This window comes from Panthera pardus, unplaced genomic scaffold (assembly GCF_024362965.1).
Source record: "Panthera pardus isolate Hobbes unplaced genomic scaffold, ASM2436296v1 HiC_scaffold_6, whole genome shotgun sequence".
In the NCBI taxonomy this organism is placed as follows: domain Eukaryota; kingdom Metazoa; phylum Chordata; class Mammalia; order Carnivora; family Felidae; genus Panthera; species Panthera pardus.
The window spans coordinates 120,562,369-120,706,547 of record NW_026526991.1 but is presented as its reverse complement, the minus strand read 5'-3'; the positions used below and the strand labels follow the sequence as shown (position 1 = coordinate 120,706,547).

General features: G+C 40.6%; 1 long non-coding RNA gene, 1 other non-coding gene and 1 pseudogene across 2 annotated transcripts; 1 reads left to right on the top strand and 2 right to left on the bottom strand.

Moving 5' to 3' along the window:
- Positions 1–33,036: 33,036 nt before the first annotated feature.
- LOC109273627 (L-lactate dehydrogenase A chain-like) lies at positions 33,037–35,616 on the top strand (annotated as a pseudogene).
- Positions 35,617–48,176: 12,560 nt separating this feature from the next.
- Positions 48,177–133,166, bottom strand: LOC109273626 (uncharacterized). Its single transcript, XR_008419610.1, has 3 exons — positions 133,011–133,166; positions 132,265–132,372; positions 48,177–48,272 (listed from the first exon to the last, which is right to left on the bottom strand). It is a non-coding gene; the product is annotated as an uncharacterized LOC109273626 (long non-coding RNA).
- A 448-nt stretch (positions 133,167–133,614) lies between these two features.
- On the bottom strand, positions 133,615–133,688 carry TRNAN-GUU (transfer RNA asparagine (anticodon GUU)). The gene has a single exon. It is a non-coding gene; the product is annotated as a tRNA-Asn (tRNA).
- Positions 133,689–144,179: the final 10,491 nt, after the last annotated feature.

The following is a 144,179-nucleotide window of genomic DNA, read 5'->3' as shown; positions in this document are numbered from 1 at the left end:
GAGAAAAGGGAACCCTTGTGCACTGTTAGTGGGAATACAAACTGGTGCAGCCACTATGGAAAACAGTATGGAGGTTCCTCAAAAAACTAAAAATAGAATTACCACACAATCCAGTAATCCCACTTCTGGGTATGTACCGAAAGAATACAAAAACACTAATTCAATATGCACCCCTATGTTTATTGCAGCATTATTTACAATAGCCAAGATATGGAAGCAACCCAAGTGTCAAAGATGTGGTACATACATGCACACACACGCACACACACACACACACACACACACACAATGGAATACTACTCAGCCATAAAAAGAATGAAATCTTGCCATTTACGACAATGGATGGACCGAGAGAGTGTAATGGTGAGTGAAACAAGACAATCACAGAAAGACAAATGCCATGTGATTTCACTCACATGTGTGATATAAAAAACAAAACAAACAAACCCAAAACCAGACTCTTAAATACAGAGAACTGGTATTGTCAGAGGGGAGTTGTTGCTTATCCAGTTGCTTATCCGGTCATAAGATAAATAAGCCACAGACATAAAAAGTATAGCGTAGGAAATATAGTCAATAATAATGCAAGAATGTATGGGGCAGATAGGGACTACACTTATCATGGTGAGCACTGAGTACAGAATTATTGAGTCACTGTGTTGGACACCTGAAACAAACATAATACTGTATGTTAATTACACTTCAATAATTTTTTTTTTTTTTTTAAGACAGCCTCATGTCAAGAACTGAACGGTCTGGAAGTTTACTCTCCTTGCCAGGTAACGAGTTAGCTTGCTCCACTGTTGCTCGCGCTCTAACACAAGATGCCTGGGGCATGATGAAAGCAGTATCTGGTGTATCGGCATGTTTGTATCAACCCAGCCCAACGTGCAGACGAACATCTGCACACACAGTGGGTCATACGACAGGAGAGGAACACTGAGCTTAGGGAACTTCCTGTTTTATAGCAACCAGTAAGTGACTTCTTATCCCAAAGCAGACATGATCTTAGTCCTCAATGATGCTGGCTGCAAATACAACCCTAAAGAGTGCTCAGGGCTTTGCATTCTGGGCATGCTCAGCAAGATGTGTAGGAAACAGGAGAGTCCATAGAAGAGTGTTTTCCAACACTATCCGCCCCCGATTTTGACATCATCTTGGCTTCTGGCCTGACCAGGTCCTCATGGACATGAGCAGGTTGTGTTCACTGACGGTCTTTACTTTGGGTTTGTATGGGCACCAACAAAGAGGCAAGCCGCCCTTTCTCAACCCTAGGTGCCAAAATATGAATAGCTGTTAATCACCAGTAGAGGACGTGACTTGGATGTCTTTCTGGGGCAAAGCTGCTTTGCCCTTTTCCCCCCTCTATTATCTCTTGTGACGGTCTGGGATTATTTCAACCTCTTTGCCTTTTTTGAGGTCCTTCCCCATTCTAGGCACTCCAACAGGCTAAAAACTGTCTTTAGAGGGCAGCTGTAAGGTCTCTGTCCTATCAAAGCAGGATGCTCTGGAAAGAAGGCAAGGGGCAGGGATCTTACGGTCTCAGCTATCCTGAATAGCTCGTCAGTTAATTTGATGGATTAGCAGCCAGCTCTCTCCCACTCTTTTCATGTGTTGGGGAGACATGGGCTGGAGTTGTCTGGGGAAAGGTTGCTTTGGGCTAATGTTTTACTCTGCTCTGTTTTCTTCAAGTTTCCTATCCTGCTGCTTCCTCATTCAGGATTTCCCCAGACTTCCTGTTCTCGTTTTCTCGGTTATGTTTTTCATTTCTTAAAAAACACAATAAATTATTCCTGCCATTTCAGTGGGACCTTGGGAGACAGGAGAAGTAAACAGGAACACTCATTTCTCTGTCTTGAACTGGAAGCCTGTAATTTTTCAAGGACTCAGCACCAGAAAAAGAGTACCATGAGATCCCTTTTTCCTCCCCCCATCCTTCCCCTTCCCTGTCTCCCCCGCTGTACTTCCTACACTCAGCCCACAGGTAAACTACAGGACATCAAATGCTATTAAAATAAAAATAACCTAGCGCAACAATTTTCAAGCTGTCTCTTCTCTTACTCTTTCATTGATTCAAAAAACATTTGCTGAGTGTCTCCTCAGTGTTTGGCATTACTGTGGGCACTAGGAATACAAAAAAACAAAAACAAAAACAAAACAACAACTTTAGTTCCCTAACTTCCTAAGTCTAAAGACCAGGAAGAGAAAAGCAGGCAAACAAACAATAGCCAGTGGGGTGAGTATAAAATTCACACGATGCATTCTTTGCAAAGGGAGAACCTGGGGTCTGGAGAGCAACTCTGACCAAGAGGAAGGGATTGTGCCAGAGGTGGGAGACAAAGTGGAATGAAAGCTTCTGCACAGAGATCACATGCCAGCTCGGTCTCAAAAACTCAACAGGACAGACAAAGGAAGGTACTTCATAACATATTAAAGCATAGGGCATATTGGGGAAATGTAGCGTATTTCCAGAGCTCAAATGTTTAAGGGGAAACGTAGGGGCAGGAAGGTCTTTGTGAGTCAAACCGAAGGGTTAGAATGTGGCCAGTGTTTTGCAAAGTGTAACACGAAGGTTAGTTTAGCTCACACATGGGCTTTTTAAGAAATAGTTTTGAGTTCATTATGTGTGTTAGCAACATAAACTGACGCATCGAATCCATGATTTTACAAACATTAACACTTAGGGTAAGGCTAGCAGGTAACGTGGTCGGGTTGCACCTCAGGCAAGCCAGTGCTCAGACGCGCTCATAAACGTCCCAAGACTTCTGTGACCTCCAGACTTAGGGACAATAGAAGAAAGGACACACCCATGGTTACTAAGGAGCTTAATATAAGAAAGGAGAAGTAGAAGTAAAAAAAAAAAAAAAGAAAAAGTAGTAATCTCTCTACTCCTGAATTCATTTTCCCACTTACGATGTATTAGTTGGGGTTTGATGCATTTGGGGCTGACCAAGGAAAAAGAGACGACCGCGAGAAACAGCACAAAACTAGCTTTATTGGGTGGGTGCTTACTGTTGCATGTGGATAATCCCGTCACAGGAGGAGTCTGTCCAGAGGCCACAGAGTTGGGGAGCCGCCACCCAGAAGGAAAGGAGGGCCGGGGAACTCCCAAAGGAAAGGGAGGCCAGAAAGTGGCTTATGTGTCTAGATGATGTCACTCAGCAGCATGGCAGGCAGTCTCTGGGTCAGAGAGCTGCAAAGGCCAGCCATAATGGCTTGAGGTCTTACAGCCATGAGGCTCTATCTAACCAATGACAGCAGATGTGGGGTGACATTTCACGGAGTATGCAAAGCAGATGGGACCTACATGGCTTAAAATCTGCTTATTTGGACTACTTTTTAGGTGATGAGATGTGTAAAAATCTGAATTTGGCACCGGTGGGCTTTTGAGCTAACGAGTCTCAGCCTGGGGTGAAGAAATAAACAATGGAGTCAATACACAGAGGCCATCTTTGGCTCATTTATACAACGGTGTTTGTTCCGTTGAGGTCCTGAATCCTGTAGTTTGCGAACACGATGTATAGCAACGTATTTAAGTGAATGAAATCACATTACAATAAAACACGGCTCCCCTTTGAAGTTGTATTTATTTTCATTTAGTATAATTCAAAATAAACCCAAACAATTTAATTTTATTTGATTTCCAAACAATTTGCATTTAGTTTAAACCAAGGAGCCCATGTGGCAGTTGAGGGCACAGATTGGAGTCAGAAAGTCCTGAATGCAATGTCTAGTTTTACCACCCACATAACATCTATCTGCTTCAGTGTCCTTGGGTCTAAAACAAGGATCCCAGCCTCTACTCCTTGACGAGTTCAGGATTAAACAAGTGGAATTAATGCAAGTGGAACAGGCTGCTAGACTCTTTGGCCCCGATGTCAACCAAGGGGACTGGAGAGAGGACATCAGAGTCCCAGTGTGCCAGGCAAGACACCTCCACCCCCACCAAGTGCAGAATTTACAGTGGGGACACAGGAGTTAGTTGTCAAGGACTGAACTCCCCCACCCACTTAGAGAACAAGAGCTAAAGTGTGGAAGAGTTTTGTGGGGAGGCTGTTGAAGAAATTTGTTTGGGGAGGGTGGCTGTACAGCCTGGATTCCCCACTCCACCTCTTCGCATGGAGGGGTAAAGTGTTACTTCCCAACGCCAGGTTGGGGGGGGCGGTGCACATTTCGGTGGAAACACGTGGAGAGCAGTGAGTTGTCGCCTGCAGTTGTGAGACAAAGACACTTGTGTCAGACCTTTGCCTAAAGTCGGCTGAGGTCTCACTCAGCTGTGGAGCCCAGAGAGAGAAAGGCTGACTGGCTTGTCATTTTGATGGCAGAGCCGGGACAGGGCTGCTGGGTTTGGACGGGCCCGCGCTCCTTAGAGGTTGGTGGGGCCAGGGATGCTGAAGGGTCTAGCACTTTGCTGGCGGAGCCAGGATCCGTGGACCAGGTGGGGGGATCCTGCGGGAGGGAGCTGAGTCTGAGACAGTAGGGCTGCCGAAAAGTGAAGAGACATCAGGTGACGAGGTCAGCACTGTCCCAAGAGACCTAACCAAAGAGCACAGGAAAGCGTCACCATGAAGAGTCAGTTTGGATGGTTCGCCTGGCCAAACCCCGAGGTCCCAGAGCTCAAAGCCATCCAGACTACTAAGGACTGTCCTTCCTTCCCTCTTTCTTCCTTCAGCCAACCATGGGCCCCCAGTAGAGTGAAGCCGCAACCATCTGTTGGACAAGTGATGAAGGAGTTGACAAGGTGGGAGGGCAACAAGCCGTCTCTTACTTGGCTTGCAAAATTAATTCGTGGAAAACACATTTTAAAGAAGGGGGCACCTGGGCGGTCTAGTTGGTTGAGTGTCCTACTTCGGCTCAGGTCACGATCTCCTGGTTGGTGAGTTCGAGCCCCGCATCGGGCTCTGTGCTCACAGCCCCGGAGCCTGGAGCCTGCTTCGGATTCCGGGTCTCCCTCTCTCTCTCTCTGCCCCTCCCCCGCTCTCGCTCTCTCTCTCAAAAATAAATAAACATTAAAAGTTCAAACAAACTGGTTCTTGGACAGTATCGTTTAAATCTGTGCCGCCCGATACGGTAGCCACATTTCTGGCGAGTCAGCACTTCCAACGTGGCTAGTTTGAACTGAGAGGTACTCTAAGCATAAGCTACATGCTGGATTTCAAAGACTTGGTAAGAAGAAACAAATGTAAAAGTGTCTGATAATTGTATATTGATTACATGTTGAAGCTGTAATCTACTAGATACGTTTTTACCTTTTAAAATGGGGCTACTAGAAAATTTTAAATTATAGATGTGGCTGGCATCATATTTCTATGGGACTATGCTTATTTTGCCCTTACTGAATGTTTTCCTCATAGTCATAAAATGACTCTGAGATTTTCTTTTTTTTCTTTTAAAGAAACGTGTTCTTTAAAGTTTTTTTTTTTTTAACATTTGTTTATTTTCGAGAGACAGAGCGCGAGTGGCGGAGGGGCAGAGAGAGGGGGGTACACAGCATCCGAAGCAGGCTCCAGGCTCTGAGCTGTCAGCACAGAGCCTGACGTGGGGCTCGAACTCACGGACCGCGAGATCACGACCTGAGCCGAAGATGGCCGCCCAACCGACCAAGCCACCGAGGTGCCCCATGACCCTGAGATTTTCAAACAAGTCCCATCACAAGCTTTCTGTCTCCCTCAAGATATGGCATTCTGAGCAAGACAAATCCTCTCGGCAGCGTGACAAACAGGGGCTCGTCAGATGACTAACAGAAAGGAAAATGCCATCACAAATTCCAGCAACACCTGTGTTTTCTCTATCTGCCACCAAATGCTACCAAAGTCTCATCTTAACGTAGCTCAAAAGACAATACTACTGCACAAGGCAGGATAAAGTGAAATGAAAGTAGCAGGCACTGGCTTGTAGATGAGAAACTGAATGAACCGTGGATTAATACATTGTAGCAAGCTTTCCGATGCTTGTGCTTGTTTGCGTATCTGATTTTAAAAGCTCATAAAAAGCCAATATTCCTTTATGGCTAGCAACGCTTTCATTCATCCCATATACGAAGGCTTCAAAGTTCACTGCTGACCGGGGTATTCTATAATGGATTCTGTCTCCGTCTTTGTGGTTCCTTCCCATTGGATGTCTACGTCTGTTGGTCACAAGGGAGGCTGCCCAGGAAATGTCCATCTCAGGATGGAACCGGGTGGAAAAGATGAAAATCCCTGTCACTGTGCAGCTTACTGAAGTTCCCCAAGACAAGATGCCACAGGTGACCTCAGAGTAGCCTTGCTTCAGGGTGATGTTAATGTCTCAGGAAGTGGTAAGGAATCTGGTCCCCGCAAGGGGTAGCGTTCCGACACAGGACCACCGCGACGGGCAAGTCCCTGTCCGGAGCTCTCCTGCATGGTGGGGGATTTTTCAGCGTGCATGCATTGGACTTCTCCTTCTGCCCAATTCTTTTTCCTTGCCTTGCCCTCCACGGATGTTAAGCCCTAGTAAATATCTTGCACTCCCAATTCAGGCTCGGTGTCTGCTCTCGGAATACCCGACCTCTGACATCCCCCTGCAACCCGAGATAACGTCTCACCCCGTACCCATCCCCATATCCCATTATCCTCCAGAGCTGGTCTTTGGGGGTAGAGAGGAGATAGCAGATTGGGATGCCATGCTGGTAAGTGCCTCAGCAACCCTCTCAGTCCCCCGCAGTACACGTACAAGGAGTAGGATGGGGTATCCGTTGAGCTGGTGGCATGTCCCTGTCTGTGCATGGGACACTCCCAATGTGGAAGCGTTTCTGAGATGCTGGCCGTGTCACCTTTTCTGGCTGTTCAACTGGGACAAAGGCCTACTTCAAGTGTTCAAAATGGAGCTTTCATGATGTCAGCATTTCTTTCCCTGGCCCCTGGTCACCTACCATGACAGGCCCCTGGGTGTTCCCAAAGGGGCAGCCAAGCCCTCAGGGGAAGCGTACGAGCTCCATCTCTAACCCTGCCTCCCCCTGCCCAACCCGTCGCAGCATCCTTGATGGAGGACTGGTGTGCCTCCCAATGGCCAGCTTACCAGCCCCCCCAGCAGTGTTCGCCCTGGGTCGCCCCCTTCTTCTTCCCCTGTTTCCCTGTGAGGCTTGGACCTCAACAAGTTCTCTGAAGCTTCCTTAAGACAGCCATGTCTAATGAATGCATTTCAGTGAAAGCCCAGGAAATGTTTCAAGTTCTGTCCTGTGATACAGCTTTGAGAGTAGTGGCAAGACCCTAGAAAATAACCATGCCCACACTCTCTCCACTCCCGGGGATCCTCTGATTACCAGCTGCCCATTCGTCAGCACACTGACAGCCACAAATATTTATTTTAAAATATACAACTTGGCCACGAAAGAATGGGATAAATGGCATTATTTCCTGTCCAACCAGGTCCTTTGCCCATGGATATTTATTTCCTTATTGGGAAAGGGAGGGGACTCACCTGTCTTGCAACAACAAAAAGGGAGATTCACTGAATGACACCCCGGGGAGCTAAGGAGGGGGAAGCACAAGGCGGGGGGAGGGGCGGGGAGCTACAGCTAGAACCTACTAGCTACAGGTTTGCAAGGTCCAGGGAGCCTCCTTGCCCCTGAAAGATGGGCTAGGAACTGAGAACACACGCTGCTGGCAAGAGCCTTGCTGCATGTGAAATGCAAACATCTTCGCTGTTTTTCCACGCTGGCTAATTAAGATAATTCTGTTTGAAGTTACAGCTCCTGGCTCGAGTCTACGAGGCCCCGCTCTTATTTCTTGAATCTGTGCCCACACTTTGTAGGTTTTCTGCATGGCGTGTCTAGCTGGGTGACTCTGGACAATGTTCTCAGGAGCTGTCAGGCCATGTGCAGCAGCGAAAGAGGCAACTGTGTACGTGCAGAAATTTCACAAAATGGCAGCATCTCACAGATCACAGACGATAGGATTTTTCCAAAGACTCTGAATTAAAGGTTACTCTGGAGAACCTGGGAACTTTCTGTGTAGACGTGGTTCAGGCGTCACATACCAAGGAGCTGAAGGTTGATGAGATCAGAAGCCGTGCGACTTCTCTGGTTTGCACCGATTTTAAGGGTGGGTTTTGGGATTAAAGCAGCAGCGTTGGTCAGTCCACAGCCCTGCTTACAGCCAAAACTGCATAGGCAATTACAAGAGGAGCTGTCATAGTAGAAGGGGATGACTGTTACCTCTTGTCCCCAAAGTTCTTCCAGACCAAGGTGATCCCTCCTGTGCCGAGGGTGCAGAATTTAGGGTTTTCACCCAGTACCGATGAGCATCTGAGCAGAGTCAAAGATGCTTCCCAACCTGGGGCAGCCACTATGGAAAACAATATGGAGGTTCCTCAAAATATTAAAAATAGAACTACCCTATGATTCCAGCAATCCCAGTTCTGGGTATATATCCAAAGGAGATAAAATCACTTTCTCAAAGAAATATCTCCACTCCCATGTTTATTGCAGCATTATTCACAATAGCCGAGACACGGAAAAACCTACGTGTCTATCAACAGATGAATAAACATGTGAGATACACACACACACACACACACACACACACACACACACACAGAGGGATATTATCCAACCATGAGAAAGAAAAAAATCTTGCCATTTGTGACAACATCGATGAACCTTGAGGGCATTATGCTAAGTGAAATAAATCAAGTAAAGACAAATACTGCAATCGTATCACTTACATGTGGACTTCAGTGAAAAAGCCAAATTCACAGAAACAGAACGTAGAAAAGTGGTTCCCAGGGTCTGGGGGTGGAGGAAACAGGGAGAGGTTAAAAGCATACAAACTTTCAAAACTTTTCTTGCCATTTACCTAGCTGGTCTCTAAATAACCCATGGATATCCTTCCAGGGAACCACAGGGACTCCCTGCTCCCCGATTTCTCATTGGTAACAGTCACAATAATGATAATAGTGACCTCCTCGGGGGGCTGCTGTGAGAAGAAGATGAGATGACACACGAAGCCTATTTGGAATTGCACCAGGCACAGTTGACTATTTATAGCACTAATCATCATTGTTCAGTTATCTGGTATTTGCAAATGACACTGGTCACAAAGTGACAGCTACTTCAACCTGGCCCAAAGCTCCATTATCAATATGTGAGAGGTATATGCTAACCAACTGCACCTTGGTTCTCTAGTTCTAAACCTTTGTTACCAGACAACCAGAAAACCACAGACTTGACTGTTGATATTTAATTATTTCTTTTTTTTTAAGTTTATTTATTTTGAGAGAGAGAGAGAGAGAGAGAGTGCGCATGAACAGGGGAGGGGCAGAGACAAAGGAAGAGAATCCCAAGAAGGCTCTGCACTCTCAGCATGAAGCCCGATGTGGGGCTTGGACTCACAAACTGTGAGATCATGATCTGATCCCAATCAAGAGTTGGACGCGTAACCGCTTAAGCCACCCAGGCGCCCCTATCTTTAATTATTTCTCTTCCATCTTACTGTACCGAGGATTTGAGATCACATACGCATAATGAAATATACGTTTTGAAAATTCATATTCAGGCCACTAGCTATGAATTACAGAAGTCACAAGGATAGAAGGTTCAGCATAGGAAACATAGCCAACGGGACTGTGAGGTGGTGGCTACACTTGTGAGCCCATGTGACAATAAACCTGTCAGATCGCTTTGTACTCCTGAAATGAGTAACTATGTCAACTATACCTCAGTTAAAATACATTGTTTTGAAGGGTCAACCTTCTTGAACATTCTCCAACAATTCCCCACCTACACTTCTTTTTTTTTTTTTTAATTTAAAAAAAAAATTTTTTTTTTAACGTTTATTTATTTTTGGGACAGAGAGAGACAGCATGAACGGGGGAGGGGCAGAGAGAGAGGAAGACACAGAACCGGAAGCAGGCTCCAGGCTCTGAGCCATCAGCACAGAGCCCAACGCGGGGCTCGAACTCACGGACCGCGAGATCGTGACCTGAGCTGAAGTCGGACGCCTAACTGACTGAGCCACCCAGGCGCCCCTCCCCACCTACACTTCTAACTCCACCTTGCATCATCTTCAAATGAGCAAGACAAACAAAACAAAATAAAACAAATTATATCCAGGGAAAATATAGATGGGGGAGATAAAATCTATCTCTCTATATATACATTTCCCATATGTTTATATATTATATGTAATGATATATCTTTATATCTTTTATATGTAATATAAAATTTAAATCATGTAATTTATTTAAATCATGTATAAAATTGGAGGTTAAGTAAATAGTACACAGAAGTGATGGACATAAAAACAGGGCTGGGATGCAAATTTGCTTCTAAATTTCCTGGACACCGAAGAAAAAAGAAATCGGACTGGCTACGTATCTAGGTTGTCCACAAGAAGAAAGCACACCACTTCTTCAGGAAAAGAAACAAATGAACAAGTACATGAAAAGCTTTTCCTGGGGCGCCTGGGTGGCTTGGTCGGTTAAGCGTCCGACTTTGGCTCAGGTCATGGTCTCACGGTCCGTGAGTTCGAGCCCCGCGTTGGGTTCTGTGCTGACAGCTCAGAGCCTGGAGCCTGTTTCAGATTCTGTGTCTCCCTCTCTCTCTGACCCTCCCCTGTTCATGCTCTCTCTCTGTCTCAAAAATAAATAAATGTTAAAAAAAAAATTAAAAAAAAAAAAAAACCTTTTCCTGACACTTGGGTATTAATAAAAAGGTTTTGCCTGATTTTTCACAGGGAGAATTGCCATGGCTGGGACGGCTAATGTCCTCATCACTTCTGGACAATAAATGTATTCATTGATTCAGTATGAGATTATTAGAATGTCCTTCAGTATATTCCAAATGAATAAAGCCACGCATGGTGAAGGCAATTATGGAAGCTTAAGACAACGTGTTCCAATCTGAGACCTCCCTTCTTGATCTGGCTTTATCTAGGAGAAAACACAGACCGTGAAAAGCAAAGGAGGGACTTCATGTCTTTCAAACTCTTCCCTTTTAGATAGTTCCTCTCAACTGTTTTGGCAAAACAAAAACAAAAACACCTCAAAACAAACAAATAAACAAACAAAAACCACAGAAGACAGCAGCAGACAATTTGAGATGATACTCTTTTGGAAAGAGGCCAGACTGGATTATAGTTTAATATTTTGAATTTTGCCCTTTTCCAGGATTTGGTATTAGATAATACATGATACAATTGTTGCATCTTTGCAAAATGGGTTTTAAAGACAGTCACAGGTTTTGAAATCCTTTTGTTAGATTAACTTGATACCTTTTTTTAGGACTCTGCTGGGAAGAAGTTGATAAACTGGGATGCTTTCAGTCATTAGACAATAAGAGTTTGGTACCAGAAACTCAGAGGTAAATTTTAGATTTAACATCAGTAGCTCTCCTTCACTTAGGTTTTATAGAATAACTATCTTTCTCTCACCTTACTTTGAGCTTATCCTGTTACCACGGCTGGAACAATTCTGTATTATTTGTGTCATTTATTATGAACTCCCCCCCCGGAATGTTTTTTGAAAGAAGATGAGGCACAAGGTTAAGATCAAGTGCACAAGAGCATTTTATGATACAAAGGGGGAGCCTTTAAAATGTATTCACCTAATATATTAATCGGTATTGTTTTAATCTGGCAGTAACACAGCGTCTGACATAACCGCAGCTTACAGCATTTACTTTATACATTAAGAAGTCTAGGGAAATGCAGTCCAAGGCTGATGTGGTGCTTAATGATATAATCAAGGATCCAGGCCCTTTCCATCCTTCAGCTCCACCATCCATTATGTGTGGCTTTCATCCTCATGGTCAAAGGCAGCTGCTGCACCTGTCACCCTCAACATATCATGTAAGTATACCAGACAGGAAGAGGAGGGAAAGGATAAAAGGCCAAAAGTAACATGCCAGCTGAGTCTGTTCCCTTGAAAAGCTTTCTTAGAAGCTCTATCACCACCAGCAACCTCTCTTTATGGAGAATGCCTAAAACAGAGTCACATCACCCCACCCCCCCCACCCCCCCACCCCCCCCACCCACCCCCCCCCCGCTGCTGCAAACAGCTCGAGGAAGGTGAATATTTTAGCTAGGAACATTGGTCCCTAAGCAAACTCACAGTTCTGTTAGTAGCCAAGAAGAGAAGAGTAGCTATAAGGCAGGCATTTAAAAGCGTAAGCCATAACAAATGTTTGTAATATAAAATTAACAGAGAAAACAGAAAGCAGATCATCTCTTGTGCATGACCTCAGCTGTATAAACCAATAGACATAACATGAGAAAAATTACCAAAATCTTGAGAGTAACTGTCAATGGGTGGGGGAAATTATCAGTGACACTTATTCCCTTATATGTAGTTTTCTATATTTTCTTTGTTTCATTAAAATAAATGGGGGCGCCTCGGGTCATGGTCCCAGGGTCGTGGGATAGGGCCCTGTGTCGGGATCCACACTGAGAGTGGAGCCTGCTTGAGATTCCTTCTCTCTGCCCCTCTCCCTTGCTTGTGCTCTCTCTAAAAAAAAACAAAAACAAAAACAAAAACAAAAACAAAAACAAAACCCAAAAAACAAAAACAAAAAAAAACCAAAACAAACAATAAAAACAAAAAAACCCCCAAACTGCCGATTTATAATGAAAAGAATAAACTAGTATTTACAAAATAAAATGTATTTTACATTTATAACGTTTATCTTATTGCTGAACTTCTCCAATGAGCACTCACAGCATCATCGTGCACATGACATAAGAATATTATGAACCATTTTTTAGGGACACCAATAAGTTGCATACTCTTTCTCACCAGTTTTTTGTTTGTTCGTTTTAATGACCCCCCTTACAAGCTTAAATATGGTGGATTATAGATTACAATACATGACACAGTCAGAAAACTGGCAGGATGGCAAGATTTGGCGCAGCTGAAAGCAGGCAGAGATAAAATTCCATTGGTGCACCGCAGGATCTGTGTGATCTTGGGTAATATAATTAACTTCTTTGAGACCCATGGCCTCATCTATAAAATGAGGGCTTGAACTACGTGACCTCTAAAACTCCTTTTTGACCTCAGCACTCTGCTTATTTTAGCTACATGTCAACTTCTCCCAGAGCTCGTTTTTATGGCCTTCTGAGGCATTTATCTCCGTTGTTTACTCTGACACTGAAACTCTGTCATCTCATGAGTGTCCCTGGCCTGTCTCTCCTATTTTTTTTAATGAATATTTCCCTCTTATTTGGTAATTCAGTTTCTTCCTCCAGACCTGGAAATGTGAACAATACTCAAGAATCGGCCTTGTTCTGGGGCTCCTGGGTGGCTCAGGTGGTGGGGCGCCCTACTTCGGCCCAGATCACGATCTCATGGTTCGTAGGTTCAAGCTCTGCATCTGGCTCTGTGCTGACAGCTTGGAGCCTGGAGCCTGCTTCGGATTCTGCGTCTCCCTCTCTCTCTGCCCCTTCTCCGCTTGTACTCTGTCTCTTTCAAAAATGAATAAACATTAAAAAAAATTTAAAAAGAAAAAAAGGAATCAGCCTTGTTCTTATCTAGCTCTGCTTTGTGGTCCCCCTTAGCAGTTTCATCGGCTCTGATAACCATTCTATGGAGGAGTCGCAAATCTATGCCCTTGGCTCTGACACCTCTAGGCTCCAGATTCACATTTCCCCCTGTTTGAGAGCCATAGGTCATTCGGATAAATGCTGTCACCTGAAACTCAACCTGTCCGAAACCAAACTCATCCCTTTCCCGAGTCAACATGCTTTCCCACCCCTTGATTTTTTTGTCAGTTCTCTGATTGGCACTGTTATTTTCTTAGTTTCTCAGGCTTGAACCTTAAAGGATGTCTTCGGTTCCTTCCTCCAGCTTACCCCCCATATAAAACCAAGGAGAAATTTTTTTGGTTCCGGTTCAAGATGGTGACGTAAGAAGACCCCGCGATTGCCTCCTGCTATGGGCACATCAAACCTACAGCGCCATAGGGAACAGAATTCTTCAAAAACACACAAAAAAAAACCCTCTAAAAACTAGCTGGGGAATCCTACCCAGCAGGCAAATGAGAAAAAAATCCCATATTGAAATGGGTAGGAGAGGCTGAGATACAAGCTTGCGACGACAAACCCCAGCCCTGGCACGGCCACCCACAATCAGGAAGGGACTCAAAACCCAGAGCTCCTCCCTGAGGAGTGAGGAGTTTGAACCCCACATCAGGACCCCCCACTTTTAAGACCTGCACCTGAGACATGAGTCCCCACACTATGTAGTTCTGACAACCAGTGGGGCTCATGCCCACAAAACCCACGGGGCTATAATGAACTGAGAAACAGCTCTTAAATAAGGGCTTGTGCACTCAGACTCACCTGCCCCAGGGCCCAGCATAGAGGTGGCCAACTGAGAGGCACCCAGGCTTTATGTGAAAGAGCGTTATTTGCTTATCTTAAAGCACTGGCCTGGGGGGGGGGGGGGGGACAGGGATCTACACTGACACGCATCTGGGGGCCTGGACGGCGGCTGGCAGGCACCATTTTTGCATTCTCTTGCCTCCCTCTAGCCAGCAGGTGCCATATCTGCCCCTGCCCCAGTTCAGCTCTCTGGTATCTTCTGGAAAGAAACCTGTACCCTCCTCCGGTGCCACTTTTTTTGTGTGTGTGGCTGCTGCCAGGAGACATTTCTAGACCACCTGGCTCTGGTGGCCAGTGGGGCCAACGCCTGTGGGTCCCAAAGAACTGTAACCCATGCAGAAAGAGTTCTTAACTGGCCAACACTCCCAGGTGAACTCCACCTTTGTGTTCTCCCTCTGCTTCACTCCAGGTGACCAGTACAGCCCAGGAAGGAGCTCTTACACTCATCTAGCACCCCAGTTTTTGTGACTACTGCCCTCACGACACCTCTGGATCACCTGACTCTGGTGGTCAGCAGGACTTATGCTTGAGTTCCCACAGTACTGTGTATATTTGCATATTTTAAGAGCAGCTGTCAGAGGGTCTGGCTTCTAATAAGCTTGAATCTAGGTGCTGACTGAAATCATTGCCTTTGTGACACGAACAGTTCCTGGCACACCCTCAACTACTTACTGGGAGAGACTAAAAATAGAGTTGGCTGTTCATGTAGTTCTGAGACACAACCGAGAGCCATAGCAAGGTTGAATTAAAGGTTCATCTCCCGGATGAGGCAATTCTTTCAAGACTGGGAGAGGTGGCTATTTTATCTAATGTATAGAAACCAATACTTCCGAGTTGAGGAAAATGAAGAGACAAAGGAATATGCTCCAGATGAAAGAACAAGATAAAACTTCAGAAAAAAGTCCTTAATGAAATAAAGATAAGTGACTTATATCTGGTAAAGCATTCAAAATAAGGTCATAAAAATGTTCATCAAATTCAGAAGAGTGGATAAAGTGAGAATGTTAACAAAGGGGTAGACAATATAAGTATCAAAGAGAAATGACAGAGCTGAAGAATGTAACTGCACACACATACACACACACACACACATACACACACACACACACACACACATATATACACACACACACACACACACATACACACATACACACACACACACACACACACACACACACTGGAGGAGTTCAGTATCAGACTAGGTGAAGCAGAAGAAAGGAACAGATCAAAGACAGGACAGTGGAAATCACCCAATGAGAGCAGCAAAAAGGAAGAAGAATGAAAACAAGTGAACGGCTTAAGGGACTTATGGGACCTCAAACAGAACAACATGTTCATCACAGGGGTCCTAAAAGGGAAAGGGGGTGGCAAAAAAATTAATTTGAAGAAATAACGGTTTAAAACTTCACTAAGATGGGGAAGGAAACAGATGTCCAGATCCAGAAAGCCTGGAGAGTGACAAATAAGACGAACTCAAAGAGACGAACACCAAGACGCATTATAATTAAAGTGTCAGAAGTTAAAGAGACAAGGAGAGAAGCTTAAATGCAAGAAAAGAAAAAGAATGTCCAAGGGAACCCCCAAAAGATTATCAGTGGATTTTTCAGCAGAAACGTTGCAGGCCAGAAGGGAGTAGCACTATACATTCAAAGTGCTGAAACAAAAAACAACTTCCAACTAAGAATAGCCTACCTGGGAAAGTTGTCATTCAGAACTGAAAAACAGATAAAGAGTTTTCCAGACAAGTGAAAGCTAATAGAGTTCATCACCATTAGATGAGGCTTACAATAAGCATTAAAGGAACTTTTTTAAGCTGAAAAGAAATGGCGCTAATTAGTAACAGAAAAACATATGAAAATATAAACCTCACTGATAAAGGCAAATATATAGTAAAATTCAGAATAAAAGCTAATGTTGTAAAGGTGGTAAATTAATCATTTATAAAGCTAGTATGAAGGTTAAAGAGAAAAGTAGTAAAAAATAACTATAAATACAATAATTCATTAAGGGATACCCAAGATAAAAAAAATGCAAAATGTGACATCAAAAACATAAAACATGGCAGGGAAACAGCAAAATGTAGAGTTTTAGGATGTGTTCAAATGTAAGCTGTTAGCAACTTAAATAGACTATTATAAGTTGTTATATGTAAGACTCATGGTAACCACAAAGCAACAAGTAGATAGACAAAAGATAAAGGAATACAGATATAGCACTAAAGAAAATCATCAAACCACAAAGGAAGAGAGCAAGAGAAGGAGAAAAGGACAGAGAAGAATTACAAAACAATCCAAAAACAATTTAACAAAATGGCAATAAGTACATAGCTATCAATAATTATTTTAAATGTAAATGAGCTAAATTCTCTGATCAGAATAAATAATGAATGAATAAAAAACAAGATTCAGGGGCGTCTGGGTGGCTCAGTCGGTTAAGCGGCCGACTTCAGCTCAGGTCACGATCTCGCGGTCCGTGAGTTCGAGCCCCGCGTCGGGCTCTGGGCTGATGGCTCGGAGCCTGGAGCCTGCTTCCGATTCTGTGTCTCCCTCTCTCTCTGCCCCTCCCCCGTTCATGCTCTTTCTCTGTCTCAAAAATAAATTAAAAAATAAAATAAAATAAAATAAAACAAGATTCATCCATATGCTGCCTACAAGAGACTCTACTGCAAATGGAAACCAAAAGAAAGCTGGGGTATCTATACTTACATCAGACAAAATAGATTTTTAAAACAAAGACTGTAATAAAAGACAAAGGAGGGCATTACATAATAATAAAAGAGTCAATCCAATAAGAAGATATAACATTTGTGAATATTTATGCACCCAACCTAGAAGGAGCTAAATATAAAACAAAATGTTAACAGATCTAAAGGGAGAAATAAACAGCTATACAATAATAGTAGACTTTAAAGCAAGGTACACTCCACTGGTCAATGCATGGATCATCCAGACCGAAAATTAATAAGGAAACGTCAGCCTTAAATGACGTGTTAGACAAGATAGACTTAACAGATATATACAAAACATTCCATTCAAAAGCAACAGAATATACATTCTTCTCAAGTGCACAGGGGCTCTTCTACAGGACAGAGCATATGTTGGGCCACAATACAAGTCTCAATAAATTTAAGAAGATTGAAATTGTATCAGGCATCTTTTCTGACCACAATGGTACGAAACCCGAAATGAAGAAAACCGGAAAATTCACAAATATGTGGTGATTAAACAATGTGCTACTGTACAACGAGCAGGTAAAAGAGAAATCAAAAAATACTTTGATGCACAGAAACTGGTTGCATTCCTATACACCAACAATGAAGCAACAGAAAGAGAAATCAAGGAATCGATCCCATTTATAATTGCACCAAAAACCATAAAATACCTAGGAATAAATCTAACTAAAGAGGTGAAATATCTCTACACTGAAAACTATAGAAAGCTTATGAAAGAAATTGAAGAAGACACAAAAAGATGGAAAAATATTCCATGCTCCTGGATAGGAAAAACAAATATTGCTAAAATGTCAATACTACCCAAAGCAATCTACATATTCAACACGATCCCTATCAAAATAACACCAGCATTCTTCACAGAGCTAGAACAAATAATCCTAACATTTGCATGGAACCAGAAAAGACCCAGAATAGCCAAAGCAATCTTGAAAAAGGAAACCAAAGCTGGAGGCATCACAATCTTGGACTTCAAGCTGTATTACAAAGCTGTAATCATCAAGACAGTATGGTCCTGGCAGAAGAACAGACACTCAGATCAGTGGAACAGAATAGAGAACCCAGACATGGACCCACATACATATGGCCAACTAATCTTTGACAAAGCAGGAAAGAATATCCAGTGGAATAAAGACAATATCTTCAGCAAGTGGTGCTGGGAAAACTGGACAGTGACACATAGAAAAATGAACCTGGAACACTTTCTTACACCATGCACAAAAATAAACTCAAAATGGATGAAAGACCTAAGACAGGAAGGCATCAAAATCCTCAGGAGAAAGCAGGCAAAAACCTCTTTGATTTGGCCGCAGCAACTTCATACTCAACACGTCTCCAGAGGCAAGGGAAACGAAAGCAAAAATGAACTATTGGGACCTCATCAAAATAAAAAGCTTCTGCACAGTGAAGGAAACAATCAGCAAAACCAAAAGGCAACCGATGAAATGGGAGAAGATATTTGCAAATGACATATCGGATAAAGGGTTAGTAGCCAAAATCTATAAAGAACTTATCAAACTCAACACCCAAAAAACAAATAATCCAGTGAAGAAATGGGCAAAAGACATGAATAGACACTTCTCCAAAGAAGACATCCAGATGGCCAACCGACACATGAAAAAATGCTCAACATCACTCATCATCAGGGAAAATACAAATCAAAAACACAATGAGATACCTCCTTACACCTGTCAGAATGGCTAACATTAACAACTCAGGCAACAACAGATGTTGGCAAGTATGTGGAGAAAGAGGATCTCTTTTGCATTGCTGGTGGGAATGCAAACTGGTGCAGGCACTCTGGAAAACAGTATGGGGCTTCCTCAAAAAATGAAAAATAGAATTACCCTTCGACCCAGCAATTGCACTACTAGGCATTTATCCAAGGGATTCAGGTGTGCTGTTTCGAAGGGACACATGCACCCCCATGTTTATAGCAGCACTATCAACAATAGTGAAAGTATGGAAAGAACCCAAATGTCCATCAAAGGATGAATGGATAAAGAAGTTGTGATACATATACACGATGGAGTCTTACTCAGCAATCAAAAAGAATGACATCTTGCCATTTGCAACTACGTGGATGGAACTGGAGGGTATTATGCTAAGTGAAATTAGTCAGAGAAAGACAAATATCATATGACTTCACTCATGTGAGGACTTTAAGAGACAGAACAGATTAACACAAGGGAAAGGAAGCAAAACTAATATAAAAACTGGGAGGGGGACAAAACAGAAGAGACTCATATAGATGGAGAACAAACTGAGGGTTATTGGAGGGGTTGTGGGAGGGGGGATGGGCTAAATGGGTAAGGGGCATTAAGGAATCTACTCCTGAAACCATTGTTGCACTATATGCTAACTAACTTGGATGTAAATTTAAAAAAGAATAATAATAAATAAAATAAGATAAATACTTTGAGAGAAACAAAAATGGAAATACTACAATTTGAGGGGGATGCAGCAAAAGCAGTCATAAGAGGGAAGTTCACAGTGATAAACGCCCACATCAAGAAACATGAAAAATCTCAGATAAACAACCTAACTTCGTAACTCAAGGGACTAGAAAAAGAACAGATAAAGCCCAAAGTTAGTAGCAGGAAGAAAAAAGCAAAGATCAGAGCAGAAATATGAAGTAGAGACTAAAGATAATAGGAAAGGTCAATGAATCCAAGAGCTGGTTCTTCAAAAAGATAAACAAAACTGATGAACTTTTAGCTAGACTCACCAAGAAAAAAAGAGGAGTCAAATAAATAAAATCAGAAATAAAAAAGGAGACATTACAACTCATGCCATAGACGTACAAGGGATCATAAGATAGTACGATGAAAAATTATATGCCAACAAATTGGACAACCTATGGAGAAATTCCTAGAAACATACAACTGACCAAGACTAAATCATGAAGAAGAAATAGAAAATCTGAACAGATAGATTACTAGCAAGGAGATTGAATCAGTTATCAACAAACAAAAGTCCAGGACCAAATGGCTTCACTGGTGAATTTTATCAAACATTCAAAGAAGATTTCATACCAATGCTTTTCAAACTCTTCAAAAAAAAAAAAAAAACAAAAAAAACAGAAGAGGAGGGAATACTCCCAAACTCATTTTATGAGGCCAGCATCACCCTGATACGAAAACCAGAGAAGGACACCGCAAGAAAAGAAAATTATATCCTTGATGAACATAGATGCAAAAATGCTCCACAAATATTTACAAAATTCAACAATATATTAAAAGGATCATACACCATGATCAAGTGGGATTATTTCAGAAAAGCAAAGATGGTTCAACATTTGCAAATCAATCAATGTGATGCAGTACAGTAACGAAATGATTGATTAAAAAATGACACAATTGTCGCAATAGATGCAGAAAAAGGACTTGACAAAATGCACCATCCATTTATGATAAAACTCTCAACAAAGTGTGAATCGCGGAAACATATCTCCACATAATAAAGGCTCTACAAGACAAACCTGCTGCTTAAATCAGATCCAACAGTGAAAAGTTGAGTTTTTCCTTTAAGATCAGGAAGAAGAAAAGAATGCCCACTCTTGCCACTTTTATTCGACATAGTATTGGAAGCCCTAATCAGAGGAATTAGGCCACATGAAGAAATAAAAGCCATTCAAATTGGTAAGTAAGAAGTAAAACTGTCACTATTTTCAGACGACATAATATTATATATGGATAACCCTAAAGACTCCACCAAAAAAACCATTAGAGCTAGTAAAGAAATTCAGTAAAGCTGCAGGATACAAAATCAATATACGTTTTCACTCTTATGTGGATCCTGAGAAACTTAACAGAAGACCATGGGGAAGGGGAGGGGGGGAAAAAAAAGTTACAGAGAGGGAAGGAGGCAAACCATAAGAGACTCTTAAAAACAGAATAAACTGAGGGTTGATGGGGGATGGGAGGGAGGGGAGAGTGGGTGATGGGCATTGAGGAGGGCACCTGTTCGGATGAACACTGGGTGTTGTATGGAAACCAATTTGACAATAAATTTCATATTAAAAAACAAACAAAATCAATATATGAATTTCAGTTGCATTTCTATATATTAATTTATAGACTAATAAGAAAGAGAAATTAAGAAAACAATCCCATTTGCAGCCACATCAAAAAGAATTAAATGCCTAAGCATAAATTTAACCAAGGAGGTGAAAGACCGGCACACTAAAAACTGTATGACATTAAGGAAAGAAATCAAAGACACAAGTCAATAGAGATTTCATGTTCATGGACTGGAAGACTTAATATTGTTAAAGTGTGCATATGACCCAAAGCAGTCTAGAAATTCAAAACAACTCTATCAAAATTCCAATGGCATTTTTCACAGAACCGGAACAAACAATCCTAAAATTTGTATGGAACCACAAGACCCCAAATAGCCAAGGCAGTTTTGAGAAAAAAAGAACAAAGTTGGAGAACATCATGTTCTCTGATTTCAAACTATATTACAAAGCTATAGTAATCAAAACAGTATAGTATTGCCATAAAAACAGACACATAAATCAATGGAGCAGAACCAAGAATCCAGAAACAAACCAAGACATATAGGGTCAATTAATTTACAACAAAGGAGTCACGAATATACAGTGGGAAAAAGACAATCTCTTTAGTAACCGGTGTTGGGAAAACTGAATAGCTACATGCAAAAGAATGAAACTGGACCATTATTTTACCACCATACACAAAAATTAACTCAAAATGGATTAAAGACTTGGACGTAAGACCTGAAACCATTAAACTCATAGAAGAAAAATAGGTGGTTCGCTCCTTGACATTGGTCTTGATGATAGTTTTTTGAATCTGATACGAAGAGGCATCAGAAAAGGCAACTACAGAAAAAATAACGAAGTGGGACCACATCATACTAGAAAGCTTCTGCACAGCAAAGGAAATCATCAACAAAATAAAAAGAAAATGTGCTGAATATCTGATAAGTGGTTAATATCCAAAATACGAAAGAAACTCATTCAACGCAATACAAAAAAAATCTGATTAAAAAGTGGACGGCGGTTCTGAATAGACATTTTTCCAAAGAAGACATGCAGATGGCCAACAGACACATGAAAAGATGCTCAGCATCAAGCATCATCAGGAAAATGCGAATTAAAACCACAACAAGATGTCCCTTGACACTTGTCAGAATGGCTATTATCCAAAAGACACGAAGTAACAAGTGTTGGCAAGGATGTGGAGAAAAGGGAGCCCTTGTGGTGGGAATGTATGTTGGTACAGCCACTATGGAAAACAGTATGAAGTTTCCCCCCAAAATTAGAAATAGAACCACCATATAATCCAGCAATTCCACTTCTGAGTATTTATGGAAGGAAAATGGCAACACTAACTCAAAAAGGTATCTGCACTCCCATATTCATTGCAGCACTGTTTAAAGTAACTAAGACATGGAAACAACCTAACTGTCCATCAGTAAACAAAAGGATGAAGAAAATGTGACGCGCGCGCACACACACACACGCGCACACACACACTACTCAACCATAAATAAGAATGCAATCTTGCCATTTGCAACAACGTGGATGGACCTTGAGGGCATTATCTAAGTGAAATAAGTCAGAGAAAGACAAACACCATATTATCTCACTTATATGTGGAATTAAAAATAGCAACAACAGAAACCCAAGCTCGAAGAGAGAACAGATTGGTAGTTGCCAGAGGTGGGGGCAGAGGGAGGGCCAAGTGGGTGAAGGGGGTCAAAAGATATAAACTTCCAGTTATAAAATACGTAAGTTTAGCCATAGGGCTGTAATGTACAGCATGGCGGCTATGGTTACTACTACTGTATTGCAATTTGAAAATCGCTAAGAGAGTAGATCTTAAAAGTTCTCATCACAAGAAAAAGTATTTTGTAACCATGTATGGTGCTGAATGTCCACCACATTTACTGTCATGATCATTTTGCACTATATACCGTATCAAATGGTTATGCTGTACATAGGAAAGTAATATAACGTTATATGCCAATTATACTTCAATAAAAAAGTAATACAGTCAAATGTTAGTCTTTTCATTTAATACTTCCGTAAGAGTCCAAGATCATAAAACTGTCACCCTAGTCTTCTTTCAGCACCTTCTTATTTTACTTTTTAAGCTCACGCCATAGCCCCAACCTGACCTGGAGTTCTTAATATAAACCCTACGAGCGCGCATAGAATTGCTTACTTAGCACACCCGCTTTGGTTTCCGACAGGCATCCCACAGCTGCCACGGTTGCATCAGAAATTTTGTGTCCTCCTCCACAGATCTGCTGTTCCCTAGTCTTCTTGGCCTCAGTAGACGGCCCTGTATTTCCCCAGCCGCTCAAGCCGAAAACCCGTCCGTGACTGCAGCCCTCTCTTTCTCTCTCCCTTCCAACATCTAATCCATCAGCAAGGTCTGTCAACTCCACCTTCGAACCACCTCCCAAATCCATCCATTGTCCCGGCTGCACCGACACCACGGAAGCCTAAGCCGCAAGCACCTTTTTTCCTGGACAGTCTGGTCACTGAGATCGCTGCTTCCGCTCCCTCCACCTCCACACACGCACCTGATTCTCCACCTAGCAGCCACGGAGATTTTTTAAAACAGGACACCAAGTTACATAACTCCCTTGTTTAAAACTCTACCCTCACTGAAGACGCAAGATCGACAGTCCTTACCATAGACGCCAGGGCTCCACTGTGCCCGTGCCACTAATGCCGTGGGACCCCAGCCCTTCCGCTCCGTCTGGCTCCAGTGTTCTCCACATAGCTGCTCTAGCACCGTTTTCTATTCCTTCTTCCTAGACTCGACTTCTCTCAAATCTTCAAATGGCTGGCTGCTTCTTTTGATTCAGGTCCTGGCAAAAATGTCGCCTTTCCCTGAGCCTATAAACAGTCATTTTCTCCCCCTTTCCTGTTTTGTTCCATCACAGCATTTACCATCACCCAGTATTTTGTTTATTTGTGTATTGTCAGAGTAGAAACCCAATGGAAAGATCCCGCCAAGCATGGACCCAGTCGGAGAGCTTTAAATACAGGCCACCATGACAGGACTGGCATCCTGAAAGATTCGCTAGGGCCGTAAGGGGGAAGGCAGACCTCGGTGGGCCCGAAGCAAAAGCAGGGGGAGCCTGGGGGAGGCAAGGAGGCCAGTGGTGAGCTTGCAGCTCTCAAGGTCAAGCTCTGTGCCTTACAGCGGCGTCAGCTCAGGTACTCCCCTTCAGCGTCAAATTTAACCTCTTAGAAAAATGCTCAGACAGCACCAACTGCTCAGTCCCTTGGAACTGCGACAGATGGGAAGGTAGCAGTAGGGCTAAGACCCGCCAGGGAGGAAGCCCTAGATTTCCTCCGTGTGTGTTTTGTTTTGGTTTGTTTTAAGCCTCAAACTTAGAAGGGAAAAAAACCCCGATGAATATACTCTCTTCTGAATTTCCCGGCTGTCCCTAGCCAGCTCTCAGCAAGACAGGCCAAGTTCTCCTAACCTCTGCAAAGAAGGCCAAGAGGCTGACAGCTGGATATCAATATTTACATTCTGTTATCACGTCTGTTGAGGAACCCCAGGCCTAAGTAGCTAAACTGAATTACTCCAGTGTTCTTGCTCTACTGCCGGGCTCTGAAAAAAGTACTCCTTTTTTTTGAAAGCACAGTTTTGCTTTTTTTTTTTTTTTAAGGCTAATATAATTTTTTTTTCCCCCTGAAAATACCGTAAAGGCTTCTCACCCCAAAAGTTAACCCTTCTCCAGCTCGGCGGGCGCTCAGGATATGTGACGTGCAAACTGATTGACATGACTTGTTATAAGCCAACATTAAAACAATCTGCCATCTGCAAGACACCTCTCCAGTGCTTGGGTAAACAAGGAAAACAGACTCTAAGTGACCACTGACATGAGTCAGCTGCAAGCAACAGCAAAGGGAACATGTTTAACGGGGCTGGGAGGCCTTTCTGGGACTGAGACTTTAAGATGAACCACCCAGTGAAACTTTCGGAGAGTCGGCTGACCACTCAGGGTAGGGGCAGCGCTCTAGGGGCATCCCACAAATCGTGGGGAGGTTTGTGGGAGGCATCTAGACACCCACTTCTGTTGGGAAAAACAAGCGAGGAAACCCTCTAGAACAGGTTTGCTTGGCTGGCTAGCGCGCGTCGTGTCAGTCAGCTCGCTTAAATAGTTCACCTTTCTACGGAGTCGTACTTTCCCTTTATTTTCCTCTTCTTCTCCCATTTCAATCGTTGTGAGACGCGTAGAGGCCGTCCGGAGCCATCCAGATTTATTTTGAGTGTCCTGATCTTCTGCGCTGTAAATGGGTTGGTTTACAGGAGGGCGGGGCGGGGGGGGGTTGGTCAATGCTCAGCGCTTAGCTCTGCTGAAGGATTTCTTTCTTTTGCAAATAATGTAAACATCTCGATGTCTGTTTACAACATGTGAAGATGGCAGGAAACCTCTTCCAGTCTGGCCTTTGAATTTGTGTCTTATTTGCATGCAGTGTCATTTCAAGCACGTTGACCCCACATTCACTCTCCCCGAACCCCACGTTCAAGGTTCCCACAACCACCCACTAAGATCTGAGTGCAACTTGATCAGAGCCTGATTCGCAGGGTGTATGGCAGTTTTCCCTCACACATGGCCGCGACGGTCAACAAGGGGGCACGGATGGCTGTTCATGAACTTATATGAACATCAATGCAGAATTAAGGAAAAGGCTCGTCGTTCCTAACTGTAGATTGGATTTTCCCCCCTCCACCGGCAGCCATGGAGTTTGAACACTTTGATGGGAACTTTTGCCAGGTTCTGAATTTGACAGCAATTAACTGCATTCTGCACCTTAAACCTTGTGTGTTGTGGCCATTTGGGGGGGGGGGTTACTTTTGTGTTTTGTGTTTTGTTTTTGTTTTTTATAGCCCACCATGGGACCGCTCCGCTTGAGGAATTCCCTATCTTGTGACCGTCATGGGGAAAACGTCTCTAAGTTGTGATCCTTGTCTTCCCAGGCTCCTTTGCAGCCGGGGCAGATGTACAGCCTGAGCGTGACCAACAGAACCACCCTGACGTAAATCAAGTACTAAAAATACAATGGCAAGGCAGCCCATCCAGCAGTGGGGGACAGCAGCCAGGGCCTGGCAGTATTGGCCGAGGGGCGCCGAGGGCACAGACGGGGTGCTGCATTGCAGGGACACAGTTAGTTCCCCAGCAGCCCGAGCAACCACGCAGGGCTTCCAGCATCATCTCCACACATTTAGACAATCACCCAGGGTCAGTTTCTGTTGCTTGTGATGAGCCAGGGAAACAGAGCACCGTGCACAGGGCAGCGGTCCAAATCTGGCCTCTAGGACGGATGTCTCGGCATAAACACTAGGTGGACCTCAAGGCCCTACCATCGCTCGGGTCTCCGCACCATCACCAGCATTGTGCTCCTGTCTTCAAAGGCACAATTTGGTGCCTTGGATTCTTCTCTCAATTCTTTTTTGGAGGCAGACCAAATCAGAAACAACGCCCATTCAGAGGAGACGATATGAAATAAAGAACCGCTCACAGTTCATTTTGATTTCCCGCAAGATGATGACAGCAGATTTACAGGGATCTTTAAGAGACGGCTTCCTGGGGCGCCTGGGTGGCTCTGTCGGTTAAGCGTCCGACTTCGGCTCAGGTCATGTTCTCACGGTCCATGAGTTCGAGCCCCGCGTCGGGCTCTGTGCTGACAGCTCAGAGCCTGGAGCCTGTTTCAGATTCTGTGTCTCCCTCTCTCTCTGACCCTCCCCCGTTCATGCTCTGTCTCTCTCTGTCTCAAAAATAAATAAACGTTAAAAAAAAAAAAAAAAGACGGCTTCCTGATGCACACACGTAGGATTCCGTTTCTCCTGACTCCCTGACCAATGTAACCTTTACACTATCTTACAAATAACATGTGTGTATGTTTATATATAACACATCTGTTATTTATACGATATACGTTCATATATATTGTTTTCTGGGTTTTTTAGGGCCTACTCTGCAAGCTCCACCTCTTTTCTCGATAGCTAATTTTAATTATGATAAAGACTTTTTTTTTTTTTTTTAAAGCAGTGCTCTAAGCACTATATATTGATTTACGAGTGTAACACTCACAACAAGAAGTTGGAAACAAAGGGGTTAGGCTGCCGTGGTCGCTCACACCCCTAGTAAGTGGGTGAGCCAGGGGCCAAGAAGGATTTAATTATGACTCTCTACCTGCCCTAAAGACTCATAAATGGATCCTGTACTACACACATCTGCCTCCTGCCTCCTTTTGAAGTGTGAAGAAGGCCTCTTGTAACCAGGCAGGTACAGATGCTGTCGGTACGAATCACACCTTCACACTGCCTGTGGAGGTGAACAAGCATTTGCTTTGTTGGATTGCAAAAGCTCCCAAGCTTCTCTAGATATGACCTTCATTTTCAATGGTGTTTTACTCGACTTTTCAAAATTGTTCCCCGAGGGGGAAATTTATTAAGGGAGCAATTTCACCTTCCAGCAAAATCTCCCAAAAAAGATGTCTCAGAGCGCCTGGGGTGTTTCCCAAGAGCTTAGCCCCACGTCTGGGTAGCTAATGTGCGACTTCTGTCATTCCTCTTTCTTTCTTCGTTCACACGTCCTACTCCTGCCCTCTTCCACTGGGAAGTGCGGTACCTGCCAGGCCTGGTGTCACCAGTTGGGCCCAGCACCCCAAGCGTGTCCTCCTTTACCATTTTCTAGATTCTTCCCATGTAAAATATTCCACTGGGAATATCTTTAAATCTAGATGGAAAATGCTATCTATAGCACCTAGATTGAATTAGATCTGCTATTTGTGTTCTCTAACTTGTGAGTATTGGGAATTGTTCTTCAGAAGTGAAGTTCGACCCTTTCTGGTCCAGTGGATAAACTCAATCTGCTTTTCAGGTTTCCCTTTTCTCTCTGAATGTCACTGGATTTTTCTAAGTCAACGTACTTGTCCGGAATCTGTTTTGAAGTTCGTGAATGGACACCGTTCAGTTCACAAAGGTGAGCAGAGTGGACACTTCAACGGTCGTGGACTTCGTGTCCTCCCGTCAGATGCCACGAGCGAGTTCTTTTTTTTTTTTTGAGCGAGTTCTTTATGTAGCAGGTTGTTCACTCTTTGCCAGACTACACCAAATATTTTTTTCCTAATATGTTCATTTTGAGCATTTTAACTTCTTTTAGCACTCATGCCAATTTAAGTTAATTATTTGCATGAATCACTGGTGTTTGATACAATTTCTTGCTATCTCCACCTGTACCATCCAAATGTAGCCACTGACCTCTCTCGCCTGGGCTACCTCCACAGCTCCTCACCAGGCTCCCTGCTTCCCCTCTTGCCCCTTAAAGTTCATTCCCCACCAGTCGGAAGAAGCCTGTTAGGAAAAAAATGTGGTCATGACACTCTTCCTCAAAAACCTTATGTAAAGGCTTCCCTCCTGTCACCTTCCTCTCCCCAATCTTACAAGACCCTAAATGATGTATCAATGGATTGACTGATCGGTTGAGTCCCTGGCTGCCTTCCTCGAATCAGTTGACCTCCCAACCTCAACTACTTTGCTGCCTCCCCAGCCCTCATTCCTGCCACACCAGCCTCCTTACTATTGCCCAGCTCACCACACATGCTCCTACCTAGGGCTCTTGGCACTCTCTGCCCCCTCTACTTGAGATCTCTTTCCCTAGACACTACCAAGTCTCAACCCCTCGCTGCCTTTAAGTCTCTACCTATGTGTTGACGTCCCTCTTTCTGACTTTGTCCACCTTTCAACTGTTTCCAAGCCCAGGTGTGAGGGAGAGGTAAGGGTGTGTTACCTGCCCCCCCCCCCCACTCTAAGGGTATCTTATACCTTATGTTGCTCTTGTAAATGGAAGCTTTTCAAAAGTTATGCTTCTTGATTGTATAGGAACCTGACTGGTTTTGATATTTTGGTCTTGCCCTCAGGAAGGCTGGTGAGCACTCATATTGGTTCTAGTAGTTAATCTAGTAGATTCCCTCCAGATGCCTGTGCTTTTAATCAGGGCATCTGGTGCCAGTTTTACTTATATATTTTTTCCAATCCTTCTATTGTTTAGTTCTCTTGTCTAACCGGGTAGGACCTCTACAACAACACTGGATAGCAGCCCTGAGAGCCTGCATCGTTGTTTTATTCCTAACTTTAAAGGGCATGCTCTGAAACATTTCCATTAAACGTGATGCTTGCAGCTGGCTTCTGCTAGAGATCCTTTATCAGAATAGAGAGGCTCCCTTTCATTGTACTTGGCTGAGAAATACTTTCTAGTCATAAATGCATACTGAAGAATAGTGAAGAAAATCTTGCCCAACCAGATGTTGACGTATTACAAAGTTACAATAAAGAATGTGGTACTCGCACTGGGATAGACAGAACAATGGCAGACTAACAGTCTAGAAATCGATGCAAAATGCATATAAGAAGTTGGATAGTTTATTCCGGTTCACTTTGTCTCCTTTTGTTCTATTTCCTTTTCACTCTTAAAATTTCATCTCGACTATTGTTATGACTTCTCTATCCAGCCACTGGGCCCATGTGTTCTTGCAGCCAACTAAAGAAGCAATTTTCTTTTGAATTCTGCAACAGGTTATTTTCAGAGATTTCTTGGACTCTTCCAAATGGTGTTCATCTTTTCCTTTTCTTTCTTTTTCTGGGATAAAGGTTCAAAGCTCAACTCTGCTGCTTAGTAGGTAAGGATATGTGGTGTGTTCTTTTTTTTCTAAGTCTCAGTTTCCTCATCTATAAAAAGGACAAGCAGAACCCTTACATCACCAGGTTCTTAGAAGGAATAAATATGCTGCTCTGTATAACAAGCCTGGCATAGTAGCTCACGCTGGGCAACACTCCATGCAATTCAGCTTTAATAAATATATCTGGGTTTTTCTTTACTCCTCCTTAGTCAAGGCAAGTCCCAGTTAAACTTGGATAAGGTGTGTGCGTTGTCCTTCTCCCGTATGTGATGGCTGAATTCTCTTTCCAGATCTGCAGTGAGAAGGTAGTCTGGGGAGCGCAGCATCCAGCCCAATTTCCAGATCCTGGCGGGCTTTCCCACAGCGCCCCCCTGATACTTGGAATGGACACCTTCCACCATGATGCTTGGTTCACGTATCTTCTAGAACCAAAGTTGTACATAAAAAGTTAAAACCCATTCACTATTACAAAGGTATTCCATCCCATCCTATAACATTTTATTCATAGAGAATAGATTCCTAAAATAGAATATCCACGGAAGTGTAGGCTCATACCTGAAGATTATCAGCTCGTAATGATGGTGATAATGATGGACACTGCTTACTGAGCACTGCATTTCTTTTTTAAAATTTTGTTTATTTTAGAGAGAGAGAGAGAGAGAGTATAAGTGGGGGAGAGGGACAGAAGGGGAGAGAGAGAGAGAGAGAGAGAGAGAGAGAGAGAGAGAGAGAGAGAGAGAGAGAATATGAATCCTAAGCAAGCTTCATGCTCAGCATGGAGTCCTACATGGGGCTTGAGCCCACAACCCCGGGATCATGACCTGAGCTGAAATCAAGAATTGGACGCTCAACCCACTGAACCACCCAGGACATCCCTTGTGTATCCCAGCTCTTGCACTGGCTCTTTGAGTCTATTGAGCCACCTGGGAGACTCAACTCCTAGAACTTCAGCCTATCTATTAAGCTTGGCTGTACAATGCAAATGACTAAAGGGATACACTTATCAACAACAACAAAAGAATTAAAACCCATCAGAAAGGATTTTGAATGACACTTGTGGGAAACTGAAGATACTTGAAATGTACAAAACAGATTTTTTAAGCTACTATTACACCTAAAATAGTTTAAAGGCTGTTACAGATCCTCACTAATGACACGTTAAAATAAAATAGGAGAAAGAGTTGAAAGTGAGGTAGACCCCTGCCTAATATTTGACCAGCCTATAGAGAAATATCTTGTTTTCTTTCCACATATTTTTTAAAGAAGAACGCTCAGGGTCAGATAGACCAGGGGGTAAACTCAGCTGCAGTCTTGAGCAGGCACCAACTCCCCGTATACTGGTCTATCTGCAGCAGGCTAATCTACCATGGGCAAAATGATCTATAAAAAGCCAATCTGGACACAGGATTGACCCCTCCCCCACAATGGGCAGGGTCCAAAGTATGTAGTGGCCCCAGAACTGATCTAGGCTGTGCTGGTATCCAATTCAGTAGGTAGAAAATGGCAACAGAACCATGGTGGTATCATGATTGGTAGTGGTATATCTGGTTAAAAACAAAATCTCAACTATAAAGGACACATAAAAAATGATCAAATATTAAGAATAAGCATTTATTGGGGCACCTAGCGGGCTCAGTCAGTTAAATGTCTGACTCTTGATTTTAGCTCAGGTCATGATATCACAGTTTGTGGGTTTGAGCCCTGCATCAGGCTCTGCGTGGACAGTGTGGAGCCTGCTTGGGATCCTCTTTCTCTTCTCTGTGTGCCCCTCCTCCACTCACATACTCTTTCTCTCTCTCTCTCTCTCTCTCTCTCTCTCTCAAAATAAATGAACTTAAAAAAAAAAGAACAAAATCTCAGCCAGTTCTTGGGGAACATAATGTTTGGGAACAGTGATGCTCAAGGCTAGGCAGAAAAGCACCAGAACGTTGGTCAACTGACTTGAAGTTCATGGAGGACTCAGGTCCTTGTGCAAATAAGAAAACCAAGAGGGAAGCCCCAGTGAGCACAGCAAGATTAGGAGATTTGTGCACACCCAGGTGCTCACATATAGTCTCTATTGATCCACCACCCCCCAAAAAACAACAAATAATCCAATTAAAAAATGGGCAAAAGACATGAACAGACATTTCTCCAAAGACACACAGATGGCCAACAGACACATGAAAAGATGCTCAAGATCACTCATCATCAGGGAAGTACGAATCAAAACCACAATGAGATACCACCTTACACTTGTCAGAATGACTGGAATAAAAAAAAAAAAAAACAAATAATAAAAAGTGTTGGCAAGGATGTGGAGAAAAAGGAACCCTCGTGCACTATTGGTGGGAATGTATATTGGTGCAGCCATTGTGGAAAACGGTATGCCTCCATACTCAAATTCCTCAAAAAATTAAACATATAAAAAACATAGGATCCAGTAATCCCACTACTGGGTGTTTACCCGAAGAAAACAAAACAAAATTTGAAAACATATATGCACCTCTGTCCTATGTTAATCACAGCGTTATTTACAATTGCCAAGATATGGAAGGAACCCAAGTGTCTATTGATAAATGAATGGACAAAGATGTACACACACACACACACACACAGATATACATACATTGGAATATTAGTCATAAAAAAAGAGTGAGATCTTGCCGTCTGCAACAACATAAATGGACCTAGAGAGTATTATGCTAAGTGAACTAAGTCAGAGAAAGACAAATATTGTAGGATTTCACTTATATGTAGAATCTAAAAAAAAAAAAAAAAAGAAGACGAAGAAGAAGAAGAGACAAAAAGCAGAAACAGCCATAAATACAGAGAACAAACTGGTGGTTGCCGGAGGGGAGGGAGGTACAAAATGGGGGAAGGACAGTGAGAGATACAGGCTTCCAGTTACGGAATGAAAAGTCACAGGAAGATACAGCATAGGGAATATAGTCAATAGTATTGCAATGGTGTTGTATGGGTTATACTTGTGGTGAGCATAGCAAAATGTATAAACTTATTGAATCACTATGTTGTACACCTGAAACTAATGTAATATTGTGTGTCAACTATACTTCAGTTTAAGAAGAAAAAAGGAGAAAATAACAGGGAAAAAAAATTTCCTAAGTCTTTTCCTTCCTTCCTTCCTCCCTCCCTCCCTTCCTTCATTCCTTCCATTTTTTAGGTTCTTTTTCAAAGTCCTTCTATTTGTGAAGTATTTCTCTAAGTTCAGGAAGAAACATACACACACACGCACGCACACACACACACACACACACACACACAAAGAATTGATTGAGCAAACAATGGCAGATAAGGAGAAACATGAAGTGTTTGAAGAAAAGCCATTGATTAATGTGACTACACGCTAATAAAAATGTTCAGTCTCTATGGAGATAAAATCAGGCCAAATTATGAAAGGCCTGAATTCTTTCAACAAATTTGCTTTTATAGGAGTTATTCCGTGGATAAGAAAGAGCTATCAAAGGCTTTTTAGTAGATAAATGACACAAAATCTGGCTTTAAGGTATGTAAGTTTGGGGACAATGAGTAGGATCTATAGATAATGGGAATTCAGCAGAAAAATGTCAGTTCTCTTCTTTCCTTTACAATGTATTTACCTCGTAAAGAACTTAGCATTCAGTTTAATCTGAATCAATGCCGACTAAGAAGCAGTGTAACCTATGGCACCCCCAACAAACATGAAGAAATAAGTATATTTTTTAATGTTTATTTATTTTTGAGTGAGAGACAGACACAGCAGGAGCAGGGGAGGGGCAGAGAGCGAGGGAGACACAGAATCCAAAGCAGGCTCCAGGCTCTGAGCTGTCAGCACAGAGCCCGATGTGGGGCCTGAACTCACAAACCATGAGATCATGACCTGAGCCAAAGTCGGACGCTCACCAACTGAGCCACCCAGGTGCCCCAAGAAATAAGAATCTAGTTCATCATGGGCCAGTAAGTATGGGACAACAGTGACTCTTGCTAACTTTATGAAATTACTATTGCCCAAATCTCCTTCTTCCATGGCATACGTATCTAATGTACAGTCTCCTCTAATTATTGGATGTATTTATCTGCTGCATATTTATTAAATAAAAACAAAGATACTCAATATGGCTGCCCTGCATTAATCTTTTTCCTCAACCCAAGCAAATCACAATTACCAGCCAAAGCAATATTGAAAGGGGTTTAGAAAGAACAATCAAAGATGTGTGAATTATGCGTATAATGGAGTATAATTAAATCCTTTTGCTGAGGGAAATGGAGGTATAAGTTACTCACACTTTTTAGCTGCTCTTACCAAGCTCCCAGTGGAACCCTTAGAGGGAAGCTGCAAAAGGTAGAAATTCTGCTCTGGGCAACTCTGCTCAAGTTCAACTCTGAAGTGGCTCCTACCGCTTGCTGTGCATAGTTTCCAGTCCTTGTTTGGGGTATAGCCCTGACACTAAAACTTGATTGTGGCTAATTAGCTTAACCCAATAAATTACTGAGTTGTTTAATAAGACACAACTTAGCAAGGCAGCAAAACAGAAAGTATACCCTGTATATCTATTATCTTGATTTCTCATCTTTCTCTTCAAAATACAACGTATTCTTCCACAAAACCTCCGACTATCCCCAAAATGAATTTTATTTCAGAACTCTCCATTGCCTGTTTACTTGATTCAGGAAGTCACTGTGTTCATTACCTGGCGGGGGGGACATTTTTCAGCCCACTGTTCATACCAAGAGCTTATGCTGCTTAGAATCTGGCATTTCCCCCCCCCCAAGGTATTATCGACCTCTTGGTACAGCTGTAAAAGCAGACAACGTGTTGTTTTCTGGACCCAAAATCCCTTTGTTTATGTATTATGGTGTAGAGGTGTGGAGTCTTGATCGAACACTAGTCCGGGCTTCTTGAAGAGGAATTTGGTTTTGCTCACAGGTCTACAAGCTCGAGCCAAGGTGGGGCAGCGCTCCGTCTCAGTAACGAACTGCATAAATCTCTCAACTTTCACAGTAGAAATGCAGATATGACAGAGTACCAGAGCCACTGCCACCAAGTCCAGACCCAATGCCACCTGCCACCGACACCCACCCACCCAACTTGCACTCTCAATTCCTTTCGATTCTAAGCCCCACGTGGCAACTCTTAAGGAACAGCTGATTCAGAGCCTTCTTAACCTTCTTAAGGAAGACCACCCCTCACCCCACCCCCAGAATTAAGATTACAGTTGTTGGGGTTGGTGCTGTTGGCATGGCCTGGGCCATCGCTATCTTAATGAAGGGTTTGGCAGATGAACGTGCTCTTGTTGAGGTCATGGAAGACAAATTGAAGGGAGAGATGATGGATCTCCAGCACAGCAGCCTTTTCCATAGAACGCCAAAATTTGTCTCTGGCAAAGGCTATAACGGGACTGCAAACTCTAAGCTGGTTATTATCATGGCCGGGGCACGTCAGCAGGAGGGAGAAAACCATCCTAATTTGGCCCAGCGTAACATACACATCTCTCAATTTATCATCCCTAATACTGTAAAAACCAGCTCAAACTGCAAGTTGCTTGTTTCCAGTCCAGGGGATATCTGGATCTATGTGGCTTTCCCCAAAACCATGTTATTGGAAGTGGCTGCAATCTGGATTCAGCCTGGTTCCATTACCTAATGGGAGGAAGGCTGGGAGTCCTCCCATTAAGCTTCATCACGCGTGGGTCCTTGGGAAGCATGGAGGTTCTAGAGTGCCTACACGGAGTGGAGTAAATGTTGCTGGTGCCTCCCTAAACACTCAGAACTTCCGGTTCTTTCACCCAACATGCCTACTGAGTCATACGTTAATGTTGGTTTTTACAGGAAGTCACGATGAAAAAGGGATGTGTAAAATAACATATGTATCTGCTGATTGTTAAAAACTTTATCTGGGGGTGCCTGAGTAGCTCAGTCAGTTGAGCACTGGACTCTTGATTTTGGCTCAGGTCATGATCTCATGGTCGTGAGGTCGAGGCCTGCGTCAGGCTCGGCACTGACAGCGGGAGCCTGCTTGGGATTTTCTCTCTGCCTCTCTCTCTTCCCCTCCCCTTCTTGCATGCATGCACCCTCTCTCTCTCTGTCTCTCTCAAAATAAATAACAAATAAAATAATATATTGAAGGGGCACCTGGGTAGCTCACTCGGTTAAACATCCAACTCTTGATTTTGGCTCAGGTCATGATCTTGGGGTTTGTGAGATCCGGTCCCATATTGGGCTCGTGCGGACAGCGGGAGCCTTCTTGGGATTCTCTCTCTTCCTCTTTCTCTCTCTGCCCCTCCCCTTCTCTCTCTCTCTCTTTCTCTCTCTCTCTCAAAAACAAGCAAAAGATTTTTAAAAGATTTAAAAAAAAAACACCATTATTGTTATGTCAGTTGCGCAACGCTCTACTTGTTTATCCCACATAGTAAATTTACTTTAGAATTTAGAAGCAGGAGAATGTTGTCCTTATTCCAAAACTGGTATGTTTGCTCAGCAAGGTAAATATAACTGTGGAACCTACGATAATTCCCTCTTCTGATGTCACTAGCAGGAAATCCCTGGTCCAATGTGACGCTCAGGCACAGTAATGGTAATAGCCCATATGAACAGCATTCTTGCTGCATTCTCTTCACGGCTTCACATCTAATTTCCATTTCAAAAACCTACACATAATCAGTTTTGTAATCCATCCCACAGTCCTTAGAATATAAATAAAGCGCAGTTCAAATAAAATAATATAGGAAAATTAGAGGCGCTTGGGTGGCTCAGTCGTTAAGCGTCCGACTTCAGCTCAGGTCATGATCTCACATTCGCGGGTTCAAGTCTCGCATTGGGCTCTGTGCCTGGAGCCTGCTTCGGATTCTGGGTCTCCCTCTTTCTCTGCCCCTCCCCCGCTCATGCTCTGTCTCTCTCAAATAAATACACATTAAAGAAATGTTTTTAAATATAGGAAAATTAAAGCAAAGGATTTCTAGTTTCCAGCCCAGCATGTAAGGAGCTTGAAAGTCATCACTCCCGTGCAATAAGAAAAAAGCTGGACAAACTGAAATCGACAATTCTTGTTAGATCCCCAGAGAACTGAGATCACAGGGGAATCCACAGCCACACACCCCCACCCCCTGCAACCGAACAGACAGGCAGTTAGATACAGACAATCACAACTTACCAAAGCAGGAGAAGAAGCTCCCACAAGGACCAGTACCAGAATGGGAAAACTTAATCTGTAATGGATGAATTGCGGGAAGCTCAATGTAGGCAAGTTTAAGTTTTGAAATTGCAGGGTGATCCAGTTTTAGGCAGGGAGCTCCATGCTTTTTGAGTTTTACCTCCAAAAGTCTTACCAGACTCTCTCTCAGTGAAGACTGGAGAAAAATCTCCTCTTGCTTCTGGCAAACAGCCACCACTTTGAAGAAGGCATAGATAATTCTGTTCTTTTCGTGAGGCCTGCCCTCAAGATAACCTATTTTACCAGAGCCCAACTAACTAGGATTTCATCAGAGTCTAGCCAATGCAGGAGAAGGGAAATACCTAATTCCAGACAACTCTAGCATGACTATCTGACCTAAAGAGGAAACAAAACAGGGGCGCCTGGGTGGCTCAGTCTGTTAAGCATCCGACTTCGGCTCAGGTCATGATCTCACAGCTCTCGTGAGTTCGAGCCCCCATCTGGCTCTGTGCTGACAGCCCAGAGCCTGAAGCCTGCTTTGGATTCTGTGTCTCCCTCTCTCTCTGCCCCTCCCCTACTTGCACTCTGTCTCTGTCTCTCAAAAATAAATAAACATTTGAAAAAAAAAAAAAAAAAAGAGGAAACAAAACAAAATGGAACAAAAATCCATAACTGAGAAGCACTTGTAAAGATCACAGCCCAGAGGCACAGACTCTCTGAAAGACTGAGACCTAATCCTAGTACTAGGGAATGCAGACCCTCCCCTTAACAGCTCACCACCTCATCAGCAGGGCTTCTGTATAATAACAGGGGAACAGAACAGAAAGAACTGCATGTCCCAGATCTTATTTAAGAAAAAGTCTCCAGGGAAACCCAAGGAAAACAGCAGAGACAAAAACAAGGACACCAGAGAAACTTTTTACCTATGATACTTACAGCCACAGTGAGCAGTAAACAGTCTAACCCCTAGCCACATAACCATAAAACCTCACACTGGAGGCCTATTTACCTTAGTTCCTTTTATACAGTACATCATATCTGGTTTTCAACAACAAATAATTTGAAGAGAGAGCATACACCAAAACCAGACTTAGGTATGGCAGAGACATGGAGTGATCAGACTGGGAATTAAAACAGCTATCATTAATGTCCTAAGAATCCCAATGGAAAAACTGGGCATGATGCAAGAACATGGTTAATGTAAGCAGAGAGATGGGGACTCAAAGAAAGAATCAAAAGGACACACCGGAAACCAAAAACGCCATAATAGAAATGAAGAATGTCTCTGATGGGCTCGTCAACAGACTGGACATGACTGAGGAAAGAAAGATCTTGAAGAAATGTTCATAGAAACTTCCGACAATGAAACGCATTGTGAAAAATGAATGAAAAAGAGCAGACTATCCAAGAACCGGGGGACAATTCTAAAAGGTGTAACATATGCATAATGGAAATAAAAATGAAAACAAGAGAGGAAATAACAGAAGAAATATTTGAAGCAATAATGACCGAGAGTTTCCAAAATTAACGATAGACACCAAACCACAGGGCAAGGAAGCTCAGATAGCAGAAATGGGATGAATACCAAAAAACCCACACTTTGTCATATATCCAGACCACAGAAAAATAAAGACAAAGAGAAGAATTTGAAAGATGCCAAAGGGGGGGAAACCTTACTATGAAGGAACAAATATAAGAATGTCATTTTTTTCTATTACAACTTCTCTTCAGAAACCATGCAAACATGAAGAGAGTGGAGTGAAATACTTAGAGTATTTACAGAAAAATGCCACCAACCTAGAATTCTGTATCCAGTAAAATTTGGAATATAGTTCCAATCTCATCAGAATGTCTACATCCTGATAGTGAAGCAGGCTTTGTATACCTCAAGAATTCTGTCTGGAATTTCTGCCTAGAAAAGACACAATGTCAGAAATGAAAGGACAGCCTGATCTTTGATCCCATGGATATAAAATAGACAATAAAAAAATTATGAACACATGTATTCCCACAATTTGGTAATACAGATGAAATGGACCAAAATCTTGAATGATGCAATATACCAAGGAGAAATATATTACTTACATAGGACAATGTCTATTAAAGAAATTGAATCAATAATGAATACCTGTCAAAACAGAAAGTATCAGGCCCAAATGAATTCACTGCCAAACATTAATGGAAGAAATTATAACAATTGTCTACAGTTTCTTCCAGAAAATAGAAGCAGAAAGAATACTTCCTAACTCATTCTATGAAGCCAGCATTACCCTAATAACAAAAGCAGGCAAAGACATTATGAAAAAGAGAACTACAAACCAATATTTGAATACAGATACAAAAATCCTCAACAAAATATTAGCAAACTGATTCCAACCATGTATAAAAAGAATTATAGGGTGCGCCTGGGTGGCTCAGTCGGTTAAGCGTCCGACTTCGGCTCAGGTCATGATCTCACGGTCCGTGAGTTCGAGCCCCGCGTCGGGCTCTGTGCTGACAGCTCGGAGCCTGGAGCCCATTTTGGATTCTGTGTCTCCCTCTCTCTCTGCCCCTCCCCTGTTCATGCTCTCTCTCTGTCTCAAAAATAAATAAACGTTAAAAAAATTTAAAAAAAAAAGAATTATAGCTCACAATCAAGTGGGATTCATGCCAGGTAAGCACAGCTGCTTCAACATTTGAAAATCAATGAATGTCAAGACACCCTCACCTACACTCACTTCAGCTTTAGCCTTCCTGACAGGGTGTCCACTGTGTGGCAAGTCCAGGACCTCCGGCCTATGCCAGCCATACCTCCAGTCAGCCAGCAAAAGTCACCAAGCACCCACACATAGAGGATGACCATACATAAGACCATTCCTTCAAGTTTAGGAAAAGTAGCTGTTCTCCCCATCCATAGACACAAACACAGAAAGTTAAGCAAAATGGCAAGACAGAAGAATATGCTCTCAAAGAAAGAACAGGACAAAAATCTCTGAAAAAGAACGAAATGAAACAGAGATTAACAATATGCCTGATAGGGAAGTTAAAGTAATGATCATAAAAACACTCACCAGGCTGGACAGAAGAGTGGAAGAACTTAGTAAGACCTTTAATAAAGAGATAGAAAGTATTAAAAAGAACTAATCAGAGATGAAGAATTCAATAACAAATACAAAACACACTAGTGGACACAGGACAATATATCAGCAATCTGGGAGACAGTGTAATGGAAAGCGCTCAAGCTGAACAGCAAAAAGAGAAAATAATTTTAAAAAGGATGATAGGGTAAGGTATCTGTTGGATAACATCAAGTGAACAAACATTCACAATATGGGAGTCCCAGAATAAGGGAAAGAAAAGAGAGAGAAAGGGGTAGAAAATTTACCTGAAGAAATAATAGCTGCAATCTTTCCAAACCTAGGGAAGAAAACAGACATCCAGGTTCAAGAAACACAGACAGCTCCAAAGAAGATGACCCTAAGCAGGTCCACACCATGACATAATAATTAAAATGTCAAAGGTTAAAGAGAGAGAATTAAAAAAATGTTTTTTAATGTTTATTTATTTTTGGGAGAGAGAGAGAGAGAGAGATAGCGTGAGTGGGGGAGGTGCAGAAAGAGAGGGAGACACAGAATCCGAAGCAGGCTCCGGGCTCTGAGCTGTCAGCACAGAGCCCGACGCGGGGCTCGAACTCATGGACTGTGAGATCATGACCTGAGCCGAAGTCGGACGTTTAACCGGCTGAGCCACCCAGATGCTTAAGACAGAGAATTTTAAAAGCAGCAAGTAAGAAGTAAAAAGTTACCTACAAGGGAAAACCTATAAGGCTATCAGCTGATTTTTCAATAGAAACATTGCAAGCCAGAAAAGAGTGGCATGATGTATTCAAAGTACCAAAAGGAAAAAAATTCTACAGCCAAGAATACTCTACCCAGCAAATTATCATTCATATTTGAAGAAGAGATCAAAATTTTCTCAGACAAACAAAAGGTAAAGGAGTTGACCACCACTATATTAGACTTACAAGAAATATTAAAAGGACTTCTTTAAGAAGTAGAAAAGAAATGGCCATAATTAGATGTAAAAGAATTATGAATACAAATATGTAAAATATGACAGCAGATACATTAAAGATAGAGGAGGGAAGAAAAAATAGAAAAAATTTTTTGTTAAGAATGTGTTTTGAGGGGTGCCTGGGTGGCTCAGTCTGTTAAACGTCCGACTTCGGCTCAGGTCATGATCTCGCGGTTTGTGAGTTCAAGCCCCACGTCGGGCTCTGTGCTGACAGTTCAGAGCCTGGAGCCTGTTTCAGATTCTGTGTCTCCCTCTCTCTCTCTGACCCTCCCCTGTTCATGCTCTGTCTCTGTCTCAAAAATAAATAAACGTTAAAAAATAAATAAATAAATAAATAAATCAACATTAAAAAAAAAAGAATGTGTTTTGAACTTAGGGGTGCCTAGGTGGCTCAGTCAGTTAAGTGTCTGTCTGACTCTTGATTTTAGCTCAGACCATAATCTCATGGTGGTAAGATCGAGCCATGCATCAGGCTCTGCTCTGAGAGTGGAACCTACTTGGATTTCTCTCTTCCTCTCTCTTTGCCCCTCTCAAAAATAAATAAACATTTTGAACTTAAATGAACATCAGATTAATACAGACTGGTATGTATTTAGGAAATTAGATATGAACCTCATGGTAACCACAATCCCAAAACCTATAATAGACACACAAAAAAGAAAGAGAAAGTAAAACATAACACTACAGAAACTCATCAATCACAAAAAGAAGAGAGCAGGAGAAAAAGAAAGGAACAGAGAAGAACTACAAAAAGGAACAAGAAAAAATAGAAAAAAATAACAAAATAGCAATAACTACATACGTATCAATAATTAATTTAGATGTAAATGGTCTAAATGCTCCAATAAAAAGGGTGGTGGAATGGATAAAAAAAATCCAAAAAACAAACCCAAGACCATCTCTATGCTGCCTACAAGAGACTCACCTCAGACCTAAAGACACATACAGACTGAAAATGAAGAAATGGGAAAACATTTACCATGTAAATAAAAATGAAAAAAAAAAAAAAAAAGAAGTAGGAATACTTTTATCAGAGAAAATAGGCTTTAAAACAAAAACTATAACAAGATACAAAAAAGGGCATTACATAATGATAAAGGGATTAATCCTACAAGAGATTGTAACAATTATAAATATCTATACACCCAACACCGGAACACCTAAATACATGAAGAAAATATTAATGGACATAAAGGGAGAAATTAATCATAATGCAAGTATAGTAGGAAAGTTTAACACCTCACAATGGATAAATCATCCAGGTAGAAGGTCAGTAAGGAAACTGTGTCTTTGAATGACATATTCAACCATTTGTATATGACAGATATATACAGAACATTCCATCCAAAAATAACAGAATATATATTCATTTCAAGTGCACATTGAACATTCTTCAGAATAGATCACATGTAGGCCACAAAAAAGGCCTCAATAAATTTAAGATTAAAACTATACCATGCAATTTTTCCAATCAGTGATAGGAGACCTGAAATAAATCAAAAGAAAAAAAAAACTGGAAAAAATGCGAACTCAGGCAGGCTAAGCTAAGCAACATGACACTAAACAACCAATAGGTCAATGAAGCAATCAAAAAAGAAAGAAAAACATACAACGAGACAAAGGAAAATATAAATATAATAGTTCAAAGTCCTTGGGATACAGCAAAAGCAGTTCTAGGAGGGAAATATATAACAATACAGGCCTACCTCAATAAACAGGAAAAAGCTCAAATAAAAAAATCTAATCTTACACCTAAAGGAACTAGAAAAAGAATAACAAACAAAGCCCAATGTGAATAGAAAGAAGGAAATAACAAAATCAGAGTAGAAATAAATGAGATAGAAACTTAAATAAAAATAGAAAAAGTCAATGAAACCAAGAACTGGTTCTTTGAAAAGATGAAAACAAAATTGATAAACTCTTAGCCAGACTCACCAAGGAAAGTAAATAAATAAAGAAGTCAAGTAAATAAAATCATAAACGAGAAACACTAACAACTGACACTACAGAAATATGAAGGATTATGAGGGAATACTGTGAAAAATTGTATACCAACAAACTGGACAACCCAGAAGAAATGGGTTAATTCCTAGAAGTAGAAAATCTTCTGAAACTGAATCAGGAAGAAATAGAAAATCCTAACAGATCAATTACTAGTAACAACATCAAATAAAAAATTTTAAAAACTACCAAAAACCCCAAAAAAGTTCAGGACCACATGGGTTCACAGGTGAATTCTACCAAACATTTACAGAAGAGTTAATATTTATTTTCCCCAAACTAGTCCAAAAATTAGAAGAGTAAAGAAAGCTGCCAAACATATCCTATGAGGCCAGCATTATCCTGATACCAAAACCAAATAAAGATACCACAAAAAAGAAGAAGAAGAAGAAGAAGAAGAAGAAGAAGAAGAAGAAGAAGAAGAGGAGGATGAGGAGGAGGAGGAGGAGGAGGAGGAAGAGGAGGGGGAGGGGGAGGAGGAAGAAGAAGAAGAAGAAGAAAACTATAGGCCAATATGAACATAAATGCAAAAATCCTCAACAAAATATTAGCAAACAGCTTTCAAAAATACATTAAAGGAACTTTCACCACCATCCAGTGGGATTTATTCCAGTGATGCAAAAATGGTTCAATATTTGCAAATCAATCAATATGAATAAAACAAAGGATAAAAATCATATGAATCATATGAGCATCTCAACAGATGAAGAAAAAGCATTCAACAAAGTTCAACATTCATTCATGATAAAAACTCTAAGCGAAGTGAGTTCAGAGAGAACATACCTCAACATAATAGAGGCCATATATGAAAAACCCCCACAGCGAACATCATACTCACTAGTGAAAAACTGAGAGTTTTCTCCTAAGATCAGGAACAAGGCTAGCATGTCCACTCTCAATTTTTATTCAACATAATACTGAAAATCCTACCCACAGAAATCAGACAAGAAAAGGCTATAAGATACCTACATTGAGAAGTGTAAAAATGTCATAATTCGTAGATGACATGATACTGTACTTAGACAACCCTGGAGACTCCACCAAAAAACTACTCGGAGTAATACATGAATTCATTAAGATGCAGAACACAAAATTAATATGCAGAAATCAGCAGTATGTCTTTATACCAGTAACAAAGTACTAGAAAGAGAAATTAAGAAAAAAAAATCTGACTTACAATTGTACCAAAAAGAATAAAATACCTATGAATAAACTTAACTAAGGAAGGGAAAGACGTGTACTCTGAACACTGGTGAAAGAAATTGAAGACAGCATAAACAAATGGAAAGATATTCCATGCTCATGGATTGAAAGAATTAATATAATTAAACTGTACATATTAACCAAAGCAATCTACAGATTCAATGTAATCCTTATCAAAATAGCAACAGCGTTTTTCACAAAGCTAAAGCAAACTTGAAATTTGTACAGAACCACAAAAGACTGCAAATAACCAAAGCAATCTTGACAAAGAAGTACAAAGCTGGTGGTATCACAATCCCAGATTTCAAGATACATTACAAAGCTGTAGTAATCAAAATGGTATGGTACTGGCACCAAAACAGACACATTCAATGGGACAGAATAGAGAGCCCTGAAATAAACCCACGCTTATATGGTCGATCAATCTATGACAAAGGAGACCAGAATATACAGTGGGGAAAAGACAGTCTCTCCAATAAATGGTGCTGGAAAACTGTGTGGCTACATGTAGAAAAATGAAACTACATCACTTTCTTACACCATACACAAAAATAAACTCAAAATGGATTAAGACCTAACGTCAGACCTGAAACCATAAAAATCCTAGAAGACAGCACAGGCAGTCATTTCTCTGACATCAGCTACAGCAACATTTTTCTAGATATGTCTCATGAGGCAAGGGAAATAAAAGCAAAAATAAACTATTAGGACTACATCAAAATAAAAGGCTTTTGCACAGTGAAGGAAGCCATCAACAAAACAACAAGGCAACCTACTGAATGGGAGAAGATATTTGTAAATGATATATCTGATAAGGGTTAATATTCAAAATATATAAATAACTTCTACACATCAACACCAAAAAAAGAAATAATCCGATTTAAAAATGAGCACAGAACCTGAATAGACATTTTTCCAAAGAAGACATACAGATGGCCAAAAGACACATAAAGATTCTCAAACTTACTAATCATCAGGGAAATCCAAATTAAAACCACGATAAGAGATCACCTTATACCTGTCAGAATGGCTAAAATCAAAAACATAAGAAATAGCAAGTGTTGGCGAGGATACGGAGAACGAGGAACACTTATGTGCCATTGGTGGCAATGCAAATTGGTGCAACCGCTGTGGAAAACAGTATGGAGTTTCCTCAAAAAGTTAAAAATAGAAATAGTATATAATCCAATAATTCCACTTCTGGGTATTGACCAAAAAATTCCAAAAACACTAATTTGAAAAGTTATATGCACCTCTAGGTTAATTGCAGAATTTTTTTTTAATTTATTTTTTTTAACGTTTATTTATTTTTGAGACAGAGAGAGACACAGCATGAACGGGGGAGGGGTAGAGAGAGAGGGAAACACAGAATCGGAAGCAGGCTCCAGGCTCTGAGCCATCAGCCCAGAGCCCGACGCGGGGCTCGAACTCGCGGACCGCGAGATCGTGACCTGAGCTGAAGTCCGACGCTTAACCGCCTGAGCCACCCAGGCGCCCCAATAGCAGAATTTTTTACAATAGCCAAGATGTGGAAGCAAAGCCAGTGTCTATCCACAGACAATTGGATAAAGATGTGACATCTATGTACAATGGGATACTACTCGGCCATACAAAATGATGAGATCATGGCCATTGACAAGAACATGGATGGACCTAGAGGGTACTCTGCTAAGTGATATAAATCAGACTGAGGACGACAAATACCACATGGTTTCACCCACAAGCGGAATCTATCAACAATGAAATGAACAAACAAACAAACAAAAAGCAAATCAGATCTTTAAATACAGAAAACAAACTAACTGATGGTTGCCAGAAGGGAGGAAGGTAGGGGGATGGGCAAAATGGGTGAAAGGGAGTGGGAAAGACAGACTTGCAGTTATGGAGTGAGTAAGTCGTTGGAATAAAAGGTACAACATGAGGAATACAGTCAATGATATTGTAATAGTGCCACATGGTGACAGATGGTGGATACAGTTGTGGGGACCACGGCATAATGGTTAAACTTGCCAAACACCGTGTTATATACTTGAAACTAACGTAACACTGTGTTGTCAACTACACTCAAAAGAGAAAAGAGAAAGATATGACCCTGGAACCTGAATTAACTCTTCTAGTTTTAATTTTGGTGATTTTTGTTGTCTCTTTTAATTCTAGAAGTCGGGACGTTTCTAAAGTGCTGTGTTGGGGTGCTTGGGTGGCTCAGTCAATTAAGCGTCCGGCTTTGGCTCAGGTCATGATCTCACGGTTCACGAGTTTGAGCCCCACTTCAGGCTCTGTGCTGACAGCTCTGAGCCTGGAGCCTGCTTTGGATTCTGTGTCCCTCTCTCTCTCCTGTGCTCACGCTCTCTCTCTCTCTCTCTCAAAACTAAATAAACATTAAAAATAAATAAATAAATAAATAAATAAATAAATAAATAAATAAAGTGCTGTGTCTCAGCTTGTGCTCAAGCTTGTCTGGGAATTTCATTCAATTTTTATTTGAGGGGGAGTTGAAGGCATTTCAGCAAAGCAAATAACTGAATGATGTGTCAGCCACCACCTGAAATGTTTGTTTTAGAGTGTTTGTATTTTTGAATAAAGTCTATCAAAATAACAAAGCAATAAGGAAAGAAAACCAATGAATGTAATTTACCGCAACAGGCTAAAAATTCGCATGATCATATCAATAGATGCAGAAAAACATCTGACAAAATCCAACGCCCACTTATGATAAAAACTCTGAGCAAACTAAGAATAGAGGGAAACTTCTTCAACTTGACTAAGAAGTTCTACAAAAATTGATAATTAACATCATACTCAAAGGTAAGAAACTAGAAGCTTTCCCACTGAGAACAAGAACAAGGCAAGAATGATTATCTATGTAGAAAATCTAAACGAATTGAGCAAAATTTCCTGAAACTAATTAGCAATTACAGCAAGGTTGCAGTCTACAAGGTTAATATATAAAGGTCAATTGCTTTCTATATACCAGAAGTAAACAACTGGAATTTGATATTAGAAACCTAATACCATTTATATCCACAACAACAACAAAAAGAAATACTTAGGTATAGATCTAACAAAAAAAATGTATAAGACTTATAGAAGAACTCTGATGAAAGAAATCAAGGAAGATTTAAATAAATGGAGAGAATGTTCATGAATAAGAACAATATTGTCAAAATACCGGTTCTTCTCAACTTGATTTCCAGATTCAATGCAATCCTAATAAAAATTCCAACAAGTTATTTTGCAAATATTGGTAAGCTGATTCTAAAGTTTATATGGAGAGACTGAGACCCAGAATAGCCAACAGAAGATTGAAGGAAAAAAATGGATTTGGAGGACTGATACTACCCGACTTCAAGCCTTACTGTAAAGCGATCATAATCAAGACAGCACAGTTCTGGTGAGAGAATAGACAAATAGACCAATAAAACAGAATAAAGAACCCAGAAATAGATCCAGACAAATTATAGTCAGCCAAACTTTGAAACAGGAGCAAAGATAATTCAATGTTTAAAAGACAGTCTGTTCAACAATGGTGCTGGAACCGCGGGACGTCCACAAGCCAACACAGGGATCTTAAAGACCTTACACTTTTCACAAAAACCAACTCAAAATGGATCATAGGCCTAAAGGCATAATACAAGAGTATAAAACTCCTAGAAGATAACACAGAACAACGCCTAAGTGACCTTGGGCTTGGTGAGACTTTTCAGATACAGCACCAAAAAACACAATCCGTGAAAGAAAAATCAGGTAAATTGGACTTTATTGAAATTTAAAACTTCTGCTCAATAAGAGATATTGTTATGAGAATAAAAGAGAAGTCACAGACTAGGAGAAAGTATATGACAAAGGAACATTTCCAAAATACATAAAGAACTCTTAAAACTCAACAATAAGAAGACAACCCAATTTAAAAATGGCCAAAAATCTGAATAGACATCTTACCAAGGAAGATACACATATGGCAAATAAGCATTTGAAAAGATGCTCAACATTAGATGACAATAGAGAATGGCGAATTAAAACCAGAAAATACTATTACATACCTGTTGGAATGTCTAAAATGCAAACACTGGCAGGGTTGTATACAAACAGCAATTCTCATTCATCGCTGTGGGAATGCAAAACAGCACAGCCACTCTGGAAAAGAGTTTAGAAGTTTCTTACAAATCTAAGCATACTTTTACCACACTCTCCAGCCACTGTGCACCCTGGTGTTTACCCAAATGAGTTGAAAACTTACGCCACACAAAAACCTGCATACAGCTATTTATAACAGCTTTATTCATAATCACCCAAACTTGAAAGCAAACAAGATGTCCTTCAGCAGGTGAATGGATAAATAAAATGTGATGCGTCTGGACAATGAATATTATTCACGACTAAAAAGAAATGAGCTATCAAGCCATGAAAGAACATGGAAGAAGCCTAAATGCATTTTGCTAGGGGAAAGAAGCCAATCTGAAAAGGCTATATACTATAGGATTACAAATATATGACATTCTGGAAAAGGTATAACTATGGAGGCAGTGAAAGGATCAATAGTTGCCAGGGCTTGGGGAAGGAGAGTAGGATTAACAAACAGAGCACGAGGAATTTGGGGTCGGTGCAACTATTCTGTATGATAATGTAATGGTGGATCCACATCATTATACATTCATCAAAACTCACAGAATGTACAGTTTTGAAGTGAACCCTAAAGAAACGATAGACTTTAGTTCATAATAATGTATCAATATTGGCTCATTAACTGTACCGAATACAACACACTAATGCAAGATGTTAATAATAAGAGAAACAGGCAGGGGGTAAAGGATGATTTGGGAACTCTCTGTACTTTCCAGTTGATTTGTGTATAAATCCAAAACTGGTTTTAAAAAAAGTGAGGGAAGCCTATTAATTCAGAAAATGAAAGCAAGGGAAGTAAGAGTTTTTGAAAAATGTTGAAACATAAGAAAACAGGACATCTTGATGGAAAACAAGCAGAAATTCAGTCAGCAAACCCACTCAGACCTTAACTATTCAAATTTTCAGAAACAGAATATTAACCATAGAGTGTTTAAAGAACTAAAATAGAAACTTAAACAATATAGTGTGTGTGTGTGGGGGGGGGTGATATTTTGATTTACAATAAGGAATATCTATATCTATATCTATATCTATATCTATATCTATATCTATATCTATATCTATCTATATATATTTGGTCTTCATCCTTATTCCTGGCACAGAGCTCCTGAGATTCTTGGAATTTCCTAAATGTCAAGAGTAATAAAGGTGTCTTGCTATTTATATCAACTTCCTTCCAACCACACATGAGTTTATGCTAATGAGACTTTTGGAAAGGCTCTAAGGATGAACGATGGTTGCCAGGGAAACCAATCAGGTAATCAGAGGGTTGGAACTTTTGGCCTCACCCCTAGACCTCTGGGGAGGGGACAGAAGCTAGAGATGGAGTTCAATCACCAATGGCCAATTATGTAATCAATCATGTCTATGTAATTAAGCTTCCATAAAAACCCAAGAGTAAGAGATTTGGAGAGCTTCCAGGTTGGCAAACCAAAATCCATCCATGTATTGGAAGGGTGATGCACTCCAAAAACCATGGGACAGAAGCGTCTGTGTTTGGGACCCTTTCAAACTTCCCTTTATTGTATCTCTTCATCTGACTATTCATTTGCATCCTTTAATCCCCCGTGTAATAAATGGTTAATAAGTAAACTGGTCTCCTGAATTCTATGACCCACTCTAGCAAATTAGTCAAAACCCAAGGAGGGGTTGTGAGAACCTCTGATTGATGGCTGCTCAGTCAGAAGCACAGGTGATAACATAAATTGCCACTGGTATCTACAGTGGGAGGCAGTCTTGTGGGACTGAGCCCTTAACCTATGGTATCTGACTCTACTCTCTAGGTAGACAGTGTCAAAATTGAGTTAAATGTATAGGACACCAGTCAGTGTCTGCTGAGAATTGAAGAGTTGCTTGGGAGTGTTTGAAAAAAAAATACATGTTGGAGGGGAGAAGGCTATAAAGAATGACGAAGAAAATCTGAAAAAGAACCACACCACTTCTATAAATTAAAAATGTACTAGGTGAAGGGGCACCTGGCTGGCACAGTCAGTTAAGCGTCTGACTTGGACTCAGGTCATGATCTCGTGGTTCGTTGCTTTGAGCCCTGAGTCGGGCTCTGCACTAAGCACGGAGCCTGCTTGGGATCCTCTCTCTCCCTCCCTTCCCTTTCTCTCTGCCCCCTCCCCCCTCGCTCTCTCTCAAAATAAATAAACTTTAAAAATAATAATAAAAATATATAAGTGAAAATTACAACTCAATGGGTGAAGCCTATAGTTGAAGAGAAAATCAGTCAACTTGAAATGATATCCGAATAAATCACGTAAAATGCAGTCCATAAAAACAAAGACATGGAAAATACAAAGGAGGGATTTATGAGACATGGAATGTAGAAGAAGCCAAGTCTCAAATACACGGAGAACAGAATAAAAATGACTCACAAACATTTTATCAGAGTATCAGAAAGAGACAACAGAGAAAAGAGTGGAAGCAATACACTAAAAGATAATGGCTGAGAATTAACAGAGGTGGGGAAAGACACCAATCCTCAGATCAAGAAAGCCTAATGAGTCCCTAATAGGACAGTAATAAAGAAATCGCCCCTTCGACTGTGAAACTTCAGAACTCCAAAGACAAAGAGAAAAAAAGTCTTAAGAGTAGCTAGAGAAATAAAACTGATCATCTTCAAGGGAATGACAAGTAAATTCCCACTTAACTGTTCAACAACAATAATGGAAGCCGAAATGAGTCTGAAATAATATATCAAAGTACTGGGTGGGGGGAAAGCTGTCAATCTAGAATTCTATACACAGCAAAACTGATTTCAGCTGAAAAGAAACTGAAAGGAAAGGCAGCCATGAGCAATGCCTCATCCCCTGCTTGGCTGCATAACATTGGCCTTGAGCCCAGAACATGTCCTAAAGAGTGCTCACAGCCTGCGCTGAGCTTGTCGTCTTGTGGAAGAATATCTTTCCTTGTTCTGGGCTTGATGTACACTTAAGCAAAGCATCAATGGCTCTTCGGCATGCTCCCCACTTTCTGTCTTTTAGACCCCAGGGTGGCGTGTGGGGTCTTTCCACTGCCATGTAAAGTAGGACGGGTGCAGCTACGTTGCCTGAGTGTCCCTACACTGTGCACTCTCTCTTCCTCTCTTGCTGTAAATGTGTTGTCTGTTCTCAGCAACCTCAAATCATGCACTGGTCTCTTCCCTGGGTGGCACCTATTTGCCTTTAACCTTGGCTTCATGGCCCAGTCACCGAGTGAATCATGAAACATTAATAATTACAGCAAGATGAAGACATGGTGAGAAGAACAAAAACTGACAAGGTTTAATGTCAAAACATCCTCACTAAGTGAAATTCTAAAGGATATGACTCAGAAGAAAAATGACTGAAGACAGAAAATGCAAGACACAGAAAGACTAATGAGGAAAGATATTCGGAAATACCTGGACAAAGCTAAATAAACATTGAATGAACACAACCATAATATAATGCTCGATTTTTGAGAGGAAAATATGCTAGAAATGAAATATAGGTCAACAATAGACTATAATATGAGAGGTACTAATCATACATTTGAAGCATCTTGAAGTCCTCGTATTGTCTGGGAATGAGGTATATTAACTTCAGATTTTGTTGAGTTAAATGCAGGTTAAAAAAAAAAAAGAGTGAAGTGACTCCTAAAAGAGTATACAGGGACGCCTGGGTGGCTCAGTCAGTTAAGTGTCTGACTCCTGATTTCAGCTCATGTCATGATCTCACAGTCCTAAGATCGAGCCCTGTGTCAGGGCTGCGGTGGGCATGGAGGCTGCTTGGGATTCCCTCTCTCCCTTTCACTCTGCCCCTTCTCTGCTTGCACATTCTCTCTCTCTCAAAAAAAAGTATACACATATACAGAGAGCATATAATTTTCAAACAAGTAGAGGGAAAAACAGAATGAGACAGAAGGAATATAAGCAAAGTTAATCAATCAATCAAAAAAAAAAAAAGTCAGGGAAGGAGAAACAAAACAAAAATCAATCAAAAAGTGAAACCAAACACGGAAACAGGACAAATCCGAAGTGTTACAAAAATGAGTCCTATTATAAGCAATCACAGCAAACAAAGAATGTAAATTCTATAATTGAAAGTCCAAGATTGTAACACTACATATTTTTTTTAATTTAGGTATATGATATTTGTAAGATATATATCTAAACATAAGGCCACAGAAAGATCAACGGTCAAAGAATGACAATCAGTGCCCAAATCAATCTTTGTTCCTAGTACCATTCTCCAACAAAAGACCTACAGGTCCTTGAAACAGTGGCTCATTCTAGGGCTGAGTTGGGGAACATACGAGAAAAGCCTAGAACACCCTGTAGTGTCAGAACAGAGATGTACATGCACACACACACACACACACACACACACACACACAACTCAAACAACAGAAACCAAATTGAGGGGCATATGTCAAAAGGACACAGGGACCAACTCAAAGAGGTTCCAAGGGTCAAGGCTGAAATAATTTGGGCAATTAAATAAATTAGTACTGGATAACCCAGAGCACAAAATGAATACTCATGAGTCCATACTTATACGAACAAATGATTGTATAAATAAATACATGGGAAGAAAAAGACAAATTGAGGACTGGCTTCCTCAACTCCATTCCTCCCACCTTCTAGGGCACCGCTGGGGCGGAAAAGCGAAAATAATAAAAAATAAGAATAACCTACATCTCCTGGTTTCTTGGTGCTAATGTTCTGGATGCAAGTACCATCCAATTAAATGCATTTCCTTCATTTTTGATGGCTGCAGAGAAAAGGAGGCCACTGTTGCTATTTCCACGACAAGAAATCTCATGGAGAAATCTCATGGAGTCATGGGAACGCAACTGCAGTGGCCCAAGTCATCATCCCAGTGTTTGGCACCAGCTTTGTGGGTGCTGATCGGCAGCCGCCAGCCACCGTAGTGACTCCTAGATGTCTGTCTGGATTCCAGACGCTTCTGAATTCAGGATATTCTCGCTGCTAACACTGTCCCTTAATTAAGTCTTATATATATTCGAGATTTTATTTTTTAGAGTAGTCTTAGGTTTACAATACAATTGGGAAGGTAGTACGGAGATTTCCCACATACCCCCCTCTACACACACGCACGCACGCACACACGCACACATAGCCTCCCCAGTTATCAACGTCACCTACCACAATGGTGCATTTTTCACCAAGGATGAATCTGCATTGACACATCATAACGACCCTAAGTCCGCAGTTTACCTTAGAGTTCACTCTGGTGTTGTACATTTTATGGATCTGGACAAGTGTATAACTGTATGTGCCCATTATTAGTGCTCTACAGAGTATTTTCACTGCCCTGAAAAAATCCTCTGTGCTCTGCCTATTTATTTCTTCTTGCCCTGATTTTCTCACCCCTTCAGCAACCACTGATCTTTTTATTGTCTCCATAGCTTTGCCTTTTCCAGAATGTCATATAGTTGGAATCACATAGTATGTAGCCTTTTCAGGTTGGCTTCTTCCACTTAATAGGCTTTTAAGCTTCTTCCATAGTTTCATGGCTTGAGAGCTCATTTCTTTTTAGGGGCAAATAATATTTCACTGTCTGGATGTACCATAGTTTATTTATCCATTCACCTACTGGAGGACATATTGGCTTCCTCCAAGTTTTGGCAATAATGGATAAGGCTGCCATAAATAGCTATGTGCAGGTTTTTGCATAGACGTAAGTTTTCTACTCCTTTGGGTACATATGTTTTTTAAAATAATAATTTTGGGGTGCCTGGGCTAAGCATCCGACTCTTAATTTCAGCTCACGTCATGGTCTCACGGTTCATGAGTATAAGTCCTGCACTGGGCTCTGTGCTGACAGTATGGAGCCTGTTTGGCATTGTCTCTCTGTCCTTTTCTCCCTGCCTCTACCCTGCTTGTGCTCTCCCTGTCTCAAAAATAAACTTGAAATTAAAAAAAAATAATAATAATAATTTTAGGGGCATGTGGCTGGCTCAGTTGGTAGAGCATGCAACTCTTGATCTTAGGGTTGTGAGTTCAAGTCCCATGTTGGGTGTGGAGCCTCCTTAAAATTCAAAAGAGAGAATTAAAAAAATATTATTATTTTTCCTTCCTCTGTACCACCTGCTAAATCTAAGGGAAGTGAAAAAAAAAGAGGATACATTTTTCTGCCGGAGCTTCCTTGTTTAGAAATGACTGTTAACACTGAAATCTCAGAAGCAGAAAACATATTAAGTTTGTGTTAAGCTGAGTAAAGTATGTTTTATTTCCCCATCAGTCTTCAGTTAGATTGAGAAGCAGCTGTAGGCAAAAGACCAATTTTGCCTAGCCACTGGATAGTTCTTATCTTGGTCTCCTTGAACTCTCTCCCCATTTCCTTCCCTTCTCCCAGGCCAGGTATTACAGGTTTTCTATTATACTCTGTTCACATCCACCTCCCAGATGCATGTCATATACTCAGGGCATTTTCCAAACTAGCTCATCTATGTTCCCAGTGGAATACAATGACCCTACCTTCTCTCCTTTCTAGACTGTGCTATTCAATAACCTCTTTATCGTTCAGCTTACAGTTTCCTTTTCTGTGACCTCTGACACATTGCATCAGATTTCTTGCCTCAGGTGTGAATGTGCCCTTCTTTCACTTATAAAACTTCCCCGACATTATTGACCAAAAGAATAAATTCCGACCTTCCTCGCCCAGAATTTTAGGTTCTTTCTAAGCTATCTTCAAGACAACTTTGTATTACGCTAAGTCAATATAGTAGATCCCTTGATATTAATTAGATATACTTTAACCCGATTATTTTTAGTGTGACCTCATTCAATTTTTAAGAATTTTAATTCTAGGATAGTTAGCATACAATGTTATGTTAGTTTCAGATGTACAGTACAGTGACCCATCACTTCCATACAATACCCAGTGCTCATTACAAGTGTGCTCCTTAAGCCCCATCACTGATTTCACCCATGCCCCACCCACCTCCCCTCTGGGAACCCCAGTTTATTCTCTAAGAATTTGCTTTTTTGTCTTTTCTCTTTCTTTCTTTGTTTTGTTTCTTAAATTCTACACATGAGTAAGATCATATGGTATTTGTCTTTCTCTGACTTATTTTACTCAGCATTATACCCTCTAGGTCCAGCCATGTTATTGCCAGTGGCAAGATATTCTTTTTTATGCCTGAATAATATTCCACTATGTGTGGATACACTGTGTATACATATATATATACATATATGTATATACATACACATATATGTGCACACATACATACATACTACATCTTCTTTATCCATACATCTATCAGTGAATAATAATAATACTTTAGCGAATCCTACATGCCAATTTATGGCAATAAGAAGTCACACAGATGAGTTCAAGGAAAACATACATTGTCAGAACTGATTCCAAAGGTGAGAGAAAACCAGGCTATAGAAAACCAAGTATAGAAAGCACTGAAGGTTGTTAAAGATACGACTTTCAAAACAAGCCATCTGTATCACGTGGTTTTAGAGATGAAGGAAAGCAAATCTTTAAGAAACAGATCTTTAATCATTCCCAATACCACTGCAGAGCATAGGTAAAGGTGATAACTTTTCTAGCATGTTACGTGAGGCTAGCCTAACACTGACAGCATAGATACAAAACCATCTGTAAGAATAGTATACACACAAAAAAGGCTATATATTTTTAGAATTGAAGAAAATTTCCCTAGCTTGAAAAAGGCTCTGTTAATTAACAAATGATCTAGAAACTGACTGCATATCCTCTTGCAAGCGTTCCCATTAGTGTAAGAAAAAAGACATGAACTCCTACTCGGTCTTCTCTGTTTAACATTATTCCAAAATCCTAGGTGATACGATTCTGAAACAAAAATCGTAAGAATAATAAACACTGGAAAGGAAGAGATGAAAATATCATTATTTTTGATGATATTGTTGGCCACTGAGAAAATCCAAAACAATCAACTGAGAAATAATTTGAATTAGTCTGAAAGTGTAGCAAAATGTAAGATGAATATACAAAAAACCAATAATAACCAGTGACTATGCAATTAAAAGCAGATCCTTTTCCAAATAAGAAAGTAATTTTTCAAAAATACCTAGGGGTAAATTTAATAATAAATGTACAAGAGCTATGAGAGGATAACTCCAAAACTTTCTTGAATAACGTACAAACACTAGAACGCTTGACAAAATATTGCGATTGCTGTATCAGAAAACTTCAAAGGGTAAATATGCCAGCGTTCCCCACACTAACATATAAATTCAGTGCAGTGGAATTTTTGAATTGTTACATTGATTCTAAAGTTCAACTGGAAGGGGCGCCTGGGTGGCTCAGTAGGTTAAGCGTCCGACTTCAGCTCAGGTCATGATCTCGCGGTCTGCGAGTTCGAGCCCCGCGTCGGGCTCTGGGCTGATGGCTCGGAGCCTGGAGCTTGCTTCCGATTCTGTGTCTCCCTCTCTCTCTGCCCCTCCCCTGTTCATGCTGTGTGTCTCTCTCTGTCTCAAAAATAAATAAACGTTAAAAAAATTAAAAAAAAAAATAAAGTTCAACCGGAAGAGTAAATAGCTGGGAACGTTTGAGATAAGTGCAATCAGTCATCAAAAGGTAGTCTAAAGCTGTCCTAGTAAATACAACAAAACATAGGAAATTTTTTTCAATGGAAAAAAGTACGTTCGGGAACAGTTGCACACATACATATAAATATTACAGTAGAAAGGAAGCATTTCAAAATAGTGAGAAAAAATGATCAGTAAAGGGGATGGAACAATTCACTACCCATAGAAAAATGGAACTGCCTGAATTAAAGAGTTAAAAGCAAGAGAAAAATGAAAGCACAAAAACATTTGGGGAGAACTTGAATACTCTTTATAGGATCTGGAAGGTAGCAGAAGGAAAAAGTCATTCTAAAAATAAAAGCACAGAATACTCTGAGTGAAGAGAGTAAAAGAATTAACTACCAAAAAAGGGAGATGCTCTTTCTTCCTTATATTTTTTTAAGTTTTTTTCCCAATTTTTTTATACAATGTATTACTTGTATAGCAGAAAACTGCTATTAAATTTTAAAAATTAAACCAAAGAGTTCAACAAGGAAATTTGCCTGAATGAAAGGCTACCCTACCTCCCCACAGAGTTGGCCAAAGGTCTACCCCTAGGTAAAGTCTCTCACAATGTGTTTTCACAATTATAATTTATTACATGTGTACATGTTTATTCAATACTTATCTCCCTGTCCCCTCTACTCAAATCCACCAGCCTTTCTTAACTAGGGTTAAGAGGGAAAATTAGTTCCTAATACCCGAAGGCCTCCATTGTAAGTATAAAATGACTTACCTTCCAAGCATCTAGAATAGTACTAGTTACATACCATCCTCGGAAGGTAGTTCAGAGGAGAAACCGTGTTCGAAAAAGGCAAAGAGTGGACTCTGAGCTCTACTTAGGTCTGAGGGTTGGAAACAGATCTCTTTTCTTCTGGGTTTGTGCTTCCTGACTGGCACTCTATATAATGTTTAGGAGGTATTCAGCCAATTAATATCTGCTCAGCGCTCTATTAGACCCGTATCTGCTCAAAGAGAATAGTGCCATTTGAAGCAAAGTGGAACCCTTACTTTCTGTATTTATTTCAAGAACAAAGATATTGTGAAGAAGTTTGAAAGTACTGGGCATTTGGACCCCATAGGCAGTAAATTCAGCTAACTGGAATCCAGGGGGAAATATGAATTTGTATCACTGAAATAAAAAAAAAACTGTGTCCACCAAGGGTCAAGTTTTAGAACATAGTCTCAGCCAAATAGGTAGTAAACATACCTTGTGTTGATTTCTAGCCTTGGTATGGTGACCAACAACACAAGTAGAATGTATGAGCCACAATTTTGAGCTATTTCCCTTGTTTTCTAAGTACCAGATGTGATTAAATTGATTTGTGCAAATAAACCAAAGCCCCCCACCTAATTACAATTGGGAATTAGGTAAAGCATCTCAGATAAGTTGTGGACATGCTTTCTTTTGGTAACATTATTTCTCTCAGGAGGCTGGAAATACAGTTCAATAGATTATTCACATAAATCTTATTTATTCCACAATGGTCATGGTCAAGACTTGATAATCAAATATCCTGCCCTTAGCGTTTCATACGCCTGGCACCATTAATGGAGACCTTGTTCTCCCTGCGCTATAATAACCACTTCCTCATTCACCACACACCCTTGCTACGATGATTCACTCTTTCTTGTTTAATTCTGTTGTGAAGGATCAATCATTCTGCAAGTTTCCAGTGTTACGTTTTACGTTCTTCTCTATTAAATCCAAAAAGGAAATAATTATCTGAGGACAAACCCCTGTGATGTCCAGTGGATGTGCCTTTCAGTTCTATTGGCATTCTCCTGGGTATCTGAGCACATGCTGTTTTATGGGATTTCTTAAGGCCACACTAATTAGTCTCTGTCTTTAACTTTGCATTTCTATTACGGGAGGACAGAGAGAGAGAGAGAGAGAGAGAGAGAGAGAGAAAGAGAGAGAGAGAGAGCGCACGCACGCACATGTTCTCATCTTTAATTCAATATACTAGCGGGATTAAGACAACCAAGTATAAACCTATATACATTCTATAGAACATCAGACTCTGCACATTAGCCGCTATCACCTGAAGGCCCAAAAAAGGTTCTTTTTATAGTAATCAAGTAAGGTCTTTCTGCTGAAATTACCGCTTTCAAACTACCACGTGCAACAAGGTGGTCATTTGGCAAAAATTCTCTTCCACACCTAAGCGGTTTATAAGTGCTGCCCTGAATTATATCTTCTTTTCGTCTGGGTTTTGAAAGCTGAACCAACTGGAGTATGTCTTGCCATGAGACAAGTGAGCTGTGAACTAACCTAGAGAGGGCTGAATGAACCAAAACAAAGTTCCAGGCTGAGGATGAACCAGCGTACTCGCGGGGGGCTCCCGTATTTTCCGTGACTTGGGTCCCAGTATCCACTTTATTTTCATTGAACACCACCTCTCTGCCATCTTGCAGGCAAACACAATTGGGAGACTGCGCAAGCAGCTTCGAGGCTAGATGTCGCAGTTAGACCCATCTCGGTCTGGATCCCAAAGGGTCCATTTACCAGCTAGGTGATCTAAAAAATACTCTTAACCTCCGCCAAGTGTCAGACTCCTCATCGGTGAAATACTGGGTAACAATACCTACTTTTCTATGACCTAAGCGGGGAAGAGGCAGGAGAACTGGTTGATGAAGAGCAGGCCCGAGCTTATGGTCCTGGATTTCATTCCAGGTGGTGGGATCACAGATGTTTAGCATGTTATTAAAAGTCAGTAATTAAACAACTAAACAAATATGAGCCGTGAATGAGCCGAGGATTATGTTCAATCCATTTCTGTGCACTGAGACCCTAACAATAATAATTATAATAGTAATAGCTATAATAGTAACGTTTATTTTGTAGAGTTGGTGTCAGATTTAAGTAACATATTGTGGAGGCTTAGCACATTGTTTGGCACATTTTTGCTGCTCTATAAAGATAACTGCGATTATTACGATGGGGGTGAGTGGCAGTGATGGGTGAGAACAGAGAATAGAACTTCTTAAAAACTACATTAAGGAAATGATAATGTCTCATAAAGAATGATCCTTTTCTATTTACTGAATTAAAATTCAGGAAATTGGACTTATATCTAGATATCAAACTCCCTCTCAGAAACTAGATCCTTAATAGATCATTTTAAATGATCGTACCGGATATATCACCCAAAGTTACAGTACTATTTAAATAGTTGCTTGTTGGGGCACCCGGATGGCTTAGTCGGTTGAGCGTCCGACTTCCGCTCAGGTCATGATCTCATGGTTTGTGAGTCTGAGCCCCACCTTGGGCTCTGTGCTGACAGCTCAGAGCCTGGAGCCTGCTTCGGATTCTGTGTCTCCCTCTCTCTCTGCCCCTCCCTCCCTCTCCCTCTCTCTCTATCTCTCCCTCTCTCTCTCAAAAATAAATAAACATTAAAAATTTATTTAAAAAATAGTTGCTTATTTGTTTTTTTTATTAAAGTATGTTCTTGCCTTCAAGAAGATTACATTTTCCAAGGCAGAGGGTGAAACAGTCCTACAACATGAAACAATCACAAAACTAGAATGTAATGTGATATGAATGACCGTTCCTTAAAGGAATCCAGACAAAAAAGATGGCTTCCTAGAATAAGGAGCTGAGCTTCAACAAGGGCAGGATTTGAAGATGTGATAAAAATTGAGTGGACCACAATCCCACTTTTAATTAAGGAAGTTTTCTTCCTGTTGTTTCCAGGACATGGGGGCCATGTCTGTCCCTCATAGCCAGTATTTTTCCATTACCAACAAAAGCAATATGCCCAGGGAGAAAACAAGAACGAGGTAGTGGTTTGACCCCAGATTGTACAACACAATCTCTTTTGCTTTCTTGCTTCTTAAATACTAATCTAAGTTTAAAACGGATTCTAAAATATTGCCTAGAGTTGGTGTCGTCAGAGACAGAAAGGAAGTGCCAGGTATTGGATCCAGTGGGGTGTTTCTCTATCTGAGACTCAAAGCACATGAGAATCTGAGTGACTCTGGGGAGAGAGGATAAAGAAGAGGACGCTGATCAAAGTAAAGAGACACTGTTATGAGACACGGACACCTAAGACCTTGATGAAAAGGAACTTTAAAGGTAGTAAGAGACAAAGTAAAAACAGCGCATAACTTTGCTTTTATAGGTTATTAAAAGGTAACATGAACAAATGCATACTTTTGATGGGAGAGTCATCATTTTGATAGCCAAACTTCCGAAAGTGAGATTAACTGCACACAACCTAATTTCACATACATGTATATTCAATACGGGCAGTTCAATACACAAAAATGTGAATACCACATAATAAATTAACGTTCCCTTCTACTCTGAAATTCTAAGATTTTCTTAAGTAATTCTACTTTATTTATTTATTATTATTATTATTTTATTTTAAAGAGAGAGAACACAAGCAGGGGAGAGGGGGAGAGAGACAAGAGAATCTTAAGCAGGCTCTGCACAGACATGGGGCTCGATCCCATGTCCCTGGGATCACGACTTGAGCTGAAATTAAGAGTTTAATGCTCAACCTACTGAGCCTTCCAGGCACCCAAATACTTTTACTTACTGTAATAAGTAATCATCACAGGAAATACCTATTGTACTGAAACATAGATAGTATAAATATTCTGAAGAGAATAGCAATGCTTTTAAAGAACTTGCTTGTGGAAAAGTTTTATAGAAACAACTCTAAAATCCGAAATACCAAAACAGATAAAAGTTAGTGAGGATTTCACTGAAACATGTAAAACTGTAAAAGATACAGTATAAATGGATTTAGAGGATCCAACATTTTACTCCCAACACAACCAAGGACAAAAAGAATTTCGATGAAATTAAAAAGTAGTAACCCCTCCCCTCCCCAAAAAAGTAGCAACCCCAGCAAAGGAAAAAGTACAGAAAAATTACACAGGGTATAGAACTGCCTCTCAAATCTCCCAGCATGAAAAACCGTTCAAACAAGTTTATTTGACTCCAAATAGTGTGCTATTTTGAAAAGCAGGTAATATTTAACAAATGTTAACAAACACATATTCATGAACTATGTGTCATGCTCTTGCTGTGAACAAGACAAAGCCTCTGCATTTATTGAGCTCATATTCTCCTGGGGGAGACAGAGAACACACAACTAAAGAACTCAATAAATCATATAATTTCAGACTGTGAGAAGCAATCTGGGAAAAAACAGACCAAGAAGCAAGATACGGAATGACTGGGGATATGGTAAGGTAGGTTTTAGACACTGTGATCAGACAACTTCTCTGAGGTTATGTTGGAGCATAGATCTGAGTGATGGGGAGAAATCAGCCATGTGAACATCTCAGGGTGCCATTTTCCAAGCCACGGGCTAACAGGTATAAAGGTCCCATAGTAAGATAGAAAGATTGAGGGGTAGGGTGGGAGGGTGGGTGGGATGGATGGATGGATGGATGGGTGGGTGGGTGGGTGGGTGGGTGTGTGCATGGCTGGATGAATGGACAACCTATCTATACAGAACACTACACACACATAAAACACACACAGAACATTCTCTCCATCCAACAACAGCAGAACACACATTCTTCTCTTGGACGTGGAACACTTTCTAGGACAGACCGTTTTTAATGTCTGCATGTACAGCTATAGCTTTCTCTCTTAGCACTGCTCTGGCTGCATCCCATAAGTTTTGGTCTGTGGTGTTTTGTTTTCATTTAGCTCAAAGGATTTTCTAATGTCCCTTGTGATTTCTTCTTTGATCCACTGGTGGTTCAACAACATGTTTGCTTTCCACGTATTTGTGAATTTTCCAGTTTTCCTTTGGTTATTGATTTCTAGTTTCATCCCATTGTGACCAGAAGGGATACTTTGTCTGCTTTCAATCTTTTGAAACTTACTAAGACTTACCATGGCCTAACATACGGTTTATCCTGGAGAATGCACCATGTCCACCTGAGGAATATGTGCAATCTGCTGTTGTCATCTATTCTTAATTTATTCTCTATTGTGGTAATCATGTTAGATGTTGGGCTTTGTCTAACTTTTTTTCTGCGTCTATTACAGTAATTATACACATTTCCCCCTTGGGGCTATTGATAAGATATAATATATTCAGAGTTTTCCTAATATTGACTCACCCTTGCAGTCCAGAGAGGAAGCCCAATTTTTTTATTAACATACAGTGTTATATGAGTCTCAGATGTACAATAAAATGATTCAAGAATTGTATACATTTCCCAGTGCTCATCAAAATAAGTGTACTCTCGATCCCCTCTATTTCACCCATCCCCCCCTCCACCTCTCCCATAGAAACCATCAGTTTGTTCTCTGTATTTAATAGACTGGTTTTCTGTTCGTCTCCTTTTTTAGTTTGTTCATTTGTTTTGTCTCTTAAATTCCACATATGAGTAAAATCATATGGTATTTGTCTTTCTCTGATTGATTTATTTCACTTAGCATTATACCCTCTGGCTCCATCCATGTTGGTGCAAATGGCAAGATCCCTTTTTTTTTATGTGTTGAGTAAAATTCCATGGATACATATATATACATATATATATACACATACCATGGAATTTATATGTGTGTATATATATATATATATATATACACATACCATGGAATTATATATATATGTCTACATACCCCATTTTCTTTATCTATTCATCCATAGATGGACACTGTTTCCACATCTTGGCTATTGTAAATAATGTTGCAATAAACATAAGGGTGAATATATCTTCTTGAATTGGCATTTGTTTCCTTTAGGTAAATACCCAGTGGGGAAACTACTGAACCATATGGTAATTCTATTTTTAAGTTTTTGAGAAACTTCCACAATGTTTTCCACAGTGGCCACACCAGCCCGCGTTCCTGCCACCAATGCACGAGGGTTCCTTTTCTTCCACATCCTAGCCAATGCTTGTTAGTGGGTTGGGAGGAACCCAATTATTAAGGACATATTTTTTTTTAAGTACTGCTGACCTACAATTTCCACCATTTGTTAGGATTTTCACATGAATGTTGATAAGCAGGTTGGCCCTATCTTGCAGGTTTTGATGCCAATGTTAGGCTTTCTTCAAAAATACAATCTGAAGGATTTCCTTTTTTCTGGTGTTTTGCAACAGTTTAAATTCTATCCAACTTACCTGTCTCTTAAAAAATTTTAAGAATTTACAGGAAAATCATATGAGCCTGGAGATATTAGGGAGCAAATTCTTCTATAACCTTTTCAATTGCTTCTGTTGTTACTTACCTGTTCAGATATGTCTGTCTGCTGCTAGCCAATATTTTTCACTTATATTTTCAAATGTATTTTTTTCAGGACCTTTTCATTTCCTCTATATCAATAGCTATTTTCCCTTTTCCATTTCTAGTATTGCATATCTGTCCCTTTTTCTTTTTCTTTTTTTTTTGTTAATGTTTATTTATTTTTGAGAGACAGCCAAGTGAGTGGGTGAGGGGCAGAGAGAAAGGGGGACAGAGGATCCAAAGCAGGCTCTGCATGAACAGCAGAGAGCCCGATGTGGGGCTCGAACTCACGAACCATGAGATCATAACCTGAGCCGAAGTCAGACACTCAACCAAGTGAGCCACCCAGCACCCCAGTCCCTTTTTCTTTAAAAAAAAAATCATTACTACACTAGTCAGGGATTTATCTGGTTTTGATCAGTTCATTATAATGTCTTCAAAAAATCACCTAATTTTGCAATCATAGTATTTCATTCTTCTAAATGTATGATTGGATTTTGTGAGTTTTTTCTTTTTTCTATTCTGTAGCTTTTTGAATCGGGTAAACTTATTCTTATTTATATATATTAGTATAAAAGATATATTTAGTAATTATTATTCCATTTTACCTTAAGTTTTCTATTACAACCAATTGCCAAATGTATAGCCATTTCTGTATTTAGTTTTATAGGTATGTGTGTGTGTGTTTCTTTGAAAAGTTTTGAAGTTTATAATCTGCGTTTGGGGTTGTTGTTATTGTTTAAAATCACAGTAACTTCATTTACTATTATTAACTCTCCATTTCTTGATTTAACAACTTCAGACTGCATCTGTTGAGTCCCAGTTACAGAAGAATACTAAAAAAAAAAAAAAAAAGACCACAAATAAACCTCTTCTCACTTCCCTTCCTCTCCCTCCATGCTTGATTTTGATTGTTATATTACCTTTTTTTTATTACATTGGCAACATTTTTTTTAATTGTTTTTAATGTTTATTTTTGAGGGGGGGGGCATGAGTGGGGGAGGGGCAGGGAGAGAGGGAGACTCAGAATCTGAAGCAGGCTCCAGGCTCTGAGCTGTCAGCACAGAGCCCGATGAGGGACTCAAACTCAAGAACTACGAGCTCATGACCTGAGCTGAAGTCAGACGCTTAACCTACTGAGCCACCCAGGCATCCCTACATTGTCAAGGTTTATAACATTTACATTCTGTAACCATTTTCCATAATTGTTTTGTTTTAATTTTTATATTTAAATGAATTGAGTCTTTATTACCAGTCTTTTAAATGTGGCTTCCCTGTTCACTTCTTAGTTATTTGGCTTTGTTTTTTCTTGTTTTTTTTCAAAAATGTCATGTGGCTCCTGGGTTTGTTTGTGATTGAGATTATCTATCTGTGTGTCTATTTCTTGCCTTTATATTTGAATGTCAGCTTGACAGAGAAAAACATCCTTGGATCTTACCTTCTTTTTCTCAGCACTTTATGGACATTGAATAATTCTTAGAGAAGTCAGGCTACCCTGGTTTTTTTCGGATATATAATTAGTATTCACCTAGATATGTAAAGAATTTGCCCTAATCAGTGAAATGCAAAAACCATTAGGATACATCTGTTTACCACTCACATGTCAATTCTGTTCCAGGAGCAAGATGTTCTAGGTGAATTCCTTCCTCTAATTAGGAAAATTCTCTTTTACTAATTTTTAGGTACAATGACTAATCCATTTCTTAGTTTCTCTAATTCCAGGACCCCAATTACCTTTATTCTAATTAGTCTTTGTCCTTTACATATCTACTCTTTAAGTTGCTCTGGCTTAAAAAAAAAAAAAAAATCTACAGACTGTGATTCTCAAGCGTATTATCAATAATTGATTTTACACTGTATCTGTTCTCTCTTCACTGTTTTTTAAAAATTTTTAATGGCTTTGTGGGGAAGTTGTTTGGTCTGTCAATTTCTTCCTAAACTATATGTCATGAGCTGCACTCCCCAGAAGCAGACCCAAGAATGTGAGTGCAAGTAATTTATTTGAGAGGCAATTCCAAGAAACACTAACAAAGGAGTGGGGAAGTAAAACATGAAAGGGAAGCGATCCAATAATAGTGTCAAGCAAGTAATCGCTGTGGGCAGCTAGAGCTAAAACCTACGGGGGAACTCTTTGAGACACTCGAGAACATGTCTCAGAATTATCCCAACTGAAGGCAAAGAAGCTGGAGTATTTGTCCACCAGCTTCCTGTCTGTCTGTCACTACGTGTAGGCTGTTTCTTGGGAACATTCACACTCTGAGACTTCTCACTTGCCCTGAAGGTGGGCTGAGCCTACTGCTTTGGTCAGAAAAGTGACCTCAGGCACAGTGTCACAGGTACCCACAGGACTCCCAGTTCTATAGAGAATAGTTGTATAGAGGGCAAGGCTGGGGAGATACGGGTCGGACACTAATATAAACTCCCCCTCAACCTGTGTGTTGTCGTTTCAGCTCATTTTTTAAACTTTCTTATTTTCTCTTGTTAATTTCATAGTCTCATTAAGTTCCTCTGTAGCCCCACTGGTCATCATGGGAACCACTAGCCACAAGCAGCTACTGAGAAACTAAAATGTGACAAGTCTTACCTGAGATGCGCTCCAAGTATAAAATACATGCCAGATTCAGTCTTAGTAGAAATAATTTAAAATACCTCCTTACTAATTTTTAAATTGATTATGTGTTGAAATAATATTTAAGTTATATTGAGTTAATCAAAAGACATTATTAAAATTAATTTCACACTTTTTAATTAAATTTGGCTACTAAAATTTTTTTAATTATGTATATTCTTCAAGAATAGGTTTTTCAGGGGCGCCTGGGTGGCGCAGTCGGTTAAGCGTCCGACTTCAGCCAGGTCACGATCTCGCGGTCCGTGAGTTCGAGCCCCGCGTCAGGCTCTGGGCTGATGGCTCGGAGCCTGGAGCCTGTTTCCGATTCTGTGTCTCCCTCTCTCTCTGCCCCTCCCCCGTTCATGCTCTGTCTCTCTCTGTCCCAAAAATAAATAAAAAACGTTGAAAAAAAAAATTAAAAAAAAAAAAAAAAAAAGAATAGGTTTTTCATCTCTGTCCTGCATGCCAAGTTTCCAGTTTTGTTGTTGTTGTCGTTGTTTTCACTTGGGAGGGTGGGAGATTTAGTCAGTTTACTCAAATACCGTACAATTTTGTTTTGTTTTTTACTTATGCTTAAGTTGTGCAGACCTGTCCAGAAACTCTATTGCTGCTTCTATGATGTGGGATATTCTTTTTTTTTTTTTTTTTTTTTTTACATTTATTTATTTTTTGAGAGACAGAGAGACAGAGCACAAGTTGGGGAGGGGCAGAGAGAGGGGGAGACACGGAATCTGAAGCAGGCTCCAGGCTCCAAGCTGTCAGCACAGAGCCTGATGCAAGGCTCGAACTCACAAACCGTGAGATCATGACCTAAGCTGAAGTCGGACGCTTAACCAGCTGAGCCTCAGGCATCCCTGGGATATTCTTTTCACACTCGGTGGGCCTGTAGATTACATCTCAATTTAGTATTTTATTTATTTACACTTTTTGAAACTGGAAAGTTTGACTTCCAGCCTAGATCACTTAACAGGGACTTATTCTGCTCTGCATGTTCTTTCTGAAACCAACGAGAATCCCCAGGTCTACGGGCTCATCCCACAAGACGGCCCCCACTTCAGACATCGGCCACAAGTCTGGAAACACCACTACTCTGACGGACCAACTATAAACCAGGGGCTCCCATGACCCCACTAAGACTGGATAATTTGCTAGGATGGCTCACAGAACTCAGGTAAATATTTTAGTTATGTGTGCTTATGCTTTATTATGAAGGCTACAATTCAGGAACAGCCAAATGGAAGCTTTGCATAGAACGAGGCACATGCTGGGCAGGTGGGAGGATGGCATGCCACCCTTCCAGCCAGCCAATGTGTTCACCAATCTGGAAGCTGTCTGAACTTCTTGCACAAGATTTGTTTTTGTTTTTGTTTTATTCTCAAGTTAGATAGCATACAACGTAGTCTTGGCTTCAGGAGCAGAATCCAGTGATTACTGTCTTGCACATAACACCCAGTGCTCATCCCAACAAGTGTTCTCCTTAATGCCCATCGCCCACTCCCTCCCCCCACACCCCCACTTTTAACAGAGATCAATCTCCAGCCTCCTTCCCTCTCTGGAGGTCAATGGGGGGTGTAGCTGAACGTTCCAAGTCTCTAATTACTTGATCTTTCTGGTGATCAGCTCATCTCCGAGGCTCTCTAGGGGTCTTAGCTTATGTCACTTTATTAGCATAAACTCATATGTGATGAAAAGAGCCCATTAGGAATAACAATCCTATATCTCAGGGAATTCCAAAAATTTTAGAGGAGTTCTGTGCCAAGAACCACGGACAAAGACCAAATATATTTCTTACTGTACCACAGCTCCTGACCGAAACAAACCCCAAACCAGACAATATACGTGAAACAATAGTTTTCAAGATATTGGGTCAGGAAAAAAAAAAAAAAAAGGATGGTGATTCCTGAGAGGTAGAAAACACATGAAGTGAGTCTTATGATAGTTCCATTACTGCCTGGAGAGAGTTTCCAGGCCCCAGTTCAGGGAGGAAAGACTCAGATGGAGCCCAACAATCTCTGTACGTTGAGGAGACAAAGTGAGGCATTCAGGGAGTCCAAGGCAGCTAAATTCTGAGGCAGACTAACAGAAAAGGGAGAGCCTCAGAAAGAAAACACTGGAGATCTGCAGAGGGACCCCGTGAGCCTTCAGCTGAGTACTGATCTGTTCATGCATGGACAGAACTACCAAAGGCCACGGGAAGAACGCCAGAAAGTATTAGAGGGAAAACTCTCATAAGTCACGCAGGACCAGGAAGAGTTCCGGTTACCACAATCCAGAGTGAAAAACCTCCTAATTCATGGGATATTTTGCAGAGTACTTGAAAGAGTTTTGCCTTAGTAATGGGTCAAATTAGCACTAGAGTAAATACTGCTCTGGTCCTGCCCAGCAAACCTTGTAACTAAAATCCAAAGGGATAAAACTGTTTCCAAGTAACTTAACCTTGTCCCAGAACAAAGATCAAGAATATTTTATAGGCATACAAAAATATCCAGCATATAACAAGATAAAATTCACAATGGTTGGCATCCAGCAAAAAATTGCTAGTGATATAAGGCATCAGGAAAATATAACCTGGAAATTATAATGTAATGAAGAGAAAAATCAACCAAGAAAGACCTAAATACTACCAAAATATAGAATCAGTCGACAAGAAACCACTATAGTAACTGTCTTCTAGATGTTCAGAAGTTAGAGGATGATTGAATATGGAAGACATTTTAAAAGACCCAAATCACGCCTCTAGAGATGAACACTACAATGTTGGAGATGAAAACTTTTGTGGATGACATAAATGGCAGGTTAGACACTGCAGAAGATCAGCGAACTTGAAGATTTAGCAATTGAAATTAGCCAAAAAGAAACAGAAAGAGGAAAGATCCTCCCCCAAATTGAATAGGTCATCAGTGAGATATGATAAAACTTCAAATGGCCTCATATATGTGTAACCGGAGTCTGCAAGAGTGGGGGGAAAACAGTTACAAAAAATGGCCCCAAACTTCCCAAATTTGATAAAATAAACTACGAAGAAACTAAATGAACCCCAACACAAGAAAAATGAGCAGAATTACAAAGTGTATCATAAACAAATTTACCAAAACCACTGACAAAGAGCAATTATTAAAAGCAGCCAAAGAAGACATATTATACAGAGAAGAATAAATATACAATGAAAACAGATTTCCTATAGGAAACAATGCAAGTCAGAAAGTACTTGAGCAATATATTTAAAGACATTCCCCAAATTGTCAAACTAGAATTTTATACACAGCAAAGATATCTTTTAAAAATAAAAGCAAAGTGAAGACTTTGAAGACATACAGAAAAAGTAATCACTAACTAGCTTTTACTACAGGAAATATTAACGAAAGTCTTTCAGGCAAGGAGAAAATGATATTAGATAAAAAACTACACTATGGAAGAAAGAGTGCCATAAATGATAACTATGTGCATAAATAAAACACACTTTTTCTTCTTAGTTAAATATCTTTAAAAGATAATGCACTGTCCAAAGTAAAAAAAAAAACAACCAACGTACTGTGGAGCTGAAGCATTACACTTAAGTTAAGATGTACAACACCAACAGAACAAAGGACTGAGGGGAGGGGCACCTGGGTGGCTCAGTCAGTTGAGTGTCCGACTTTGGCTCGGGTCATGATCTCACGGTTTGTGGGTTCGAGCCCCTCGTCAGGCTCTGTGCTTACTGCGTGCTCAGAGCCTGGAGCCTGCTTCAGATTCTGTGTCTCCTTCTCTCTCTGCCCCTCCCCTGCTCACGCTTTGTCTCACTCTGTTTCTCAAAACTAAATAAATGTAAAAACAACAACAACAACAACAACAACAACAAAGGACTGAGGGGGAAAAAATGGAAGCATAATGCGGTAAGGTTCTTTACACTAAGCATGAAGTGGCATGGTATCACTTAGCAGAAGACTCTTACAGGTTAAAGATATATACTGTGAACTATAAAGCAACATCTAAAATAATACAACAGGGGCGCCTGGGTGGCTCAGTCGGTTGAGCGGCCAACTTCGGCTCAGGTCATGATCTCACGGTCCATGAGTTCGAGCCCTGCGTCGGGCTCTGTGCTGACAGCTCAGAGCCTGGAGCCTGTTTCAGATTCTGTGTCTCCCTCTATCTGACCCTCCCCTGTTCATGCTCTGTCTCTCTCTGTCTCAAAAATAAATAAACGTTAAAAAATAAATAAATAAAAAATAAAATAAAATAATACAACAAAGTATATAGCTAGCATGCCAATGAAGGGGATAAAATAGAATTCTATCCAAGTGTTTAGGGAAGAAATAATTCTACCAAATACTCAATTTTATTTTTCTTATTTTTTTATTTTGAGAGAGAGAGAGAGCAGGAGGGGCAGAGAGAGAGGGAGAGAGAATCCCAAGCAGGCTCTGGGCTGTCAGTGAAGACCCCAATGCAGGGCTCAATCCCACGAGCCGTTAGATCATGACCTAAGCCAAAACCAAGAGTCAGACACTTAACCGACTGAGCCACCCAGGCACCCCTCAAATAATTTTAAATAGAACAAGAGAAAAAGAGAAGCACAGAACAGATGGAACAAAGAAACTAGCCAAATGGCCAAATCATATCAATAAATATAATGCTCTAACCAAATTAAAAGGCAAAGATTGGCAGGTGAAATTTAAAGAGTAAGACCCAACTATGTACAACCTAAAAAAAAAAAAAAATTGAACACAATGACACAACTAGTTAAAAGTAAAAGGATGGAGAGGATTTCACGTGCTAACACTAATGAAAACTGGCTACATTGAGATCAGACATAGGAAATTTTAGAGCAAAGAGTATTTCCAGGCATAAAAAGGGTTATATATATCACAATAAAGGAATCAATGCAATAAGAGGGCATAAAAATCCTAAGTGTTCAGGCACCTAATAGAAAAATACCAAATACGTGAAGCAAAACCTGATAGAACTGCATGGAGAAAAGGCACATCCACAATTAAAATGGGAGGTTTCAATACGCCTCTCTCTATAATGGATAGAATAAGTAGACAAAATCAGAAAGGACACAGAAGACTTGAACAATATAATCAACTAAACTGACTGAACTGATAAGTAGAAAACATCTAACAAGCAAAGAATACAAATTCTTGTTGAATGCACTTGGAACATATACGAAGACGGTACATATTTGGAGTCATAAAAGAAGTCTTGGTAAATCTGAAAGTTTACAAGTCATGCAACACGACGTCTGGACACAATCTACCAAACGAGATTCCAAACACAGTATAACCACAACATGCAATGATATTTGTCAATTAAAAGGAATGAAATACTGGAGTGCCTTGGTGGCTCAGTTCATTGAGCATCCGACTTCAGTTCAGGTCATGATTTCATGGTTCCTGAGTTTGAGCCCCACATCAGGCTCATAAAGATGATAAGTGATAAAGATGCTCTAAAATTAGATTGTGGGGATGACTGCACAACTCTGTGAATATGACAAAAGGATTTAATTTTACATGTTAAATGGGTGAAATTTATGGCATTTAAATTATACAAATAAAGCTGTAAAAGTTAACAATATAGAACTATATTTTTTACATGCCTAAATATTTTGAAATTAAATAACATATTTGTAAATAATCCATGGATCTAAAAAATCAAAGAGGAAAGTAGAAAAGTAATTTGAATTGGATGAAAATTAAAACACAACATACAGCTAATGCAGTACTTAGAAGGAAATTTATTGCATTAAAAAACCAATACTAGAAATGAAAGAAGTTCTCAAAATGACCTAGCTTCTACCTAAGAAATAGAAAAAGAACAGTCAATGAAACACAAAGTAAGCAGAAGAAAAGAAACAACAAAATTCAGAGAAGAAAACAATGGATTTTTTTAAAATGTAGGGAAAAATACATCCAGAGCTCAATCTTTCTTATAGACCCTGGAGAAGATCCATAAAATTGATAAAACCCTAACCATACCAATCGGGAAAATAGACAAAACACAAATTGCCAATATCAGGAATGAGAAACTAACATTTCTAGAGATTCTACAGACACTAAAAGGATAATTAGAGGATATTATAAACAGCGTCATACCAGTAAATTCAAGAATGTAGATAAAATAGACACATGTATTGGAAAATACACATAATGAAAAATCCCTGAAGAAGCAGCTAATATGAGCAGCCCTATATCTATTTAGTAGTTTAAAACCCCACAGGGGCACCTGGGTGACTCAATGAGTTAAGCGTCCAACTTCAGCTCAACTCAGATCTCATGGTTCATGAGTCTGAGCCCTGCATCGGGCTTTGTGCTGACAGCTCAGAGCTTGGAGCCTGCTTCAGATTTTGTCTCCTCCCCGCTCTCTCCGCCCCTCCCCCGCTTATCCTCGTTCTCATTCTCTCTCTCTCTCTCTCTCTCTCTCTCTCTCTCTCTCTCTCTCTCTCAAAAATATATAACATTAAAAAAACCGACAAAGAACACTGCAAACCCAGATGGCTTCATTGGTGAATTCTATCAAATATTTAAAGACAAACATACTATTCTAGAACAGCTCTCCCCCCCCCCAAAAAAAAAATAATAATGCAAAGAAGGGAATACTTCCCAATTCATTCTATGAGGCCAGAATTATTCTGTAACCAAAACAAAGACATTACAAAAATAAAATAAAATGACAGACCAATATCTCCCAGGAACATAGATGCGAAATGGTCAACAAAATTTTAGCAAATCAAATCGAGTAATATATAAAAAAGAAAACATCATGACCAAGGGAGTTTATTCTCGAATGGTAAGGTCAAGTTAAAATTTAAAAATCAAACAATGTAATTCATCAGCTTGATAGACTAAAAAAGAAAACCTGTATGATCATCTCAAATGACTCAGAAAAAGCATTTGATAAAATCTAACATCAATACTTAATAAAAACTCTGCAAACTAGACCATACACAAAAATAAGCTCAAAATGGATGAAACCTAAATGTAAGAGAGGAAGCCATCAAAATCCTCGAGGAGAAAGCAGGCAAAAACCTCTTTGACCTTGCCGCAGCAACTTCTTACTTGGCACGTCTCCAGAGGCAAGGGAAACAAAAGCAAAAATGAACTATGGGGACCTCATCAAAATAAAAAGCTTCTGCACAGCGAAGAAAACAATCAGCAAAACTAAAAGGCAACCGATGAAATGGGAGAAGATATTTGCAAATGACATATCAGATTAAGGGTTAGTAGCCAAAAATCTATAAAGAACTTACCAAACTCAACACCCAAAACCCCCCAAATAATCCAGTTAAGAAATGGGCAAAAGATGTGAATAGACACTTCTCCAAAGAAGACATCCAGATGGCCAACCGACACATGAAAAAATGCTCCACATCACTCATCATCAGGGAAAGACAAATCAAAACCACAGTGAGGTACCACCTCACACCTGTCAAAATGGCTAACATTAACAACTCAGGCAACGACAGATGTTGGCAAGGACGCGGAGAAAGTGGATTTCTTTTGCACTGCTGATGGAAATGCAAACTGGTGCAGGCACTCTGGAAAACAGTATGGGGGTTCCTCAAAAAATGAAAAATCGAACTAACCTATGACCCAGCAATCGCACTACTAGGTATTTATCCAAGGGATACAGGTTTGCTGTTTCGAAGGGACACATGCACCCCCATGTTTATAGCAGCACTATCAACCATAGTCCAAGTATGGAAAGAGCCCAAATATCCATCAATGGATGAATGGATAAAGAAGATGTGGTGTATACATACCATGGAGTATTACTCGGCAATCAAAAAGAATGAAATCTTGCCATTTGCAACTACATGGGTGGAACTAGAGGGTATTATGCTAAGCGAAATTAGTCAGTCAAAGACAAATATCATATGACTTCACTCAAATGAGGACTTTACGACACAGAACAGATGAACGTAAGGGAAGGGAAGCAAAAGTAATATAAAAACAGGGAGGGGGACAAAACAGAAGAGACTCATAAATATGGAGACAACCTGAAGGTTACTGGAGGGGTTGTGGGAGGGGGGATGGGCTAAATGGGTAAGCGGCACTAAGGAATCTACTCCTGAAATCACTGTTGCACTATATGCTAACTAACTTGGATGTAAATTTAAATTAATTAATTAATTAATTAATTAATTTAAATTAAATAAAACTCTGCAAACTAGGAATAAAAGGAAGCTTCTTTAAGCTGCTAAAGATCATTTAGGAAAAACTAGAGCTAACATCATACTTAATGGTAAAGAATTGAATCTTCTTAAGATCAGGAAGAAAACAATGATGCTGACTAATACTGTCTCTATTCAACCTTGTACTGGGGTTCTAGGTTCTAACCAGTGCCAAAAGGGGGAAAAAATTGGTCATCCAGATTAGAAAAGGAGATTTGAAATTTAAAAAAAAAATTAGGAAAAATCAACCAATCAATAATTAGAGTAGCATCAAAAATCTGGCTGGTGCCTGGCTGGCTCAGTCAGTAGAACATGTGACTCTTGATCTCAGGGTCGTGAGTTCAAGTCCCATGGTGGGTGTGAAGCTTACTTAAAAAAAATCTAATTAAAAGAAATATGTAAACTTGTTGCCTGAAAACCACAAAATATTGCTGAGAGGAATTTTTATTTTTTTAGTATTTATTTTATTTCTTTTGAGAGACAGAGACAGAGTTTGAGCAGGAGAGGGGCAAAGAGAGAGGGAGAGAGAGAATCCTAAGCAGGCTCTGTGCTGTCAGTGCAGAGCCCAATGCGGGACTCGGTCTCATGAACAAGGAGATGGTGACCTGAGCCGAAATCAACCTGAGCGGAAATTAAGAATCAGATCCTTAACTGACTGAGCCAACCAGACGCCCCTGGTGAGAGGAGTTTAAAAAGGTCTAAATAACTGAAGAGATATACTGTACTCTTGATCTGGGTAAATCAATATTAAGCTATAATTCTCCATCCAAGTTATGCATTCGTATTAAAAATCCCAGCTTTTCTTTGTTGTTGTAGAAGTTGACAAGCTGATCCGTGGAAATGCCAAAAATCTAGACTAGCTGAAATGACGTCGGAAAAGAATGGCAAAGTTGGAGAATGTACATGACTTGACTTCAAGAATCATTTTAAGGCTACGGTAATTGAGACAGTGTGTTACTGTCATCAAGATAGGCAAGTAGAGGGGTGCCTGGGTGGCTCAGTTGGTTAAGCATCCGACTTCGGCTCAGGTCACGATCTCGCGGTCCGCGAGTTCGAGCCCCGCGTCGGGCTCTGTGCTGACGGCTCAGAGCCTGGAGCCTGTTTCAGATTCTGTGTCTCCCTCTCTTTCTGACCCTCCCCCGTTCATGCTGTCTCTCCCTGTCTTAAAAATAAATAAATGTTAAAAAATAAAAAAAAGATAGGCAAGTAGATTAATGGAGCAGAATGGTCTCCAGAAATAAATCCCCACATATACAGCCAGTGACTTCTGACAAAGATGCAAAGAAAATTGATTGGGTAAAGGGTACTCTTTTCAATAAATGGTACTAGAACATTTGGTTATCCGTATGCAAAACAAAAACAAAAAACTTCTCTTGTACCTCACACCTTACAAGAAATATCTCAACATGGGTCCTAGACATAAATTTAAAACCTAAAACTATATTTAAAAAAATTAGAGAAGAAAAAATTTGTGACCTTAGGCTAGGCAGAGATTTCTTAAATCGAACACACCAAAAGCACAATTTATAAAATAATTGATCAATTGGGGGATCATCAAAATTAAGAACTTTTGCTCTTCAAAAGATACTGTTAAGGCAAGTCACAGAATGAGAGAAAATATTTGCAAATTATCTATCTGTTGAACAATATGCATCCAGAATACATAAAGAACTTTCAAAATGCAATCCAATATCACCCATTTGCCGAAAGTTCCCATTATGCCACTTCCTTTTGGGAAAGACCTACGTTAGTTGGTACCTGTTTTCAATAACTGAAGGAATCTAAAAAGGATTTTAGCTTTTATGAAAAAAGGCCATTACCATATTAACGTAGGTCTTTTGTAAAACCAAAGTGTCCTAACAAACTTTTGGAAAGTAGGGGTGCGTACTCTGTGTTAAGCCATTTTGGCTTACAAAAGGTTTCATAGGCATGCTCTACTTTTGGCGAGTGGGGAAAACCTAGAATAAGAAAACACACTACCCAATAAAAAATGGAAATGAGTTAAACAGACACTTCACCAAAGAAGACGTGTGGATGACAAAAACAAATACATGATCAGATACTCAACATCGTAAGTCGATTGGGAAAGGAAAAATAAACCCCCTGGGAGAAGGTTCTAGGAATTGCAGAATTAATCCATAATGACAAAAAACAGACCAATCGTTTCCTGGGGATGGAGTGCAGAGAGGAGAGAATACATTGGAAAGAGACAGGAAGAAAGTTATGGAGATGATAAATTCATTGTCTTTTTTTTTTTTCAATTTTATGAAATATTTATTTATTTTTGAGGGACAGAGCACGAGCAGAGGAGGAGCAGAGAGAGAGGGAGACACAGAATCCGAAGCAGGCTCCAGGCTCTGAGTTGTCAATGCAGAGCCCGACATGGGGCTTGAACTCATGGACTGCGAGATCACGGCCTGAGCTGAAGTCAGAAGCTTAACCGACTGAGCCACTCAGGTGCCCCAATAAATTCATTGTCTTGATTGTGGGTGATGGTCTCTTGAGTATGTGACTGTACACTTTAAACATGCATACTTTATGGTCTATCATTTATATCTCAATAAAGCTACTTAGAAAAACCTTATTAGGGGCACCTGGGTGGCTCAGTCGGTTAAGCTTCTGTCTTTGGTTGTGGGTTCTGGCCTCATGTCAGGCTCTGTGCTGACGGCTGGGAGCCCAGAGCCTGCTTCAGATTGTGTTGTCTCCTCTCTCTGCCCCTCCCCACTTACACGTTTTCTCTCTCTCTCTCTCTCAAAAATAAACATTTAAAATTAAAAAAAAAGAAAAACCTTATTAAAGAGAACTATAAATGCCTTCATTAGAAATAATGCACATTTTGCACAAGAAATAGAGGGTCATAGTGGTCTGTAGCAAAAGCAAAAAAAAAAAAACTCGTTTAGAATTTCATCAAAGGTTCTATTTAAGGGATAACACACACGTAGGTCTTATTTTAAAAATTCATTACTGGTTTGGCGAGATGGTACCCCACGGTAAAGCCAAGATTCATTAGGGTCCGATGGTCACTTCCGCCCCCCCCCCTCAGGAAAATATACTGCATGAGTGGATTTATAAGTAAGGATAGCTACTATCGAGGGCATTTAACATGCTATTTACTCTGACATGTGGGGAAACAGAGTATTACGAAGTCTGAAAACCGAGATACAACTTTAGAGACGTGTTTCAAAAGAGTATTTAAGAGTGTCAGTAAAGGAAATTAAAAGAAGAACTAGGTAAGTCTGGAGACGAGGAGTATGGAGGTGGGGGTTAAAGGCACTTGACGCTTTCAGTTTGGCAAATCAGGAGACTCAGATTGAACCTCGTGACTAGAGCAATTACAAGACAATGAGGAGATGTATCCTCTTTGACTCCAACCCTCCCGTATGTAGGAACAAAGAATTCCAAGAAGGAGGCATTTCTCCAACTGAGGGTTGAAGATTTTCAGGACGCCCGAATGGAGTTCCAACATAAAGAAATCAAAGCTAAAGGGCTCTGAATCACAGCGCCTGTTTTGTGTGTAACGTGCAAATCAGGTTGGGCTACAGGCTCGATATGATGCAGGTTTCTCCACCACATGCGTCATTAGTTGCTTGCTGTATGAATTCAACCAACCCATACGTATTGAGCAGCTACTGAGCATGGGCACTTGGCCAGGTGCTGTTCAAAATTCTGATCTAAAACCAGAAACACTTCTATTTGTATCATCTTCTTTGAAGGATCACTTTGACTGCTTGCCATAATTGAGCCACGGTGGTCCCTTGGGGATACACTGTCTTCTTCAGTCCTCTCACATAGAGGATCCATTCGGTCTGTCCATCCTCACTCCTCCTTATTGCCACTCCCAGCGCCCAGCACACCATTCCCTCTCACATTCGTTAAACTTCTCCTCCTCAGCGCATCAACCATCTGCTTATGTCTTCTCCCCCCCCCCACTCCCTACGGCAATTATCTACGACCCTCATTCATAAAAGACCAAGCAGGCGGCTCGGGCTTCCTCCGTCTCAACTCCTGCCACCGTCTTGAGTTCGTTCGACCCAAGCTTGGGTGGTCCATCAACACTCCTTCAATTCTTTGAATGCCTCCTGTTCTGCGACTTCTTTCCCACGTCAATACCCACCCCCAAGTCGCACAGCTATCAGGAATTGCATCACGTCAATAACACTAATTCAATAACACTAACCTCTTCCGGCCACAACTTTGCATCCTTCGTGTTCAATTACTTGCAGTATAATAGTTTTGCTTCCTTCCTTCCTTCCTTCTTTCTTTCTCCCCTTTTCCCCTCTTTTTTCTCTCTCTTCATCTTTTTAACTGATAGCCCTCCTCTTTCTCTCCATCACCTCTCTCCTGTACTCCCCTCCTCTTCTCCTCGTCTTCAAATTGAATATTGTGCTTAAACACCTTCCTAAGTCTCACGTTATTTCCAGTTTTTCTGTAGGCTTTTTGGGGTCTCTCCTTGTGTCTCCTGCAAGTGACGGCCATTTTTTCAGACTCCTTACTTTCCACTTTTTTGTGCCTGTAATTTATTTTTCTTACTTTATCATTTTACCAGGGACATACGGTAAAAGGAACAGGTATGATGTACTGATAGAGTTTCTCTGCAAATCTACTCCAAATACTGCCTTTCTCTCCTTCTCCATGGCCAATTTCCTAGTCCAAGCTACCATTCTTTTGCTTGATCAATTCATCTGGCCTCCAGAATGGATTCCCCTGTCCTACTCTGTTTCTCTCCATTCCTTCCGCACTTAACAACTAGAGTGACCTTTAAAAAAAATTTTTTTTTGACGTTTATTTATTTTTGAGACAGGGAGAGACAGAGCATGAACAGGGGAGGATCAGAGAGAGGGAGACACAGAATATGAAGCAGGCTCCAGGCTCTGAGCTGTCAGCACAGAGCCCGACGCAGGGCTAGAACTCACGGACCGCAAGATCATGACCTGAGCCGAAGTCGGCCGCCCAACCGACTGAGCCACCCAGGCGCCCCTAGAGTGACCTTTTAACGTTTTATTTATTTTTGAGACAGAGAGAGACAGAGCATGAACGGGAGAGGGGCAGAGAGAGAGGGAGACGCAGAATCGGAAGCAGGCTCCAGGCTCTGAGCCGTCAGCACAGAGCCCAACGCGGGGCTCGAACTCACGGACCGCGAGATCGTGACCTGAGCTGAAGTCGGCCGCTCAACTGACTGAGCCACCCAGGCGCCCCTAGAGTGACCTTTTAAAAACACATCTAGGTTATGTCTTTGCCTTGCCCTAACCCTTTCACTAGTTTATAGCCGCACCTAGAATAATATCCAGAGTTTTCACAGTCTTCCTCTTCAATCTCTTCTTTTCTTTTTTTTTTTTTAATTTTTTTTTTTCAACGTTTTTTATTTATTTTTGGGACAGAGAGAGACAGAGCATGAACGGGGGAGGGGCAGAGAGAGAGGGAGACACAGAATCGGAAACAGGCTCCAGGCTCCGAGCCATCAGCCCAGAGCCTGACGCGGGGCTCGAACTCACGGACCGCGAGATCGTGACCTGGCTGAAGTCGGACGCTTAACCGACTGCGCCACCCAGGCGCCCCCAATCTCTTCTTTTCTAATGCTACTAGATTTTCCTCATAGTATTTTCTTTTATTTCCTGAAGACAGTAATACTTTCCTGCTGCAAGTCCTTCTCTGTGGCTATTCCTTCTGCCTAGAATCTTCTTTGCCTCACACTGTGTCTAGAGAACACCTGCTCAGCCTTTAGGACTCAAAATTCTCCCAGGGAAGCCCTCTTATGACTCTAGAAGTTCAGTCAACTCTCTCTTTTTTAATATTTCATTTAACTCTTCATTTTTCTTTCAAAGAACTTACCACTTTATGTAATTAGGCATGTTTATTTGTGGGGCTACTTAATACATGTCTCTCCCATTATACTAAAAGCTCTCTGTGTTTATCCCATCATCCCTAGCCTATGGCATTTTGCCCAGAAAATAGTGTGCTCTTAATAAATATTTATTGAGTGAATAAATGGATGAATGAGGACACAAAGATGAATAAGACACAATCCTGGCTCAGAAAATGCACTCACAAATCTCTCCTTACAGTCTTAATGATTTGTTTTCCTTACCAGGGTTAGAAATGGCAATGAGGGGCAAGATGGCATCCCAAACCCCGACATTATATTCCTTAGTGAGAAGACCTTGTTAGGTCAGAAATTGACTAATATAAGCAATCATAGCAGCCGGAATCTAGGTCTGAAAATGGCAGAAGCAGCAGGATAAACTGGGGCAAGAAACTATTCTAAATACAGGAATTATTCCTCACTCACCCAAATCCAGAAGCTAAAACAGCTAAAATACCCACGATTGAAATTTTATTAGTTTGAATTTAGACTTAAGCAATTCAACACTCACAACATATTCCTTTTCACACATTGGCATTTTCTCTCCTAATTTCTGGATACAAGTATTTTTAAAAATAGTGTTGTATGAGGAAACAAAAGCAAAAATACACTATTGGGACTATAACAAAACAAGAAGCTTTTGCGCAGTGAAGGAAACCATCAACAAAACAAAAAGACAACCTACTGAATGGGAGAAGATATTTGCAAATGATATATCTGACAAAGAATTGATACCCAAACTATATAAAGAACCTATACACCAACACCAAAAAAGAGTCTGATTAAAAATAGGCAGTGGAGGGGCGCCTGGGTGGCTCAGTCGGTTGAGTGCCCGACTTCAGCTCAGGTCACGATCTTGCAGTCCGTGAGTTCGAGCCCCGCGTCGGGCTCTGGGCTGATGGCTCAGAGTCTGGAGCCCGTTTTGGATTCTGTGTCTCCCTCTCTCTCTGCCCCTCCCCCGTTCATGCTCTGTCTCTCTCTGTCTCAAAAATAAATAAACGTTAAAAATAAAAATAAAAAAAAACAGGCAGTGGACTTGAACGGACATTTTTCCAAAGAAGACACACAGGTGGCCAACAGACACACGAAAAGATGCTCAACATCACTCATCAGCAGAAAAATGCACATCAAAACCACAATGAGATATCAACCTCACACCTGTCAGAATGGCTAGTATCAAAAAGATAAGAAATAACAAGTGTTGACAAAGATGTGGAGAAAAAGAAGCTCTTATGCATTGGTGGTGGGAATATAAATTGGGGCAGCCGCTATGCAAAACAGTATGGAGATTCCTCAAAAAGTTAAAAATAGAAACACCATATAATCCAGTAATTCTAATACTGAGTATATACCTAAGAAAAACAAAAACACGAATTTGAAAAGATATATGCACCCCTTTATTAACTGCAGCATTATTTACAATAGCCAAGAAATGGAAGCAACTTAAATGCCCACCAATAGATAAATGGATAAAAAAGACGTGTTATATACATACAGTAGAATATTATTCAGCCATAAAAAATAATGAAATCTTGCCATTTGTGACAACATGGATGGACCTAAATGTTATTATGCTAAGTGAAAAAAAGGGGCACCTGGGTGGCTCAGTCGGTTAAGCATCTGACTCTTGATTTCGCCTCATGTCACGATCTCACGGTTCGTGAGATCGGGCTGTGCGTCAGGCTCTACACTAAGCATGGAGCCTGCCTGGGATTCTCCCTCTCCCTTTCTCTCTCTGCCCCTTCCCTGCTCACTCACTCTCTGTCTCTCTCTCTCTCTCAAAATAAATAAACATTTAAAAGGTGTTTTAAAATAGTGTTGTATGTTGTACTAACGGAAAGATCCAGGCTTTTGCCCAAAAGAAATACAAGTGGCAACAACTGTTAGCTTCCAAAGTCAGAAGCAGCCAAGGTTACTTGGAAGAGAAATGTGGAGTCCCACATGTTTAAATGCAGGTTGAATGGCAAATGTTGGTTCCTTCTTAGAGATTCCATCTTTCCCCCAGTCTTGGGTGATAAGCCATCTCCGCTCATATTCAAGCTTCCCTACACCTGTGTCCTGAATCCTCTCCTTCCTCCCCTGAGAACATCACCTTGCACCTTAGCCTTGTTTTCTCTCTCTTCCACAAACATCCTTTAGAGTCACAAATCTGCTTTTTCCTCCTTTCCCTGACTTCATGTTATCCCTTGGCTATGATTTACATCTTCCTTTCTCATTAAAGCCTCTTCATTTTCATACCTCCCACTCCTTAACTCATTGTAATCTGGCTACTGATCCACCAACCAAAAGAATCCCCTCTGGAATTACTTTCTGACAAATCTGAAGAGCATTTTTTGGTCTTTATCCAGCTCTGTGACAATCAATATTGAACGATCACCTTCTCAGAGCAGGGGTTGGCCGCCTGAATCTATAGCATATTAGACTTTCAGTGGTACAAATGCATTCACCATGGCTGATTTCAGTCACTAACTTGGCATCCCCTGGCTTCCCAAACTCCTGAAAAGTTAACGTTGGCTCTGTGAGCCATTCCAAGTCTCCTAAAACCCTCTGTTACATGGGAATCCGTTGGTCACTCCTTCTTCCTTCAACTTCCCACTCTTGTATTCCATGATACTACTGCCTCTGAGACCCCTCCTACATTCTTGACTATTTCTTACCTTCTACGGTCTTGGTTCTTCTTTCTTCTCTTGCTTAAGAGTTGAGGTTCTCTGGGGGCCTGTGCTCTGTCCAACGCCTTTCTTTCTCAATAAACTTTCCCAGTGAAATCAAATAAAGTTTTACAGCTTGAAACATATATCTCTTCCACAAAAGCTCTCCCCTAACTGCCTGATGAATGTCTCTACCTGGAGGTCAGAAAGTTACATAAAACCCAAAATGTTGTAATGCTTCCCGTAATCTGGCTTCAATACCACTACTTAATCAGTAAAGCACTGCTTTCCCTCTTAAATAATTCTTAAATAATTCTTAAATTTATTTCCCTCCATTCCTATCATTTCTGCTATTTCTGAGAGCTGGAATCAAATACAAAGCAACCTATAAGATTCGAAGTTAACAACGTCCTTCTCTAGTGTCAAACCGGTCAGTGGGTCACCGCTGACTTGTAGTATTTCTCAAGATGTGCACTGAATTCTATGGGGGAAGAAAGAGGTTTTGTGGTCAAATAAATCTAAGAGTCACTGAACTCCACAAAGCAAAATTTTGTTTTATTCTGTGACTCTTCAGGACTTTTAACATACTCACGGGCATCATGGATTTCTGATAGGAATGTAATTTATAGAAGTTTTCAAGTATGTTTAACCAGCCAAACTTTTTTTTTTTTTTAAGTGGGAGGAGGGTGTAAGTTAAAACACTAATACCTGAAAGAAAAAAAAAAAAAAAAAAGAAGTCAAATTCATAGAGGCAGAGAGTAAAAAAAGTGGCCACTAGGGGGTAGAGGATGGGGGAAATAGAGAAAGGTTGGTAAAAGGGCACAAACTTTCAGTTAGTAGATAAATAAGGTCTGAGAGTCTAATGTACAACATGATAAAACTATATTGTATTATATACTGAAAATATATATATATATATATATATATATATATAATATATGAATATATGAAGTTTGCTAAGAGAGTAGAACTTAAATGTTCTCATCCCCCTCCCAAAAGAGGTAAATACGTTGAGGTGGTGGACGTGTTCATTAACTTGATAGAAGGAGATCTTTTCACAATGTACGTGTATGTCAAATCATATACAGAACACTTTAAATATCTTACAATTTTTATTCAACAGTTATATCTCGATAAAGCTGAAAAAAAAACCCACTATTGCCTGGGAGTTAGTTCAATCTCTCTCTCCTATTGCAATAGTCTTGAATAAAGTCTTCTTTTAAAACTAAGCACTACTGGGGTGCCTAGTTGGCTCAGTCAGGTGAGTATCTGACTTCGGCTCAAGGCATGATCTCACAGGTGGTGAGTTCGAGCCCCGCACCAGGCTCTCTGCTGTCAGTGAAGAGCCTGCTTCAGGTCCTCTGTCCTCCCCTCTCTCTGCCCCTCCCCTCTCATGCTCTCTACCTCTCAAAAATAAATAAAACATTAAAAAATAATCATAAGCACTATTAACCACCTCATAGTACATAAGTACATTTCTCCAAACATGGTTCAATGTGACTCTGGTCCATGGAACGAGAATTAAAAACCTCAAGAAAGATAAAGCCCTCTTGGACTTCATCGCTGCCTCCAACTCCAACCTCAAATCCTTCTACCTTAGATCTTAAGTTTCAACACTATGTTTTTGCAATTCTACGTATAAACCATGCTGCTTGCCTCTATTCTCCACTCAGGCGCTCTTCTAGGCAGGAGTTTCTCTTCACTCGCTTTCTTGTCTAGATAACGCTTACTTCAGTGTTCAGTTCCAGGATCATTTCTTCCAGAAATGTAAGAGAAAAATATGACGTGTGTTTCAGATGCAGTAAGAGAGTTAGTTTGCTCCCCTTCCCTTTTGTCGCCTTTCAGCCCAACCCTTAAATTTAGGAGTAGGGAGGGAAGTCCACAAACGAAGGCAATGTTAGCACTGACGGTCTAGTTGAAACCCAGCTAGGGGATGGGAAGAAAACTCCCTTCCAGCTCTCAGAGCCCATCATTTCCACATAAGAAGCGTGAATGCATAAGGATGTTGCACCAAGCCATCCATAAACACGCTCAGCTCATTTAAGCAAATGTGAAGAGACCATGTCCTTCATTTCCAGTTAAGCCTGTCATTTAATCCGTTATGAATCTTTATGTTGCAAGTACGGACAAACGCAACTCATATTGGTTTAAACAAAAAAACACACTGGCGTGTAAAAGATAAGTCTGGAGGTAGACTAATGCCCTTTTTGTTTTTTTAATGTGTATTTATTGTTGAGAGAGTGTGAGAGAGCAAGCAGGGGAGGGGCAGAGAGAGAGGGAGACAGGGATTCTGAAGCAGGCTCCAGGTTTTGAGCTGTCAGCACAGAGCCCGAGCCGGAGCTCGAACCCACGAACCGTGAGATCCTGACCTGAGCGGAAGTCAGACGCTTAACTGACTGAGTCATCAGGTATCCTAGACTAATGTCTTTTTAAGGCCAAAAACAACTAAAACAGAAAATTCTTTCAAGAAAACATACAGAAAACACACACCCAGGGGTGCCTGGGTGGCTCAGTCGGTTGAGCATCCGACTTCCGCTCAGGTCATGATCTCACGGTTCGCGGGTTCGAGCCCTGCGACGGGCTCTGTGTTGACAGCTCGGAGCCTGGACCCTACCTCGGATCTGTCTCCCCCTCTCTCTCTGCCCCTCCCCCGTTCATGCTCTGTCTCTTTCTTTCTCTCAAAAATAAATGCACATTAAACAATTAAAGAAATTATGGTTAAGATTTGGGTTGTCAAGGTCCTAACTTCCGTTTTGCACAGTGGGTGTGAGGATGTTTGTTACAGTATTGAAAATGTAATAAATACACGAGCAAGCACACTTAGTTGGAGGCAGGGCTAGAACTAGAACAAAAATTTCTGATCCTAGAGTTCTAGACTCCCACAAAAGAGAAAAGCTGTTGTCACCAGGGGTTTGGGCTCCTGGTCCAATACGTCCTCCTCCCCTGTAACAGGAAGAAGGTGCCAGTGGCTTTGTAAGCTGTGCTTAGGCAGGCGGATACAATAAACACTCCTATTTCTTTCTCTCTCTTTGTAGAGAACAAATTTAAATAGAATAGCCATTCCCAAATATACTAGATTGACGGAATAAAATCAACGAACCAAGAACAACTAATAATGAGTGCAATTCTCATTTCACTGGTAATTGAGAATTTGCAAATCCTCGATAATTGACGTAAGCATGAATAGTTAACACAATGTAGTAATAAAGGAGCTATCTGATTAAGAAGCTAAATCTGAGGTCACATTTTGACAAGTTAGACCGGTAACAGGTGAGGCTGAGGCTTCCTTCATTCATTCTCATTCATTCATTTCTTTCTTTCATTCAATCTCCAATGAATACGATCTTGAAATAATGTATCACGTGATATGTGAGACTCACCTACACCAAAGAAATATGTATTTTTTTTTTCACCCTAGCTCTTCACTGATGTGACCAGGGATTCGGTGGAAGTGGAGGTAAAAACCAAGTGTGAGATCTATGGGAAATTTTTCTCTCCTTCAGATCATGTTTAAAATTTTCTCCTAATGATTGGTCAGTATCAAACTAAAGCTGTGGTTCCTCAGGTAAAGTACCACGGAGCCCGGTAATCATTTGTGGGGGCACGTGGCTGGCTCAGCCAGAAGAGTATGCAACTCCTGATCTCAGGGTTGTGAGTTCAAACCCTACACTGGGTGTAAAGATTACTGAAAAGATCAAAATAAAATAATAAAATAAAATAAAATAAAATAAAAGGACTCCCCTCTCCTTTCATTAATTGAGCTCCTCTTCCAACGTCCTTAAAAATAATTGTTTGTGCATTTGACCAATATAGAGAGCCAAGATAAATCACACAAGGACAATGAATTCTCAGAAACAGCTGTTTGACACCTTTGTCCACCTTCTTCCCTCTCCAGAGGTTTACTCTTCGGGAAAACTGGTCTTAAATTTCCATTTAACTCTTTTTCTTTAAGGGTAAAACTGAAAAGCAAGTTTCTTAATGCTGTGTTGAGCTGACAATGGTGTGGAAATTAAATATTTTCCTGTAAACAAAAGCATCAAGCGCTGCAAAAGTCAGAGCATGGTTGTTTCCTTTTTGAGCACGTTCAGCTTAACCAGAGAAAGAAAAATGCCAGTGTGATGGTCGTGTCCGGCGTTCCATGTCAAGTTGTCGCTAATGTTCTAGAAATTACTGGATAATTGCCCTGTGATCAGCTTCACTCTGGTCATGTAGACTTGGTCGTGTACTGCTTGGGTCATAGTGGCCCTGTGCCCATCAAAGACTCTGAAGTCCAGGCTGGAAACCTGAATCAGTACAAAAGAAAGTGTGCAAACAAAGGTAATACGATTCATGGTTTGGAAAGTGGCTAATCTGGCAGCAGAGAGACGTAAGTGAGGCAATTATCCTAACATTCTTTAGAGACACCAATGGGATCTTGGCAGGTCAAGATAAGTAGGTAAGGGGTAAAGGATAGGGAATGACGAATTCAACATTAAAGATGTGAATTTAGGGGCACTTGCATGGCTCAGTTGGGTAAATGTCTGACTCTTGATTTCGGCTCAGGTCTCGATCTCAGACTCAGGTGTTCAAGCCCCACACTGGGCTTCATACTGGGCGCGGAGCCTACTTAAAAAAAAAATAAAGACGTTGAACTTAAGTTGTTAACAGGACGTCCAGTTTCAGCATTAGAGTGGGAAAGGCAGAACTGGTACTACAGAAGGTAACATTAGGACTTAAGTAAGCAAATCATCGGAATAGAGATCACTGAGGCTATGAAAGACAACAGGTAGATCTGAAGGGTGAGTACCTGATCTCAGTCCCTCAGCAAATTATAATAATTGCACAGGTACCTGCAAATCCCCTCCCCCACCATACTTAGAAGCTCCATCATCAGGACTCCTTCACAGACAACAACAACAGAGCGCGCGCGCACGCGCGCGCACACACACACACACACACACACACACACTCCAGAGTGCACGAGGTTTTAGGGAAAGAAGATGTATCTTGGTTATAAAATGTCCGTGTCGGGAAGGAAAGGCTTTTCCCCTACCCTCTTAGGGTCTGTGACTGACACTGACAATTAAACTGACAAAAGAGAAAAGCATGCAGGTTTTATCTGATGTTAATATTTCTGTGTTCAAAGAGGTCTTCGTACAAAAAAAATGAAGAGTCAGAGAAGTACATACTGAGAGTGTATATACCATTTTAACAAAGAGTGAGAAATCGAGGAGATGCGACAAGACAAAGGAAAACAGGGTTTGGGCTAGAGGCAAGAAATTGGGGGAAAGTGTCTCAGAAGTATCAGGGGGAAATTGATGAAAGATAAGGGTTATTTTAGTAGGGTTTTGGCACAAATTCATTTCAGCATCGATCCCCTGACTTGGGTGATAAGACCGTTCTTCTCCTTCTGTCATGGGGAGGGCACCTTTCTCATGGGACATTTCTGCCTTACTTCTGGGTAGAAAGGAGGAGGGCAGACAGCCCATCCTGCATCTGCCATTTCTAAACTGCCTTCAGCTCAAAATAATCGATATGCTACAGTGGCATTTGGGGGGTAATATGTTCTGACCCCTTTGTTTGCCAACCCTGGCTTAGCCAATTTTGTGAAATATAACATAAATACATCAAGATTTTAGCACATGTGTACCACATAGACCACAATATGAGAGAGATATACACTGAAACCAGAAGTATTCATTACTATATTATAGTATTTATGTCATAGTTAATTCCTTCAGAACTGCACCATCCTGCCAAGCTAGAACTATCCGAAGCACTTCGGGAGATGAGAAAATGAAGCGGAAATCCAACTCTCAGTGATCATGTTTCACAGTAAGGGAAATTAGATAGAGATATATATAAACGATGAATATTAATAAGCCTAAGACAGGGTAGAAAGTCATGTCATGAGACAGGAACACAAAATGCTATTCTAGACGGGAGACGGAGGCTCAGGTGCTTAGGACAGCTTGATGAAGGACAAGACAACTAAACTGGTCCTTGAACGGTAGTAGGATTTGGAACGTAGAGGTAAGGGAGGGGGCTGTCACTAACGAAAGGAGCAAGGGCACACAGCTGGGGAAATGTAGCTTGCGGGTGGGGAAAAGCAAGTGTCTGGTTTGAGCCAAGGGCAGGACTGACTGAAAAGAGTGGAGAATTTTAAGACCGGAAATGTTGACTTCATTCAGGTCATGACGGCCTCCACGATCATGTCCTGAGGAGTCTGCAGTGATTCTGAAGCCAGGAGAGATCTTCTCAAGGTTCAGCAGTAGGGGAGGCACAATCATAGCTGTATTCCAGGAAGATGAAATGGCAACTGTCAGATGGAAGGCGGTAGAAAGCCGGGAGGGGAGTAGAAATGAGGCTCTGTCCAATTAAGATGCAGGGATGATATGTCATATAGAGAATCAGTGTCAACACGTCATCATGCAGCTATGCTTTATTTAAAATGGTGATGTTTTCAAAGTTGGACGACAGGTAATTTTCTCTGTCCTAATATGGATTTTAGCCTAAAGCTATTTTTTTTAAAGTTAAGTTACTCTTAAAAATCAAGCATATTCATAGAGTAACTCTGCCAAAACAAAGGACACCATGGGAGAATCACACATGGCAATGTCAACTATTTTCAAAGAGCAGAGGGAACAATTTTCAACCCTTCCATCCAATGGCACAGTCAGGACACATTAGGGTTTGTTTTTCAGTTGTAGCACTCTGTTCCCAAGAACGGTAACTGAAAGAGAACAACAATCAAAACTGATCTTTATTCAACACCGCAATCAATGGCAAATGATGTTAACTGGATAGGTATTTGGTTCTATAGAAGTATTTATGTAAGTATATAAGGGCTAAGTCAGAGGTAATATTAGGCAACACAGCCACAGACTTTTAAGAGTATTCCAATATTGGCTGTTAAAACTCTCAAAAGGATTCAACCTGATGCCTCCAACTGACCCCTGATGCATTTATAGCTAATGAAGAAAAATGAGACTTTGAGAGTATCTGGTGTCCTTCACACTTGGAGTCTTGGCTCATTAAATCATTCACCTTTGTTCTTTGCCCTTCATGACGCTCGTGATCAAATAGGGAGAGAAACATTAACCACATAAAAACATGCAAGTAAATACATGTTTATAAATGGCAGTAAGTACCCTGCAAGTTTAAGAACTGAGCGTCATGAGAATGAGGAGATGAATGGACGTAGGAAATCGGAGGAAGCTTCTCAAAGAAAGTGGTAGTTAAACCGAAATAGAAGTTAGCCAGGAAAAGAGGAGCAGCATTTCACAGTAGGACAGAATCTCAGGTCTGGTTGACGGTAATACTTTACAGAGAAATTACCTGACCCTAGTATACATTCTTTTGCACCTCGAGGTATGACATAAAAATACTATAGATCATCTAACAATATGTGAGAATGTTATTCATTAAATTTAAATAGCGATTTGCAAACCTATGGTTATAAACTATTTGGCTTGGGGCAATATATTTTCATGTCTTATGAAATTATTAATTCTCATTAAATGCTAATGATCCTTACTGTGAAGATTAGAGCTAATTAACTACTCCTTGCACGAACATTAATTTATTAGTTACTCGTGATGAATCCCGTAAATGTTTCTGTGTTCATTGGCCAAATGTGGACCAGATACCAACACCACTAAGAACACACAGAAACAAACACATTGGAAAATAAACACTGCCACTGTTGGATAATAAAGTTGGAAAACAGATGGGCAACAGGGATAAATGGTATGATATATTAAGTAGTCATCCAACTAACATTAGTCGGGTGACCAAACGTGTTATTTCCATAGTTACAGGCATTGATGTAACAGGACCCTCCGGTGGGCAGGGTTACCTCATCGCTGTTTCAGAATCAAAACTAGAAACAATGGAAGTCTTTGGCATCAAGTTCCTTGACTTAAATACGAACATTAGGCAGTACTGTTCTTGCAGACTTGTCACAACCAGGAAGATTTCAAACAAAGAAAACCAGAAAAAGAAACACCAAGTCATCATTGGCAGAAATAAAGAGGAAAATGTGAGTGGTTCTCAAAGTGTGATCCAGCTATCAGCAGCATCAGCATCACATGTCAATTGGTTATAAGTGCAAGTTATATGTTCCCCACGTCGGCTACTGAACCAGAAAGGCTCAGGGTAAGACCCTGCCATCTGTAGTCTAAGCAGATGATTCTGATGCACGCTGAAGCAAGTTTTCTTAAGGCTTGTTTTAAAACAGGGACTCAAGGGGCCCCTGGGTGGCTCAGATGGTTAAGCGTCCGACTTCAGCTCAGGTCATGATCCCACCGCTCATGAGTTTGAGCCCCGTGTCGGGTTCTGTGCTGGCAGCTCAGAGCCTGGAGCCTGCTTCGGATTCTGGGTCTCCCTCTCTCTGGCCCTCCCTCAATTGCGTTCTATCTCTCTCTCTCTCTCTCAAAAGTAAACATTAAAAAAAAATTCCTAAAACAAGGACTCAAAAGATAACATCAATTTTAGCAGCTTTCTAAAAGTTATTTTCTTTTATTTCTTTTAACGCAGAGCAAATTAAAGCCATGTAACAGCCTATCATTTACAGCCACTAATTCCAGAATTTAGCAAGAAATTTTAACTGTTAAACTTTGAATAACTTGAAGTTGGAATGTTTCAAGTTTGTTGTAGATTTAAAATTCTGAGGATTATAGAGGTTTGTGCTATCATAAATGTTTTTAGTTAGCACAACTTTAAATTCCATGGTACAAACAATATGACATTTATACAAGAAATGTATTATATTTTCATTTGCAAACTTTTGTATATTTTAATATATCTTCCATGGGGAACATTAAAGTTAATAGTTGCTTCTTTTTAGGAGACCCGATTATAGAACATAATATTCACATTACAAAGAGATCATCTTTGGCTTTAGAAATGTAGTTTAGGGGCGCCTGGGTGGCTCAGTTGGTTGAGCGTCCGACTTCGGCTCAGGTCATGATCTCGCGGTCTGTGGGTTCGAGCCCCGCGTCGGGCTCTGTGCTGACAGCTCAGAGCCTGGAGCCTGTTTCAGATTCTGTGTCTCCCTCTTCCTCTGACCCTCCCCTGTTCATGCTCTCTCTCTGTCTCAAAAATAAATAAATGTTAAAAAAAAAAATTAAAAAAAAAAAAAGAAATGTAGTTTATGTCACTTAAAAATAAATCTATTGGGGCGCCTGGGTGGCGCAGTCGGTTAAGCGTCCGACTTCAGCCAGGTCACGATCTCGCGGTCCGTGAGTTCGAGCCCCGCATCAGGCTCTGGGCTGATGGCTCGGAGCCTGGAGCCTGTTTCCGATTCTGTGTCTCCCTCTCTCTCTGCCCCTCCCCCGTTCATGCTCTGTCTCTCTCTCTGTCCCAAAAATAAATAAAAAAAAAAAAATAATTAAAAAAAAAATAATAATAAAAAAAAAAAATAAAAATAAATCTATTCAGGAGCGCCTGGGTGGCTCAGTCGGTTGAGCGTCAGACTTTGGCTCAGGTCACTACCTCGCAGTTTGTGAGTTCGAGCCCTGCGTCGGGCTCTGTGCTGACAGCCTGGAGCCTGCTTTGGATTCTGTGTCCCCTTCTCTCTATGCCCCTCCCCCACTTGTGCTCTGTCTCTCTCTATCAAAAGTAAATAAATGTAAAAAAAATTTTTTTAACAAACCTATTCAAACATCCATTTATGATAAAAACTCAACAAGGTGAGTATAGAAGGAATGTACCTCAACATGATAAGGGCCATATATGATGAGCTATCATCATACTCAATGGTGAAAAGCGGAAAGATTTTCCTCTAAGACTGGAACAAGACAAGGATGCCCACTCTGGTGAGAGTTGGCCTTTTATACAACATGCCATTGAAATGCCCTAGCCACGGTAATTAGGCAAGAAAAAGAAATAAAAGGCATCCAATTTGAAAAGAAAGAAGTAAATCTGTCACTATTTTCAAATGGCATAATGCTATACATAGAAAACTCTAAAGCCTCCACCAAAAAAACTGCTGGAACTAATAAATGAATTCAGTAAAAATGCAGGATATCACAAAAGTAACATACAGAAATTGGTTGCACTTGTACACACTAATAACAAGATCCCAGAAAGATAAATTCAGAAAATAATCCTATTTATAATTGCATCGAAAAGAATAAAACACTTTGGAATAAACTTAACAAAGGAGTTGACAGACCTATATTCTGAAAACTAGAAGTCACTGATGAAAGAAGTTGAAGACAACACAAATAAATGGAAAGAGATTCTGTGCTTCCAGATTGGAAGAATTAACGCTAAAATGGCAATACTACCCAAAGCAATCTTTAGATTCAATACAATCCCAATCAAAAGTCCCCTGGCATTTTTCATAGAGATAGAACAAGCAATCCTCAAATTTGTGTGGAACCCCAAAAGACCCTGAATAGCCAAAGTAATCTTGAGAAAGAAAAAAAAAGCTGGAGATATCACACTCCCTGATTTCAAACTATATTACAAAGCTACAGTAATAAAAACAGTATGGTACTGGCACAAAAACAGACACATAGAGCAATAGAAGAGAGAACACAGAAAAAAAAAAAAGAAAACCCATGCATATATGGTCAATTAATCAATGGCAAAGGAGGCAAGGATATACAATGGAGAAAATACACTCTCTTCAATAAATAGTGTTCGTAAAACTGGACAGAAACTGCGATAGAATGAAACTAGGCCAGTATCTCACACGATACACAAAAATAAATTCAAAATGGATTAAAAACTTGAATGTAAAACCTGCATCCATAAAACTTCTAGAAGAAAACATAGGTAGTAAACTCCCGGACATCAGTCTTAGCAGTATTGTTTTGAACCAGTCTCCTCAGGCAAGCGCAACAAACACTAAAATAAACCAACAGGCCTACATCAAACTAAAAAGTTTTTGCACAGTGAAGAAAACTATCGACAGAACCAAACAGCAACTTACTGAATGGGAGAAGATAGTTGCAAATCATAAATCTGATAAGGGGTTTACATCCAAAATATATAAAGAACTTATATAAATTAAGAGGAAAAAATAACCTAACTAAAAAATGGGCAGAGGACTTGAATAGATATTTTCCAAAAAAAAAATTAAAAAAAACATATAATAAGTCAACAGGCACATGAAAAGGTGCTCAGAATCACCAAGCATCAGAAAAATGCAAATCAAAACCACAATGAGATATCGCCTCACACCTGTCAGATTGGCTATTATCAAAAAGACAAAAAATGACAAGTATTGGTGAAAATGTGGAGAAAACGGAACACTCATACACTGTTGACGGGAATATAAAGTAGTCACTATGCAAAACAGTATGGAGGTTCCTCAAAAAAATTACCACACAATCCACTAATTCCACTTCTGGGTATTTATCTGAAGAAATAAAAAAACACCAAGTCAAAAAGCTACATGCACCCCTCTGTTCATTGCTGCATTTTTGACAAAAGCCAAGATATGGAGGCACTGTAGGTGTCCATCCATAAATGAATGGATAAGGAAGATGAGGTATATACACACAATGGAATATCACTCAGCCATAAAACGGAGTGAAATCGTGCCATTTGGGGCAGCATGGAAGGGTCTAGAGGGTTATGCGAAGTGAAATAAGTCAGACAGAGAAAGACAAACACCATATGATTTCTTTATACGTGGAAGCTAAAAACCAAAACAAATGAATAAACAAAACAGAAATAGACTCATTGGTACAGGAAACTGTTGGTTCCGGAAAGAAGAGGGGTTGGGGAACAGACAAACTAGGTGATGAGGATTAAGAGGTACGAACTTCAGGGATAAAATAAAGAAGTCATGGGTTGTAATGTACAGCTTAGGGAATACAGTCAATAATATTATGATAACTTTGGGGATAGATGGTAACTAGACATTATGAGGATCATTTCATAATGTATAAAAATGTTGAATCTCTATGATGTACACCTGAAATTAATAGGATATTGTATATCCATTATACATCAGTAAAATAAAGATCCCAGGAAAAGAATAATCAAAAAATAATAAAACCTCTGAGGAGTACTAGGACTGATTTTTCCAAAAATTGATTTTTTGCCTGGCTTTTCCACTCCAATAAAATTATCTAGTTTTAACAACAAAAAAGGTACTAATAAATAAATAAACTTATTTATAAAAATTAAGTATATATATAATTTTTCCGATATAGATCTAACAATTAACTCAATCATATTAAAATATGAACCAAATACACCAATTTTTGAGGGTGTAAGTATTCTCCGACCATATAACATACCATTTCCTAATAACTGAGTGGAAGCCCTTTGGAACCTCTCCCGAGTGTATAATGAATGCCTTTCTCACTGAGCACGGTCTGATTTCCTGTCAGAAGATTTTGTCTAATCTTCCTTCAGTTTCACACACTGCACTTTTAGAGGTCTCCGAATGCTGTGAACAGTCAATTAAATAAACGAAAACATTTTAATTAAACCTACATGTGAAAAGTTGAAAGAAGCATCTTGGAGCAGACCTTGCTCTGGTGCCAAAGGCAGTTCTTTGAGGAAGCATATGAGGCAGTGTTTTGAGTCACTGGGAATTAATATAATAACCGATCAACCATGGGACATAAATAAGAACTCCCCACGTCCAGGGAAGTGTGGCAGGGAAGGATGGGTTAAGACAGCCTTGCAGGGGCAGTTAAGACAGCCATATTAATTCTAGAAGAGTTGGATGAATGAAATGCTAGAGGAAGAGACTACCTATTCTTTCTATTACGAAAGTCTCAAGGATTCCCCAGGAAGAACAAGGAGCTACAGCATTATCGACACACTTCACTAACTGTAATAGGAATTAGGATTTCTTCCTGGTGAAGACCCGGAGATAAGAGCTCGGAAAAAGTTCTCACTTGGTATATGTGTAATGACACTCTTTTTTCTATGTATGTCTGCTATAACGAAATTAAGGAATACGCCTACTTAAAGGGAAGGTAATTTACAAGTGAACTGAGCTCTGTATTGTGCAGTTCCCCGACTAGATGAGCAGGGATAGTACTATTTACCGTTCGCGGTGTTGAGGAGAGTCAATGATACCATGTACCTAAAGCACGTGGCATAGGGTGAGAGCTCAGTGAGGGCGTGCACAGCATCATGGCCAAGACATCATCAAATCAACCACCTCACCTCTGCCAACATGCGCTTTATATTTGGGATATTTTATTCCCAAGCTCTGACAATGTTAGTATCACATAAATCTTCCAGAATCCCAACTCAACATTAGTACCAAACCTAACGTGCATTTTAATCTCCGCTTGACTACAGACAGCATGAAATTAAACCAGCTTTAACACTGTTCCTCTTCAACCATGGTACCGTTTCAAAAATTTCTCTGAATAAGTATTAATAACTCTTTAATCGAGAAAAATCAACTCCTGCCTTCATTGTTAAATAATCAGATGTTTCCTATTAATTACGAGATTATTTTATTTAATTTATCTTTTTTTGGCAGTGGGGAGAATGCAAACGGGTGCAGCCACTCTGGTAAACAGTGTGGAGGTTCCTCAAAAAGTTAAAAATAGAACTATCCTATGACCCAGCCACTGCACTACGAGGTATTTACCCAAAGAATACAAAATTACTAATTCAAAGGGATACCTACATCCCAATGTTTATAGCAGCACCATCTACAATAGTCAAATTATGGAAAGAGCCAACATTTCCATCGACTGATGAATGGAAAAGAAGATGTGGTAAATATACACCATGGAATATTACTCAGCCATCAAAAATAATGACATCTTGCCATTTGCAACAACATGGATGGAACTACAGGGTCTTAGGCTAAGCAAAACAAGTCAGAGAAAGACAAATACCATATGATTTCACTCATGTGTGGAGTTTAAGAAATAAAACAAATGATCATAGGGGAGAAAAAGGGAGAGGCAAACTAAGAAAGAGACTCTTCACTATACAGAACAAACTGATGGTTACCAGAGGGGAGGTGGTTGGGGCCAGGGAGAGGGGGGGGTGGCGCAGAACAGGTTAAACAGGTGACAGGAATTAAGGAATGCACTTGTTGTGATGAGCACCAGGTGTTATATGTAAGTGTTGAATCACTAAATTGTACCAATGAAACTAATTACACTCTATGTTAACGAACTGGGATTTAAATAAAAACTTAAAAAAAAAAATTACCAGAGAATTTGAGGGATGAAAGTGGAATGATCTAGAGCAAACATTCATGGTATAAGGCACAGAGTGGATAAGAGGCATAAGGGCATGTCCATGACTCTACAAGTTAGCACATGACTGGACTGGCTCAAGGCTCCCGATCAAACATCATGCTACCTTCGTTATCACGGACTCATCGCATAGTCTCAGCTACACAAAACAGCTCCCCACGGACCGTATTAAATAGCATACTACCAAGGACTGTCCAGGCTTTCCTTCCTAACAAACACTTTTACACAAAACACTTAATCCTTTCAGTTTCTCACGAATCACCGAGAGACCAAAAACACTTACTTAGGTATTTTAGTTGAAATGATAGTCATACAAAAGAGTTAAGAAGTGTTCAGTTACTAAGTCACTGAGTATATCTGAGGCATTAAAATTATACACATTGTACGGGAATATTTACTTTAACATTCACGTGCTTTACTGAGAATTCTGAGTACTACATCAACTCATTGACTTCGACTCCAAAAAGGTAATTGTAAGACATAATTGTATTTTTTTTTTTTACCAACGACCTAGTTAATGTTCCAAAAGAATTTAAAATGAATATTGTGATGTTTATCCAAAACAATCATTCCCACGCTCATCTTCCAGTATCTAAAGTACCTGCCCTCCTTTTCCTAAAGTAAATTTACATTTGGTTTTGATAACAGATTTTTTTTCAGCCTGGCATTTGATAAGCTTATCAATTTAAGATAAAAACTCAAACTCCAATTTCACAAACTGGCTAGAAAATTCAGTGACAATTCTAGGGACAATACAAATACCACAATTATCAGCTTTTTTTGTACCTTCTCCAATTCGTTGTTCCTTCATGCATAAATGAAAAGAATTCTTTTGATTTACAACATCCATTTCAGCAGTTTCCTTTGTAAAGGAGTCCATCAGCCATATCGCCTGTTACTTCTTTGAGTAAATTTCAACTTCAAAATCTATCCAATCCATAGCAGAAGCTTCGGTGGTAGGACCTTTCTTGTTCTCGATTGTTTCTTAATTCTCTCTCTTATCTAAACTTCTCTACTTTGCTTAAATGGAAAACAAAAGTGAACCTATCTAAGCTTGAAGGATAACAGCCAGTTATAAAACCTCCACTGTCACTATGATTATTCTCTAACCTTCTTTACTCTCCAGGTTCAAAACCAAACAAAACAAAACAAAAAAACTTCAGATTTTCTAATTTCCTCACATGTCATTACTCTTTAAAAAAAAAAAACAAACAAACACAAAACCTGGAAAGTTACTATTTTGGTTCTTAAGATGATGAAGAAAGTAGAACCAAGTAGAGTAAAAAGCAAACAAAATCAAAGAAACCAATAAAATCAAGAAAGGACTAAAGACAAGCAATCAAGTCTAACATTTCCAGAGAAGATTCATTGTCAAATATTTTTCTTAGTTTCATCTTTATTTATGTCAAAGTTCAGAGCGATATGGATATTTTAAAATTTTTATTAAAAAAATTTTTTTTAATGCTTATTTCTGAGAGATAGAGACAAGCATGAGCGGGAGAGGGGCAGAAAGAGGGAGACAGAATCAGAAGCAGGCTCCAGGCTCCGCACAGAGCCTGACGCAGGGCTTGAACCCGCGAACCACGAGATCATGACCTGAGCTGAAGTCAGATGCTCAACTGACTGAGCCACCCAGGAGACCCTGGATATTTTTAAAGCAACATCTCGTTTTCTTACATTCACACTATGATGTGTTTACAGAAAAGCGGAGAGTAAAATAAGGGTATGAAAAAAGTAATTTCTAAAATTCTTCTTTAAATTTCAATTACACTTGAAACTTTATAAGGAGTTTTACTTCTCATTCTGGGATCTCGCTCTGTGGGGATACCATTCCTCAGCCTTTTGGCTTTCTTCTGGTTTATAGTAACTATGTAACTCAAAATAACTTTTATAGTCTGCCATTCCTTGACTTTGTTTGCTGTTCTTAATATTGTTGCTTGACTTCTTCCTGTGGAAAATTAATTTCCCACCCACCCACCCCACCAAACAAAGCCTCTTCCCTCCTCCCAATAAAGTTAGAGCATCACGATGGGGTGCCTGTGTGGCTCAGTCAGTTAAGCCTCTGACTTCAGCTCAGGTCATGATCTCACCGTTTGTGAGTTCGAGCCCTGCATCGGGCTCTGTGCTGACAGCTCGGGGGCTGGAGCCTGCTTCGGATTCTGTCTTTCCCTCTCTCTCTGCCCCTCCACTGCTCATACTCTGTCTCTCTGTCTCTATGCCTCTCAAAAATAAACATTAAAAAATATTTAAAGTTATGGCATAATGAGTCAACCTTCTATGATTCATTATTCTGATCACAAATCTACATAACTAAGCCACACCAGGTTCTATGATAACTTTCCCCCAGGTATTTCCTTGCGTGGATTGCTCTATAGCTACCTGAGTCATGCACACACATCTCCAAATCAACCAAACCTCCAGCCTTCTGAAGAGCTGGGGAGAGGTAGTTGCCCCGCGCTGTGAGGACAGAGAGGTGACCTGGAAATCCAGTTGTAAAGTCCTTCAAACAATTCTCCGAATGCTAGTATACGCCCTCGTCTCCTTGAGGTTTCAGCTTCCGCCGAATTCCTGTGGCTTTCTGGAGTTCTTAGAGAAGCTGGCTCTCCACCCACAGTCTTGGGTTTCAACCTTAGTCATACTGCTAACTCAGGTGTCACTCGCCTGCTTTCCCAATCTTTGTTGACATCTTTTGTCTGCTGTCATTTCCTCCCTCTCCTTTGTTCTTGTGGGTTTGTTCCTTTTTAATCCTTTGATATCCTTTCAGTGTGGTTTACAGAGGGAACACAAATAAACGCATCTGTCCAATTCACCATGATTAACCGGAAGTATTGGTACTGATTATTTCTAAAGCATGATTTTCTACTTTTTTTAACATAATCACACCCATTTCTCTTTGTCCATTCCAAGTTGTCTGTAGGCAAGTCTGAAGAGCTAATTGGATTCTTTTTTTTTAAGTGGAGGCAACATTCAGTCCTAAGTAAAACTGTAAAGTAGATGAAATTCATGTTCAATGTTTTTAGCCTCCCCCATTCTTTTGCCATTTTCCCCACTTGATGGCACCCTTCTCCAAGATCCATTATCTTCATGTTTTGTCTTTCACTCCCTCCCTCCCCCTGCTCTTCTCTTTCTTTCTCCCTCTCATTCTCTCTCCCTGTCTCTCTATCTCTCTCCTCTTTCACTCACTCCAAGAAAATAGATCTATGGGCAGGAGAGAAACAAATGAACTTATTCATACTAGGGTGTAAATGATTGACATCATTGAGAGCTGTGTCCCAGGGCATTAATACAATGAAAACTCCTGGACTAAAATTAAGGTAAACTGAAATTTCCAAAGATAAATTTTGGAAATTCTCTCCGGAAGCAGGAATGTGTTGCGAGAGGAGTGGAGTACAGTGAAAAATGAGAGAAGGGGCAGAGAAAGTGAAATATGAAGGACCAACAAGGAAAATAGATTGGTGATAATTCAAGAGATAATTCAAGAGAGAATTTCATATTTTTCTTCCCATATATGCAAATCCAGAAGGAGCCAGAATAAAAAAAAAAATTAAGAAAACAAAATTCCATGCATTGCAGAAACCATAACAGGAGACATGACACTGTGAAGGTACAAATGCCATGAAAATTCTTCAGTATTCCATGAAAAAAATTTTAAAATAAAAGAGTCCCAAATTCAACACATACCCCTACCTAGTTAATGTTAACAAGTGACCTGAGTTTTCTGGTTAGTGATGTCAGTGGCTAGAAAAGTCAGGTTTTGGATTAGGAAACCGTGTTTTTTATGGACTACTCCAGAGAAAACAATAAAGGAAAAGAAGCCAGTGTTTCCCAGAAAGATAGCATTGTATTTGACATAAGCAAGAAATCCTCGTGACTACTGGACGTTATTATGGGACCTTTCCATCCGTTTTCCTAAGGCAAGTGGCTAGCACAAGCAGAGAAACTGAAGCAGGATGCCCTTGCTTTAAAAAAAAAAAAAAGAAAGAGGGGCGCCTGGGTGGCTCAGTCAGTTAAGCATCTGACTTCGGCTCAGGTCATGATCTCACGGTCCGTGGGTTCGAGCCCCGCGTCGGGCTCTGTGCTGATAGCTCAGAGCCTGGAGCCTGCTTCAGATTCTGTGTCTCCCTCTCTCTCTGACCCTCCCCCGTTCATGCTCTGTCTCTGTCTCAAAAATAAATAAAACATTAAAAAAAAATTAAAAAAAATAAAGAAAAGAAGGGCCTCCTGGGTGGCTTAATCAGTGAGCGTCCAACTCTTGATATCAGCTCAGGTCATGACCCCAGGGTCATGAGATTGAGCCCGGCATCAGGCCCTATGCTGCATATGGAGGTCGCTTGAGATTCTCTCTCTTTCTGCCCCTCTCCATGCTCTCTCTCCAAATAAAAAAAAAAAAATTTTTTTTAATTAAAGAAGAAAGAAAAGAAAACAACAACCAACCAACCACCTAACTATGCATCTTTAAGTATGTTCGGATTTCCTTGAAGAGGAATTTTTATTTACTCATCAGTAAAATGAAGAGATGGGCCTAGATCTGTGGTTACCAATGCCACTAGGCGAAGCCACACTTTTCTGTCATTAAATCTCCACCAATTGAGAGAAAATGGTGAGGTTGTCATGAAGCCAACTTTACCCAATCCAAACACCAGGTCTTTACTCTGAGAGTGGGTCCCATCGTGCATGAAACAGTGATGAAAATAGCTGTTTGCTTTTCCTTCTCCTTCTTCTCCCCTCCCAACTCTTCCTTCTTCCCTTCAACTCCTTCTTTGGATTGTTTTTTCTTTTTTTTAACATTTATTCATTTTTGAGAGACATAGAGAGACAGGGCGTGAGCGGGGGAGGGGCAGAGAGAGAGGGAGACAGAGAATCTGAAGCAGGCTCCAGCCCCCGAGCTGTCAGCACAGAGCCCGATGCGGGGCTTGAACCCACGAACTGTGAGATCATGCCCTGAGCTGAAGTCAGATGCTTAACCAACTGAGCCACCCAGGCACCCCTGGATTGTTCTTATCACCAGAATTTAAGATTTGATGGATTTCTATTGGTCGCCAACATTTAAAAAATGAAAACCACCTACTGTTTCAATGATATATATCTAAAGCTTCTTCCAATATCAATGCAAATTAATTCCAAATGGCCCTCTAGTTTTTTTTTGCACCAGCAGATCTCAACAGATCTCTTAGTTCTTTTAAACCTGGGTCTTTTTCTTACATTGTTATACCTCTTGGTTGGTGTATATTTAAATTATGAAAGAAAAAGTAATTTAATTTAATTTTTTTAAATAGGCTCCATGCCCAACATGGGGCTTGAACTCACAACCCCAAGATTAAGGGTCACATGCTCAACCAACTGAACCAGCCAGATGCCTCCAAAAAGTAATTTAAAATGCAACAAGTACTCAACTGAAGGTCAACTGTGGTAGGTAGTTTTAGGGCTCACCTACACACCCGGTGATGGCAGCCTACAGGACTCATCGTGAAGATCAAATTATACAGTAAGCACCTTGTCTACTTGTATGCTATAAACTAATGACGATAGCATTAATGGGTCTCTCAGGTGTTTTGTTCATTCTCTCCTCCAGATTCAGAAAATGTCAACTGTCCATATTAAAAAATAAGAACAATAATTACGTGAAATGGCTTTGGTATAAAAATGTCCAAAACTATGATGCTCTCACCTTGGTTTTGTCCATCTTTTGTTGGACATAGACCTAGAGCTCACATGGGTATTCCAGTAAGTTCTCACTGGCTAGATACTTCAAGGAAATACCAATGGGGGCTGGCAACCCCAGGGTCAGTGCCTGACAAGGACACATGTTTTATAATTTTTGATCATAACGATCACTTTTACTCTAAAAGAACTAGATAAGGATTCAGAGACTGAAACTCCTGTCTTAGCTCTGCGTTTCACTTTGGAACCTCGCCTCTTTGTGCCCTCAGTGTCTCGCCTCTAAGTGGGGAGAAGAATATCTCGTTAGATTTCTCTAATAATAACTCATGACACTCTGGTGAGGGAGCGGAGTCCAGAAAATCCTTTGAAAACTACAAAGCAGTATAAAAATACTTAAATGTTTGCTCCAATTCAATAAATATTTACTGCTTTGCCACTTCCAGAAACATCCGTACTTGTGTATAGCATCCAAGCGAAATACCATAGAGTACTACAAGTTTCCTTTCATGTACAATGACTAACTTTTCTATTTTCTACCAGTGGCCTTTACACAAAAGTCTGTGCCTTCTAAAAATGGCTCCATGAAGCAATTTCTTTGTGATGGTTAATTAAAGGCTCTGTTAACTTAGGAAGGCCACCAAAATTTCTTCTCAAACTTTTCCAAGAGATTAATTTTCCTATACTCGCTGTTCCGTTTACAGGAAGAAATCAAATGATTTCAAGATCCACAAAACCAAACAAACAGCAGACAGCAATTTGTTTGAATTAGCAGCTACAAATCCATTAGCAGCCAAACATAGGGACCTCCACCAGTGGTTTTCCCAGTATTTCAAATATGAGAACTCTACCATTTTTGTAAAACTTTATTTATTTTGAGAGAGAGAGAGAGAGAGAGAGAGGAAGGAGAGTGGGGGAGGGGCAGGGACAGAGAATCCCAAGCAGGCTCCACACTGTCAAAACTGGTCAAAACTGGTCCCAGGGGAAAAAAAAAGCAAAAAACAAAACAAAACAAAACAAAAAAAACTGGTCCCAGGTCCAAGTTCAAGGAAAGGAGAAAGAGAATACCTTTTGATAGGTAGGCGTGGCAAGATTATATGGCAAAAGTGCTTGTGGAATGAGAGAGATTGCTGTGGCCGTCTTTGGAAATAATCTAGCACATATCCTCAAATGAAATTTTTAGATAATATAATCTAACTACACACACGATATTTGGAAAAGTGAAAATAGCACCTCAACAATAGTTTAACAGGGAAATAAAAGGGAAATAATTCATAAAATCTGTATTTCAATATGTATATGCTTAGCTATGACCTACACTAAAAGATCTAACAAAGCAGTTAAGATTCTTACATTGACTTAGAGATGAAGTTTTGATTTAAGAAAAGATACGAAGTCATTCCATACGAGAGATAAACCAAATGAACACAGATACAAGAGGACCCTAGAACAGCAACAAAAATGTTAGGGTAAGTAGTAACACATCAGGGTTTTTTGTTCATAATAAGGAAAAATAATCAAGATAAATTAGAGGGGAAATATAATATTTTCAAAAATGATCTGGGCCTTATCTGTAAAGCATAAGATCAAAATAATTCCCTATGTGACTACAGAAAATATACCAACTATTTTAAAATTCTACCACAGGTCAAAGCAGATATTCAGTTTCCAATACTTAAAAATAAAAAACTTTGGAGATCACATCTTTCAACACCCATACAGAATATCAGATGGGTTTTTAAGAAGTAAACCAAAAGGACTGTAGAAACTATACATGTCAGAGAAATATCAGAGCAAAACTGAAAAGTGGTAGGTAATCCTCAAATAAATAAGTTTAAAATGTGATTTTCACATCATTAATTTATTTCACTACCAAAAAATTAAATACAGTTGACTCATGAACTCCTGAACAACTTGAGTGTTAGAGGCACAAACCCCCCCCACACCTCCCACCGTGTAGCTGAAAATCCAAATATAACTGTTCACCCCCAAAACTTTACTAATATCCTCCTGTTGATCGGAAGCCTTGCTGATAACATAAACAGTGAAATAGCACATTTTGTATGTTATATGTATTATATACTGTATTCTTACAATACAGAAAATGTGATTAAACAAATCATAAGGAAAAGAAAATACACTTAACAGCACCGTACTGTGTTTACTGGGGAAAAATCTGCAAATGAGCGGACCCACGTAGTTCAAACCCACATAGGTCAAGGACCAACTATATATGGAAGGGCAACAATATGAAATATTTTTAAATAATATTTATTCAAATTTAGTGTGATTCCTGCATTTCACGTGCCTCTTAATATTGTTTGATTTCTTAGTCTGGTAAAGGGATTCTCAAATCTTCTTAGTTACGTAATGTGATGGATCTCTTTGCTTTTGCAGTAACTGTGCTGACTGCATTAATACCCTTTTCAACTAACTATGCGCAGCAAAGCTGGGACTGGGGTGAATAGTAAGGCATTCACTTGGGGCATAAAAGGTAAAGGGCTTCTTAGATATAAACTCCGTAATCAAGACAAACAATATGCAATCTACTAAAGCCTCTAATGAATGCCAAAACCACCTATCATGAACAAAGAAACAGAACCTTAAATATGCACAGTCTCTACAGAGTGACTAAGGTTTTCGGTAATTCTGACACAATATCATGCCATTTAACAATCCCTCTCCATATGGTTTCCCTTCCTCTCCGTTTTTATCTTATTTGTCCTTCCCTTCCCCTATGTTCATCTGCTAAGTTTCTCAAATGTCACGTATGAGAACAAACTGAGGGTTGATGGAGAGGGTGTGGTTGGGGGGGCTGGGGCAAATGGGTGACGGGCATTAAGGAGGGCACTTTTGGGGATGAGCACTGGGTGTCATATGTAAGAGATGAATCACTGGGTTCTACTCCCGAAGCCAAGACTACACTGTACGTTAACTAACTTGAAAATTAAAAAAAAAAAAAAAAAAGATCAAAAAAAGAATCCTTCTCCATAATGACTTCTCCCTAAATTATGAGCCTTTTGGGGGTAGCTTCTTACAAAACTGTTCAGTAATACTTTGTACTGATGGGCTACTGATTTGCACTTGTATGAAAGGTCTACTGACATATTCGCAGCAGGATGCTGGTTCAGTGTATCTTTTTATATTCTAGCAAGACACGGGAAAAGTTTCCATGGTACGGAACTGGATCGAAGCCTTTGGGGACATCAAGCAAGGCTGGCCCCTTCTGCTAAGTGCCAGCGGTACCCCCACATAGCAAATCCTCCTGTCGACCCCAAATGCCTCACATTTCCAAACTCGCTGGCACTGAGCGAGCACTGCCCTGAGCGAGAACAACTGAAGAGGTAACGTCAAGATGTGAGTCAAATGAGCACAGGCTGCGCGTACGTGTGTTTTGAAAATTGCCCTCGGATACACATCCACGGTTGATTTGAACTTTAATTAAAGTCACACTTGAAGGCTCTCTGGGGCTTTTAAAAATTAAAGAGCTTTTAAGATACAATCCTGCATGCCCTGCTTTAAAAACCAGACAATGATAAATGCTTAAAACCGAAGCAACCACAACGCTAATCACAACACTCTACTGAGAGGTCTCCAAAGGAAGAGACACAGTAACTATACTGTCACTCCTCGCTTTCGTTTAGCCACTAAATGCAATTAAGGGTTATTATGTTTTATTTAGTCATGGTTTTACCTTTTTTTGTTGTTGTTCCAAATTTTGGCTTTTAAAAAATGTTGGTAGTATATCGGTGCATCTCAATAAATTATTTCTATTGCATTAATTCACAATAGCCATCAACTCTTGATGTCCGAAAGTCCATTTGTCGGGGGGGGGGGGGGTGGGAAAGGTAAGATTTATGGGAAGGAATGTCCCAAACCCCCATACATTAAAAAAGAATCCTAAAACATCACGGATTTTGCTGTGGTTACCAATTCTGAAAGCGCATATAAACCCTAGGCTTTTTGTTGTTTTGTTTTGTTTAGGCAATAGCAAAATCTAATCAGTATCAAATCAGATCGACTGAAAGGAGTTTCAGGTGCCTGTGTGAGTTCTTCTTTCCATCTTAATGGTGCGATAATTAATGCCACTTAAGGGTGCATGCATTTTACCATGTAACCTCTTAATCCCATGTTCCAACACTTAGTTAACCATACTTTTAACTTATTTTCTAAATGTTTATTTACTTATATTTGAGAGAGAGAACACAAGTGGGGGAAGGTCAGAGACAAAGAGGGAGGCAGAGAATCTCAAGCAGGCTTTGCGTTATCAGCACCAAGCCCAACCCAGGGCTCAAACTCAGGAACCATGAGATCATGACCTGAGCTGAAATCGGGAATCAGACACTTAACCAACTGAGGCCCCAGGTGCCCCCACATACATTAATTTAACTAACAGTTATAATCGAAGCAGTCTGAGCATTCTTTATTGCGAATAGATGTCTTAGATGATCAAAATGGAGAATGTTTACTAAAAATATTCCCGTATTATTGATTTTCTGGGTAATGAAGAATTTGGGCTGGTATTCACAGTGGCATGAACAATAATGTGTTGCACACCTGTAGAGCACTCAGTAGGTTTCCGTGGGTATGATTAGGATTTTGTGAATTTTCCAAAACCTGTTCCAGCCACAAAAAGACAGTTGGTTTAATTAACCGATAGGTAACTTGAATTGCCCATTTTTCTGTTGTCCTGTAGTATTTTACATCAGAGTTCAAAGACATTAAAGAGGCTAAAGTAAGAAATCACTTGCTTTCTGAAATTCCTAAAATATTCAGTTTTCAAACTGCCCATAAAAAATCTGATCGCTTATTTTATAAAATGCTAGAGCCATAGGAGATATAAACAATTGTTGGTTTCTTTATTCTTGTCCTTTTTCTCTTCCTTTCTTTTCTTTCTTTTTCTTTCTTCCTTTCTTCTTTCTTTCTTTTTGTAAATAGAATATGTCCCCAGTGAGACTTTTTTTTAACCTAGTTATTGATTTATGGTCTCAAGACTATTTCATTAGGAAGCTTTCTTTCCCATTTGGGCAATTTATTTTTGGCATGAGAATCTAGGCCAAATACAAGGTTCCTTGAATAATTTCTGGAATAAAAACTGTTGAAAATCCTCTACAAATATAATCTGAATTTAGAGCATTGAAATTATATTAAAAGCCTCTCTGTAATGCAAAGTATATTATATGTTCCAATATAGTACATGTATTTAAGGCAAATTTACAGGTCTGCAGCGTCCATTCTGCTGAATGGACAAAATTATGTGCCATCTGAAGTATGAAATTTGGTGACTATGAATTTAGCTAGCTATGTCTTCAATGAACACAATATAATAAGTACAATATAATATTATGATCCTTTATCAGCCATCACTATTAAGCACTTATTAGTTACCTACAAAATACAGTTCTTTCCCTTAAGAAGTTTGAGATGTAGGAAGAAATAGCATACAAGATGAACACAGATCTATCGCTAGCCGCATACAGTGTGAACATTGGCATAGAAAATCCAAAATGGAAAGCTTTTTAGAAAAGTTTTGAAAACTATTTTCTAAGTTCAGTAAATGGTTTCTTGCATTCCTATAGGCAATAAATAAATACTAAAAATACATAATTAATGAGGTATCATCCACAAGAGCAACAAAGATACACCTCTCTGACAAGAGGTCAACTGCGAAACTCAGCTTTCTCCCGCGTGGTCACCTCCCAACATCAGCACCTGATTTTGCATTTGCAATGGTGTATTCTTTTGCTTAAAGTAAGCCTCCAACGTTGCATGAGCTTCAGACCCCACAAAACCCGGATCTGTCCCAGTGAGGCAATAAATAATATGATTTCCATAAGTGAGTACAATACTTGGCTGAATATTTCAAAATGCTATAACCAGAGACATATACCAGATTCCTAGATGACAAAACTCAATACTATTAAAATGTCAAGTCTCTCAAAATCAAATTGAGCGTTTAATGCACGTGCAATAAATATTCCGCTAGTATTTAGAAAGCATAACAAAACCTAACCTGGGAAACATCTGGGAAAAAATAGGAATCCCTAAGAAATTTTTGAAAAGAATGATTCATTGAATGTGAGGTACAGGGCTGGGGAAAAAAATGACTTGTTCGTCCAGATACAAAACATACTACAAACCTTCAACAATTTAAACAATGCTACTGCTGTAGGAATAGACACAGTGCACAAAACAGACATCAGTACATATAAAAGATTAAGAAATGATGAAAGAGACACACAAATTCAACAGGAGAGGGAAGAAGTGTTAGAAAAATGGTAATGTTATAATTGGTTAGATCTCTGAAAGTGAAAATCCATTTAGATCTAACTCGGATTTAAATAAAATTTTTAAAAATCCATTTAGATCTTAATCTTACACCATTCACTCAAACTAAAGAGATAAAGTGATGAAACACTTTTAAAGATTAAATTATAGGGGCGCACGGGTGGCTCAGCCAGTTGAGCACCAACTTCAGCTCAAGTCACGATCTCGCAGTTCAGGGGTTCGAGCCCCGCGTCGGGCTCTGTGCTGACAGCTCGGAGCCTGGAGCCTGCTTCGGATTCCGTGTCTCCCTCTCTCTCTGCCCCTCCTCCACTTGCACTGTTTCTCTCTCTCTCTCAAAAATAAACACCTAAAAAATTATTAAAAAGATTAAATTATATAAAAATGTTAAGAAAGTGAACATTAACATTTCTCAAACTTGACAGAAGAATAATTTGTTAAAGCACAGAAACAATGAAAGGAGTTACAAAATAAAATACTGGCCGAACTGACAGGATTAAAAATTAAAATTAATTCGCACACAGAAAAACGTTACTCAAATTAAAGGGAAGCAATTTTTGGGATAAAATACTCTCTTCAAGTATGCCAGATTAGTATCAACCTTATATAAAGAGCTCACACAAATCCATAAGAAAAGTACTAAGACCCCAATAGATAACTATGCAAAAATCATACATAGTCTGTCAGTACTCCAAAAATTGAAACGTGGATTTGCCATATGGCCCAGCAATTGTATTTCCAGTATATACACAAGAGAGGGAGGCATATACGTCCACACAAAAACTTTGTACACTTATGTTCAAAGAAGCATTACGTAGGATAGTTAAAAAGTGGAAACAGCCCAAATAACCACCAACCGTGACTGGACAGATAAAATGTGTTATTTCCATCCAATGGAATATTACAGGGTAATACACGGCACATGGTACAGTGAAAACTTACGCAAAAAGAAGCCAGTCAGAAAAGAAGATAGATTATGCAGTTATATGAAATATCGTATTCTATGAAACAGTCATGATTCTGTGAAATACCCAGAATAGCAGACATAATCAGACAGAAAATTTAAAATTAGGGGTTGCCCAGCTGGGAGGGGGTTAGGAAGTGAGAAACGACTACCAACACGTATGAGGTTCCTCCTTGGGGTGATGAAAATATTCTAAAATTGATTGTGGTGATGGTTGTACCACACCACAGCAATATGCTAAAACTCACTGAACTGTAGTCTACAACTGGGTGAATTATACGATATGTGAATACATCACTGTACAATACTGTATATTCCATATGCAATACATAACATACGATATCACTATACTACATATTATATCAACATACAATATTATAAATAGCTTTATTATAACAAACTCTTACTTTTTAAATTATTTTTTAATCTTTATTTATTTGTGAGAGAAAGAGAGACAGAGTGCAAGTGAGGGAGGAACAGAGAGGGAGACACAGAATCCTAAGCAGGCTCCAGGCTCCGAGCTGTTAGCACAGAGCCCGATGCGGGGCTCGAACTCATGAACCACGAGATCGTGACCTGAGCCAAAGTTGGATGCTCAACCAACTGGGCCGCCCAGGTGCCCCAACACTCTTTTTTGTTGTTGTTGTTAAGACTGTACAGCCGGATCACAGAAGAGAAAGCAAGCTAACAAACACGAGGCAACTATCAACATCCTTAGTAATCAAAAAAAATGAGATAAATGAGATACTATTATTATCAAAAAATAGGGGGAAATTTTTTAAATAATAATTTTCACTGCTGTAGAAGTATGGCAAAACAGATATTCTCGCGTATTGTCAGCAAGGGTGCGGACTGGCACAGCTCTTTCTGAAGGCAGGTTACCAATATGTGTTAAGAATTCTAAATACAGTCATACTCTGCCCCAGTGGTGCTGTCTATAAAAATATTACCCAGAAAATTCATCCTAAATATGAGGGAAAAATCATTGTATATAAAGACCCACATTTCGGTATTTTGTATCATACTGAAGAAATGAAACCTCTTAAATGCTCACTGACAGGGAAATAATTAAGAGTGCTGTGGTATACACACTAGATGGAATATTGTACAGCAGCTAAAAATATAGGACATGCTCATATGGGAAAATTACTATTACGTGCATGATATCAGGAAGAAAACAGCACGGTGCACCTGGGTGGCTCAGTCTTTGGCTCAGGTCATGATCTCCCAGTTCCCGAGTTCGAGCCCATCAGGCTCGCGGCTGTCAGTGCAGAACCCACTTCGGATCCTCTGCCGCCTCTTCGTTTGCCCCCGCCCCCTCGCGCATGCTCTCACTCCCCAAAATAAATAAAACATTTTAAAAAAAGAAAAAAACAACAGCCCCAAATTATGGAAACAGTATGCTCAGAACGAAGCTTAACTTTTTTCTTCTTTCTTTCTATTTTTAAATTATCTTGAATATGCCACATTTAGAAACGTCTTATAATATCTAAGAGAATAAATTAGTGATCATGTACACCTCCGTCTGTTTTATGAGATGTATTTTTCCTCCAGTCTTAACTCCGCTTTACAACTACGTTTACAGTAAATATTTACCCCTCCAACTATTTCCAATCTAGATTCGTTAAATATGTTTTTAAAGAAAAGATTTTAGGGGCGCCTGGGTGGCTCAGTCGGTTAAGCGTCCGACTTCAGCTCAGGTCACGATCTCTCGGTCCGTGAGTTCGAGCCCTGCGTCGGGCTCTGGGCTGACAGCTCAGGGCCTGGAGCCTGCTTCCGATTCTGTGTCCCCCTCTCTCTCTGCCCCTCCCCCGTTCATGCTCTGCCTCTCTCTGTCTCAAAAATTTAAAAATGTTAAAAAAAAAAAATTTAAAAAGAAAAGATTTTAAATTATTACAAATAGGGGCACCTGGGTGGCTCAGTTGGTTGAGCCACCGACTTTGGCTCAGGTCATGATCTCGCAGTTTATGAGTTCGAGCCTTGCATCAGGCTCTGTGCTGACAGCTCAGAGCCTAGAGCCTAATTTAGATTCTGTGTCTCCCCCTCTCTCTGCCCCTCCCCTGCTCACGCTCTGTGTCTCTCTATAATAAATGAACATTAAAAAAAATTTTTTTTAATTATTACAAATAGAATCAAATATGGCAACCTCTTTTAAGGACAGCCACTCACAATCAGAATGGAATACTCTTTATTTAAAAAAAAAAAAAACACAGGTGGCAACATTCTACATATAATAGCTGATTTATCTGTTGCTTAATTTCAGAAGCTTAGAATATTTCTTTGAAACAAAAGATAAAATGTTCCCATAGTTTTCATCATTGGCAACCTGGCACACAAAACTTCAAAGAAAGACAGATTAGAGATAATAAAAAGAAGGCTGAGGAAGGACAGGATTTTAATGAAAAGTTGCGATTTGCAAGTCGTAATAATATAACTTACATTAAACAGAGTACAAACCTTCAGAATTTTTTTAAAAATGTTTTGATGTTTATTTTTGAGAGAGAGAGAGAGAGAAAGAGAGAGCGTGAATGGGGGAGGGGCAGAGAGAGAGGGAGACAGAATCCAAAACAGGCTCCAGGCTCTGAGCCGTCAGCACAGAGCCTGACGTGGGGCTCGAACTCACGAACCGTGAGATCATGACCTGGGCTGAAGTCAGACGCTTAACCAACCGGGCCACCCAGGTGCCCCCAAGCCTTCAGAAATTTTAATTTGAGCTTTAAAACACTGAAAGTTGAATCAGGAATCACTGCTCTCCACAAAGTACTTCTTGTCCTCCTTCTACCCCATCTCCTTTCTACGAAACTCACCGTAATCAAAACGCTGTACGATTTTCCTCAACACCGCTTATTTCATTGAGGCCAAAAGCTAAGTGAATACACGTGAGCTTCGAATCAAAGAAACACAGTGTGTGTGCTGATTCACTTTACCTTGACTCAGCCAATGAGAATCTAATGTTGCCTTAGAAAGCTTCATGCCGGTGGGGGGGGGGGGGGCGGGGAGGGGGGCTCAGTCAGTTAAACCTCTGACTCTTGATTTGGGTGCAGGACATGACCTCATGGTTCACAGGCTCGAGCTCCATGTTGGGCTCCACACTGTTGGCACAGAGCCTGCTTGGGATTCTCTCCCTCCCTCTCTGCCCTTCCCGTGCTCTCACTCTCTCTCAACATAAAGAAAAAACACATGTATATATATATATATATATATATATATATATATATATATATATATATATATATATAAAGAAACCCTCATGCTTATCACAAAAATAACTGTTGCTTCATTGTTAAAGCACTAAATGCCTACGCAGGAATAATTTTTAAAATCTATTAGTAAACAGTCAACATTTCAGGAAATACAAAACGGAAATTTTTATTATCCTAACTGCCTTTCTAATGTCGTTATATGAGGGCTCTGAGTAGGAGAACCATTTCACCTTGCTGTCATTCATTTCTTGTTCCCCCAAAACTTCGGCAATATAAAGAGAAGAAATAGTAGACACTCTGACTTTCTTCGTCTGTATGCACTGCATAGCATGTATCTCATTACATACAAATGTATTTGTCAGATTCAATTACATTCAATTATTTTATAGCTTTTGTGGCCTACGTGAAAAAAATGGAAACAAATGGAAACAAAACTTCAATGAGAAACAAAGAAAACCTTTTTTCATTAAAAAAAAATTTTTTTAACGTTTATTTATTTTTGAGAGACACAGCGTGAGCAGGGGAGGGGCAGAGAGAGAGAGAGACACAGAATCCGAAGCAGGCTCCAGGCTCTGAGCTGTCAGCACAGAGCCCGATGCGGGGCTCGACCTCACAAACTGCTCAATCATGACCTGAGCCAAAGTTGGACGCTTAACCGACTGAGCCACCTAGGCTCCCCACAAAGAAAACTTTAATAAATTACAAAAGTAGACAGTATACTGGCCATGTTCTCTGACTACCATGATATGACTGTAAATTTATAAAATCGATTTTGAAAATATGACATACGCCGCTTGAAAAAAATTTTTAAACCTCTTCTGAATAAAGTTTAAGTAAAAAAAGCAAGCAATAATTATACACTACCTATAAAATAACTAAACGGAAAATTCTTCTGTTTGGCAAGTTTAGATCTAAATGACTTCAGTATTTTTTCTTAAAAAATTAAAATATAAGAACCAAGCATGTAACTTTTCAAAGAACTAGGACAAATAATCCTACAATTAGTATGGAACTACAATTTGTATGGCCCTGAATAGCCAAAGCAATCTTGAAAAAGAACAAATCTGGAGGTATTACAATCCCAGAATTCAAGATATACTACAAAGCTGTAGGAATCAAAATAGTATGGTACTGGCACAAAAATAGACACATAGACAAATGGAACAGAATAGAGAGTCCAGAAATAAACTCACAATTATATGGTCAACTAATCTACAACAAAGGAGGCAAGACTATACAATGGGAAAAAGACAGTCTCTTTAACAAATGGTGTTGGGAAAACTGGACAGCTACATGCAAAAGAATGAAATTGGACCACTTTCCTACTCCATTCACAAAAATAAACTCAAAATGGATTAAGAGCCTACATGTGAGACCTGAGACCATATAAATCCTAGAAGAGAGCACAGGCAGTCATTTCTGTCATCACCTGTCACAACATTTTTCTAGATGTCTCCCGGGGCAAGACAAACAAAAGCATACATAAACTAGGAGGACTACATCAAAATATAAAAGGCTTTTGCACAGCAAAGGAAACAGTCAATAAAACAGAAAGACAACCTATTGAATGGGAGGACGTATTTGCCCATATCCAATGACATATCCAATAAATGGCATATCCAATGAAGGGTTAATATCCAATAAAGGGTTAATATCCAAACTACACAAAGAAGTTATGTCTCAACACCAATAAAACAAATAATCTGATTTAAAAACAGGCAGAGAATGTGAATAGACATTTATTCCAAAAAAGACATGTAGATGGCCAACAGATACATGAAAAAGTGTTCAACATTACTCATCATCAAGGAAATGCAGATCAAAACTGCAATGAGATACATCTGCCAGAACAGCAAAAAACAAGTGTTAGTGAGGATATAGAGAAAAGGGAACCCTCATGCACTGTTGGTGGGAATGCAAACTGGTGCAGCCACTGTGGAAAACAGTATACACGTTCCTCAAAAAACTAAAAACAGAATTACCATATGATCCAGTAGTAATTCCACTAAGAATTTACCCAAAGAATACAAAAACACTGATTTGAAAAGATAGATGCACCCCTCTGTTTATTGCAGCATTATTTACATTAGCCAAAGTATGTAAGCAACCCAAGAGTCCATTGATAGATGAATGGATAAAGAAGATATGGTGAATATGCACAATGGAATATTACTCAGCCATAAAAGAGTAAAATCTTGCCATTTGCAACATGGATAGATCTACAGAGAAAGACAAATACCATATGATTTCACTGATATGTGGAATTTAAGAAACAAAAATAAATGAGCATAGGAAAAAGAGAAAGAGATGAACCAAGAAACACACTATTTAAAAAACAAATTTTTAATGTTTCTCCATTTTTGGGAGACAGAGACAGAGCACAAGTGGGGGAGGGGCAGAGAAAGAGGGAGACAGAATCCGAAGCAGGCTCCAGGCTCTGAGCTGTCAGCACAGAACCTGACGCGGGCTCAAACTCACAAATCGCTAGATCATGACCTGACCTGAGGTTGGACACTTAACCAACTGAGCCACCCGGGAGCCCTGTAACACACTCTTAACTACAGAGAACAAACTGGTGGATACAGAGGGGAGGTGGGTGGGGGGAGGATGGGTGAAATAGGTGAAGGGGATTAAGAAAACACTTATCATGATAAGCACTGAGAAATATGTAGAATTGTTGAATCACTATGTCGTATGTGAAACTTATAAAACACTGTATGTAAATTATACTGGAATTTAAAAAAAAAAGAAGAACCAAGCATGTAACTAAAAGAAAGAAAGAAAGAAAGAAAGAAAGAAAGAAAGAAAGAAAGAAAGAAAGAAAGAAAGAAAGCAAAAGTAGCAATGACTTCAGGAAAACAGGAAGAATTAATAAATAGCAAACATAAAAGGGAAAATAAGTAAACAACACAAAAAAATGTCTAGACTTGTGCATCCACTGATGGTATGCCCCACCCCACCAGACCCCCCTCAGGTTCAAGTCCGCTGCTTGGAGTACTGGCGGCTGATGATTGCAGTTGAATTCGTCCTCTGGAATTACCCTCAGTCAAAGGAAGTTGCCCTGCGTTAAGTTTATGCCCCTTCATCAAAGGCAGCCCACATCCAATGGCTGGTTGATACAAGAGTGCAAAGGCCCAGCCACCCCCCCCACCCATGCCTTGATGTAATCAATCTCAGATGGGCTACTCAGCCTCAGAACTCCCCATGGAATCAGCTGGGGCTGCTACTGCTAACTGTACTCCAGTTCAACTCCTCCCTTTGCCCAAGCCTCCCTTGGTCCTTCAAAAGAGCTGTTCCTGAGAGCATTTCTCAAACTTGCACGTGCAAATCTCAGAATCTTGGTTACTACGATCATCCAAGCAGCAACGGCTAGTGCTGGAAGGGGTCCTAGGAAGCAGGCTTTAAAATGAAATTTTGGAGCTGCACCAACCTCTGGCCAGGTGGCAATGAAGACCCATAACTGGTGGTAAACGGACCATGGATAGTCTCTAGCCTGAGGTAGTTGTGCAAGTATTAAAATGCTCACCATGTGAATGGGGGTAGGTTACTGGTGGGAGGGAATGCACTGGTAAAGGCAGTATCTCAGGAGTTTGAGAGATAGAGAAGGTGGTCATTACAAGGATTATGAAACTGGCTGCTGCTGAGGACAATGGAAGAACTAGGCAAGGACAATGAAAGGTGGAAGTTAATTAATCACCAATTAAGTGTCAGCATGAAAGTCATGCCTCGTTGGCACCATATAAAGAGACTCTCATCTCCTATGAGTAGAGACCAGAAAAGTCTCAGGGTCAAGCCCAGGACTCATTATAAGAGTAGCAGAGCTTCAGAAGAGGTTGAATTCTCAAGCCAGGCCAATCTACTACCCAAAGTTAGGACCTGTTGGGACAGAGCCTGCCCTAGGGCATGGGATGAGGACATCTTGACTTCCTACATTCCCTCCTCAGCCTCTGGGTCTGCAGGAGTGGCCCAATTCCTCCTGTAAATGGCCAACACTCACTCCTTGTTTGAAGATGATGCAGAGTCATCTGCCTTGCAAGACCTTGCACTCCCTTCAGACCTAACCCCACTTCCCCTCTAGTCATCAGACAAATCAGCAGGGTTAAAAGGCATAACAGAACCCAGCCTGCTGAGGGAGAAAAGAGATTATGCCCCGCAAAAGGAACCATAGGACCAAGCTAACATGTACCAGCAGAAGCCAAGATTTGGGACAGATCTTTTGGGTGTCAGATCAAGGTGGGTAGAAAACAAAGCCGGATAAAGGAAAGCTGATCAATACGGACGAACCTATGACCTACAACAAGCACCCTGGGAGATGATGCCTGAGATGATGCCTGAGATGGCTCTGAGAATCAGGTAGGAAACACAGCTACATTAGTTGAGGAGGAAATGCCAGAGATGCCAGAACAAACAAGAGAATAAAGGTTGCAGGGTGTTCAGAAAAATGGTCTAGAGTGGTTATACTACTTCAGGCCAGAAGACTTACCCACCGACAATATTCAATGGCAGCGCCCAGAGGACACTCTAATAAAAAGAGAACGCACTGGGGTGAGGGGCAGTCCTGCTGTCTTCTGTAGTGGCTTCTTGGACTGATACTGGGGATACTCTGACAGAATTGGTTTCCCTGGTAGCAAATGGGTGATTGAGTCCTGGAGTAATGGAGGCCAGATTGTGGACAATTATTGCAATGCCTGGAAAGGTTAGATTGAAGGTGTGGGAGTCTGACCCACTGAGACAAGGAGATGCTTCACAGGACACAGCATCCTCAGGGACGAGATGGGTGAGCAGCCAATAAGCATATTAGTCCAACCGTACAATCAAAAGAAGCATGGATCTTCTAGAGACAGAGAATAGCCATCCCGACCAAGAACTGCTGTACTCTGCCCAGTTTCTGGATCTGAGTCATTACTCAGGCTGAAAGCCCACTGACTGAAGAGTGGACTAGGCCCCAGGTGGAAGAATCCTATCACTCGTGTCCAGTATATAAGATAAAGATTCTCCCAATCCTTCTGCCAGGGAGACGTACAGCCATTCGCTATGGTACACCGGGGGAAAGAGGAATTCCCAGACACTTCAAGGACATCGACAGAGTCAGAATTAACGCTAATACCCAAGGACCTAAATTATCATCATGCTCCCACACCATCCCCACCGCCCCCTACTCCCAGCAGAGTGGGCACTGGCACAACCCGGGTAATAAATGGCACCGTGACATCATGAGCCAGCAGTGCTGAATGCATAAATGTAGAAGCGGAATGGATATACTTGATAGCTGGCACAAAGTCCCACATTGGTTCCCTGCCCTGTGGGGGCAAAAGGGACCCTTGAGGGAAAAGCCAAACAGAAACTCTGAAAGTGTCCCCTCCTGCCCCCAGCCTAGCTGGTAAACCGTATCATGTGACAGGAGGATGGAAGACATTAACACCACCCTTGAACATCCAAAGAATGCAGTGGAGGTCCTCATCACATCTCCATTCAATTTACTGGTCCGACCTTTACAAAAACCACATGATTCCCGGAAGATGACCTCTTAAGCAGTCGCCTCAGTGGTACCACGGCCCTGGGTGTATGGCAGGTGGTCGTCCCACCAGGAAGGAAGGAAGGTCAGAAGCAGTTTGCCTTCATGTGGAACAGACATGAGACTGTGTTTCCAGTCTAGCTCCAGGGCGATGTTCATTCTCTCGCTCTGAGTCATAGTATGATCAGAGGGGACCCGGACTGTCTGGGCGTTGTGCAGAACATCACGGGGTTGGCTCTACCGACGACATCACCTCAGGCAGACCAGATAAGAGAGAAGGAAAAGAACCTCGGAGGTACTGGTAACACCTGCGCGATCCAGAGAGCGTGGGAAACGAATCCCACAGAGATTCAGGGGCCACCACAGTGGTGAAGTTATAAGGAACCCTGTGGTCTCAAGCGTCCCTTCCAAAAGCAATTGGCAAAGTGCTGCATCTCACAATTCCCACCGCTAAAAAAAAAAAAAAAAAAAAAATAGCAAAAATGTCTGCTAGAGACTCAAAAACACTATTTCTACCTATTTATCAGGTGACGTAAAAGGCCGTCAGAACAGCTGTGAGTAGGGTCTAGGGCAGGAAAGGGCCCTGCAGTAAGTCTGGGCTGCAACGCATGTAGTCCTGCCTTGTGGGCTATACAACTCAACATACCCTGTGGTATTAGATGAGTCTTGGTTTTTTGGCATTTATTTATTTATTTATTTATTTATTTATTTGGTAGGCAAAGATGCCTTGTGGAGTCAATGGCAGTTCCAAAAATGAGAATCACAATACAGACCCCCACAGTTCTGGACCAAGGCCATGCCATCGGCAGCAAATTGTCGCCTATCATTTAAAAACCACCTTTGAACGTGCGCCGGGACCCTGGCAACAGAATGCCTGACCACAGGCCATTGAGTGATCATGAGCCCAGAACTGCCCAGCCTGAACTGGGCTCTAGCAGATCCCCCCCCGTGTTCTAAGGTTGCACAGGCCCCGCGGCCATCCATTGCAAAATGGCAGGGATACCTCTGGGATCAGGGTGAAAGGAGATAAGCAAGCCACACGGGCAGGTGGCCCTAAATCCCCATTTCATCCACCAGCATTGCCTCTCCCTCAGTCAACATCTATGGCCATATTGGGAAGCTGGCGTGGGAGGAGGTCTCTTCTGACCGGAGGACAAAGGAAGAAAAAGGCTGCATGTAGTCACAGTGGGTCAGCTCGGGATGCAGGTGCAAGCCAAAAATGTATACTAACTATACTACTGCCCCCCTGAGGAGTGACCCTGAAAGGCAGCAATGAGGACAAAGCCTTTCAGTGGGCGGAGTCTCACTCAGATGGTACCTCTCTGTGGACAGGGACATAGCCCAAGGTAATGTATACATATAGACTCATGGCAGCGGTGAGTGGCTTGGCTGCTTAGTCTGGGGCTACAAAGGTAAAAGATCAAAGGACTGGTAGCCAAGTCCTCAAAGAAGACCCCAGATAATTCTCTAACGCCCTCAACAGGCACGGTGCTATACTCATCAACAAGAGGGGCCTGCGTCCCCTCCCTGTGAATCTGGGCACAACCGAGAACTGTTTTTGACCAGCAGAATGCAGAGGAACAACATTGTGAGACCTCTGTGCCCAGACATTAAGAAAGCCTGGCTTCTTCCACCCTCTGGCTCTTTGAGCCCTGAGCTGCCATTTGAAGAAAACCAGGCTACCCCGCTGGAGAGACGGGCCCTGGAAGATGAGATGCCGGGTGGAGAGAGAGGCCACATCGAGGAGCCTGAGGTGCAAGGCATCTAGTCCCAGTGCCAACCCGACCGCGAACACATGAGACACCCCAGGCAACGCCGGTAAAGGTATTGCTTGGCTGAGCCCCAGTCCATCCATGGAATCAAGGGATGCAGTAAAACGGCTGTTGTTTTAAGCCACCGGATTTTATCGTGGCGTGTTACGCAACGATAGGTGACTGAAGCGGAACTTGGGGTCTGAAAATAAGGTGTCTACCTGGACAGAAAATGAAAACACGTCGCATTAGCTTTGGGACCAAGTGGCAAACAGAAGGCTGAGCTCCTTGAAGAGACCAATCGTGAAGGCTTGAGAGACAGGGACAAAATCGTCATTGGAGACTAAAGGCAAGGGGACCTGAGTATTCTGTATTAACAGTATATGGTGCAAACACACACACAACACAGCGGTCAAACTGTCATGTACAGTGAGGCGGGAAATAGAAAAGGTACCCAAGGAACTCACGGGTCCGGCTGGGGATATTTATAGGCACGGTGGAAAAGCTCCAACTGTTTTTGTTTTGTTTTGTTTTGAGCTGCCTATGACAAAAGTACATGAAGAGGAAGATAAGAAAAAAAGGAAGTATAGTTTTCAAGCAGAACTGAGAGGGAACATAAAGGAACCAGGACTGAATAGGTTTGAAAGCAATGCTGTCTCTCCAGATGAAGAAAGCCTCTCAAGCTAAGAAACGGACCCAGAGGGAAAAAGAAAAAAATCAAATCCAGGAGCCTGAGAGTAAAACCTGCCTCGGCGTAAAGTTCAGGTCAAGGATGGACCTAGAAGACGCTTTGTTGAAAGCTCAGGAAGATTTTAGGTGATGTGTCACAGGGCCTTCCAGCGGAACAAAAAGCCTTCTAAGAATGCGAAGGGCGTACCTCTCAACTAGCCAACAGGGCTTCTAAGAACTATAAGGAAGTTGTTCCAGACCAACTTCCCAGTCCTGTTTCAGAAAGAAGGCAGGTATGGCTTTTGCCAAATGGAGTTGATTATGATTCGATACAAACAAAATGCACGATGTCTTTCAGGGAACTGAATCCATTTCGACCAAAAGGGATAGAGACTGTTCGTAATGAAAAACGGTCTTTGGGTCCTCAGACTTCCATAGGCGGTACACAGACTAAGAAAGCTGTCTAGCTTCAAAGAGAGGCCATTTATTATGGAAAAGGAAGGATGACTCAGGGTAGAGGCAAGAGGTTTGGGAGCTATTCGCACAAATCAGGACTGGTTTAAAATGAAGGACTGGCAACACGTTGCCTGCTGGATTTCAAAATTACTATATGAATCCGTAACTGTGCAATACCCGCTGTATCTCCCCCTTTGGGCTATTCTGATTTGCCCGTTCCTGCCTCATCATCGTTGGGTGAGTGTCGAGCAAGCAACTTATCTCTTCTATAATTCTTTAGAGCAAGAGGAGCCACACCTAAGATGTTACATTCAAGGAAACACATCTGAGAAGCCCCATCAACGCCTACGCCTAATTTTAATGATAAAGTCCCGGATTCAGGTGGAGACATTATGAGATGAGACTTACGGTCTTGGAAGAAGGGGTGAGTCATATTTTATATGAGGGGGGAATATGAAAAGTGGCCAGAGGATGGACTGTGGCCGCCACTCTTCAAGGACAACCCTAATAACTCTGGCCTTCCTTGCATGCACATACCGCTACTCCACAGGAGACCAAGCTAATGTCCCAATGAACGTGGGTTGGGGCTGATCAACAGAATGCAAGAGGTGAGGCTCCAGGACTTTTGAACCCAGGCTTTCAGAAGGCCAAGTAGCTTCTACCTCCTCCCTCTTTGTCCCTTAAGACAACATACAAGAGCTTCTGGCTATCTTGCGGGATGGAGTGAACACGGAGGAGTACCGAGACGCCAGACGACCAGCCCAGCCCCATCTCGCTGCAACTGAGTGAGAGACCCCACACAACACCAGCACAGGAGCCCCAGGCGGGCCACCGGCCAAACCGCAAAATCATGAGATATAACTAAAGTGTCATAACTAAGTTTGGGTGTGGCTTTTTATGTGGCAACGGACAACAAAATAGGGTAGGGAGGTCCGGAGGAGAGGAATGTGGAAGAGCCAGCAAATGGTAGTAGGCATGAAAAGTGGAGTTCTTTGTATTGTCTGCTACCTCCCACAAGAAAACATCCACCAAAGAAGAGACACTCGCAAAACACCTTAGCCAGCTGACAGCAGCCTGCATCTGTCATCGGCCACCCCAGCGCGGATCAAATGAGCTCATAAATGGAACAGCCATGGTGCTAGGGATGAGGCTGTGTATGCACAGGCCCAACAGCACGGACTTGCAGCCGCTAAGGCAAGGCCAGCTGCAGCCACTGCTGAACGTTTCATTCTGTCAGTAAGAGAAACTAACACCAAGCCCCTAATATGGCAACCAGTCAAGGATATCAACTGGTCACTGGTGGCCAGCAGACTACCCTGGACCCCTTGCACCCCGACAGGGGCAGTGATTTCCCTTTGGCAACCCACAAAACCTATCTAAGACTGGTGCTCAAACGGTGGCATGGCATTGCATTGAGCCACTGCAACAGGAGGGGCATATGACCGTGGGACCAACTTAGCCTTTCATGACTACATCATCCAGAAGTTGCTGGCCTGAGAGGAGAGTGGAATGGCTGCTTAAAGACATAACTGAGCCAAAGCCAAAGCCAGCTTGGAAATGATACCCTGGATGGCCACTCCATGGGACATAGTAATATATAGCTGAAATCAATGACTGTTATTTGGTACTGTGTCCCCGATACATAGAATACAGGAGTCTGAAAACCAAGGATTATAAGTAGGAGTCAACAGTTTACCATCCCTTTCAGTAACCTACTTGAGAAATTTGTACTTCCTTGTACCCACGATCCTAAGCCGAATGCTTCCACCAAGGGATACAGCGAGACTGTCATTAAACTTAAAGCATAGCTGCCTCCAGGTCACTTCAAGCTCCTTTTGTCAAGAGACCATCAGGTAAGAAAACTAGTCATCTTTCTGGAAGGCATACTTGACTGTGATTACCAGGAGGAGGAAGGATTGCTATTACGTGGTATGGAGAGGAATGCATTCACAGCCAGGTGACTCACTTGTGGTGTCTCTTGGGACACCTGTCCAATTTTGATTGTTAATAAAGAAATGCAGAATTGACAGCTTACAAAGGGTGCAATGAGCATGAGTTCAGACCCCCCCCCCCCCCATCCCCCAAGGCTGGAAGTCAGCATCACTCCATGAGACAAGCTTCCTAGACCAGAGGAAGTGTTAGCAAAGGATCAGGACAGAGATGACGAATATCGATTGTAGCTTCAAGACCAGCTACAACGGTTAGGGCTATGATTCATCCCACTAACTTTCCTCTTGTGAATTTCCCAGAAAAAGAGGCTGTCCACGATCGTGGAGAAGGTGGAATGAACTTACCATACAAAGCAAGTACATTTGGTCAGTAGAGAAACCCTCAGGAGCAAGGCACTTAGTCTTGCTGTTGCTGGCAATGTTGGATGTTGGTAACTCCAGCTTTATCACTCCTCAAGAATTTCCCTCGGCAAAGAAAGAGGTTTTACCCAAGGTTCCGGCCTCTCCCCATGGATGGTCCACATCAGATGATGACTTAACGTGGAGGTACAAAAGCCCGGCACCCGTGCCTTGATTTGGGACATTCTGGGAAGGCTTCCTCAGCTCCAGAGTTCCCCATGGGATTCTGAAACTGTGTCTCATTTCAATTCTTCCCTCTGCTCAATCTCACTCCCCTTGTTCCCTCAGAGGTGTCTTTCCATAGAGCAATCTTCAAAAATCTCTTACACCCAAATCTCAGGATCCATTTCCCTAGGAACTTGATCTGTGTCAACTTGCTCAATGCATCCAAGTTTGTATTAAAATAGATAACGAAGCAGCCCTCTTGGTGCGGTGGGCAGTGCGTCAGTCTCATAAAATAGATAACCATCTCTGGGAATGCAAACTGGTGCAGCCACTCTGGAAAACAGTATGGAGGTTCCTCAAAAAGTAAAAAATAGAAGTAACCTATGATCCAGCAATTGCACTACTAGGTGTTTAAACAAAGGATACAAAAATACAGATTCCAAGGGCTACCTGCACCCTGATGTTTACAGCAGCATTTTCAACGATAAAACTCTGGAAAGAGCCCAGATATCCATTGACTGATGAATGGATCAAGATGTGATACACACACACACACACACACACACACACACACACCCCGAAATATTACTCAGCCATCAAAAAGAATGAAATCTTGCCATTTGCAATGACATGGATGGAGCTAGAGCGTATTATGCTAAGTGAAATAAGTTAGCCAGAGAAAGGCAAATACCGTATGATTTCACTCATATGTGGAATTTAAGAAACAACACAGATGACCATACGGGAAGGGGGAAAAAACGGAGAGAGAGAGAGGGAAACAAACCATGAGAGACTCTTAACGATGGAGAACGAACTGAGGGTTGATGGAGGGAGGTGGGTGGGGGCTGGGCTAGGTGGGTGATGGGTATTAAGGAGGGCACTTGTTATGATGAGCACTGAGTGTTGTATGTAAGTGAGGAATCACTGAATCCTAGTCCTGAAACCAATACTGCACTGTATGTTAACTAACTAGAATTTAAATAAAAATTTAAATAAAAATAAAATAAGATACCAAACCATCTCTATCAGATAATTCCAAAGTTTTGTTTTCCACCAAATACAGCCATGTTTAAGGGTTCCTATTATTTTCTCTCCTCCGCACCCCCCACCCCCCCACCCCCACCCCACCAACTCTTGCAAGTGTTAGGCTAAAATGTTTGCCAGTCTGGTGCCTGTGTAATGGTAACTCATTCCAAATGCAATTTACAGTCTCCTGATTACTAATGAAATAATCTCTTCAGATGTTTATTGGCCACTTGACTTTCCTGTTCGTAGCCATTAACTGTTTTTCTATTAGGTATTTCTCTTCTTCTTTTTAAATCTACGTATGATTTTTAATCTACATATGATTCCAGTGTTGGTTTTGTGAATTATGACTCTTGGCTTGCCATTTCGCTCTTTCAATAACGTCTCTTGAGGGGTCCCAGGGTTGCTCCGTCGGTTGACCACCTGACTCTTGACTTCAGCTCAGATCATGATCTCACAGTTGCGAAAGGGAGCCCCACGTAGGGCCCTACAATGAGCATGGAGCCTGCTTAAGATTCTCTCTCCTTCACCCTCTCCCTCTGCTCCTCCCCCACTCGCACTCCTTCTCTCTCTCTCCCTCTCCCTCTCCCTCTCTAAAAAAAATAAATAAATAATAATGTGTTTTGATAAACATAAGCTCTTAATTTTTTTTTTAATTGTTGAGAGGAGGGGGAGAACCCCTCCCTTCCCAGCAGAGAGAGAGAGAGAGAGAGAGAGAGACCTCTTAATGTTGATGTAATCCAATTTATCAATCTTTGGGGCACCTGGCTGGCTCAGTCTGTGAGCATGTGACTCTTGATCTCAGGGTTGTGAGTTCAAGTCCCACATTGGATGTGGAGATAACTTAAAAATAAAATCTTTAAAAAAATCTATCAATCTTTACTTTTGTGATGAGTTGGGGGTCTTTGGGGGGGGTGTCTTATTTAAGAAAGTCCCTATCATGAGGCCACAGGATTTTTATCTGCATTATCTTCTAAAAACATAACTGCTTTATTTTTCATATTTAAGTCTATGATTCATCTGGAATTAATTTTTGTGTGAAGTGTGACATAGGAATACAATTTCGTTCTTTCTACATAGATAACCAATTGTCCGCATACCATATATTGAAAATTCAGTCCTTTCTCCACTGTTCCGCAGGGCCACCCGATATTTTTTAATAGTCTCGCTTTTTTAGAACAGGTTTAGATTTACAGAAAAAATTGAGACCATCGTGCAAAGTACTCATGCACCCCACATCTACTTTCTCCTATTATTAACATCTTACGTTAATATAGTACATTCGTTATCATAAACCATTATCAACACATTATTATCCAGAGTCCATAGCTTCTTCATATTCCCTTAGATTTTACCTAATGACCTTTTCCATCCAGGATTCTATCTAGGATACTACATTACATTTACTTGTCTTGTCTCCTTAGATTCCTCTTGGCTGTAATAATTGCTGACGTTCCTTGCCCTTGAGGATTTTGAGTTTTGAGGAGGACCAGGCAAGTATTCTACAACATGAGCCTCTGCTGAACTTTGTCTAATGTTTTCATCATGAGTAGACTGGGGACTACGGGTTGGGAGAAGGAAGACCACAGAGGCGAAGTGCCATCATATCAAGGGAACATACTACCAACATGACTTCTCTCTATTGAGGTTGTCCTTGATCACCTGGCTGAGGTAGTGTTTGTCAGTAAAGTTGCCCTTTCCTTGCTCTCTCCATCCCTTTCCGTACTGTACTCTTTAGAAGAAAATCACTCTTCACAGCACACACTTAAGGAGCGGGGAATTATGCTCCCCCTTTCCTGCGGAGCCACCTTCTTAAAAAATTAAAATATCCTTGGGGCACCTGGCTGGTTCAGTTGGTGGAGCGTGTGACTCTTGATCTCCAGGTTGTAAGTTCGAGCCCCACACTGGGTGCAGAGATGACTTAAAATAACATCTTCAAAAAATTGTTTAAATGTCTTTAAGTATGGTTCTGGGTTTTCAATCATTCCCATTGGCTTTACGTATCTATCCCTGCATCGATACTCTACTGTCTTATTATATACTTCATAGGAGGGGGAACGCAACCCCTCAAAATAATTTTTAAAACTTTTTAATTATGGTTAAAATATACAGAACACAAAACTTAACATCTTTATCATGTTAAGTGTATTGTTAAGGACATTCCCATTGTTGTACTAGCAGTCTCCAAAACTCTTTTCATCTTGCAAAACTAAAACTCTATACCCACACTTTAGCCACTGTGACCATGGGTGTACAAATGCTTCTCTGACATACTGTTTTTCAAACCTTTTGGTTATGTATCAAGAAGCAGAATTGCCGGACCTTATGGTAATTCTGATTTTTTGAGGAACCACCACACCGTTTTCCATAGTGACCGTATCACCTTCCATTCCCACCAGCGACGCACATGGATTCCAACTCCTCCGTGTCCTCACCCACACTTGTTATTTATTTACAGCTTGTAGTTATTATTCTGTTGTTTTTTAACGGTAGCCATCCTAATGTAGGTGACGTGATATCTCCCTGTGGTTTGGATTTGCATGTCTCTAATGATTACTGATGTTGAGCTTCTTTTCATGGACTTACTGGCCATTTGTATATCTTCTTTTTTTTTAATGTTTATTTAATTTTTTTAATGTTTTGTTTATTTTTGAGAGTGAGAGACAGAGCGTGAGTGGGGGAGGGGCAGAGAGAGGGGGAGACACAGAATCCAAAGCAGGCTGCAGGCTCTGAGCTGATCAGCACAGAGCCCCATGCGGGACTTGAACTCACGAACCGTGAGATCATGACCTGAGCCGAAGTCAGACGCTCAACCGACTAAGGCACTCAGGTGCCCTATTTGTAGATCTTCTTTACAGAAATGTCTACTTGACTGCTTTGTCCACTTTTGAGTTGTTTGCTTTTTATTGTTGAGTTGTAGAAGTTCTTTATATATTCCAGATATTAACCCTTTAACAGATATACTATTTACAAATATTTTCTCCCATTCCATGGGCTGCCTTTTCACTCAACTGATAGTGTCATTCATTTGCCAGAAGTTTTTAATTCTGATGTAGTCCATTTATCTACTTTTAAATTGTTGCCTGTGCTTTCATTGTCATATCCAAGAAATCACGGCCAAATTCAAGGTCATGAAGATTTCCCCCTATGTTTTCTTCTAAGAGTTTTATAATTTTAGATCTTACATGTAGGTATTTGATCCATTTTGAGTTGATTTTCGTATATGATGTAAGGGAAGGACCCGACTTGATTCTTTGCATGTGGAAATCCAGTTTTCTCCACAACATTTGTTAAAAAGACTGTCCTTTCTCCCTTGAATGGTCTGTGAACTCCTGTTGAAAATCATTTGATCGTGTACACAAAGGTTTATATATGAGCTCCCTAATCTCATCAGTGTTAGTTTTAAGAGAGAAAAGTAGAATTCAAAATTGTATACATAGTATGAGTTCGGGTATTATTTTATATTATAAACATGTTATTTAACAAATAAGAGAATACAAGCTTATTACAGATAATTTGGAAAGTAAAGTATAAAAAAGAAAAATCACTGATAATCTTCTTTTGGTGTATTTCATTCACCATCAAGAAATATTTAGAGATCCCCTATGTAGGTAATTTAGTCTCATTACAAAATTAGGATCATGCTTTTTGGACCGTTTTTGTATCTAACTTTTTATACCTGATTCTATATTTTAACATTGTCCAAAGGCCTTTTTCCTGAAAAATATTATGTAAATGGCTATATAGTATTCTAATGTCTAAATAATATACCATAATTTATTTCACTACTTCCATAAGTATTGCATGTTTTATCTTATTTATGATTTCTATTAGATAGTATATAGTAAATATCACATAGTAAATTCTACACATATTTATTATTATAACCTTATACATACACTACTTTGATAACAATGAAGAATTTTCTTTGAAGTAAGAAGGTAAAATTTTTGCTCTGGATTCTTACATGCTGACCCTTTCTGCGAAGCCTCTCCTTAGTGGTATTAAAAACTGAACTTTCCACGGCTTTAAACATGGCTTTTTTCCCCCACACAAATTAGATTTTCCTTTATAGTTATTTATAGTTTCCAAATAACAGGATGACTGTGTGTTTTCCTCCAACAGAGGCCTCTGGATCCTTGAGATTTTAGAATATATTATTTTGAAAACTACTGCGTCATCTTCTTTCTGCACTTTTAATCTCAAATCTCATTTTGGTTTTAAAATTTATTGTTTTTCAAATTTTTATTTTATTTTTTTAATTTGTTTTCAAAAGTAAAATTTTGATTAACATAAATGTCATAGTAATTTCTAGGTTATTATTGTTTCATCTTTTTAAAGATTTTATTTTTATGTAATCTCTATACCCAACATGGGGTTCGAATTTACAATCCCAAGGTCAAGAGTCCCACCATGCTCCCCCACCCCCCCCCCACCGGCTGAGCCAGCCAGGTGCCCCATGTTTCATGCTTTTAAATAGGTGGGGGTAGGAGCCGTTTTTATCTACTTACAGACAAAACTCAAAACTTCAAATAGATAGTAAATTTCCCATATTTTCCGCCTTAATAGCACAAATTTATTCTTACCAAGTTTATCATAGATGGTAGATCAAAAGTGAGCAGGCATGGAAAACTGATTTTCAATTTCTATTATTTCTCCTGATCGTCATGTGTAAGTACTCATCTGATAGCGTTTGGTAGTAAACTTATTTTTGACTCCCCATCTAAGACAACGTAAAATGCTCACTGTAACCTGAGAATCCGTATGTTTGCAATTTAAAAGTTATAGTTTGGTGACGGGGAGGAGAACAAGGGGGGAGTCTCTGGGATGTTGATAATTATTCTATTTATTAATCAAGACGTAGGTTACAAGGAGTTTCCTTTAAAATTATATTTTAAGAGTTTCCTTAAGGTATATGAGTCTAAACAATTTTTAATGACTTTCTGCGGCTGATAAAATTAACATTCTTTTAACAGGAATGGGAAACTCTTCTTTTTAATTAATTTATTTAAGTAATCGCTACACCGAAGGTGGGGCCTGAATTCACAACCCTGAGCTCAAGAGCTGCATGCTCCTTCCACTGAGCCAGCCAGGCGCCCCGCCCTGATACAATTAACATTCTTAGTTATTTAAAAGGTTTCAACTTCTTCAACTATTTTCTAGCTAAATGTATTATAGTTTATCCTACCACCAGTTTATTCCTGCTCCGCCGGCTATAGCTATAAGTTGAATTTTTTAGGCCTCAAGCCCAGCAAAATTCCGAGAAATAAAATTAAAAATCATGTTGGCATTACTCATTATGATGTGTCACGTATGCAGAAATAAGGCAGTTGTGTTTCTTTGGCAGTTTAAAAGTCCCCCCCCCCCCCCCAAACCTTGTATCGTATGACATCAGACGCAGGTGTTAGAAATGAAAACAGAGACATAGTACCCATGTGGCTTCCTCCTGACCTCCATTATTTAAAGAAATGCGGTGATATAAAAAATATTTTAAATTATTATTTATTACGAGTTACCTGAATCGCACCTTCTCTAATAAGTTCGTAAGCCACAGCACCTATGTTCACCTTTTACTGCATTACTTTAGTGAGTTTTTCTCATACTTGATACATGAAGTTTAAGTATACAACTGTTTGATAACAATATTAGGAACATATTTACATATTCAGATGCTCGACATAGACTGTTAAAGGCTCTTCCGTCTTCAATTAATGATCTGAATGATCTCGACGCATTTCTGGGCTTTGCTGGTATCACAGAACCAAGAAACTGAAAACCAAGTAACGCTCCCCAGAAGTAGCATTAATTGCAACATCTATAAAATACACACTGAAATTTTACAAAGCCAATTTCTCCATAAATATTTAAGCGACTTTTTCCAAAAGCCTTCCCACCTGTCTTCTCTGTATGCCACAGCGAGTACGAGGAAATGCACTAAGCACCTGCCTACATAATAAAATCAACTACTTACATTAGAGGGCAGTTTTGCACTCCTTGCCCCGCCTCCATTCTCATTTAATCCCTCCTCTTTACTTTCTGGCCTCTAAATCCTATTAATCCCCGAAACAGGATGAGATTGAACATCCTGAAAAAATTTTAGGATCAAATTTAAAACTGCCGCCTAGGCACCTGTCCAGGGCAAACCGTGGTGCTATCTCCCCAAAGTGTCCCGAAATCGGGGTCTGTATGGGTATATCCCAAAGGCCAAACATCAGTCCAAGAATCCTTGGGCTGCACATTAGCCCCCATTGCTTGAATCTACTCTTCTTTCTATCTTTCTTCCCTATTTTGCCTGGGCTATTCCAGCCTGTCTTTGTTTCTAATCTGGCCTTCTCCAAGGAAATGCTATCAAATTGTTTCCCAAAGATCCATTTCACATTAAGATTTCCTGTTCCTACCCAGTTTTCATTTCAATGAAACGAAGCAGCACAATGAATGTGCAATTTAACAATGCCCTTTAGTATTCCATGAATGTTCGATGCGTTTCTTTTTTCCTTCATGAACTCTGGAACAAAACGTTAATGAAACTTCACAAAAATTCATTAAAAATATCACCTTTGGTTTTAAATTAACTAATTAATCAAGGAGCTCTAAGTCAGAAGGAGAAGTATAATACAACAGTGAGGAGCATGGGCTCTGGCGCCTGACTGCCTGGGTTCAAATCTGTACCACGCTAGTGACTAACTGCAGATTCAGGCAAATCGGCCCACTGCACCTTGCTTCCGGTAGCTCATCTGTACAGTGGCAACAGTAGGACCTACCTGGAAGGGTTGTTGTAAGGATCGCACTTTCTTCCATGAAAGCACTCAGAGCAGTGACTGGCCAGGACTGAACACTCACTAAATGTGAGCCCTAATTAACATGTACACCTGAAAATACAAAGAAAAGCGTAACTATTCATTTGCGGGAATAAAACATCCCTTTTCTCCAGAACCATCCTTCACGTTTCTGTAATCTAGACCCAAGACAATAATTATGAAGAAACTATGATTACTTCTGAAAGGCAGCATATATTTAGAGAATGAAGTACAAGGTAACTATTTTCAGAGGACTTTGCATTTTGGGAACTCCATCGTATATGCTTATCGAGGCAAAATATGTTAGCAGTTTCACTTTGCATCTTTCTCATAATTTTTTTTTTAAGTTTAACACAGTCACACAGCTGTTAAAAGACAAAAACAAAAAGCGGGTTTGCTCCCTTTCCGAATAGATGGGAAATGTGGCAGGTCCTTTCCATCCTCTATAAAATTCTGGCCCTTGAGTATAAAAAGTGAAATGTAATACATAAATGCGCCTACGATCGAGCCCCCTCAAAGGCTTTAGAACAAACATTTCTGAATTCACCAGTACCAGGAAGAGTCAACGTTGAAGTTATTATACGGGAGTTTATGCTTACGCGGACGGAGAAGAGACCAACGTTGCACGCACGATTCAACATTAGTGTTAAAAACCGTGAAGAGTTTTAAATCAATGTGCAGCTTGAACTTGGCACCTTTTAAATACATACATGCACGCGACCTCTGACATCTCAGGGGTCCTGAAGCAGAACGAGAGCAGCTCGGGCCGCGCTCCCGCCGCCGGGGCCTCCGGGGCCGCTCGGAGCTGCGGAGGCGGGTTCGAGCCCCGGGCGCGGCCGCGCGCGCGCGGCTGAGGGGCCCGCCCGGGCTCTGCGCGCTCTCGGCGCTCGCCGCCGGAGCCTGCCGGTCCGCTCGGAGCCCGCGGGAGCCTGGCGAGGCAGGGAAGGGACTTGTGCGGCCTGAGCTTCAGGAAAGAGCGAGGAGGACGAGGGCTCCTTTGGGCACCCAGCGGCCTGAGTTTGGGAACTGGGAGATCGCAAGTGAAAGTAGGCGCGGGCTTTAAGGCGCTGGACCCTCCCGCCGACCCCGGGGAAGGGCAGGAAGAGCCCACCTGCCCGTCTCCAGCAGGGGACGGCTGGGGGAGGGGCCGCCAGCGCTCCCGGAAGCTGAAGAGCCGCACGCAGGGTGGGCGGCGAAGTGAGCTGGGCGGTTTCTTTTCCCTCAACCCCCGGATATCCACCTCCGAGTCGTCTGTAGGTCTGAACTCCGAGAATTGTGCAAAAGTACCGGCGACAAGCCCGCAAAAGACGGAGCCGTCCCTGGGTGGGCTCGAACCACCAACCTTTCGGTTAACAGCCGAACGCGCTAACCGATTGCGCCACAGAGACTCCGGTGCCACTTGCTACGCCAGCTATAGCTTCTATGGGGAAGTGTAAAGGCAATGCGCGCCTGTTATTTTCTCTGCTGTTTCCCGATTCATACTATTAAAACCAGAATCTTTCACTCAGTATATCTACGTCTCTTCATTTTATTTTCAGCCTTTGAAGCATATTGAGAAGTTATAAAATACAACAAGATCGAGCAGAATTTCAGATTGCAGCGTGTATTAAAATACCGTCGTTTCCCCCCCCCCCCCCCCCCCCAGCTCCCGTTTGGAACGTTCTGTTTCAAGAAGATAACTATTTCTGATGTTTCCTTTTTATAGGGAAATAAAAAATTTAACCTTGTGCGCTGAGAAACTTGCCTTTTGTTTCAAACTCTTTGTCCAGGGTTTTGTTCGCTAATCTTCATGATTTACTTGTGTGGCATTCATAAGGTTATCTGAATTGTATTTATTTGCCTTCTTTATTTTTATTTTCCAGGTATTATTAAGTACATATAGGCAATCCCCGTTTGCTTGTCACGTACTGGCCTGCTTGCAATTATCTGTCACTGACATGTTTTTATTGGAAAAGAGCTCTAGGAAAAAGCTACATACAGTAACATTCGTTAGTCCTGTGCATTCTAGTTCATTGCTAAATCGCCCTTCATGCTCCCTAGATGTAGCCTAAATACGCACATTTGAGCCATGCCACTTGAAACACACGTCTCGCAGGATATTTATAGCCCAATTGAGGAAAAAGAAGTTAAGAAAAAAAGAATGATTTCTAACTCCTAAAAATCCCTAGCTGTTGACAAAAATCTCTATAGATGCCCTCTCTGAAAATGTTCCCCTTTGTGTGACTATTTCCAGATGTCCGTTGAGGTACTCTTCGAAACGCTCAACACTCTTTTTTGCCTCTTCTCTCCTCAAATAACTGCTCGTTTCCACTTGACAACTCTATATTTAAATTTTGAACAGTCACCACATTGCTTTGCCCAGAATCCCTGGAGAAAGAATTCGTTTTGTGATTTATAGAGGTTGTGGCTACGTCCTCAGTCCAATCAACATTTGGAGTTCCTGTGGCTTGATAAGGCAATTTAAATCGGCTTTGGAAAACAATTAGCAGGATTCCTTGAAAGCACTGGGAAATGAAACAGCTGTGAATTCACACCCAGCTGTACCAGTCGTCTTTAAACAAACTTTTAGAAATGGACTCGAGAATTCTGAGTTTGGGGGGGGGAAAAATCCAGGAAGCGCTTCTAAAGAATAGCTAATGAGTCTTATTTCGTTTTATGCTGCTACCTTCACATATGATGAGAAACCTTCGTTTGTATTTTATGCACCTGTTATTGTAAGACTACCCCGCTGGTTTTACTTCTGTGGATACCAAAGTGAGTGTCCTTTCGGCTGCTGTTGTTCCTGTGTCTGTTCAGTGAAAGCAAACTGCAAGGAGGTCCCTCATCACCCCTTCACTCAGCATTAACCCTCCTGCTTAAAATAATATTAGAAACTGTTCTTTTCCTGTGAATACCTTCAGCTCTTTGGCTCACTTCAGTCATCATACGAACAGGTTAACTTCTAAAAAGAGAGACGATGAGAAGCGGCTGATGAGAAAAACTGATTCAAAAAGGAATATTAATTTGCATGCTAAAAATGTGTCTATGTGAATGCCACATTTGTTTTTAAACTCAGTCTTGAGTCTGGTTCTGTTGTTCATATTTTTTAATAAAATAAATGGCTATTTCCACGGCTCATTAGCTTTGTCTCTTTTTTGTTTTTTTTGTGTTTTTTGTTTTTGGTGTCATTTCTGGAAAATACTTCAAAAGAACGTGTAAATATTAAATATACTAAATGGAACCTCAGTGTTTTGCTCCAATAATAAGCTATCAAACAGCTTTTATGCAAAATGCCCCCTTACAAAAATAAAAGTATGTGTTGTCCTCTAAACCTTGGCAGTTATTTCCTCTTAGGCCTTCTATCTATGCCCAGTATTTAAACCCAAATTAAGCCCACTGGAGTAATTTTAGAAACATACATTATCTTTTCTTAAATTTCAGGATAGCCTAAGATAAACAAGTTTTATGGCTTCATTAGTACTTAGGTCTTTATAATTACTAAAAGTGAAAAGGACTGAGCATTTTGCCCCCTTTTTGTGTATCATACACAATTGAACTTTACCTTTTCCAAGAATGTGCCCTATCAAAGAGGCTGACCTGTGCAGATTAATGGGCCTATATATATTTTATTTCCTTCTTAGAGGGGAAAAAAGAGAGAGAGGGAGAGAAAGAACATCTGTGCAAATGGGATCCACCCGTCTTACCAGACAAGGCAAGATGGACCACGTTGATTTATACACCTTCCAGGTAGTACAAGTCCAATGCTTCCGGATAACGTGCCTCCAGCCTCAGACCGACAGAATAGGCAACTCACAGGATTCCCGTTAACACACTGGTACGTGACCTTCATTCTTTTGAATGACTGTATTTCAGCAAGATGGTGACTGGTTAAAAATGAAAAACCCAGTGCGTCAGGACTTTTGTGTAAATACAGCAAGTTGGAGAAATTATCTCAATAAATGGAAGATTGTGGCACCGGGAAACGAGTTAAAAGAGAACACTAAACCAAGTGTCACTGAGAGCAAGAAAACTATGAGACCAATGTCCAAAGCCATTGAAGTCACGCTTTAAAACTGACTTATAGTAGAGTTGAACCCTTCCAGGCAGTTTCAAGTTTAAATTCTATTTCCTACTCACAAAAAGTATCATTCAAAACTGTTGACTAAGGGCCAGTTGTCAGGTTAGCAGGCCAATGGCAGCGTCCAAAACACTGTTCACAGAGAACAATTGCTTCCACAGTTTACTGCTAAGGTGGGTCTACTCACAAACTAAGAAAATTAAGAAACGTATTTTAGAATATTGTGTCTTCATCACTTTTATTTTTTATTTATTTATTTTAAGAGAGAGAGAGAGAGAGAGAGTGTGTGTGCACATGAGTGGGGGAGGAGCAGAGAGAGGGAGAGAGACAATCCCAAGCAGGCTGCCTGCTGGGAGATCAGGACCTGAGCAGAGAGTGAATGCTTAATTGACCAAGCCACCTGCTTGCCCCTTCTTCATTTTTAAAATTGTCTCTTAGCTGGAAAGTTTTGTTATTCAGATAATTATCTCCATTTCATTCTTTTTTAATGTTTAGAGAGAGAGAGTGTGTGAGTGGAGGAGGGGCAGAGAGAGAGGAAGACACAGAATCCGAAGCAGGCTCCAAGCTCTGAGCTGTCAACACAGAGCCTGACCTGGGGCTCGATCCCATGAACCATGAAATCATGACCCAAGGTCGGACGCTTAACCAACTGAGCCACCCAGGCACCCGTGAATATTTCTGCATTTTAAAGCCAGAATTGGTGAAGAGTGTAATGGTTAAGTGCATGCATGCTGTATTCAGGCTGCCTAGATTGGAACCTAGCTCTATGCTTAATGGCTGTGTGCCATTGGGCAGGTCATTTAACCTCTCTGTGCCTCAGTTTCCTCAACTGTAAGAGGGAGATAATAATAGTACACGCATGTTAGGATTCATTCTTAGCATTCATCTTGAGGGTAAAATCAGACAAGCACTTAGAACAGTTTCTGGCACTCGGAAAATACTATATATAGCTGGTTTTGTTTGTAATGTTGTATTTCAAACATAAAAATCTAGATCTAGCTTTTAAACTTTTTTCTTTTTTTGAGTAAGCTCTCTCCCCACTACGGAGCTCGAATTTACAACCTCAAGATCAAGAGTCACATGCTCTACAGATTGAGCCAGCCGGGTTCCCCCTTTCATAGTAATTAATAGTAGATGTATGATGGTTAGTTACTGAAGACAATGAAAGGCTAGATTATTCTACGCTACTACTATTTGGATTCACGGACCGTGAGATCATGACCTGAGCCGAAGCGGACACTTAACCCACTGAGCCACCCAGGAGCCCCTTCTTCATTTTTAAAATTGTCTCACTTAGTGGGAAGGTTTTGTGAAATTACTCAGATAATCATCTCCATTTCACTTTTAATTTAATAGACATGATTTAAGAGAAAAGGTAGAGAGGCAGAAATCACATATTGATACACTACCTAATGTGTCGGACGAAAATTATTAAAACTAGAGTTTATTCGTCACAGAGCTTTCCTTTGTATATGGAAATCATTTGTATGGTTTTGCCAAATTATACAGATCTAAAATTTTAGTCATTGCTTTTTTCATTAGTGGGAAAGCATTATTCACAAGCTGTGTTGATGATTTCAACTGTGTCCAGACCAAAAGAATCCTGGCCTCAGCTAGAAATTATGGGGGTTGGGGGACAGCATGGATTTTAACTTGCTTTAGTATACGCCAGAAACTTCTCCAGGAAGAGAAGCCTACAGTTATCTCAGTAATTTGGATAGGTTCTACCTCGCAGTCCATTTCTTGACCCCAACACTGGTAATACAAAAGCCACAGCCTTATATTTCCCATGATGCTTTCACAGAACCACTTCGAGGCAATAGTTTTTTGCTATGCCATCTATACAGTGAAATGTGCTGCTGAACGGGCAGGCCTCTCAGTCTGAATTTACCTATTAAAAATTAACACTAAAAAAAAAAAAAAAAAAAAAATCGGAAGAGGCATGCCTGGGTGGCTCATTCAGTTAAGTGTCCGACTCTTGATTTCGGCTCAGGCCGTGACCTCAGGGTTCGTGAGATCTAGCCCCACTCAGGCTCTGCACTGAGTGTGGAGCCCTGCTTAAGATTCTCTCTCTCCCTCTGCCCCTTTCCCCCGCTCGCACGCTCTCTCTCTCAAAGTAAATAAATAAACATAAAAAAAAAAATCGGAACAGATATCCTCTTTCCATTCCCTTCAAAAGAATAAAGAAAATCGGCAACTGCCAAAGGGAGACTCAGTTTCTCAGCTGTGAACTGCCCAGAGGTGGGAGGCAACGGTCAATCAGTTGAGGAACTCAGAAACAGGAGAAAACCAGTGTGGAAGGAGTTCAATCAGCAAGGTAGCAAGACAGAGAAGGAAGAGTGCTAAATATTGCCGGTCTTGGAGGAAGTAGAGGCTCCCTGACTCTTGAGAATTTATCAACTTTGCACTGCCTAATTCACAGAGCTATTGCAAAATAACACATGGATACATTTCTTTCACTTTTAAGACGTTATGCAGATACACCGTTTACATTTTTCAAAAAGTTACAACTCTTTAGACCTCCTGTAACGGAAGTGAAAGAACAATATCTAATCCAATCAGAAGGTGCAACTTAGATTAAACCAGAGGATCTAAGCCTCTAGTCATTATGGCCAAGAGGATTTATTCAGGAGCAACGCCAGTCCCTGTCACGGTCCTGGTGAACTCCAGATGTTCCCAGTAAAGGCAGAGAAAGATGTAGGGTGAAGCCACTGCCCCCCGTTTCCACAGTTCCAATAGAGTTTCAGGTATAGGGGTAGGGGGCAGACTAATGCTCCAAGAATAGCTCTCTCCTTGCAGCTGCTTTCCAGAAGATGAATAGGAAACCTTGAATTAAAGTCAACTAAGTCATTAGGATGACTGTACCTTTTAAAGAGCAGGTACTCGGGGGGCCTGGGTGGCTCAGTCGGTTAAGCGTCTGACTTCAGCTCAGGTCACGATGTCGCGGTCAGTGAGTTCGAGCCCCGCGTCAGGCTCTGGGCTGATGGCTCAGAGCCTGGAGCCTGCTTCTGATTCTGTGTCTCCCTCTCTCTCTGCCCCTCCCCCGTTCGTGCTCTGTCTCTCTCTGTCTCAAAAATAAATAAACGTTAAAAAAAAAATTAAAAATAAAGAGCAGGTACTCAATGAACTGCCCACTCCATGAATAGTGGACCATAGCATCTATATATATGTATATTATATATACATATATATGTATATATAATATTATATGCATGTGTGTGTGCATATATACAAAGCAAGCTCAGCTAAATCCATAGTTGGAAAAAAAGATTTTGCCGTATTACAAAATGATTCATCCTAGACTATTGGACATAGTGAGTGCTCTCATATTTATTTAAATATTTTTTAATTATATTGTTAAATTAGATTTATCTAAATATCTATTTAAATTATTTATTTAAATCTCGTATTTATTTATTCTTTTTAAAGTAGGAACCCATCAAAAGGATATTTTTCAAATATGTGATAACATGAATAAAGCACTAGCCCAATGTCCAGCGTTCATGAGGGACGAAGTTATGAGGTTTTGGCCCTTGACAAGGTAGCTGGTGGCCCTGTAAGGACGCTTCTACTCTTCCAGCAGCCCGAGTTGAAACCTTGACATCATCTCAGTTTCCTTGCTTTTCTTTCTTCCCTTTGGTCGGGCCCAAAGTCACAGATTCTACCTTCATAACTTCTCTCAACTGTCACTTCATTTCCTTTGCACACGCATTCCCACCGTTCAGTATTAACCCAATATATCCAATATACCTATTTCCCGACATACAGCTCGTTTCCAACAACTGGGCACCCAAAATAATAACGTTTAATGAGCATTTACTGTCGGTCGCATCCATTCTATTTCTCTCTCATCTACTCTGTAAGATGGGGACTGTTGTTATGCCCATTTTATGGATAAGAAAACTAAGGCTTACAGCGGTTTAAAATTTAAACTCCAAATCTGTCTGAACTTCAGATAATTTGCCGAAGGTACCGCCTGCTGGTCCTGGTTGCTGTGCTTTGTTTTTGCTCGTCCCTCTAGGGAGAACACCCTCCCTTGGCCATCTTGCCTGTTTAAGCCTTATGCTTTCTTCAGGCTCATATAGTGAAGACTTTTTCTCTATGAAGCCTTTCCTGCTCTAGTTTGAGAACTAGATATAATCTTTCCCTCTTGTAAACCATCTAGCACTTAATGCCCCCTTCGTATACTCCTTGAGGTCAGAAATGTGATCCATTTGGGGTGCCTGGTGGTTCATTCCGTTAAGCGTCTGACTCTTGTCTGCAGCTCAGGTCATGACCTCACAGTTGCTGAGTTCGATCCCTGCACTGGGCTCTGTGCTGACAGCACGGAGACTGCTTGGGATTGTCTCTCTCCCTCTCTTTGTCCCACCGCTGCTGGTTCTCTCTCTTCATCTCAAAACAAATAAATACAAATTAAAAAAAAAAAAAAAAGGAAATGGGATCCATCTTTATGCCTCCTGTAGCATTTGACTTAGTGTGTTAGATAAGTATATTGGATAATTGAAAATAAAAGTGAAAATGAGCGAACTGTATTAAATATTTTTGGTAAAATATTAGCAGATTTTACAGATTCCTAATAATGAAGCAGGCCAAAAATTAGTATAAGAGGTTATCAAGGGTCATGACAAGAATCTGACATTGGTTCAAGAAGAGACAATAAGAATCCAAATCAGTTGTTTCTAGAAAAACTTCTGTAAATGTTAAAGTTTTTAAAGTTAAAAAAAAAATACTGCTATCCTTAAAGGTGATTTCGATACCATGAAGACTAAAGTGCCATCCTAAATGTATTCATTTAACAAATACCTGCATAGTACTTCGTGTCAGGGGCTCTTTCAAATCCCTTGCAAATATTTACTAGTTTAAATTTTATAATAATCTTGTGAGGTAGGTTCCATTATTATCATCGCTGTCTAACAGATGGGAAAACTCAGAACATAATAACTTACCCAAAATCACAGAATTGTAAGTGACAGAGCAACGATTCAAATCAAGGCAACCTTCTCCACACTACCTTCCTAACCACTAGGCTACGCTGCCTCGATTTTCTTTTTTTAATTATGCAATAAATCTTGTACTTAACAGTTAAACTTATTTTTTATTTTTTTTTAACGTTTTATTTATTTTTGAGACAGGGAGAGACAGAGCATGAACAAGGGAGGGTCAGAGAGAGGGAGACACGGAATCTGAAACAGGATCCAGGCGCTGAGCTGTCAGCACACAGCCTGACGCGGGGCTCGAACTCACGGACCGCGAGATCATGACCTGAGCCGAAGTCGGCCGCTTAACCGACTGAGCCACCCAGGCGCCCCAAACTTATTTTTAACAATTGGGAAACTTTAAAGTCTCCCATTACTTACAAATTTTTTATTTGACATAATTTCAGACTCCAATAAAAGTTGCAAGAGTAGCAGGAAGAATTCAACCAAATTTTCCAAATGGTAATATCTTACTACACTGACTTTATCCTGTTCTCTTTCTTTCTCTCGATATTTTTTCCCCTCATCTGTTTACGAGTAAATTGCAGACATGATAACCCCTCAATACTTCAGGGTGTTTCCTAAAATTAAGGAATTTTATTAAATGACCACAGCGCAATTTTCAAAGTTAGCATTTTCACATTGATAACGGCATTGTTACAGTTAGGCCATAATATATAGACCTTATTCGGCATTCACCAATTGTTCCAATAAGGTCCTTTATTGCAAAAGAAAATTCGAGATCATGATTTGCATTCAATCGTCATGTCTTTAGTCTTTTTAAATCTGTAACCATTCTTGAGTCCGTCCCTCTTTCTCTCTCCTGCACATGATGGTGTTGACATTTCTAAAGAACACTGGCCAGTTATTTTGTAAAATGTCTCTAAATGTCAGCTTGTCTGGTGTTTCCTCATGACTAGATTCAGGTTAGGTACTTTTGCTCCCTCTGACACATTTAGTAAACTGGCCATTGTAACACCAATCTGAAACACTGGTACAGTAAAATAAAATAAAATAAAATAAAATGGGCTAGAATAAGCACAAAGATGGATGGTGTTATCATGAGTTTAGAATAGAACTTTTCTATTCTATTTCTATTCTATTCTATTCTATTCTATTCTATTCTATTCTATTCTATTCTATTCTATTCTATTTAGCAGAAATAGAACTTCAAGTTTCTCTACATCATACCATATGAATGGTCTCAACCACTTAAACAGGAATATTCTTGAAATGATAATTTAAGTTTTTACGTAGGAGTCCCTGAACCACATCTTGTTTGTTTGTTTCTTTCAGTTACATATTCACCAAAGAATTCTGATCCGACACTACGTCTCTTGAGAGACACCCACCGGAAAGGGGAGTAACCATTGCATGGAATTGGTTCTGATTCTTTGGTAAGATGCAACCCTTGATGAATGGTCATTGAGTGTTGCAGAGTTTAAAAACCAAATCCTTCTTATACTTGCTTATGAAGAATCGAGTCTTCCGCACCTGTTAGCCCCTTGGTGAACAGATCAACTTGAACTTTAAGACTGCAATTCTAAGATTCACATAGACCTGCTGGGATATGTCAAGGTGTAATCAGGGGCGCCTGTTCTAGTCCTGGGTTGCCTCCCACAGTTTGTATTAGGATTCTCCAGAGAAGTAGAACTAAAAAGGATATACACAGATATACAGAAAAAGATTTGTTTTGAAGAATTGGCTCTCAGGGTTATGGAGGCTGAGAAGTCTCACAAGCTGCTGTCTGCGAGCTGGAGACCCAGAAGGCTGGTGATTCCAGTCCAAACGCAAAGGCTCTAACAACCAGGGCTGCCAAAGTCTGGGGCAGAGATGGCTGTCCCAGCTTAAGGAGAAAGCAAATTTGCCCTTCCTCTGCCATTTTGTTCCAGTCAGGCCCTCCAGCCATCCATCCTCAGATGGATGATGCCAGCCCACATTGGTGAGGGGGATTTTCTTTACTCAGTCTACTAATTCAAATGCTAATCTCCTCTGGAAACAACTTCACAGACACACCCAGAAATAATGTTTTAATAGCTTATCTGGGCATCCTTTAGCCCAGTCAAATTGACACATAAAATTAACTATCACACAGTTCTTAAGCATGACCAATAAAACACAGGGAGCAGAGATTTTGCCAAAGATTTAGCACTGTCTAAATAATCACAGAGATAAAAAAAAAAAAAAAAGTCCTCTCAGAGATAACAGGGGATCCATGCACAATTCAACCAGTAATCTCAACAGAAACATTGTGCCAAGTGCTCCCCTTTGTGAAAACAAAAAGGAACTTGTGATCTTTTTACTTAGGGGAAAAAAGCCTTTTCTTATTAAGAAAAAAGATCTTCCCTTAACTCCTTTAAAAGTTGTTCTTAAAGAATCCAATACACCTGTCTATGACAGTCCGAGAAAATTATTTTTTCTCCTTCATGTCAGACTCTCCTTGCTATCATATCTCCTCTACCTAGGGAATACTGTTTATACTTTTTCTTTTTTCTGTGAAATGTATCAGTGGCAGAAATACAGAGACTACAACTGAATCAGCACATTCTATTATGCTAGAGTTGAGATTTTGGGCTTCTGAGAATTCTTGCATTTAGAGGAAAGGCATTTTAAATTCCTAGTGTAAATCCATAGGATAAACAAAGTATTTTTTTCTAAAATTAATCATTTGAAGGGTTTTGTGTGAAGTGAAACCCCAGCATCGAAGTTAGATTAACATTAAGTATCCTAACAATATGAATTTGAATACCTCAATTCAAAATTGACTTTTTTTTTTTTTTTTAACAAGGCTCCACACCCAACGTGGGGCTTGAACTTGCACTTTGAATAGAGAGTCACATGCTCTA